Source organism: Thamnophis elegans, chromosome 15, assembly GCF_009769535.1.
Source record: "Thamnophis elegans isolate rThaEle1 chromosome 15, rThaEle1.pri, whole genome shotgun sequence".
Classification (NCBI taxonomy): Eukaryota; Metazoa; Chordata; class Lepidosauria; order Squamata; family Colubridae; genus Thamnophis; species Thamnophis elegans.
In genome coordinates this window covers 16,952,903-17,085,090 of record NC_045555.1, presented here as the reverse complement: position 1 = coordinate 17,085,090, position 132,188 = coordinate 16,952,903, and the positions used below count along the sequence as shown (strand labels likewise).

The 132,188-nt window shown below is 44.3% G+C and overlaps 1 protein-coding gene across 1 annotated transcript; it reads right to left on the bottom strand.

Annotated features, from left to right (window-relative positions):
• Nucleotides 1-10,660: 10,660 nt before the first annotated feature.
• On the bottom strand, nt 10,661-90,667 carry RET (ret proto-oncogene). The gene is made up of 20 exons (XM_032232232.1): nt 90,340-90,667; nt 76,244-76,534; nt 66,152-66,445; nt 63,208-63,449; nt 59,691-59,892; nt 57,303-57,502; nt 49,587-49,845; nt 46,906-47,031; nt 44,940-45,050; nt 42,928-43,047; nt 41,201-41,454; nt 35,639-35,786; nt 31,927-32,034; nt 30,609-30,823; nt 30,025-30,147; nt 28,730-28,800; nt 23,714-23,851; nt 20,915-21,011; nt 15,244-15,391; nt 10,661-13,109 (listed from the first exon to the last, which is right to left on the bottom strand). The coding sequence occupies exons 1-20, from the start codon at nt 90,665-90,667 to the stop codon at nt 12,958-12,960; spliced, it is 3,627 nt and encodes a 1,208-aa protein (XP_032088123.1). The 3' UTR covers nt 10,661-12,957.
• Between the last annotated feature and the right edge of the window lie 41,521 nt (nt 90,668-132,188).

The window sequence follows — 132,188 nt, the reverse complement described above, 5'->3', positions numbered from 1 at the left end:
ACACCCTCACAAGGGGTCGGTTTTAAGATGTGTGGGGACTGCGTGATGATGAACATTTCCCTCTCCTTGCTTGTATCCGTCTCCGAGTCAGGATCCCACACAGCCCTCCCTTCCCCTCCAGACTTCTAGCTTTCTGTTGCTAAGCGAGTTTTGCCCCTTATGGTCAAAAAATGCTCTTCTATGTGAAGTAAACTGTCTTGTTAAGATACAATAGAATGTAGAGGTTTTTTCCCCCCTCCTTTGATTTATTCATTCAAAGATCTTGCTGAGAAGATCACACTTCTGCTCCAGATAAGAACAATTGTGTACAGGAAATAAAACTTCTGCAATGCAGGTAATCCTCAATTTACAACCACATTTCTGTTGCTATGTGAACGTGTGTTAAGTGAGTTTCGCCCCGTCTTATGTACCTTCCTTGCCTTAAGCATTGTTAAATGAATTGTTGCGGTCGTTAAATTAATATTTAGTTGTTAAACACTGGCTTCTCCATTGATTTTGCTTGTCACCCCAGCACCCTGCAACCATCCTAAGTACACGCCAGTTGCCAAGGATCTGAATTTTGATGGTGTGGCCATGATTGTTAAGTGTGAAACATGGTCGTAAGTCGCATTTTCCCAGTGCCGTTGTAACTTTGGACATTTGTTAAACAAGTGGCTTTTCAGCTGAGGACTGCCTGTATATGCATGGTTGGGAAGGTCTGCTTTGTGCTTTTTCATCACAGCCACTAGTTGGAGTCCGTAAATCGCTACTCCTGGGTTTTATTTCTTGATTTAGTTTATTTACTTTGTCAAACATGTACGCGATAACAGTTATAAGTATAAACATGGACATGAACACAGGAAATAGGTACAAATCAACGGGGACTCCTCCGGTAACATTGGTAGGCACCCTGGTGCGCTTATGCACGCCCCTTACAGACCTGTTGGAATGGGGTGAGGTCCACGGTAGACAGTTTAAGTTATGGGTGTTTTGAGGATATTACAACAGAGTCAGGTAGAGCATTCCAGGCATTGACCACTCTGTTGTTGAAGTCGTATTTTCTGCAATCTAGTTTGGAGCAGTTTACCTTGAGTTTGTATCTATTGTTTGCTTGAGTATTACTGCGGTTGAAGCTGAGGTAGTTGTTGACGGGTAGGACGTTGTAGCAGATAATTTTGTGTACTATGCGTAGGTAAAACCGTAAGCCGCGTAGTTCTAGATTGCCCAAGCCCAAAATTTGAAGGCTGGTGGCATAAGGGATTCTATTGTGAGCAGAGGAGCGGAGTACTCTCCTTGTGAAATATCTCTGGACTCGCTCAATTGTATTAATGTCCGATATACAGTGTGGCATCCAGGCAGATGAACTGTATTTGAGAATTGGTCTAGCAAAGGTTTTGTATGCCCTAGTTTGCAGTACAATGTTACCGGAGGAGTAGCTTTGCAAGATTAGGTTAACAACTCTTAATGTTTTTCCACATTCTGGGTGTGCAATCATGCATTTCTTGAAGTACTACTGCGGTAGGTCTTCGTAAGACCTTTTGCACTCAATAGCACTTTATCCGCATTTGTGTCAGAAAGCCCCAAGTGAGGTTGTACATTTATATTGCCGAGGGCAGCTGCAATCAACTTCTTCCTGCTTGAGTAGGGGGCTGGACTAGAAGACCTCCAAGGTCCCTTCCAGCTCTATTCTACACCTTTCTGGGAAGTATCTGTGATAAGTAGTTGGAATACTGCATCCAGTTTTGGTCACCACCTTTCAAAAAAGATGTTGAGACTTTGGAAAAAGTGCAGAGAAGAGCAACTAAAATGATTTAAGGCCCAGAGATTAAAAAATATGAAGAATAGTTGGAGGATATAGGTTTGGCTAGTCTAGAGAAAAGAAGGACTAGAGGAGGATATGACAGCAGTCTTCCAATATTTGAAGGGCTGCTACAAAGAAGAGGTGGCCAAATTATTCTCCAAAGCACTGGAGGGCAGGACAAGAAACAATGGATGCAAACTAATCAAGGAGAGAAGCAACCTGGAATTAAGGAGAAACTTCCTAACAGTTAGGACAATTAACCACTGGAACAACTTGCCTTCAGAAATCATGGGGCTCCATCACTGGAGGTTTTTAAGAAGAAACTAGACAGCCAGTTATCTGAAATAGTATAGGTTCTCCTGCTTGAGCGGGAGGCTGGACTAGACTCTGAAGTCCCTTACAGCTCTATTCTAAGTCAGAGACCCCACGTATTTTATAGGGTTCCACCACAAAACCGCGGTAGAATAAAGGGCGCTCGACGAAAGCGTGTACGTGACGTCATCACAGTGCGACGAAAACAGCACGCTGTGAGCGGTAAACTTAAAATTAACGCATAAATCTAAACCTAACCCCCCCCAAACCTAACCCTAAACCTAACCCTAACCCTTAACCTAACCCTAAACCTAACCCTAAACCTAACCCTTAACCTAACGCTAAACCTAACGCTAACCCTTAACCTAACCCTAAACCTAACCCTAACGCTTAACGTAACCCTAAACCTAACCCTAACCCTAACCCTAACCCTAACCCTTACCTTTATGTGAATCGGCTTGCTTTAATTTAATTTTAATTTAATTTATTTTTAATTTTATTTGTCGCGCTGCTGATGACGTCAGGTACGCGCTTTAATCGGGCGCGCTTTAGTGGACCGCGGTTTTGACGGGTCACGTCTTATAGGCCTTGGAGCATGACCACTTTGCTAGTCCTGGTGCGGCATGAAGAGATAGCTGGTCCAGAAGATAACTTTGGCCTGTGCCATGCAATAGCAATAGCAATAGCAGTTAGACTTATATACCTCTTCATAGGGCTTTCAGGCCCTCTCTAAGCGGTTTTACAGAGTCAGCATATTGCCCCCAACAACAATCCGGGTCCTCATTTTACCCACCTCGGAAGGATGGAAGGCTGAGTCAACCCTGAGCTGGTGAGATTTGAACAGCCGAACTGCAGAACTGCAGTCAGCTGAAGTAGCCTGCAGTGCTGCATTTAACCACTGCGCCACCTCAGCTCCTGCAGAGCTTATCCAATATTTTTTCCTGAGGGGCAGGTACACCACATGTGATAGTATGTTCCATGTATCTGTTTGCATTCCCAGCATTCTGGTGATGTGTTTGGAAACATTTTTGCTAGTCTTGCTGGTTGCTTCTCTTCTTGATTGGTTTCCACCCAGCAATCCAGCTGGGTGGATGAAAACCTAGCTTGTGTGGGTATCTAGGCTTCGTTCCAATATGTCATCTGAACTCAGAAAATGAGTTAATTCACTAATCAAGGAAGTGGTTTGCTATGCCATCATAGGCATAGTAACATGGTTGTGTTGTAAGTAGATGGGTGTAATGAACCAAACATCAGGAAAATCAGTTAAATTCCTGCTTTGAATAGGTACATAAATAATCAACTTCCTTATACTGAACTATATGATTGATGGAATATTGACATGATTTGGGCTTGCCCTTCCATAATCAAATTTTTGCCTGTTATTTTATTCTCTCTTATTTTCTTTCTCACGTTCACTCTCATTTTCTTTGCTTCTTTTTTAATATTTGCCCTGCTTTTTATCCCATTACAATTTCTTAAATAAAAATTATATACTTCATTATACAAACACTGATCAATATTAAAGGTGCACTTAAGGTTTAATAGTATATTCAAAATCTCAACTGTTTTCTATTAGAGAGGAGGAATATTTCCTTTTGCTTTTATTTCTTGTATTTTGTATGTGTAAATGTATACTTGTGTATGTATATGTTGTCTGCATATATATGTATGTATATAAAAGAAACAGGGTGGCTCAGTGGCTAAGATGCTGAGCTTGTTGATCAGAAAGGTTGGCAGTTCGGCGGTTCGAATCCCTAGTGCCGTGTAACGGAGTGAGCTCCCGTTACTTTTCCTAGCTTCTGCCAACCTAGCAGTTCGAAAGCATGTAAAAAATGCAAGTAGAAAAATAGTAACCACCTTTGGTGGGAAGGTAACAGCGTTCCGTGTGCGACCACAGAAATGTCTTTGGGCAGAGCTGGCTCTTTGGTTTTGAAACGGAGATGGCCACCGTCCTCTAGAGTCGGGAACAACTAGCACATATGTGTGAGAGAAACCTTAACTCTGTGTGTGTGTGTGTGTGTGTGTGTGTTGTGTGTGTGTGTCTTTAGTTTATTTTGATAATTTTACTTGAAAATTAACAGGCCTATCCAAAGTAGTAGGTGCTGTCCATCCTAATGAATCATGACAATGACAGTTGGGGAGCAGAATAAATTGTTAGTGTGCAAACCCTTTCTGGAAGTGCAAACAATGATAATCCCATTAATAGCTTTAGTCATTCTTGGAAAGTTGTTGCTGATAATCTGAAAAAGGACAATGTGTTTCACAGCTATTCTGCGTAGGAATTTTCTGCCCCCGTTCTGTTAAGACTTTGTGGGGAAATCGTATGTTGGTCTATCATGCTGGGGGATTTTTGTATGGATACAAAGCATGGACAACTGTCAAAAGTGACAATCAATTGAACCTTGAGCCTTTGAAATGTGGATATAGAACATTAGTCACAATGGCACAAGTTGAATGCGTACAAAAGGAGTCCTCTAAAGAACAGGTGAAAAAGAGGGAAATTGAATTAAAAAAAAAAGAATGAGAATGAGAATGTTTAGGACATGTAACACCCAGTGAGAAACATCAACTACTTAGATTTACAGAAGGAAATATTCAGAGGAAATATATCCTGGTTGGGGGGGAAATCTAAGTGCACGGTTTGGCAAAAATGAAACATCCTTGTTTTTGTACAAGATCGTCAAAAGAACAAAGAACAAGTGATGGCTTTCAAGCTTCAGGAAGAGATGGTGCTTCAAGGTGACATTTGCAAACAATAAAATAAAATCCCACCAGGCCTGAAAAGCAAAGGCGGAGCATTCCATTATAATTATTTGTGGCATTCATTCAGCCTTACATGAGCATGAGATGTCCACATCTCCAAGGTCTTACTTGCTCAGGATTGCAATACAAGTATTTCCGTTGACTTTGTTTCAATAGATTTGCCACTATATCCCAGGTTAAAAGGCCAGAGAAGCAATATGCAGCTACTCCATGTTCGTTTTACTCTTGGGCAGTGTTGTGACCCACCAGCAACCAGTGGATCTGGCAGCAGGTTCCGACAGTGAGGAGGTTGGGGAGAAACATGGGTCAGTCCTGGAGTCTGGGGAAGGATCTGATGAGGGCTCTGTGTTGGAAGCAGAGAGGGGGACCGAGCTGTATGCCAGTTATCAGCTGCCTTCAGAGTCAGACATCAGTGAGGCAGACAAACAGCTGGAGCCTTTTCCCAGTGTGCGCATACGCAGAGTTGCCAGACAAAGGGAACAGTTAAGGAACAAGGGTCGACTTGGGAGTAAGGCCACAGGTGGACGGTAAATGGCCCCTCCCAGAGGAAATAAAAGAGGCGAAAGGGGAGTGGAGTTTGCAGGAGACAATTAGTTTGCTTAATTGGTTCATGACTCTCTGAGACTCCTTGCCAAGTTTGCAGATAGCAGGCTGGCACTCTCCAAGCCAGATAAGGTCTGTGACTGTAAATCCACCGTTGAAAGACTTTGCTGGATGTGAATGAGCAGAATTCAGTCAATTAATAAAAGAGGTTGTTGTCGGGGCAAGGAGTTTGCTGCATGCTCTTGGGAAGCCTCGGTCAGAACAGGCAACAGAAACTGAATGGGGAAAAGGTTTCCTCAAGACCAGAAGCCTTTGGGGCTTCCCCATCCACAGGACCTTCACTGATTGTGAGTAGAGATAGAGAAGAACACACCAACAAAAAAAGGGACTGTAATTGTTTCTTAATCTGGACAAGCTTGAAGTCACTCCTGACATGTGTGAAGGTCAGTCAGTTTCCTTGAACTTCTCAAGAAAGCACCACAAGCCATTACAAAAAACAGAACCAGAAGTTTTGTCAATAAGTATCTATGGAGATTCTCAACCATCCAGGTCACCGTTGTCCCAAAAGTTCTTCTCCAAAAGACTTTTTTTGGGGGTTTTTTCCCCTTGAAAACGTTTCATTTCTCATCCAAGAAGCTTTTTCAATTCTCAAAGGAAACCAAGGGAAAAAACCCAAGAATTTCTTTTGGGAAAAGCATCTTTGGGACCTATTGTCAATAAGCAATTCCTTCAATTGTGACCTTGGATCTACTATACCCTGTCCTGACTGGCCTTGTCAGAGGAATGAAGTCCTTTATGTATATGTCATTCCTTCGACAAGGCCAGTCATATATATATATATTAGATATTAGATAGAGAGGGGGGTAGATAGCAAGCAACAGAGATGTAAGAGATAAAGAGATATAGAGATGTGATAGATAGATAGATAGATAGATAGATAGATAGATAGATAGATAGATATATAGATAGACAGATGATAGAGATAGATGGAGGGAGATATGTTAGAGAGGGAGATTTTAGATGAGAGAGAGGGAGAGGTAGGTAGTAGGTAGCAAGTGAGATAGAGATATTAGAGAGAGATAAAGGGAGATGTTAGATGATAGAGGTAGATGGAGGGAGAGATGTTAGAGAGAGGGAGATTTTGGATAGATGATAGATGGAGGGAGGGAGGGGGAGAGAGATGTTAGAGAGATAAAGACATATAGATGATATAGATATAGATATGTTAGATAGATAGATTATAGAGATGGAGGGAGGGAGAGAGAATGAAGTAGCCAAGATATATGGTCTTAAAGCAATTGGTGCTTGGATTTGCCAAGTTGTATTGAAACAGAGCATCTGGAGGCTACAGATCTGATTGAAAACACGAACATTTACAGATGATGGTGATTATTATTATATATATAATAATAATAATAATAATATAATAATAATAATCAACCAGCTTTTAGAACATGGCCAAGATTCAAGTTTCAAACCTTCCATATGGGAGTAACTACAAGAAGAAACTCTTTGCTTCATATTGGGACACTCCTGGGACACTCACATACCTGCTTACGAGGCTATCCATCACAAGCCTTTAGAAATTCACTTCCAGACTATTTTGGGGAGAATTGCTTTCTCCTTTTGGAGAACATTTCTTAACCTTAGCATCTTGCATAATCAAAGGGGTGAATACAATTATGATCTCTTGGAACTTGTAAGAGGATAAATCCAGGCTCCCAACTTTTGAGTTGATTTATCATTTTATCAGTGACCTTATCAATCGCTGTGGGCCACATCACTCCATGTAAAGTATCTGTGTAAATTGGTTATAAATCAGAATATCCTCTCTTTGATGAGCCTCACAGTATATCTCAACTCCTCCCGAAGGACAATTAGCCACTGTCCAGATCTCTCTCATTCTCGCTCTAGCATCTTCTGTACTACCAAGCCCCCTTAATTAGCAGTGTGCAGCAACTGCCAAAAAAGCCCACACAGTTCTAGGCTGCATCAACAGAGGGCTAGAATCAAGATCACATGAAGTGTTAATACTACTTTATAATGCCTTAGTAAGGCCACACTTGGAATACTGCATCCAGTTTTGGCCGCCCCCATGTAAAAAAGATGTGGAGACTTAGAAAGAGTGCAGAGAAGAGCAACCAAGGTGATTAGGGACTGGATGCTAAAATAAATAAAGAATGCTTTCTGGAATTGGGTATGTCTAGTTTAAGGAAAAGAAGGACTAGGAGACATGACAGCAGTGTTCCAATCCCAATCTCAGGGGTTGCCATAAAGAAGGGGGGGGGGGTCAAGCTATTCTCCAAAGCACCTGAGGGCAGGACAAGAAGCAATGGGTGGAAACTAATCAAGGAGAGAAGCAACCTAGAACTAAGGAGAAATTTCCTGACAGTTACAACAATTAATCAGCAGAACAACTTGCCTCCGGAAGTTGTGAATGGAAATTTTAAAGAAGATTTGGATATCCATTTGTCTGAAGTGGTGTAGGGTTTCCTGCCTAAGCAGGGGGTTGGACTAGAAGACCTCCAAAGTCCCTTCCAACTCTGTTATTCTATTTTATTCTCTATTCTCTTCTCTTTCTATTTTCATCTCAAGCTGCAACCTATCAGCAAATAACTAACTTTTTTCTGTTCTGTTAGCTTTCCTTCCTTTCTTTCCCCATTTCCTAGCACTTTGGCCTCAAAAAAAGACCAATTCTACAAAACTGCCTTCTTCTCTGGCCTCAAATTCACTCCGATTCCGCTATCTGAGCATGGGGATACAAAAGATCCCCTTACGCCTACTTCCATATGGCAAAACATTTTTGCAGTCATGCCACATGCTACCCGCAGCTGTTTCTATGGTAGTGGGATTTGTTTTGGATGAAGCTCCACCGAAAATGTGAGGCGACCTGCCTGAAAACAAGGCTACAATTTTTAATTTACAACTGATGCTATGGTAACCGAACACATCTTGTCTGTTTACAAACACAAGACTCCAGGGCTGGGAAAGTTCAGCTGTTGTTTTTTTTTTTTTTAAATGTAGGAGCTTCTCTTTTGAATATTCTACGAGTCACACTGAAAAAAAGGAATCAAGCTGAAGAAAGGGAATAGACACGTTTCAAAACCAGAAATATTAGCCATCTTAAAATGGAGTTAAGCAGGAGAGCAATATTTCTACAGACCTCGATGAGACTGGTGAAAAGAAACCACTGTATGAGTGGGGGGAAACACCACAATTCCAAGAAGCCAGCAAATTTAGTTAAGAGTGCAAAAGTGTATTTATTGTGTGTTCTGTTTTATAACCTACATCAAATCAGAAATCCCCTTTGCAGAAATTAATAATTTTGACAATGATGCTTTTTATTCTCACCAAGCCAAAGCGGGGAGAGCAATTTTGAAAATTCTCAATGGGCCTGCTCCAAAATTCTAAAAAAAAAGCATTTCTAAAATTTGTAATTCTACTGAAATAGGAGAGAAAGCCCGGATAGCTGACAAGCCTTCCTGTGAAATGGTTATTTTCAAGGCTTTTATTGTTCTTAATTTTTTGTTTAAACGAAGGCAGGGAAATGACAGTTCACCCAGTTTTGTCATTGTATCTGTGGTTCCCAGTTTGTGCTTTATTTGTGGTTGTGGTTTCGCCCGGGTGTGCAGGTGTGTAACTGTTTCATCTACATATCTTCCTTTGTGTGTGTGTATTTGCGCGCCCTGTGGTAACAGTTACTGTTGGATCTTTCAACATTACTTACGTCCCTCTATTCATTTTCTTGCCAAATTGTCTTTAATTTCTTCAGTTGGCAGTACTTCCTGTAAACTGAATCCTCAACCAAAATTTTTAAAAAATGATTATTTAAGAGTGGTTTTATAGTTTGGGCACGGCCTTATACCATGGATTTTGATTCTTACACAAACTGCTTTCTTTCTAGTCTTCTAGCAAATTCTTGTTTAGTTATGGCCCACAGATAATCTGACAACCCCTGTCACATAGCATCCCTGATGTGTTCAAACTCTCCATGTAGCTGCCAATAGCAAATGTTTGGGAATGTTCTCTAAGACAAATGGTTTAGGTTTATTAGATTTATATGCCACCCTTCTCCAAGGACTCAGGGCGGGTGTACAACATTAAAAGAACACATAATACAAAAGTTAAAAAAAATTAAATAGAATAGTTTAATAGTTTAATCCAGGGGTGTCCAAACTTGGGAATTTTAAGACTTGTGGATTTCAACTCCCAGAATTCCCCAGCCAGCATGGCTGGCTGGGGAATTCTGGGAGTTGAAGTTGGCTGGGGAATTCTGGAAGTTGAAGTGCACAAGTCTTAAAGTTCCCAAGTTTGGACACCCCTGGTTTAATCTATAGGTTTTACAGTTACTGCACTGTTCACATTAAAATTTGTGGAGGGGATGGGGGAGACATGGCTTCTTGGTGGCTATTTTGAGTACAGAAAAGACATCTTGAATTAAAGATTTGAACTAGAAAAAGACAATGGGTCAATGGCAGAAAGACCAGCTATTTTGGTCACAATAATCGCTGGTCAGTCACCTTTACCATTGCTCCACAGCTAATAACAGGAAAGCTGTGTAAAAGGCCTGGATTGATCTGCTTTTTAGAAGGTACTCAATTAAGGGAAAATAATCGGTGTTTCCTCATTCTCAATCCTTTTATCTTTTCTTGGCTTTATACGGACTAATATTGGAAGCCAACATTGCTGGCTTGTTAGGTACAGAAACAGGGTATGATTCCCACCCTCCAGAACATAATTTCATGCATTGTGTAGAACAGCCAACCGTGATGAAAACTGCTCAACACTGATCTAGTTGGATCCAATTGGTTTCTAATCAGATTCTGCTGACAGGACTTTTATTGTTTTGGCCTGCCACCTACAGGTAGTCCTCAACCTACGGCCACAACGGAGCCTCAAAATTTCTGCTCTTAAGTGAGACATCTGTTAAGTGAGTTTTGCCCCCTTTTTTTACGACCTTCCTTTCCGCCGTTGTTGAGTGAATCTCCGCAGTCGACAAGGTAGTCACCTGGTTGTTAAGTGAATCTGGCGTCCCCGCTGACTTTGCTTGTCGCAAAACGGGATTGCATGACCTCGGGACGCAGCAACCATCGTAAGTATGAACCGGTTGCCAAGCTGGATGAATTTTGATCATATGTTCATGGGGAATGTTGCAAAGGTAACTGTGAAAAACAGCCACAGGCCACATGTTTCAATGCTGTGTTAACTTTGAACAGTGACTAAATGAAATGTTGTAAGTCGGGGACTACTATACGGTGCAATTTCTTCCTTTGGCCCAAACTGGACAATCCTCAAGGGCTCCATTTTATGATGGGTACATTTCAGTCATTGCAGAACTTCTGGCTGAACTCCAAAGAATTATTAAAACTCCAACATTTACATATTTATTATTATTATTATTTGAGATGACTGCTTGTTACAGGATACTGACAGCTGTTGGACATCTGTGTACACAGATACATTTTTTTCCTTGTAAACACAAATGCATAATATCATAATTTACAGAACAGAAATTGTCCTCCTGTTCTTTCATCTGAAAAGTAGCTTATTTGGAAACCAAGTTATCCTAAGGAGGTGTTCAGCCCTCTGGTGTGATTGTTTTTTGGCAATCTGACTCATGATTTCTGAAATAATTGGAGCACATACAGGAGAGGCACACAATTACTCAGCTGAAACCTAAGAGATGGGATGAGCAATGCTTTGGTATATTTTCAATATGCAGGAGTATCCCAAAAGGATAAAAATGTTGGATTAACATTCCAGCATTCTTTAGAAATTGTTGAAACGACGAACAAAAAACAAACAAACACAATCATGTAATGCACTTTCTGCTACGTGTTGCAAGAAAACTCTGTAAATGTCAGCCCGCTTCCAAAAACACTGTGCCAAAATTGAAAACATCACATCTGGTTTTAGCTTTAACTCTTTGGAAAAAGACAACAACCTTAGACATTTTTTTTTGCTACATGGATGGGAGGAGGAAAAACACAAACACAGAGAGAATAAAGATTAAATATGAGACAAGGAGTGTGTACCGTATTCACACATTTCACACACAAACAGGAATCATATAAATTAAAATGTCTGTTGGGGCTAATAGCAGATCCAACACTCATTTTCGGTTACCTTTGGTTTTCACAGTTACTGGGAATGCCACCTTCCCCTCTCCAACTATGTGTCTTCATCACAACTGAACAATTTGTGGTTACTAATGAACTGTGGTTAACGTAACCAAGATTTCTGCTTTAACGTGGTTCGGACTATAGAATAGGAAGAGAATGATGATGTACCATCAAGTCAGTGTCAATTCTTCATGACCAACAAGATTGTCTCTGAGAGTATCTATCCTGGTGTTTCAACATTGAGATTTGAAAAAATCCTTGTTAATATTAACTAAAGACTGAGAACCATAACAATTTAAGTGGAACTAAAAGTGGAAGGCAGAAATTTGGTCTAAGGAAGGGAAAGACTTGGAGATAAAAATGCATTTGAAGTTTATTCGCCATGGTTATGAGGGAATCCGTCCCGGATGTGGGTGACGGAAATAAAATTTTGATGAAAGAAGTAAAAATTATGGAATAAAATTAAACTGGTTCTTTTTGTGTCAGTTTGCTTGTTTCAAAACATCTGGAGCCCACGTTAAGATAACCACAGAAGGAAGGAATGTGATGGAAAACAAATTATATTGGGTGGGTATTCTAAGATTAAGTCTCTATTCTAGTTTCTAAGATATCAAAGTTTTCTATTGTGCTAACGGTAAGGACAATTTAACCCTGATTTTTTTTGTTTTTCTTTTCTTTTTTTAAAAAAGAACACTTATTTTCCCCATAACCACAGAACAGTACATTACTACAGGTTTCCAAAATTTCGTTTTTTGTTCCGTTATCCCAAATCAATTTCCTACTGCCAATTCAATGCGAATGCTTAACGTGAGATTAAGCTGATGCGGTTTTTTTGGGGGGGAAAATAGACAAGTGCTTTCCCACTTTGTGCTTCTTGCTTTAATTTGCCTGTTTCTTAACAACGACCACAAGGAAGAGAAGTCGCTAGTGAAACCAAAGGCTTTCGCTCCCCGCCCCCATAAAACAGCCGTTTCAGGAATGCGACATTATTCGGACAAGAAATCCAGCGGCTGCATCAAATCTAAATTCTTGGAGAACACTTTGAGGCAAAAAAGAAAAGAAAACTAAAATAGTTACAGGCATCTGCCAGAGAGGAGATCAAGGGGACTCAAAATGGCAGCCTTTGGACCATGTCATCGTGGCAACCATCTTAGTCTGTTTCCCCCCTCTTTTAATGCCACGTTTAGGACTTTAGAGAGTTGGGACGATCAGAGAAGGGAAACCGGGAGGACACATTTTAGAAACCAAAAAGCAGATTGAAATTTAAGTAAATTTCAAAAGTAAAGGGAACGTTTTCCCCATCCTTGACATTCCTGTTTGCTTCAACCAGTTGTTGCTACTCAAAGAACGAGCTGTGGGGGGGGGTCAACTCTTTGGACACGGGGAGGGGGGGCTCCTTCCTGCATCGGTTACCTTCCACCAAGTAATTGTTAACTATCAAACTCTGTCCATAAATTTGGTCGCTGAGGGTGAAACCATCCAGTTAGCATAAACACTATCATTTGCATATCTTGAAAACACAGCCTTAGGCCCATCGCTTCTGGCAAGTGGAACAGGGCTCTCTTCGGGCCAGTTCGGGTATGACATGCCTAAAAATGAAAACAGATAATTTTTTCTGCACTGAAGAACCAACACTTCATGTGCAGACAGTAAGGCCCTTGGCAAAACTCCCTTTGCAAATTGCAAGCCAAATGACAGGACGAGCCCTCGCCTCCCCAAGGAACTCCCAATGTGTTTCCCAGGGAACTGGGACCCAAAGCTAAAACTCACAAAAAAATAGGAACTTCACTGCAGCCTGCTCAAATGTTTGCTCTTTTTACAATTTGAGAATGTTATGTTTTAAAGGTAAAGGTTCGCACATATGTGCTAGTCGTTCCCAACTCTAGGGGGCAGTGCTCATCTCCGTTTCAGAGCCAAAGAGCCAGCGCTGTCCGAAGACATCTCCGTGGTCATATGGCCGGCATGACTAGACTTCGAAGACACATGGAGCGCTGTTACCTTCCCACCAAAGGTGGTACCTATTTTTCTACTTGCATTTTATGTGCTTTCGAACTGCTAGGTTGGCAGAAGCTGGGACAAGTAACGGGAGCTCACTCCGTTACGCGGCGCTAGGGATTTGAACTGCTGAACTGGCAACTTTTCTGATTGGCAAACTCAGTGTCTTAGCCACTGACCCACCGCGTCCCGTGTTACATTTTTAGGGGAATGCAAAAATAAAAAAGAGAGAGGTTCTTGTAAGTGAGGGTTCCTGTGGCATAAACAACAATAAATCTCACAATTTGAAAAAAAGATTGAAAGTTTTGGCATGCATTGTTTTCAATCAAAGACACTGATGGATGGAGGAAGGAAGATTTATTTGTGTGTTTACAGGCACACATGTCAAGGTATATAAATATGTCTGAGAGCCTGGAACATACTCCATAAGGCCACTGAAACGGATATAAACCAAAACTTGATTCTGGCTTTTCGTAAATGGCTTAATTTGATGTTTGTCTTTTTTTTAAAAAAAATTAACTTGTAAGGTGCTTCGAGTGGTTTTGGAATTGGGCAGCGGCAATAATAATGCCAAGCCCAATTCCTTGAACCCATCAAGTCTAAGATTCTTGTAAATGAAATACTAAATCAAGATTCTTATAGGGAATCTAATCATGCCCGTTGGAGTCACTGTTCCCACCCACTTCCCCCAAAACAGTTCCTGGATTTCAAAAACAGGATTAACTTGGCATGAAAACTATTTTAAGAGCCCGGCTACGAATTTAAGAACGGGGGCTCGTGACAAATGAATGGAAAGGCATGGCTTGAATTAAAGTCATTTCAAGGCCTTGATGGCATGTGCAACATTTAATTAGGAGACCAAAAATGAAGGAGTTTTGGCAAGATTTGTCTTTACTGTCTATCTCACCACCACAATATCAAAGCACATTCCTTCTAAGACACTTGCAACCACATTCAAAACAAGGGTGTAGAGGCTAACATTTTCATGGGAAAAAAACAAAACAAACCCCAAAGCATGTGAAAACAGCAATGGTTGTTTTCGTGGGATCGGAGTCTTTCAGCTCTCCCCCCCTCAGACCCATCTGAAAAATCCCGTAACTCAGTAAGCAGGCGTGACTGTAGAGAACATAATATATATATATATATACAAGGCAACATTTCTGACTGTGGACTCCATCTGAATCCAAAAATGGGAGCGGACTCTACAAATGATGAAGAGATCCAAACTTTTAAGCCGTAAAAAAGTGATGCTGTTTTTGACAGAAGACACCACCTCCAAAAAACAAAAATGGGATTTAAATTCTCCAACCCGACATACACAAAAAAGGATAATTTTAATTGGATAATGGCTAGCATATTTTTTTTAAACTTCCCCTGAGAATGCTTCCCTGATTCTAGGATATTTGTCTTTCTTAGGCTACATATCTATATCCAGATATATAGATATAGAAGGATAGGTTGCACGTTTTCACATCCTTTAAATGTTTTTGTTATTGTTGAACACAGCTGTAAAAGACGGCTAAAGGAACAGAGCTTGACAAGAAATGAAGAGAAAAAAAAGAAGAGGGGGGTTGTTAAAAACTTGCCAAGCAAAGTTTGATTGGTTTCATACCAACAAATAATACTCAGAAGGGCATTACAGAGAGCGTGAGGATAGTGCAGAAGAGAAATCAGTTTTGGGAGGTTGTGTGTGTGGCTAGAATCTAGTAAATGCATGTGAAATTCTACCATAGAGTTTGTTTTCAATCCATGTGGAAGGAAGTGTTCGAGGGAGGGGAACATTATTACAATCCACAAGGGGCATCTCTTCTTCCGAGAGTCCATCATCGTAAAGCAGAGAGTCCGAAGGAGTGGAAGCGGCCAGATCTAAATAGTCCTAAGCCAATAAAAGAGAAAGAGGGTTAAGGACAGAGGCCTTTGGGTCTCCGTTCAAGTCAAGACGATCATCCCGAAGGACCCAAAATGTCAAAACTCAAACAACCAGATCCACAACGGTAGAGTTCAAGCTAACTACTTCATTGCATTCGGCCTATAATACAGGAATCTCCCGAAAACTGATTGCCTTCCCTTGGGAATGGATAAATAAAAGTTCCATGAAGGTACTAGCTCTCTCGCAGCTGCACAACGATTCAAGACTAATTCCCTGCTTGAGCCCTCTTCCCTGTCTGGCTGGGCATTTTTCCATAAAAACTCAGTTTGGAGAAATTTAGAATATTTTTATCATCTGGAAACGAGCAGCCCTGGAGATATTTTTCCTTGGAATCAGCCCAATTCATGTTTCCTTAGATATCTGCTCAAGTTCTCCATTTCTCCTCAACTTAAGTAGAGTTCCTTGGCAACACGTTAACATCATGGGTCTGGCAAGGAACCCCTTTAGAAATCCACAGCCTTCTCATTCAGCATTATGTATCTCTTTCAGGAGACTGGCTCATTAATTTGCTACAGAAGCCTCTCTGAATAATCCTTTGTCTGAAATTATGGAGATTTTTTTTCAGAAGGACTGAATTCATGCACATCTGGTACTGTTGAATATGGAGAGAAAAAACACTTCTTCCCAAGCAAATCATGTGGTTTGCATTCATTTGAACCTTCACTAAACAGCTCTGGTGCAAATTCAACGGCTATCGTGTGATCCCATTACAGCTCAACATCATGTGGATTTAATCTTATTGCAAGATACAGTCTTCTAATAAAATTGCACCGTATTTAAAAAACAGCAAAGCTTTGTACTTACACAATCTACGGAAAGGAGAAAGCCATTTGCAAGTTTTGGGGGATCCCAAGATCAGCAGAATTGCACCAACCCTTGTAGATATGTCCTACAATTTCTCAAATTTTCTTCCCCAGGGAGACGAGTTCATTTAAATTTTATTCCAAAGGTTCCTGAGAATGTTTGGTTTTTTTACATTTATGTTGATTCTGTTTGGGAATTTATTTTCTTGTAGTAGGTAGTGATGGCTTTATTATCTTTTAGGACAGTGGTCACCAACTGGTGGTCCGTGGACTACTAGTGGTTCACAAGAAAATTTTGTGGTCCGCAGAAAAATTATTTGCATTTTTTATTGTGCTAAATTAGGGGTCCTTAAATTATGGCCCCTGGGACGGATACGTGCAATGAACGCTTGTGTTGCTGCAGTGTCTCCCCCTTTGGGGTCTTTTTGTGCGGGTTGAGGACGGGCAGAAATTCCAACTTGGAGTCTGTTTCAGCTTCCTGGTGCAGGGCCTTGGACGAAAGCTGGAGGGAAGCACCGCTAGTGGCAAAGAGCTGGAGGGCATTGTTCCAGTTGAACTGCATCATGGCCTGGAACTGGCTGACCATCTCAGCCTGCTGAGACTCCAGGCACCAGTATCTGGCCTTGCACCCCCACAGGTCTTCCCTCTGCTTGGAAAGCCTATGCTCGTAGTCCTCAATGAGGTGCTTCTGCTGAGCCTCCTCCTCGGGCAGATCCAATTTGAACTGAGCCAGCTGTTTTGCCAACTGTTTCTCATGGTGGCTGCTTAGCTCCAGCAACTGCTTCCTGTTGGGGCCCTAAGGAGCCCAGGCGGGCAGGTGAGGAGTGACTGGGAGGGGAGGGGCAAGTAGAGGCTGGTGAGGCACCCCTCAATGTGAGTGATATCAAGTTGGCCACGCCCACCCAGTCACATGACTACCTAGCCACACCCATCCAGACGATCATTAGGCAGATCATAGTAGTGGTCCGTGGGATTTAAAAATATGAATTTAGTGGTCCCTGAGGTCTGAAAGGTTGATGATCCTGGTCATAGCAGATGCAGATGGGTGATACTGACATTTTTCTTTTATGATATCCTCTTTCCTTTATTTTTAACCTCCCCGATTCCCCACTTCCTGATCTGAGAAAGCCTGGTGTTCAAAGTGATATGTTGAAACAGAGCATTCACCCCTTGTACACTTCGTAACAATGTTCACACCCCATCTACAGATAGTCCTCGATTTATGACCACAATTGAGCCATTTTGTTCCTAAGCAAGACGGTTGTTCCGTGAGTTTTGCCCCATGGCGTGATATTGTTGTTGCCAGAGTGGGGGTGGTGGGGGTTATTACATTATTTTATTAATTATTATGTGTCAAACTTGATTTCATTGAGGGCTGCATCAGGGTTATGCCTGATGTCAGGAGGACCGGGGTAGGCGGGGCCAGCTCAACATCATTCGTGTCAGGGGCGCCTTTGGTGGCCCAAGCGCTCTGCCAGCGAAAACGGGTTCCCAAGCTCCGTTTCCAGCTGCGATGACCTCCTGCAGGGAAAACGGAGTTCGGGAAGGCTGCATACAAGTCTCCCAACCTCTGTTTTTGCTGGCAGGGGCATTGTGGGTCGCTCTTTCACTTTTCCAAGGGAGCCTCATGGACCAGATCTAAGCATCTCATGGGCCGGATCCAGCCCCCGGGCTTTGTGTTTGACACTGGTGAAATATATGATCCCTCTTTTATTTAAACCAATACAGGTATAGTCCCCATTTAGTGATGTTCAAAGTTACAACGGCACTGTGAAAAAATGACTTATGACTGTTTCTCACACAAACAGGCTGTTGCGGCATCCCCACAATCGCGTGTATCGAAATTCAGAAGCGTGATCCCATTTTGTGACCTTCTGACAAGCAATGCCAACCGGGAAGCGGGGAGTCACTTAACGACCATGTGACTATCTTAACAACTGCAGGGATTCCCATAACAACTCTGGCAAGGAAAATCTTAAAATGGGGCGAAATTTCCGTGACAAACATCTCACTTAGCAACAGAGGTTTTGGGCTCAGTTGTGGCCGTTTTAAGTCGAGGAATTACCTGTACTGGCTTCTCGGGATCTTGCAGCCCTGTTGACCTAACCAAAGCTGCTGCCTCCATCCAGTTTTGTTTTTCTAGAACTACCAAATCCATCCATGTTAGGATGAAGAAGCATCGGATTGGCTTAAGATCTGGATCTAACTGGGACCAGCAGCTGCCAGGAGAAAACTGTGTTTCAAGACAACTCCAGATTTTGCAAAATAATATTCAAGCGCTCATGTGTCTTTTCAGAAATGCATCATTCACGGAAAGAGGTGTCTGGAATTTATATATATATAAAATATGTACATATGTGTGTTTGTGGGTGGGTGTGTTCTAGCATAACTCTGGAATGCCTTGAGCAATTTCAACCAAACTCTCTGGAAACAAATACTGTGTGGATAAGACACCCCTAACACCCCTCGGGTTATGCCTTAAAATGACTTCTACTGTACTGCCTTAAAATGGCTTCTGCTGTACAGCGCTGTGGAGTTGCCATGGTAATGGCTTCACAGTACTCCACAAGGGGGCTCCCTCTGGTAAGGGGGAAAATTAGAAATTGCAGCAATGTTCATGGAAGGAGGGTTGGGATAAATACATACCTGGGCATCAGCTAGTAAGTTCTAAAGTTGAGATGTCAGATTGCTTTAAAATGTGTTTTTCTTTCCAAGAGCTACCCATTGGTTCTTTAAATACCCATTGATTTACTTTTACTTATACATTTCCTAAGTGGGGAACATTTTTGGAGGGAATTCTACTTCCTTTATTAATGAATTTAATTTTCTTTCAAAGCAAGGAACATGGCTTTGCCTCAAAAGAAAATGCTTTCTAATGCATGATTAGAAGGAGTTCGATCTTGACCGGCCTCAAGGTTGACTCAGCCTTCCGTCCTTCCGAGGTCGGTAAAATGAGGATCAAGATTGTTGGGGGCAATACGCTGACTCTGTAAACTGCTTAGAGAGGACTATAAAGCAGGGGTGAAATCCACTTAACTTTGCTACGGGTTCGGCTCACTTCGCTCACAGGTGCCACCTTCATGCATGTGCAGGACCTTCCGCGCATGCGCAGAGCAACAAAATGATGTTCAGGTGGGTGGGCAGAGCCTGTTACCAATGCGCCTGCAAAGGTAAGCGAACAGCGAGTGGGAGAATCTGCTGTGCCACGCGATTTAGATGAACTAGATAACAGGAAATCCTGCTTTCTAGCTAATATAAATCACACGTCATAGCTGATCATCGGAAAAACCAGTTCGCCCGAACTGGTAGCATTTTTTTTACTGCTGGTTCGGGAGAACCGCTGGCATTTTTACTACCGGTTCGGGTGAACCGGTCCAAACCGGTAGCATTTCACTATTGCTATAAAGCATCATGAAGCGGTATATAAGTCTAAGTGCTATAGCTATTGACTCGGCCTTCCATCCTGAGGTCGGTAAAACAAGGACCCAGATTGTTGGGGGCAATAGGCTGACTTTGTAAACCACTTAGAGAGGGTTGTAAAGCATTGTAAAGTGGTATATAAGTCTAAGGGCTATTACTATTGACTCAGCCTTCCATCCTTCCAAAGTCAATGAAATGAGGACCCAGATTGTTGGGGAGAATATGCCGACTCTCTAAACCAGTGGTCCCCAACCTTTTTATCGCCGCGGACCAGTCAGCCTTTGATAATTTTACCGTGGCCCGCTGAGCGCGCGCAGGGGTGGGGGGTGTTGTTCGCGACGACACATTGATTGTTCAGTATGGCTAGCGTAGATAGCGTAGCACAAACTGCGCCTACGCAAGGCTACGCTACTAGCGCTGTCTACGCTAGCCCTACGTAGCTGCGCAGGCGCTCTTAGGTTTTTTTCAGGAATCGGCCAGCGCTGAAGCGCTGAAAAGGAATGAGAAGGGCGGCGCTGGACACAGGGGGGCGGTGGGCCGCTGGTGACGTCAGAGTGCCACCAGCGGTCCAGTAACACCCCTTGTGCCAGTTAGCCCTAATTTGCATACAGAAAGAAACTATGGCCCCCGGCCGCTGCAGCGATCATGGCCCCCGGCCGCTGCGCGGCCCGGTGCCAGGCACTCCACGGCCCGGCACCGGTCCGCGGACCGGGGGTTGGGGATCACTGCTCTAAACCATTTAGAAAGGGCTGTAAAGCACTGTGAAGTGGTATATAAGTACTATTGCTATGATGCAGGCATTTTCAAACACCTGTTGAGATGAATCCCCATTTCATACTTCCGAAAGATGTCCAAAGAGATGCTAGATAGGTTGTGCGAAATGGCCTTTGTTTCGTGAACTTGTGTTTACAATTACGCTGCTTCCTTTAAATTAAATGGCAATAATTGATTACTATAATCAGAGCTACCCCGCGCATGTGTACACAAAAGCATTTTGCACTCTGCAATTTCTATCTGACCTCAAATGTTTTCTTAATCTAAGTAACTGTGGCACGTCTAATCCCAGGTGATTAACTAGGCTTTTCCCCCTTCCTGCCTTTCAAATATCCTTTCTTTAAATCTCTCCTTGAACAAGTTCTCTTTAAATGTGACCAAAGGAGAATAAAGACTCCAAAGATAAACCAAGTACCAATCACCTCCACCACACATACCTATGTAGCTGTAATGAATTTTGTAAGGTTCTTACCCTTTTGACCATCATTTTTTCTAATTCTTTACTGATCTCAGCAAACGTTGGCCTCTTATCTGGTTCCTGTTTCCAGCAGTGAAGCATCAAATTATACCTTGAAGAAAACAAGCAAACTTTGAATCTTCAAATGAAAAGGAGGAAGGGCAGGAGGAGGGAGGGGAGGGAGAAGAGGAGGGAAGAGGAGGAGGAGGAGGAGGAGAAGAGGAGGAAAAGAAGAAGAGGAGAGGAGAAGGAAGAAGGATAAGAAGAGGAGGGGGAGGAAGAGGAGGAAGAAGAAAAAGAGGAGGAGGAGGAGAGGAGGAGGAGGAGGAGGAAGAGAAGAAGAAGAGAAGAAGAGGAGGAGGAATAATTCCCGGATTCCAACATTTCTGTTTTGTGAAGGTGGTATTGGAATCTACTGGAATGGGGTACCCTATAAAATAAGCAATCACAAGTCTCTGTTCTGAACCCCCCCCTCCCCCCAAAAAAGTTTTAGGGAGAAAGCCAATAGATTTCTCCAACCTACGCATATCCATGAGTGAAGATTGATGATGGACTTTGGCTTAAATGCATTAATTCAACAAATTCATACCCAACTTTTCAACAGGCTGAAAGCTTAAAATGTCGCAAAGAATATAAAACAATGAAAAGGGCTTCTCTCATCAGCCCTGTAGCTATTCTTTTTTCATCTCAGATAAAGCCTGGTGGCCTTCAAGAAAACTCCAAGGGAGAGGCAAAACATAGGGGTTTTTTTCCCTGCAAAAGGACCATATATCTGGGCTGCAAAATCACGGATGACCATTTCTGTGTCAGACCTGGAAGCCATCTTTTACATTGGGCCTTCAGGCCTGCCACAATTTCTACTGTGGGGAAAATGGGAAGGGGAATTATATGGAGTATGGGAGGTATATAGTCAAAATAATATTCCTTTCTCAGAGAGTCAAGGACTCCTGGCCCCTGCAGCTGCGATGGTATGACTGGGAGGCATTTCCAATTTTGGACGGTGCCTGATTGGGCCATGTGATGGGCATGTAGGTGCTGGGCAGGGACTTGAACTTTCAGTTGGGTGGGGAAAACCTGGAAGCTTTCAGATTCGGGTTTTCCCAGATGTGCCAATATGACATCTCTAATGAAGTGAACTTTGAGGAAACTCAAGCCTCGGAGTCTTCTTTCATTGGGGGGGTCTTACTTGGAACCCTGACATTCTGTATTTCTTTGTTGTCAACCTAGTATTTCTCTTGATTTTGCAAGCTGGGTATGGCAGACCCTTCAATGCAAGCAATAGCTGAAGAGACTGGATAATATAATTATGGGTCAGGGTCTTAAGGATTAGACCAGGGTCTCCCAACCATGAAATATGCACACCTATTTTCCTGAACCATTAGTATTCTCAACCATGGACATCTTCAATAACGGAATTCAAGTTCATCTTTAGAACTACCAACAGAAGACAATGTTTCTGGCTCGGGATCTGAACTGTGGATTTCTGAGCTTGGTTGTTTTCTTGAAGACGTTTCATTACCAAACCAGGTAACGTCTTCAGTGCACATCTTCAACCTAACCTTTGCCAGACCAATTCTTGAATACAGCCCATCTGCTTGGAATCGACACTGTATATCGGACATTAATATGATTGAGCGGGTCCAGAGATATTTCACGAGAAATATCCTCCACTCCTCTACCTCACAATAGAATCCCTAATGCTACCAGCCTTCAAATTTGAGCTTGGACAGTCTGGAACTGCGCCGCTTGTGGTCCGATCTAAGCATAGTACACAAAATTGTCTGCTACAACATCTTGCCTGTCAAGGAGTACTTCAATTTCAACCACAATAATACATGGGCAAACAATTGATACAAACGCAAGGTGAACCGCTTCAAACTCGATTGCAGAAAATACGACTTCAGCAACAGAGTGGTCAACACCTGGAATGCTCTACCTGACTCTGTTGTTACAGCCTCAAACCCTCACAGCTTCAACCTCAAACTGTCTATTCTGGACCTCACCCCATTCATAAGAGGTCCGTAAAGGGGGCGTGCATAAGCACAACAGCGTGCCTACCGCCCCTGTCTTACTGTTTCTATACGTACTTCCTTTGTTCATGTCTATGTTCATACCTATACTTGTTATCTTGTACTTGTTTCACAAATATATAAATAAATAAAGAAGATATTACGTAATTGTGCAATAAAATGTCTGCAAGAGAACAACCAAGCAGAGAGAGCAGCAAGGGCTCCACATCTAGAAGTTGCTAAGATGAGGACACTGAATTCGATGAGCCAGTTCATTGTCCTTCTTGTGCTCCACCAGACCTTCATCCTTTTGGGATTATGGTTAAAAGTTTAAAGGCTCTCCATGTTTGAGTTTCTCCTCAAAGGGGAGGAAAACAATAACTCCTAGACAGTAACTCCTAGACACCACCCCACCACTCCCAGGAGTCCTTACGTGGCCCGTTTTGCATGCAGGTAAGTGCAGGGTGCACTATGGACGCTCGAGGAGGGGCAAGAAACGGGCCTACCAGAACTTCTGGAGGGCCGGAAACAGACCAGTATCCACCCCTCCAGAGCCTGGGGAGGCCATTTTCCGCCCTCCCGGAGGCTCGAAGAAACCTCTGGGGCCCACCACACACCATGGTGTAGGAGGCTGACTAAGCCACGCCCACCATCACCACGCCCACCCAGCAACAAGGCAGAAAACCTCTTGCTAAATATTTGAAGTCCACTCCGATCCTATTCATCCAATTTGCAGAAATCTAAGAGAAAATAGCTGATTGTATCCTTGGGCTGGATATGATCCTTCTGATCTGAGGTTACTTACATCTCCTCACTGCAGTTTTCCGGTTTCTCCATTCTATAGCCGTTTTTTAAGAGGTTAAACAGCCTCTCTGGAGCAATTCCTGGATATGGATTACCTCCGAGGGTCACAATTTCCCATAACAGCACTCCAAATGACCATCTAAGGGGGATTTAAAAAAAAAAAAAAAACAGAAGCCGTTATTTCCGCAGACAAAGAAACCTGCACAATACCCCAAAAGAACTGAGGACAGACACATTTGAAGTGAATTTCTGCTTTTTTCTGGCCAGCTCTCCGAATATTCTTTCTTACAATCAAATATCGAGTGGCAAAGGACCGGCGTAGCAAAATTTCACCAAAAAAGAGTTTTTGCAAGTCTGCTGAGCTGTTGTAGAATCACAAATATAAGAAGCTTTTTTAAAAAAAGTATATAATTTTGGCTCTCAGATAAACTTAAATTAGTGATCACCAAGAGCAGGGGTGTCAAACTGGATTTCTTCAAGGGCTGGATCAGCATTGTCATTCTCCATAGGCCAGTGGGGGGGGGGGGTTGTGGCGGGAGGGGGAAATAGATGGATGCCTCCTGCAGCAGCATCCTGCTGGCCCCAAATGGGTGCGACACCATTTTCGGCCTGCACGGTGTCCTGCAGCACTTTACCAGACAAAAGGGGCACAGGGGACCATGCGTGGCCCCTCTGTGCCTTGTTTTTGCCCTCCATGGTGTCCAGCAGCATTATGCCAGCTAACAATGGGCCAAACAGGGGCCGCCCAGGGGCTGTTTTGCCGGGGAAAGCCATTATGGGCTGGTCCTTTGATATTTCCAGCACCCCACAGGCCAGATCCGGCCCGTGGGCCTTGAGTTTGACACCTTGATCTACCCTGTTTTCCCAAAAATAGACAGGGTCTTATTTTCTTTTGACCCCTGAAATAAGCACTTGGCCTTATTTTTGGAAAGGTCTATTATTTTTGAGGTGTCAGGAGGCAGTACGTGTGGTCACCTCATGGGTGCTGCTGTGTTGCAATATTTTTGGGGAGGGCTTACTTTTGGGGAAGGGCTTATTTTTGGAAGGGCTTATTTTAGTGCATGCAACTCAAAAGCCCGATTGGGCTTATTATCCAGAAGGTCTTTTTTCCAGGGGAAACAGGGTAGAAGATTGTATATGGTCCTTGGTGCTCTCTGAACTTGCTGCAGGGATGCTTGAGTCTACCAATACTCCATGTACACCTTAAACTTATTTGCTGCAGCCTTATATATTTGTCAGGCAGCACTGAACAAGAGCGGACTTGTTTTGCTGGATCAAACCTACGGTTTATCTATTGCAGCTAAAGAATTTCATAATTGCAGACCATGAAGGAATCTATTCTTCATCCAGGGTTGTCTTCTTCAGTGGGTGCAGATTCTACAGAAGATCACAGAGCTATTTTTTTTTAATGCATGGTTTTTTTGTAGCTAGAAGTATTTGGTTTGTCTAGTTTAATGAAAAGAAGAACCACGGATGAAATGATAGCAGTCTTGCAACATCTATGAGGCAGGGTCGGTTGCTCCCAGCATTACTACCTGTTTGGTATGCAAATGTTTTTGCTCCGCACACATGTGCATTTGCACCTAAAAGATCTGCGCATGCGCAAAATGTTAAAAAAGGGGGGGAAACATGTTGTGACTCAGCAGCCCGTCTTCTGTGAGTCTTTTCGGGATGCAAGATTAATATGCAGCTGGGGCTCGTTATGGGCATATTTTGGGGATAAAGGACGGATGGTGCCACGCCCTAGTTGCAGGAGTCAACGTTCCTTGGTTCGTTCAACATTGATTGATCATCAGTCGTGGTTTATGTAAGATACACTTGGCGAAGTGCTTTGTTTTCTGTAACCCTGATTCAAGGATACACTTGGAGAAGTGCATTGCGTTGTAAGAGTTTTTGTTTAGTATTTTGTTATCTCATCAGAGACTATTTATGTTATTTTTGGGCGCGCAGCCAGTCTGAGCTGAGAACTGATAAGAGAGTTCCTTTAAGTTGTTTGTCTGTTTAACGAGCGGAGAAGGGGGGACAGAACAGAAACCCTTACACTTCTGCAATGAAAATTGTTCTGCGTATGCACAGAAACAAAAATCAAGATGGCGGCACCGTAGGAGAACCTGTTTTGGGGCCATGGCAGGACCAAACCAGTAGGAAGTACCCTCTGCTATAGGCTATACAACAAAGATGGCGGGGGATGGGGGGTCACTTATTTTCCAAAGCATCTGGAGGCAGGAGAAGCAGCAATGGATGGAAACTAATCAAGGGGAGAACCAACCTGGAAATCAGGAGAAATTTCCTGATAGTTAGAACAATTAATCAACAATTAACTTGCCTCCAGAAATTGTGGGTGCTCCATCACTGGAGGTTTTCAAGATGAGATTGGACAACTTTTTGTCTGAAACGGTATAGGGTCTCCTGCTTGAGCAGGGATTAGAAGGACTTCAAGGTCCCTTCCAGCTCTGTTTATTCTAGTGCTAACTATTCTAAATCATCAATTTTTATTTATACCTTTATCACTGTGCCCTGCTCTTTACTGCTGGACATACAGAAATATGGACATACTAACATTTGCTGGAGGTAAAGGTAAAGGTTTCCCTCGCACATATGTGCTGGTCGTTCTCGACTCTAAGGGGCGGTGCTCATCTCCATTTCAAAGCCAAAGAGCCAAGCTGCCCGAAGATGTTTCCATGGCATGACTAAACGCTGAAGGAACACTGTTACCTTCCCACCAAAGGTGGTATTTTTCCACTTGCATTTTATACATGCTTTCGAACTGCTAGGTTGGCAGAAGCCGCAAAAAGTAACGGGAGCTCACTCTGTTATGCGGCGCTAGGAATTCAAACCACTTGAACTGACACCTTCTGATCAACATTATATAACATTTGCTGGAGAGATGTGTCTAAATAAATGCTATTAAATAACCCAGTTAGACTAAATTTGTAAAGCTTCTGTCTCACTTTGGGACTGTTTTTTTCTTCTCTTTTTGGCTGTTACAGTCAAATTGGCTACTCCCAGCGTTCTGTGGTCTCTTCATCCCCTCGCTTATTGAAATATGAGCACAAGTCTTCACTGCTGAACATCCTTCGTTTTCTTTTGTCTGAGAACTCTCCAGAAGCACATGAGATGTTGTGGATTCTCAAAAGAATTGTAGTGGGTGGGAAGAGATTCAAAGGTTGTAGCCAGAAAACAAAAAATGGATAAATGTTGTAACTTCTGAAAGAAGAACTTGACAGTTGTCGTGGAAAGTTATTTTTCCCACGTGAGATGTCCTGCACGAAGAATCCAGCACCATATGTTATGTTGACGTTAAGATTCATTGTTCAAATTTATGCACAAGAAGGGACGCAGTGGCTCAGTGGTTAAGACGCTGGAGCTTGTTGATCAGAAAGGTCGTCAGTTCAGTGGTTCGAATCCCTCGCGCCGCATAACGGAGTGAGCTCCTGTTACTTGTTCCCAGCTTCTGCCAACTTAGCAGTTCGAAAGCATGTAAAAATGCAAGTACAAAAATAGGGAACACCTTTGGTGGGAAGGTAACAGTGTTCCATGCGCCTTCGGCATTTAGTCATGCCGGCTACATGACCACAGAGACGTCTTCGGACAGCGCTGGCTCTTCGGCTTTGAAACAGAGATGAGCACCAGCCCCTAGAGTCGGGAACGACTAGCACATACTGTATGTTCAAGGGGAAACTTTACCTTTACTTTTATGCACAAGAATATACCCACCTTAGGTTCAATACTAAATTGGCGCTAGATAAAGTCAATGGAATGCACGAGAGGCTCAAATTAGACCATTTATGGGAATGTAAAAATTCTAGGCTGATGACTTGCTGAACTCCATCTACCGGCGCTTCCTGCTCTTCACCTACAACTAGCTGCCCAAATGAGTGAATGCTGAGCCTTTTTAGAAAAAAAAAGAACAAGAGAGAATAACTTGAAAAGGACCTTGGAAGTCTTCTAGGTCAACCTCTTCCCCAGGCAGGAAGCCCAGAGTGTCAAACTCAAGGCGTGGGGGCTGGATCCAGCCAGTGGGGTGCTAAATCTGGCCCATGGGGCCGCCCTGGAAACAGCGAAAAGTCCAGCCTGCAGTGCCTCTGCCAGCAAAACCCGGGGAGCTCCTGTTTTTGCTGGTAGAGGGCTGCAGGAGGTCTTCCCAGCCAAAAACGGAGCTTGCAAGGGCTGCATTCCCCGCACCCCCCGAGCTCTATTTTTGCTGGCAGAGCGTTGCAGGAGGCTGTCCAAGCCGAAAGCAGAGCTTGGGAGCCTGTTTTTGCTGGAAGAGTACTCGGGCCACCACAGCCACCTCTGATACAAGCCACACCCAACCTGACCAGCCCCAGCCCCCCACCCCTGAAGTGAAACACAACCCTGATGCAAGCCCTCAATGAAATCAAGTTTGACACCCTTGCCCTATACCATTTCAGAGAGAGAGTTATTCTAAGTTGGAAACATATCCCCTTTCTCCAAGTTTCAACTTCCTTTTTTTTTTAACAAAAAAAGCCAGGATTTAACAAAATCTGAACAGCTAAAAGAGCTACTTTGTGCCTCTGTTGGATCAACATTGGGTATGGTCATCAGTTGGAAAAAAATCAGATTAATAGTGAATGGTCTATGAGTCACTGTTGTTTCAGCGCTGCCATTTTCAAAATAGATGGGTTTGTTCCCTATTTTGAAATAAACCCAACTTGTTCCATATTTTGAAATGACATCATACAAGTCTGAAACGACATCATATACACCTGACATCATAACCTAAACAACACAAATTGTGTCATTTGCCTAATTCAGAACACAGTGCAAATATTCCACATCTGCAAATGTTCTCGGAATGATGTGACACAAATGGCATATTTTTGAGACCTTTATGCCATGATGACAGGGCACGCGTACTCCCTCCCCCCCCCCCCCCCCCCCCCGTTTGCCCTAAGGATACTGCAAAGTCTCTCTTGCACAAACACCATTGATATCCATAGAGATACTGTTTGGATTTAAAGATACAAATTTCCAATAGCATAAATCAACTTACACATCACTCTGGGTTGTGTAGATGTGATCAAAGAGGGACTCTATGGCCATCCATTTTACAGGTATTCGACCCTGTTGGAAGAGAAATATGTATCTGTGTATGTGTGTGTGTATACACACACACAGCCTATCTAAACATTACTTCTAAAGCCACAATCCTCCAACATTTCTTTATTTTTAATCCCTCGTTTTCCGTTTCTCCCATTGCTTTTTCTCCGAGGCAAGTAAGTTGACTTTTAGGCGACGGATATTCCAATTACACTAACTTGGCCCAGCCAAGATTCAAATGTTACGATATCCAGAATTAGCTTAGTTATCTAGTTATAAGAATTGATAGAAACATTCTATCTATCTAATCTGTCTGTCTGTCCTACATCTATCTTTCTGTATGTCTGTCTGTCTCTCTCTATCTTCCATCAATTCATCTGTCTATCTCTCTATTCATCCATCCATCCATCCTCTTCTACTGTGACTGTCTGTCTCTGTCTGTCTGTCCTACATCTATCTGTCTCTCTCTCTCTTCATCTATCTGTCTGTCTATCTGTCTATCCATTCATCCAACCAACTATCCATCTTCCTTCTACTCTGTCTGTCTGTCTGTCTGTCTGTCTGTCTGTCTGTCTATCTATCTATCTATCTATCTATCTATCTATCTATCTATCTATCTATCTATCCATCCATCCATCCATCTATCTATCATCTATCTATCTATCATCTATCTATCTATCTATCACATTTGTTAACCGTGGCAGAGGGACTTATTGACTTTTCTTAAGTGAGCAACGTTTTGAAGCACCTTGTGTTTCCCACACTGACACTAGTTACAGTATGAAGACTCTGATCCTCTTCCAAAAGCTATCCAAATAGTAGTCCTAATGGCCTCCGAGGGCAGAAAATCCCATTTTAACTTACGCGTTCTATAAAGTACTTACTTTTATTGGCTCTGAATTTTCCAGGATTCAGGTTTTGAGGGATAATCTCAAATTCTTAATGTTGTACGAGTGGCATTAAAAAATTCTCATGCTACATTACCTTACGTGTCTCCTATTCCCCCCCCCCCCCGCCTAGGTTAAATAAACCAACCCAAAACTCTCAGGCTATCATCTTCCCTCTATCGTTTCCCCTAAGAACAGTTCTAGGCCCCTTTTTTGCCCTCAGATTTTCCAAATGTGCAAAATCCTCTTGAGTGACGCAGTGCCCCTTCAAACTCCAATGTTCTAAGTCCCTCGCAGCTGTTCACGGATTATCCTTTAAATAAACAGATCATTGTGGTGAATAAATAATTGTCTCCCTCACCTTGCTCCTCTTGACATAAGAGTCTTCTTCATAAACGTCGCGAGACAAACCAAAGTCAGAAATCTTCATTTTACGCCCTTCGGCTACTAAGACATTCCTGGCTGCTAAATCACGATGAACAAGCTTGGGAGAAACACACACACACACACACACACACACACACACACACATACAAAAGAAATTAACAGATGAGCCCCTCCTGGAAAAATTCTGGGGGTGGGCTGCTACCGGTTCACCCAGGTTTGGGAAAACTCATAGCTAACGTTATGGCTGGTTTCCAAGAACCTCCAAATCCCACCCCTGGCTGGCCCTTCCCACCCTGCCCCACCCCTCCCCTCCCAGGAGTCTCCACGTGGCCCATTTTGGATGCAAGATAAATGCAGGGCCCATGCAGAGTCTTGGGGAGGGAGAAAAATGGGCCTCCCGGAGGTCCCCGACCCGTTTTCTGCTTACGGAGGGCCTCTAGAGCCTAAGGAAGATGAAAACGTCCCCCCCCACACACACACCGTGGTGTGGGAGGCTTTGGCCACACCCACCCAGAAAAGTTCATGGAAATAGGTTGGGCAGAAAGGGGAAGTCCTTACCTTCATCTCGGCAAGGTATTGCATGCCACGGGAGATCTGCCACGCAAATGAGATCAGGTCGCCCATAGTGAGAGCCCGCTCATCTGGATTGTCCAAGTAGCTGGAATTTCTGTTGGTATCGCTTCCCATGTAGCTGGTTCCCACTTTCCGGCTTTCCCTTAGGAAACTTCGTAAGGAGCCGTATTTCGCATACTCCACAATTAAGTATAAAGGCCCTGAGATCAAACAAAGGGGGGGGGATGCAGATGTCCAATCAATTTGCCCTCAAAAAAAATGGGCAAGGTCCTTATTTTTATTTTTTTTAATTGCACCAAGTGAATTTCATGTCAATTTCACACATCAGAAATGTTATGATCTCAGTTGGGGGATTACTCTCCAGGATGAGATTTTGGGAATTCAGAATTAATTAATTCCTTCCTTCCTCCCTTCCTTCCTCCCTCCCTTCTTCCTCTAATCTAAAAAGATTATTTCTTTTTAAAAGAAATGGACCATGTCTCCCAACTTTTTCCTTCTTCTTTTTCCCTATGGATACCCACCATTGGGGAGAACAATCAACCAGTGGAACAGAAGTTGCCTTCAGAAATCGTGGGTGGCTCCATCACTGGAGGTTTTCAAGAAGAGACTGGACAGCCGTTTGTCTGGATTGCTATAGGATCATCTGTTCGAGCAGGAGGTTGGACTAGAAGACCTCCAAGGACCCCTTCCAAACTCTGTCTTTCTATGTTCTATTGCGGACCTTCCCTCTTTCCTCTACTGCTGCACTTAAGATTACCATATTTTTCGAAGTATAAGACGCACAAAGGTTTTGAAGAGGCAATTTTTTAAAAAATGTTTTTGCACTCTGCAGACCTCCCCAAAATGGCCCGTTTTTTGCTAAAATGGGCCCGTTTTTCCCCCAAGAAAGGGCATGAATAGCTTTTAGGAGGCTTGTAGACTGCTCCTGGGGGTGGGGTGGGGGCAAAAACAAGCAAAAAGGGCATGTATAGCCTTTAGGAGCCTTGCAAAGTGCTCCTGGGGGCTGAGGGGGCAAAATTGAGCAAAAAACAGCCCATTTTATGCTCATTTCTGCCCTCCCCAGCCCCCAGGAGCACTCTATAGGCCTCCTAAAGGCTATGCAAGGCCATTTTGGTGAAGGGGTGGGGTTTTGGGAGGCCAAAAGTGTTGTATTCAGTGTATAAGATGCACCCAGATTTTCACCCTCTTTTTTTGAGGGAAAAAGGTGCGTCTTATACTCCGAAAAATACAGTACTCGTTCTCTCTTGCTCATCCTTTTGCTCCGGGAATCAAAATTCAATAGAAGTCAAAATTAAATACCTACCGTCCTGGCTACAAGCACCATACAGCCTGATGACATGAGGGTGGTTCACCTGTTTTAAAAGGTTGAACTCAGAATGTAAATCTCGAAGCTCGCTTGATGAAGCATTTTCTGTGGAACAGAGCAGGAAGAGACCTCTTATTAAGCCACTCCGACTATGACTTGAGGCAGGATTTACCAATGATACATTAGAGTCTTATGTAAATAGTGGAGCATCTTAGCCACTGAGCCACCACATCCCCTAGCCACTAAACTATAGTCAGCCTATTGCCCCCAACCATCTGGATCCTTGTTTTACCGACCTCAAAAGGATAGAAGGCCAAGTCAACCTTGAGAATTGAATTGCTGAATTGCTGGCAGTCGGCAGAATTAGCCTGCAATACTGCATTCTAACCACTGCAACAATCTTCAAGGGACAAGAGCTCCGCATGGTGTCTAATCGTTTTTATTATAGTTTTGTGTGCCCCCACCCCCACTTTGAGCCATGTCAGCCTGACAGATAATTCAGACAATGAGGCCATCCATCCCTGGCAGATGTAGAAGTGAACAATTCCTGAGCATTACACAATCTTTAACTGTTTTCATAACGCCAGTGAAGGATGACTAACTCACCGTAATTACAAGGGGGAAGAATACCGACACATTTGGGTAAAAAGTGACACAGCTATTTAAACTTTTTTCCAGGGAAGCTGCATTGGTGATTATATTTATTAGAGATTACAGAAAGAAGACACATGGGGAAGTTATACGGGGGAGTTCAGAAAGGACAACTGGGAAGAATTGGAAAGCACAATTTTGACTTGGATAGAAATCAAACTTGTTTAAGCCCAAGGATTGGGATCAACAGACATATTTGCTTAGATTTTACACTCCTATTAATTAGCTGGGATTCATAGTAAAAGATACATATTTTATTCCATTAAAGTATGAAAAGGAACAATGTAAAAAAAAACCATTGACAGTAAACCAGGGAAATCAAATCTTATTATGAGGTTGGTTGAAGACAAAAGGGCACATTAGATTCCTCAAATGACACAGAACTGTTCTGACCTAGCTTCCCCCAAACCACCAAGCAAATTCCTTGTCCCGAAAAAAAGCCCTTTTATTAATTGACTGTGAATTCTGCTCATTCACATCCAGCCAAGTCTTTCAAGGGTGAATTTACAGTCACAGACCTTATCTGGCTTGGAGAGCTGATAGGTCGATATCTGTAAAACTTGGCAAGTTTTGAGTTTTGAGTTTTATTGAACACTTATAGGCCGCCCTTTTCCCTGAGGGGACTCAGGGCGGCTTACAATAATGAGGGAGGGGAGTGCAAGACAAGACATAAAGAAAATGTGAATAAAAAATAATTAACAATAAAAGCACAACATTCATTCAGCATTCGGGCGGGGAGAGAGTAAAGTCCTATCCCCAGGCCTGACGGGATAGCCAGATCTTGAGGGCCGTGCGGAAGGCCTGGACGGTGGTGAGGGTGCGGATCTCCACGGGGAGATTGTTCCATAGCGTCGGAGCTGCTACTGAGAAGGCTCTCCTCCGCGTAGTCGCCAGTCGGCACTGACTGGCGGATGGAATTCGGAGGAGGCCTACCCTGTGCGATCTGATGGGACGCAGGGAGGTAATTGGCAGAAGGCGATCTCTCAAATAGCCAGATCCACTACCATGGAGTGCTTTATGGATGGTAAGTAGGACCTTGAAGTGCACCCGGAGATAAACAGGTAGCCAGCGCAGCTCACGGAGGATCGGTGTTATGTGGGCGAACCGTGGTGCGCCCACGATCACTCACGCGGCCGCATTCTGGACTAGCTGAAGTCGCCGGATGCTCTTCAAGGGCAGCCCCATGTAGAGCACATTGCAGTATTCCAAGGAATCTCGGAGAGTCACAAACCTATTAAGCGAACTAATTGTCTCCTGCAAACTCCCCTCCCCTCTTGCTCCTCTTTTATTCCCTATGGGAAGGGGCTATTTACCATCCACCTGTGGATTTACTCCCAAGTCAACCCCTGTTCTTTAGCTATTCCCTTTGTCTGGCAACTCTGCACATGCGCACACTGGGAACAGGCTCCAGCTGTTCATCTGCCTCACAGATGTCTGACTCTGAAAATAATTGGCATATGGTTCTGGCCCCCTCTGCCTCTGACACAGAGCCCTCATCAGAGCCTTCCCCAGACTCCAGGACTGGCCCATGTTCCTCCCCCACCTCCTCACTGTCCGAGTCTGCTGCCAGCTCCGCTGGCCACTGGCAGGCCACAACAGCTACTTCAGTCACACTGGGTTGTGGGTTCATACAATATCTAATGTTTTCAGGGCACACAGAACAGTGTAAAGGAAAGCACAGCAATGTACACCTTAAGATGGGACCTGCCAAAGGGAAAGCAGAGTCAGGGTAGAGTATCCAAAACTTCGTGTCAGATGTTCATAGATGACTTATGGACAGAGGACATCAAATGGGAAGATGCCACCAGGGATAGGATTCATTGGAAGAAGCTAGCTGCCCTATGCACTTTGTGAGAAAGGGACTAATGACGATGATGCTATCTCTCAGCCTCACATGGTTAGGGAACATGGTTGCTCATGTTGTTAGAACGCTGGCTTTACAATCAGCAAGCCCATGTTCGAGATCCAAGAGCTGCTGTGGGGCAGGATGAGCTTCTGTCATTGGCTCTAGCTCCTGCCAATCTAGCTGTCATGCTCCTGTTGGAGACTGACTCCGTGGAGGAGGATGGGCCGGAGCTGTGGCTGATGGAGGTTGATTGGGGCAGCCTCGCTGGCTTCAAAGGAACACAGGGAAGAGCAGGACCAGGCAGCCCCGGACCCCTCAGGCTTGGGATGGCTTGTCCTCATGGAGGAATGGGGACAGGATGAACCAGAGAGGGCGGGCAGTGGAGATGAAGAGTGATGGAGTTCAGGCGATGAGCAAAGTCCACCTCCTCCTGATCCCTGAGCATGGAGAGTGGAGAGGAGGCAGGAACATAGTCTTTGTTTGATGGACTTTGTCTTAATGGACTCATTGCTTTCTTCCTTGCTCTGTGGATTTATTGACTTGTTCCTTTGCCTTCCTGGACTTCTCGCTTTGAAGTCGATTTTGCTGGACTCCTCGCAGCCACATGTGTCTCTGTCTCTCTTCGAAAGTGAGTAATTGCAAGTAGATAGATAGGTACCATTTTGGTGAGAACATTAATGGTGACGTAAAAGATGCCCCCAACCATGCATCCCCTGGACAACGCTGGTGTGAGCGGCTAATCCTTTCAACCTCAGTGCTTCCGACACAAAAGCAGCCAACAGTGATTGCACATAGTTTGTTTTTTGAATAAAATTAGGGAGGAATCTCAAACATGCCACATTCAGTTCCCACATTAAAGGTGAGATATATGTCTCCTCTAATAAGTAGATAGTATGGAACAGAAATAGACGGCTGTTTTCATGACCAAACTATTGTATAAGAGCCGTGGCGGCGCAGCGGTTAGAGTGTAGTACTGCAGGCTACTTCTGCTGACTGCCGGCTGCCTGCAATTTGGCAGTTTGAAAGTCACCAGGCTCAATGTTGACTCAGCCTTCCATCCTTCCGAGGTGGGTAAAATGAGAACCCAGATTGTTGGGGGGCAATAGGCTGACTCTGTAAACTGCTTAGAGAGGGCTGTGAAAGCACTGTGAAGTGGTATATAAGTCTAACGGCTATTGCTATTCTCAGAATTTCCCAGAGGGAGGAACCTACCTTTTAACATTTTCACTGCCACCGTGGTATAGCCAGCTTTGCCCTTGAGTCGGAAGGCTGTCGCTTTGACAACTTTTCCAAACTCTCCCTCGCCAAGAGTCTTGCCGAGCACCAGGTTCTTCCGAGGAAATTCCCACTTGGGATCTTCCTATAAAGGAAAGGAAGAGGAGAAAGATTAACAGAACCAAAACCGAGCCACATCTTGTAGGTGCATCTGTTAGGTGTATCTTTCACTCTTTCAGACCACAAGATTAGTACTGTTGAAGGGTCCTTGTTGCACTGATGGTATTTCCTAGTTGGATAATGAAACCTCAATCAGAATAGAACTGGAAGGGACCTTGGAGGTCTTCTAGTCCAACCCCCTGCTAAAGCAGGAGGCTCTACACCAGTGATGGCTAACTGGTGTAGAGTCATTGTGCGCTGAAATTGCACGTGCCCACACCCGTAATGCAATGTGCCCCACCCTTCCTACACATGCACACACAACCCCCTGCACTCCCCCAGCCCCATGCATAAGTGCGATCCCCTCCCTCCCTGAAGCCTCCTTGGGCCAAAAATGGGCTGTGAAGGGGCACCATACCCTCCCCCGCACCCCATTTCAGGCCTAGCTGGCCTCCCTCAAGCTTCCTGGGACTAAAAACACCCTGTGCTCTTCCCGCCCCCTGCGCATGTGCCCCCTTCCTCCCCACGCATATGCGAGCTTCTCCCACATGTGCGGCAGAGACCCAAAAATCAACTGGCGCAGTGGAGCTGAGCTGGGAGATGGCTTTTGTGCTGGTTCGCCATCATGGCCCTATACCATTTGAGACAGTAGCTGTCCAATCTCGTCTTAAAAACCTCCAGTGATGGAATACCCACAACTTCTGGTGGCAAGCAGTTCCACTGGTTTATTGTCCTGTTAGGAAGTTTCCCCTTAATTCCAGGTTACTTCTGCTACTATAATTACTGATTTTTTTTTCTGAATGTAGGCAGAAGATAGCAGTAAAACACCAGAATAATGCTCAGTTAGTGATTGAAAAGAAAATGAGAACCGGGGCTGTTTTATACAGGCCAAATATAAGTGAGTGAGGGTCTGATACACACATCCCCACTATCGCACTGACATTAAATATAAACCAGTCAACCACACGTATCAAAGGATCTTTTAAATGCATATGTTTAAAAGCTGCAAAAGAACATTGCAGTTTTTAAACCAGGAAAGAGCTTTCCCCTGTCTAGACTGGACAGTTTAGTTTGCCTAGAGAAGATAGAAGAGAGAAGAAGAAAATAGAATATAGAAGAACAGAGTTGGAAGGGACCTTGGAGATCTTCTAGTCCAACCCCCTGCTCAAGCAGGAGAGTCTATACCAGGGGTGTCAAGCTCAATTTCATTGAGGGCTGTATCAGGGTTGTGTTTGATCTCAGGGGCGGGGGGGGGGGTGGTCAGGGGCGTGGCCACGGTGGGCATGGCCAACTCGACATTACTCGTCAAGGCTCCATTTTCAACTGTGATGGCCTCCTGCAAACTAAAAGGTAAAGGTTAGGATACATGCTGGTTGTTCCCGACTCTAGGGGGCGGTGCTCATCCCCGTTTCAAAGCTGAAGAACCAGCACTGTCCGAAGACGTCCCCCTGGTCATGTGATTGGCATGACTACACACCGAAAGCGCACGGAACGCTGTTACCTTCCCACCTAAGGTGGTTCCTATTTTTCTACTTGCATTTTTTACATTGCTTTCGAACAGCTAGGTTGACAGAAACTGGGACAAATAGCAGGAGCTCACTCAGCAGTGTGTGCTGAGACCTTAAAACACACTGTCCACGGTGGCTGATTAGAAGAGTTCCCAGGTCTACATTTTGCAACTGCAGGCGGCTTGACAGTTACCCCATACAACCAGGAGAACTTAACATTTATAAATAGTAGGTGACAATTACGCTGGAATCTGCCTAAATCCTCTCAGTATTCTTGGTGCCAGGAAGAAGGGAGTTACAGGGTGTTTGTAAAGATAGTTTGTGCTGATTTATGGAACTCGAAGGGGAACAGCGGGGTTTTTATTTTTGAGAAGCCACCTTATTCATCCCAGACAATTGGTTTTCTGTTCTGGGAAGCTGCTGATGAAAACAAACAAATAACATAAGTCTTCCATGGAAAACATCTGCTCTTAATACCTAAATACTCCTGGTTTGCACTTTGGGGGCTGCTTATGTTTTCTTTTTCACTTTTTTTCAGTTCTTAACTGAGTTGGGTACAGTTCTTATTGCTCCTAAAACCTTGAATAAGTCATGGACTAACGACCACGATTGGGCATAACATTTGTATTGCCAAGCGAGACAGTGGCTCTAAGGGAGTTTTGCCCTGTTTTACAATCTTTCTTGACATTGTTCAGTGGCTGACTGCAGTTGTTAAGGTAGTCACACGTGGTTGTTAAACGAATCTGGGTCTCCCCGTGGATTTTGCATGTCAGAAAATCATAAAAGGAGATCACATGACCCCGGGGGACACTGCAACTGTCATAAATACGAGTCAGTTGCCAAGTGTTCTGACCTAGGCTTCCCAAAAACACAAAGCCGACTCCTCGTCCCGATAAAATCCCTTTTATTTAGTTTAAAGTGAATTCCTCTCCAGCAAAGTCCCGGCCGACAGACTTTCCAGAGATTTTTACAACTGCAGACCTTTATCAAGCTTGGAGAGCTGCCAGGCCATTATCTTCCAAACGCCACTCTGTAGCAGCAATTATTTGGCAAGAAGTCAGGAACAGATCTTCACTCTAATGAACTGAACTAATTGTCTCCTGCAAACTCCACGCCCCTTTTGCTCATCTTTATTCACTATGGGAGGGGCCATTCACTGTCCACCTGTGGCTTTACTTCCGAGTCAGCCCTTGTTCCTTAGCTGTTCCCTTCTCCTGGCAGCTCTGCACATACACACATCGGGAACAGGCTCCAACAGTTCTTCTGCCCCACTGATATCCGACTCCAAAGGCAGCTGATAACTGTCGGACGGCCCTGGCCACATCTCTGTCTCTGATGCAGAGCCCTCATCAGAGCCTTCCCCAGACTCCAGGACTGGCCCAGGTTCCTCCCCAACCTCCTCACTGTCCGAATCTGCTGCCAGTTCCGCTGGTGGGTCAGAACACCAAGTGTCTGAATTTTGATCACGTAACCATGGGGATGCTGCCATGGTTGTAAGCGTGAAAAACGATTATAAATCACTTTTTTCAATGACTACGCCGAAACTGATGATGTTACCTAGTTTGGTAATGAAACGTCTGCAAGAAAACAAGCAAGTTCAGAGAGGACCCCTTGTGTCAACTCCAAATATGCTCCTTTGTCGATCATGCAGTTGTACCACCGACCCCTTGGAAAATCAAGGAAGATGGAGAAGATGAACAAGTAACTAGTGTGCAAACTTAACACCTAATACAGTCTGGAAATGAAGTTGGAGCCAAGTCCTTGTGCCTTCACCGTTTGGGGGCTATTTAAAGAACTAAGTATTGTAAAGCAAATTTGTGTGTGTGTGCGTGTGCTTTCTCTCTTTCTCTTTGTGTCATTCAAGACACCAATGGGTGACTATGACAACCGGATCTCAATTTGCTTCTTAAAAAACAAATCAAATCTTGCTTTCATTTAAACAATGACATTTCTTCTCGGGCGAAGAACTAAATTTGATATATCGCACTGGCACAGTTGTTAGCAGCTGCAAGGGGAAATTGCTGGCTGAGGTTGCTAGGAAACATTAAAATAATTGATTGCAGGCTTCAAGAAAAAAAACTAGTTAACTGTAATCCAATTGCTCCTTCCTGTAGAACAAGCAATCATGTGTTGTGCTCTCTATCAAAAGCACATAACTAACAAATAAACTATTGTAAGGAATAGAAACATGTGGAATGTTTGCTGCTCATACAGGCTTCATATGGTCAGATCACAAAATGCACATGGAAACCCGTGATTTGCAAATAGAATAAACTAACAAGGGACCTTGGAGGTCTTCTAGTCCAACCCCCTGCCTAGGCAGGAAACCCTAGACCACTTCAGACAAATAGTTATCCAACATCTTCTTAAAAACTTCCAGTGTTGGAGCATTCACAACTTCTGGAGGCAAGTGGTTCCACTGATTAATTGTTCTCACTCTCAGGAAATTTCTCCTTATTTTAGGTTGCTTCTTTCCTTGATTAGTTTCCACCCGTTGCTAAAGTTGGGTGTTAAATAATAACACCCAACTTTACTTTCTAGAGTATTTCGGTCTCCCGCCTTACATCTAATTGCAATCTATAAATATTCTGTTTAATCAGCTAGTATATCAATGCATTAACTCTAGGCAATGTTAGTTTTAAAGTTCCTGACTTCTTAATCCATTCCACATTTTTCTTTGTTTTTAAGCCACCCACAAGGAAAATAATTCAATTTACCAATCAGAAATAGGGGGGAGATAAATAAAACCTGCTAGCTATTACATGCACACCTCCATTATATATTGAATTTTAAACCAATAGAAGAGATTATTTGTATCTGAGGTTTACACTGATGATGTTACCTAGTTTGGTAATGAAACGTCTTCAAGAAAACGCAAGGCTCAGAGCACCAAACATATTGAATGTTTATATGCAGCTTTCTTTAAGATAGTTTTTTAAAAAAAGAATGGAAATACCCTGATATATGCATCTTTTGATGCATATGAGGACCCAGATTGTTGGGGGCAATATGCTGACTCTCTGTAAAACCGCTTAGAGAGGCCTGAAAGGCCTATGAAGCGGTATATAAGTCTACTGCTATTGCTATCTTTTAGAAACACAAACACCTTTTATGCTTGTTTTATTTAAAAAATGTGAATGCAGCCAGAAATTATGTTCCCCCCCCCTCTGCATGTGCCTATATTTTAAGATTAACATTGTTGGAAGGGACCTTATAGGTCATCTAGTCCAACACGCACACACACGCCCGCCCCCACCCCCGCTCAAGCAGGAGACCATACACCTCCCTCAAACAAATGCTTTATTGTATAAAATGTTGGCATGGAACACAATGGCAAATAAAGTTGAAGGAGTTGTTTGATTAAAGCTCACTAGATTGCTTGGGAAAAATTAAAAGCACAACTAAGATGCAGGTAGATGGATGCATTGCTGGAAAAAACCTTTTCAGGTGAAAAGGTCTTTTTGGAATCAAGCTGACCATCCAGCCTGATTAGCTCTCAGAGAGTCCAAGGTAGTTTTTGCTAGCTTTAACTTTTCTTTTTCACAAATAGTTTTTTATAATGAGTGAGGCAAGCAGACACAGAAAGATGAGAGATAGGTACTCTAAATAGGTAGATAGATATAGTGGGTGGGTGGATGGATGGATAGGTAGGTAGTTAGGTAGGTAGATACTGTAGATAAGTAGATATTGTGGCTGGCTGGCTGGCTAGACAGACAGACAGACAGACAGATACACAGACCCACAGACATATTGTTTCTTTTCTTTACATTCCTTTTCCCCTCCACCTTCTAGTCCCTCAGGGACATGCTTGTCTCACAATGAAGCAAAGCATCAGATAAAACCTGGGCAAGATATCTTCCTCATTAAGCAGCTGAAAATGAGAAGAACTTACAGGTATTTTAAATGCATCTACTGACATTTGGTTCTCGGAGTCCATTGATGGTCGACGGACATTATTGGATGAGTAGTTGATGGGATAGGCCTGAGCCGGCCGCCGGAAGGTCATCTCTGCCGAGGCGATGGGTGTTTTTGGCGCATTCTTGTGGTATCGATGAATGAAGTAGGAAGAAAGGACAACTGAGATAATGAAGGAGAGCAGGACTCCACCTGCAATCACCATTTTGCACATGTCATCACAAAAAGGATCTGCAAAGAAAGAAGAAATATCTGAGACTCTTCTTTTCACTCCTGATCTTGCTCCCCATTTTTATGATCCCATAATCCCTTAATTTGGGGTAGGGTGGAGCTGAGCATTTATTGGCTAGATGCCCTTCCTGATGCCTACATGGAGTTCATAGCAGATATAGATGTGTGTGTGTGTGTGTGTGTGTGTGTGTGTGTGTTTGTGTGTTATGTCAAAGTACCTGGTATGCCCAAATATGGGAGGGAGCATACTGCTTCCCTTTTGCCTTTCAGCTCCACCCTTGGCTCAGCTGATAAGGGAGGAGAGCTTGTGGCTTAGAGGTTAATATAACTGCCTAATATGTAAAAACAGCCCAGGAGGCAAGTATCTTACCCACTAGGCCACCATACCGCTGTCACTCCTGATCTCGCTAACTATGGGTAATCCATAATTTTTCACCAAAATTGAGCCCAAAATTTCTGTTACTAAGCAGGACAGTGAGTATTGTCCCATTTTACAACCTTCCTTGCCGCAGTTGTATGTATGTATGTATGTATGTATGTATGTATCAGGGGTGGGTTTCTCGCCCCGTTCCAACCGGATCGGTTGGAACGAGGCCGGCGGCGTCCTCACGCACGCACGCACGTGGCGCGCGCGTGCACACACGCGGCGTCCTCGCGCACGCGTGCGGCACGCGCATGCGTACTAGCGTCTGCGCGATGCTCCAGCTGCTCCTGGAGGATCGCGCAGGCGTTCTGCGCAGGCGTGGAAAGCGCGAAATTCGAAAAAACCGGGTAAGGAGCGGGTGCGGGTGTGCGGGCGCGTGCGGGCGCGGGGGGGCTTCGCCGTTCCCGGAAGTTACTTACTTCCGGGTTCGGCGACCAACCGGATCGCAGGGACCGGTGCGAACCGGTCGAAACCCAGCCCTGGTATGTATGTATGTATGTATGTGTATGTGTGTAATACAGCCCAGGTTTGAATCCCAGTAAGGGTATGGCTAGCTGATGAGAGCTAAATAGCTTGAAATAGATCTATACTAGTCTCCCTTTATTTATTTATCAGCACAAATGCAACATATAATATACATATTATATATATAATATAAGATAATATAATTGGAATTAAAGAAATATTATAAAAAATATAATATAATATAATATAATATAATATAATATAATAATATAATATAATATAATATAATATAATATAATATAATATAATATAATATAATATAATATAATATAATATAATATAATATAATATAATATAATATAATATAATATAATAATATAATATAATATAATATAATATAATTAGAACAATTAGCGGGCTTTCAAAAACCCAGTTAATAGCTCATTTTTGAATTGCCCCTATTAAAAATCAAATTGCCCCCCCCCATGAGGTGCGGGCCCCATATTGGGAACCACTGGTTTAAGAGCCACAAAAATGCTAGAGCCTCCAGCGATACAATGAGAGACTCACAACTTGAGACGTACCCCTGATATCATCTTTCGCACAGTAGCAGCTTATTCCTGGAAAGCAGTGACAAACTCCGTGTCCTGCCTTGATTCCAGTTCCAAGGCTCCCTTTCAGATGACCTCCAATAATGTTGGTTCCTAAATCAAAGACAGATTGAGGTAAATTTAACCGAGGCATGCAGCGCTCAGTACCAAAATGGCGTTTTTCCAAATGAATATTGGAAACGTTGGCTTATCAAAACAGCTGAAGCAAGTCTGAGTGAGAAAACTGACCCCTAATAGATTAACAGAATCGGAAGGGACCTTGTAGGTCATCTAGTCCAACCCACCATGCCAGAGCAGGAGACCCTACATCAGTGATGGCATTTTTTGTTGTTGGGTGTCAAAAATGTGAGCACGAGTGCACGATAGCGCATGTGCCGACACCCATAATGCAAAGTGCCCCCCCATATGCGCCTGCGCGCGCAACCCCTCCATGCTCACACACACACTCCCACACACACGCACCACACTGCTCGCCTCCAAGCTGAGCTTGATATTTCATCCAGAAGGCAGGGGGAGGCTGTTTTCCCCCTCCCCAGGCTTCAGGAAAGCCTCCGGAGTCTGGGGAGGGCAAAAAAACAGGCCCAATGGGCCTACTGGAAGTTTGTTTCAAAACTTTGGGCTTGGTTCATTTCCTTCCCGTTGGGCCTGTTTTTCGTCCTCAGGCTCTGGAAGCTTTCCTGAAGCCTGGGGAGGGCGAAAACGGCCTCCCTCAGCCCTCCAGATGGCCAAAAATCAGCTGGCTGGTGTGCGCATGTGCACTGGAGCTGTGCCGGCAGATATGGCTTCACGTGCCACCTGTGGCATGCATGCCATAGGTTCACCATCACTGCTCTACACCATTTCCGGCAGATGGCAATCCAGTCTCTTCTCGAAAGCTCCCAGGGATGAAGCTCCCAGAACTTTTGAAGGCAACTTCCATTCCATGGGTTGACTGTTCTCACTGTCAGAAAATTTCTCATTTCTAGGTTGAATCTCTCCTTGCTCACTCCTTGCTTTTTCCCCCCCCCAAGAGCATCCGAACTAAAGCAATAAAGTAGTAAATGTCTGAAACACTCTAACTGAGCCTGTTGTTAGTTCCTCTAACCCCCATACCTTTTACTTTCAGCTGTCTACCGTGGACCTTACGCATTTCTTAAGAGTCCCTAAGGGGGCGTGCATAAGCGCACCAGTGTGCCTACCATCCCTGTTCTCCTGTCCCCTTTATCTGTACTCATTTATGTGTTTATGGCTATGTTTTCCTTATTTTTATCCATTTATCTGTGCCATTTTTGCATGTGTCCATGTCTATGTCTATACTGATATCATGTTTTCCCGAAAATAAGACAGGATCTTATTTTCTTTTTACCCCCGATATAAGCGCTTGGCCTTTTTTTTTGAGGAAGTCTTATTATGTTTGAGGTGCAGGAGGAGGCGAGCGTGGTCACCTCATGGCTGCTGCTGTTGTGTTGCAATATTTTCGGGGAGGGCTTATTTTAGCCCCTGCGCTCAAAAACCCGATTGGACTTATTATCCAGGGAGGTCTTATTTTCGGGGAAGCAGGGTACTTGTTTCTTTGTACTTGTTGACAATAGATAGATAGAGAGAGAGAGAGAGAGAGAGAGAGAGAGAGAGAGAGGAAGGAAGGAAGGAAGGAAGGAAGGAAGGAAGGAAGGAAGGAAGGAAGGAAGGAAGAAAGAAAGAAAGAAAGAAAGAAAGAAAGAAAGAAAGAAAGAAAGAAAGAAAGAAAGAAAGAAAGAAAGAAAGAAAGAAAGAAAGAAAGAAACTTTCTGGTTTTTCTCTGAAGACGTTTTGCTTCTCATCCAAGAAGCTTCTTCAGCTCTTCCAGCAGTTGTCCATCAAAGCATTCCTCTGGTTTGACCCATCTTACCTCCCTGAACTCAGACAAAGTCATCCACCAGATGCTACCACCCGTTGACTTAGGGAGAGAAAGAACCCAAACAGGCATCAAAGCCAATAGTAATTAAAAGAAAAAAAGAAGTCCATACTTGTGCAATCTTGAGGGCAGATTCTCTTATCTTTGCTCTCTACAGCATCGCAAATGCCGTCTGGACATGTCTTGATGCTTGGAGTACAGGTGGAGTAGTTGGTGGTTATTCCTAAAATCAGAACATGGTCTCTGAATGCCCAGCAATGCATAGATAATTCAAACCTATTCTTGAACACGACTCTAGGGGGTGGTACTTCTTGAGGGAGTTTAGTAAGAGTTTCTTTCTCTTTATTTTGTATTCCTTAATTGCTTGTGTGATATAATACTTGAGGTTTCTTTGTCAAATACGTAGCTTCTTTTGCAATGATAATATAAGTAAAGGTAAAGGTTGCCCTCGCACATGCGTACTAGTCATTCCCAACTCTAGAGGGTGGTACTCATCTCCTTTTCTAAGTCAAAGAGCCAGCACGGTCTCTGTGGTCAGGTGGCCGGCATGACTAAATGCCAAAGGCACACTGAACGCTGTTACCTTCCCACCAAAGGTGCTCCCCATTTTTCTACTTGTATTTTTACATGCTTTCAAACTGCTAGGTTGACAGAAGCTGGGACAAGTAATAGGCGCTCACTCCATGATATGGCGCTAGGGTTTGAAGCACCGAACTGCCAACCTTTTTGATCAACAAGCTCAGCATCTTAGTCACTGAGCCACCACGTCCCTATAATGATAATATAATCATGGTGTTATTTAATTTCTTATGCACTGATGATGTTATCTCTAGTTGGATAATGAAACCACCACGCTCAGAGAGCACCAAGGACCCCACAGTTTATAAACCTTACAATGCTAAGTGACACTGGGCCAATCCAGGAGACTGTGAGTTCTAGTCCCACCTTAGGCATGGAAACCAGCCAGATGACTGTGAGCCAATTCCCAGAGAGACTGGGAGTTCTAGTCCTGTCTTAAATGTAAAAGCTGGCTGGGTGACTGTGAGCCAACCCTCAGGGTGAGTTCTAGTCCCACCTTAGCAGAGGTCAAATGCTACTGGTTCGGACTGATTAACCCAAATCAGTAGAAAAAAATGCTACCATTTTACCTGAACCAGTAGTAAAAAAAACGCTACCGGTTCGGGCAAATTGGTATTTCTGACAATCAGCTGTGATGCGCAATTTATATTAGCTAGAATCGTTGGATTTCCTGCTAATCTAAATCGCCTGGCACAGCGGATCCCCCCCCCCCGCTGTTCTACTTACCTTTCCAGGCAGGCTCAATAGCAGGCTCCGCCCACCTACCCAGATGTCATCATGTCCCATTTTTGACACTCTGTGCATGCGCGTAAGATCCTGCACATGCACGGAAGTGGCACATGCACGGAGGTGGCACATGCTTACATTTGCAAACCAGTAGCGAAGGTAGGTTGATTTCACCCCTGCACCTTAGGCATAAAAGTTGGCTGGGTGACTGTGGGCCAATCCCCAGGGAGACTGCAAGTTCTAGTCCCGCCTTAGGCATAAAAGTTGGCTGGGTGACTGTGGGCCAATCCCCAGGGAGATTGTGAGTTCTAATCCCGCTTTAGGCTTAAAGATTGGCTGGGTGACTGTGGGCCAATCCCCAGGGAGACTGCAAGTTCTAGTCCCGCCTTAGGCATAAAAGTTGGCTGGGTGACTGTGGGCCAATCCCCAGGGAGACTGTGAGTTCTAATCCCGCTTTAGGCTTAAAGATTGGCTGGGTGACTGTGGTCCAATCCCCAGGGAGACTGTGAGTTCTAGTCCCGCCTTGGGCATAAAAGCCAGCTAGGTGACTGAGTTCTAGTTTCACCTTAGGCATGGAGAAGCTGGCTGGGTGACTTTAGACAAATTTCTCTCAACCTGTATTAGGCTTTGATGACAAACTGGTCGGCCAATTCTTGTCACAACCAACAGTCAGTTAATCTGAAGAAAAATGTCGGTCACACACATTCCACAAAGCTGCATTTGCTGCCCATGCGGTTTAGCCCCAAGGCGGATTTTCCAATATGCAAACATACCTTTCCCGCTTCCCTGCCTCCACTGGCATTTTCCCATCAGTACTCCAAAACCTCCACATTCTTCACACTCAGGTCGCCTTTTGCTCATAGCACAGGAGTCTGGACAGTTCTTATCATTCTGTATAACTGAGAAGACAAAGAACATCAGGGGTACTGCCGTCACCCTCGTGTTGCAGAAATCCTTTACAACCCACTAATGTCGGGCACGAAAAATAAGGGTCACGCATAATGTTCCAGTTCAGAAGAGTTATTGCTCGACTCCAAAATAAAATATCTAGTTAACTAATGCTCAGCACTACATTGCTGTTGTGGTCCACTGGCGGCCTGCGGAGCTGGCAGCAGAGTCTGACAGTGAGGAGGTTGGGCCAGTCCTAGAGTCTGGAGAAAGCTTGGATGAGGGCTCTCCGTTGGAGGCAGAGAGGGGGCCAGGGCCATCTGGGAGTTATGTGCTGCCTCCAGAGCCTCTGGAGTCTGACATCAGCGAGGCAGATGAAGAGGGGGAGCTTGTTCCCAGTGCGCGCATGCGCAGAGCTGCCAGAAAGCAAGAACAATTAAGACCAAAGGGGTTTAAAGAGTAAGGCTTAGAGATGATTGACCCCTCCCATAAGATATAAGAGAGGAGCAAACAAATGTGAGCTTTTGCAGGAAGCAACTTTGTTCGTTTTGGTCGGTTTAAACTCTGAAGCTCCGTTTTGACTCTGTGCTCCATTTGGCCTTGCAAAACTAATTGGCAATTAGGTCTCTGGCATCGTTTCAAGGGAGGTGGGTGCTTATCAGCCTGATCCCGAAAGACTGTGGCAGACTTTTGTTGGACTCTTCACAAAGTGTTTATAACTCATTACGGGCTGTGAATGAACATAATTCACAGCTGTTTAAATAAAAAGAAGGTTTTGGGGACTAAACATGTGATTTTTACTGTCTCAGGAAGCCTATGTTAGAACAATTGCTGACTAGGTACTAGGTATGAGTTAATGGATTAACTCTTACCTAACTCTTACCCTTCTCCTACATAGAAAAGGCTTCAGCCAGTGATTGACTTCATGGGGCATGTGATACAACTTCTTTGGTGACTTCTTTCCTTCTTCTGGGATGTTTTAATGACTTCCTAGTCTAGCCTTCAGCCCTGGCTGAAGCTGGTGTTCACCCACCCAAGTGTTCCCCAGGAATTATTCTGCTTCGCTTCTTCTGAGATCAGCCAAGGCTGGCTGGGTAATCCCCAATGAATATATGGATGCATCCAGTGGTGGGATTCAGCCGGTTTGGGGGAACCAGTTGTTAAATTGCCCTTCCTGCCCCGCCCCTTCCAGGAGTCCCCACGCGGCCCGTTTTTGTTCCCAGGAAGCTGCAGGAGGCCAGGTGCTACCTGTCACACACCCCTGGCCACGCCCACCCAGCCAGTCAGTAGAGCAGAGAACTCGTTGTTAAATTATTGGAATCCCATCACTGGATGCATCCATTCATGTTTCTATATCTGGTATGGCACCTGAGTCACGGCCACTGGACTTCTTTCCTTTTTTGGGTTCAAAACTTTTCGATGCTTATCCAAGTAGCTTCTTCAGTCTGCACTAAGAAGTTCCTTGGATAAGCACCAAAATATTTCAAACCAAAAGAAGTCCAGTGACCATGATTCAACTTCCAGACAATTTTACCTGGGTGACTGAGAATCTTTACGGACGCCCAGTATGGAAATGTCTTACTTGTGCCTTTTGTCTGAAACACTATAGGGTTTCCTGCCTAAGCAGGGGGTTGGATTAGAAGACCTCCAAGGTCCCTTCTATTCTACTCTATTCCATTCCATCCCATAATATATTCTATTCCATCCCATTCCATAATCTATTCCATTCTATTCCATATTCTATTCCATTCTGTTCTATTCTATTCCATTCCATCCCATAATCTATTCCACTCCATCCCATTCCATAATCTATTCCATTCTATTTCATATTCTATTCCATTCTGTTCTATTCTATTCCATCCCATAATCTATTCCACTCCATCCCACTCCATAATCTATTCCACCCCACTCCATAATCTATTCCACCCCACTCCATAATCTATTCCATCCCATTCCATAATCTATTCCATTCCATTCCATAATCTAATATATTGTATTCTATTCCATCCCATAATCAATTCTATTCAGTGGTTAGAATGCAGTATAGCGGGCTAACTTTGCCCACTGTCAGGAGTTCGATTCTGACCGGCTCAAGGTTGACTCAGCCTTCCATGCTTCCAAGGTGGGTAAAATGAGGAGCCAGAATTGTTGGGAGCAAGAGGCTGACTCTGTAAACTGCTTAGAGAGGGCTGTAAAAGCACTGTGAAGTTTAAGTATAAGTCTATATAAGTCTTGAGTGCTATTGCTATCTCTGTATTTCCTCTTGTGTAAAAGCTTAAACAAAGTTGACTTATTTAACTGACTGAACAATAAAAGAAGTGGTACCAGAGTCTTGGCCTTAGGAACTTCAATGATTAATTTCTTTCACAAGTGAAAGGGAACAAGCGGTTTAGAGCAGGGGAAAATTTCATCATGAAAATCTCTGTCGCAATCCCAGCAAGAACTGGGCAAGGGCTAAACATCCCTTTGTTCTTTACTTGCAGGGTCTGTTGTATATCAACTAACACCACCCTCCTGTTCAAGGCTAACCCAAACTGCAGCTTTCCAGAAGCATCAAAAGTCTTACGTGATCCTTCAAGTATGACAGTAAGATGAGCGAAAGCTTCCTTCCTGCTCCACTCCTCTTTAGCTAGCACAGGGTAGTGGATTACTCTGCATTCGGGGCTCTGCAGCAGGGCTGAGTTGTTCACGTAGAGAATCCCGTACTTGTCATCGTGGCTTGGAGCCACCTCCACCGCGTAGCAGCTGACATTTGGACTCTCTAAGCTGTAGGTGATGCTGACACCGTAAAACTTCATGCAGTTGTCAATGCAGAGTTTTCCTATCTAGGCTCAAAAGAGAGAGAGAGAGAGAGAGAGAGAGAATGGGAACAAGGAAAGAGAAATTGTCAAACTGTCGAGTTCCTGAAGAACAGGAGAGAGAGGAGGGGAGAAGAAGAGAGGAGAAAAGAGAGAAAAGAGAAAGAGAGGGAAGAGAAAGGAAAGGAAGGGAAGAGAGAGAAGGGAAGGGAAAGAGAGAGGAGGGGAAGGGACAGAAGGGGGAGGAGAGGAGAAAAGAGAGAAAAGAAAGAGGGGGAAGGAAAAAGTGAGAGGGGGAGAGGGAGAAGAGTTGAGAGAAGAGAAAAAGAGTGGAGAAAAAAGAGAAAATCGAAGGGAAGGGAAGATGAGAGAGGGGGAAGGGAAGAGGAAAGAGAAAGAAGGAAGGGGAGGGGAGAGGACGGGAAAGGAGAAGAGGAGAGACTTTGGAGATCTTCTAATCCAGGGGTCCCCAACCCCCAGTCCATGGACTGGCACCAGTCCGTGGCATGCCAGAAACCAGTCCATGGAAACAAACATAGCCCCATCCACATGATGCTGTCGGCACGTGAAACCATCACCACCCCTTCAGTCCACAGAAAAAACTCTCTCCATGGAACTGGTCCCTGGTGCCCAAAAGTTTGGGGAGCACTGTATCTAGTCCCATCCCCTGCTGGAGCAGGAGACCCTCTACCATTCCAGACAAATGGCTGTCCAATCTCTACTTAAAAGCTTCCAGTGATGGAGCACCCATCATGTCTGGAGGCAAGTCGTTCCACTGAAGAATTATTCTCACTGTCAGGAAATTCCTCCTTAGTTCCAGGTTGCTTCTCTCCTTGATTAGTTTCCACCCATTGTTTCTTGTCCTGCCCTCCAGTGCTTCTTGTCTTATCTTCAGGTGCTTTGGAGAATAAGTTGACCCCCCAATCTTCTTTGTGGCAGATATTGAAAGGCTGCCATCATGTCCTAGCCCTTCTCTTCATTAAACTAGACGTACCCAGTCCCAGCAATCTCTTTGCAAAAGGTATAAAATAAGTAGACCATCAATCAATATATTCAAAGCCATTACAGTTTGGGGGAAACTATTATTATTTAAAATGCAGCACAATGTTTTCTTCTGCAGTCGTGTCATGCCCCCATCGGAGTCTGACTCTGCGGGGGAAGAGGGGCTGCAACAAGAACTGACAGGGAGTGAGAGAGCAGCTCCATTGACCTTGGAGGAAACTGGGGGAGGGCAGAGTCAGTCCAGGAAAGGCTTTTTGTAATTAGTAAGGCTTGCAGGCAGGGAGGAACAGAGGCAGGTTGGAGAGACAAAGCTCAGATGAGGAGCAAGAACCACCCTCTCCTGTTCCAAGGGCTTGGAGAATGCAGAGAAGGCATGATCAGCGGAAACAGAGCAGGTTACTTCACCAGGCACATCTGGGGAATGAAACTTAAGGAGACACAGACAGTGCTGGGCTGGACTAATTGCAGCCAGAGGCTGCTTGAGGTTTGTGGGGGTGGAGGTGTGTTGATAGCACTCTGCTCTGGGACTTGCCAGAAACGTGGGAGCATTTGGGGAGATTTGGAGCAATATAGCAATAGCAATAGCAGTAGACTTATATACCGCTTCATAGGCCTTTCAGGCCTCTCTAAGCGGTTTACAGAGAGTCAGCATATTGCCCCCAACAATCTGGGTCCTCATTTTACCCACCTCGGAAGGATGGAAGGCTGAGTCAACCCTGAGCCGGTGAGATTTGAACCGCTGACCTGCTGATCTAGCAGTAGCCTGCAGTGCTGCATTTAACCACTGCGCCACCTTGGCTCTTAATAAAGAAGCTGTTTGAACTGCCAGCTGTGTGTGTTATTGTTGAAAAAAGATACCCCAGTTCCCTTTTTAACGCAGCTCTAGCTTTTCATCGCAATATTGGTGATTCAAATAGAAAAGCCTCCACAACTGCCTTGCAATTTTTGTTGTAAGCCATTCAACGATGTTTCAGACACGTTGCAGGAAATCCCTGCTGCTCTATCCATTTGTTGCATTGCTAAAATTGCTAAAATGGCCTCAACTCCTCTTCACCTTTGCAGAATTTATTTGCGGAGGACATTCGGGCCTTCGTGCATCTTGTATTGGGTCATGTCTCCAAATTGGATCAATTTTTTTCCTACAGATTATGGGCCAAAAAGTTGGATTAGAAATGGAGAAACCCAGGATCAAGTTAGCTGTTCGCTGTGGAAACTCACCTAGGTGATTTTGGACCGCTCCTTCTCATCCCAAACAGAAGTCAAAACACTTGCTATATCAGGAGAAAATGAAAATAAATTGCTATAGAAGCCCCTTCACTTCTTGGAAGAAAAGCAAGCTATGAATCTTAAGTGTAAACAGGGTCCTTTCTCCCTCGTTGGTCCAACCAAGATATGGAAAGGCTCAAATTCATAACCATGGAAATGTAATGACTAAATTCCCTGGAATAATAAGGGACACGATGACAAGTTATCTAAAATGCCAGATCATTTGCATTAAAGTAATAAATAAGAAAATGCATATTACATCCTAATGTTCTAGTCCCGTGATGGCGAACCTGTGGCACGCATGCTGGAAGTGGCATGACAGAACCATCTATCTGGGCACACCAGCCGTTGCCAGTTGCTCTTCTGGGTTTTGGAGTACACATGTGTGCCAGCATGCATACATGCCAGAAACCAGATGACCGGCATGCATGCACATGCCGGAAACTGGAAGCTCAGCTTCTCAGCGTGCACATGCATGCCGGGAAACTGCTCTTCCGGTTTCTAGCACCTCCAGGCGAGCGCACCAGGGAGCTGCTCTTCTGTTTTCCAGTCGTCGTCGTCCCTGCGCACTCCCATTTTGGCGCTGTGTGCCAAAAAGTTTTGCCAACACTGTTCTAGCCTCCTCCCTAGGCACAGTAAAATGGTTTATAAACCGAGCAGATGCAACTAAAGCAAATTTTAAAAAAGTAATCAAAACATTAATAAATGGAAAAAGCACATTAGATTCAGCCATAAACAAGCCTTGATCGAGCATCAAACGTTTTAAGAAAATATCTCTTCCTTTATGCAATCCTTCCAATCCTTCGTATCTGACAAATGTCCACAAAGACTGACATTTCCTGGATCTCTTGGCTTCAAAAAATCTATTTCTTTCTCTGTTCCTCAATTGCGGTTATTTCTCCTTCCTGTTTTTAGTACTGACCTTTGCAAGTGGAACACTTCGCTTTCTTGTATATTCAACTTCTCGAACCTCAGAAAATGAATTGGTGGTTCTTTATTATAGATAGCTGAAATTGTAGATGGTCATCATTTTGGATTTGCTGTTCATTAAAGGTAAAGGTTCCCGTTGCACATATGTGCTAGTCGTTCCTGACTCTAGGGGGTGGTGCTCATCTCCGTTTCAAAGCTGAAGAGTCTGCACTGTCCGAAGATGTCTCCATGCACATGTGGCCGGCATGACTAAATGCCGAAGGTGCACGGAACGCTTTTAGGGACGCGGTGGCTCAGTGGCTAAGATGCTGAGATGTCGATCAAAAGTTTGGCGGTTCGAATCCCTAATGTAGTGAGCTCCCGTTACTTGTCCCAGCTTCTGCCAATCTAGCAGTTCGAAAGCATGTAAAAACGCAAGTAGAAAAATTAGGACCACCTTAGATGGGAAGGTAACAGCGTTGCTGCTCATTACGAGTCTCTAGGAGCGGATGTCATATGTCTTTGATGATTATTTTCTCCCACTATCCGAATGACTGCTATCATTTATGTTGCCCATGGCTCTTGATAGCAATCTTCTAGGAACTGGGAATGTCTAGTTTAATAGAAAGAAGGACCAGGGATGACATGATAGCAGTCTTCCAATATCTCAGGGGCTGCTACAAAGAAGAAGGAGTCAAATTACTCTCCAAAGCCCCAAAAGGCGGGACAAAAACCAATGAATGGAAATGAATCAAGGAGAAAAGCAACCAAGAACTAAGGAGAAATTTCCTGACAGTGATGACAATTAACCAGTGGAACAGTTTGCCTTCAGAAGTTGTGAGTGCTCCATCACTGGAGGTTTTTAAGAAGAGATTGGACAGCCATTTGTCTGAAATGGCATAGGGTCTCCTGCTTAAGCAGGGGGTTGGACTAGAAGATCTCCAAGGTCCCTTCCAACTCTTGTTATTCTGTTATTCCTTGCTGTGTTATTCTTTCTGGATGGATTATATTCCTCTTTCTTTTCTTTTCCTTGCCAAGTTAAATTTGCTGACGTTCTACCAGACCTGCTTCATTGGATAGAAACAAAAAGTCCATTCTCTGCTAAAAAGGACATAAAGATGCACATAGTTTATTTAAAAAAAAAATTTTTTTTATTGATTTAGAAAAACTGAATTAAAGACTTGTAACAAATCCTTCCTAAACTGTTTCTCAATCTCATTTGTGATATAGGCTGGGATTACAGGAGTGGTCTGATGGAGGTTCGCATGGGTTCGGGAGATGTTCTAGCTAAGATTCTGCCCAGTTCGGCAAACCGCCAAATGCCACCCCTGGCTGGCCATGCCCACCCAGCCCCTGCCCTCCCCTCCCCTCCCAGGAGTCTCCATGCGGCCCGTTCATCATGCCAGGTAAGTGCCAGGTAAACCCACGCGGAGGCTCAGGGAGGAGGGAAAACGAACCTACAGGAAGTTCCGGAAGTCCGGAAACGGGCCTGTTTCCGGCCTCCAGAACCTGGGGGAAGCAGTTTTTGCCGGCCCAGAAGCTCGAGGAAAGCCTCCGAAGCCTGGGGAGGGCAAAAAACACCCCCCTCCACTGTGGTGCAGGAGGCCAACAAAACCACACACACCATGGCCACACCCACCCAGCAATGGGGCAGCGAACCCATTGCTTCAATTTTTGAAGCCCTTCCCTGGTTGGGATCTACTGTTTTTCATTGTTTTAAAGACTTCTGGGGAGTTTCAGAATTTTTGCCAATAAACTTTCAAAATGAATTACTCATGAATTAAAGGCATCTTAAATGCAACTTTTGGAATGAGTCATCTTTACTTTAGAACTTCCAAGAAAACAAGTAGGAAGTTAATGGCCTTTTAATGTGTTGCTATTCTTATTTCAATAAACGGAGGAGAAATACTACGCCTGGAATTAAAGCGGATGGGTTTAAGACAACATTTTGGAGTCATTTTTCTTCGGCACAACCTTAGTAACAAAACCACATACTTTTCCTCCTCTCCGGAAGTAAGACAAATCTCCATGCTTTAATTTTATTATCTTCTTGGAATGTGATTTTTTTTTGGGGGGGAGGGGCGAATGCAGTTAAGGTAACTTACCTGCAACAATGCTTGTGAATGGTTGGGATTGTATGCTCATTAGAGCTGCATAGCGTGTTTCCCCAAAAGTAAGTCAGGGTCTTATTTTCTTTTGACCCTTGAAATAAGCGCTTGGCCTAATTTTCAGGGAAGTATTATTATTTTTGAGGTGCAGGAGGCGACGAGCGTGGTCACTTCACGACTGTGGCTGTGTTGCAATATTTTCTGGGAGGGTTTATTTTTGGGTCCCAAATGGACTTATTATCCGGGGGAGTCTTATTTTTGGGAGAACGGTACATATAAATTGAATTTATCCATTAACAAATGTGAACAATCTCCAAATTAAGCCTCGAAAAAGGAGCTAAACATTGATTTCAAACAATGAAGGATGAATTAGTTCCTATTGTAGGAAGTTAACACCCACCCCTCTCCTAGAAAAATGAGATATTTTAGGAAATATTAAAAGGGCAGAATATTTCCTCTAAAAGGGAGGCAGAAACTCAGCCCCCCCCCCATCTTTGTCAACGGACCATTAAGGCCTGAGCCAGGCTATTCCACATAACAAAAATCTACCTCCTTCAGGTAGAGCCATAGTAGGAATTGCCCAAAGCCCTCTACCCATCTCACCATATGGCACCTGGAAAGATTACATCACCCAGCAAGGCTCAACCAAGCCTGGGACTCAAGACAGCCTGAAGAGTTGCCCCTGCATGGTCCCATGGGTTTCTGACAACCAATCAGAATACAAGCTCAAATTCAAAAGCCCAGAGAGGGCATAAAACCGGGGCACTCTCAGCATCTCTTCCCTTTTGAACCCAGGACCTCAAACCATGAGGACCTGTCCACCATCAATAAACCTTCTTTCCAAGCAACTTCCATGAATCCAGTATCTTTTTCCCCACTTGGAACTGAACCCAAATGGAATTCACATAAAACACTATCGTCTTTTACGATATCCAGTTCTAAAACAGGACATCCATTCACCAGCTTCTCATATGGTTTCATTTTTAGCATTATCCTCATTTTTTTTCCTTCTCTTACCCTTCGCTGCTTTCTTTTGCTCTGCTGCTTGGAACATCTGCATTTTTTACTCAAATTGCACAAATTACTTAAGACGTTATCTCTAACACAGGTAAACTGTGAGCAAATTTGGATCGATAGGGATTGAAAAGCTACATTTTTCCAGCCCTGAAAACAGGCCTACAGCACGGCCTAACAATAAACTAGATTAAATGTAAAGGTAACTCAGCACACGAGAAACAAATAAAGGAAGATACATGCGTGCTTATACAGTGGAAGAGATTAGCATTCATGTCATAACATGAATTTATTCAAACACTTGCGTCATAGCGTAAAGTCCGCTATTTGCAACGACAAAAATCGCCAGTCCAAATTAACTGTAAATTAATTGCTTCCTCCTAAATTGCAAACGCAGATCATTTCATCGACTAAACACTTCCTCTATCGCTTAATCATCTTTAAGCAGTTAATTATTTTGTCTTTGCAACCGCTTTAAACATTTTATTAATTATAATTTACTGTTTTAATGCATGTCTTAATAAATGCGCACCTGTTAGGTACGAAAGACCAATATGTGAAGGTTCAATTAAGTAGATTTATTGCTCAAATTGTCTACATCCTAACCAGAAGTGGCATTCAGCAGGTTCTGACTGGTTCTGGATAACCGGTAGTGGAAATTTTGAGTAGTTTGGAGAACTAGTAAATACGACTTCTGACTGGCCCCACCCCCATCTATTCTCTGCCTCCCGAGTCCCAGCTGATCGGGAGGGAATGGGGATTTTGCAGTAACCTTCCCCTGGAGTGTGGAGGGAATGGAGATTTTACAGTATCCTTCCACTGCCATGCCCACCAAGCCACGCCCACAGAACCGGTGGTAAAAATTTTGAATCCCACCTAACCAGTGGTGGGATTCAAATTGGGCCTAGCAAGCCTCCCTGAAGCCTTCTGGGAGCCAAAACTCTGCACCCCTTTTTCAGCCTAGCAAGCTTTCCTGCAAAGGGCAGGGCGGGCCAGTCAGAGATGGTATTTGACGATTCTCCAAATGGCTTAAAATTTCCGCTGCCAGTTCACCTGAGCCGGTCAGAACCGGCTGAATACCACCTCTGATCCTAACCATCTTTTCATTTGTGCATATGTTTCCCTGCCTGATGACTGAATTCTAAGACACTCATGTGTAAAAAAGAAGAGAGGCGCCATCCTCACTTGTGAAAAGTTGGCGGCATTTCTGTTCACCCTGAACCGATAGGTTGGGTTTGAGAAATGGATGGAGACCAGAAGGATGGAGACGTTGAAGTGAAGGGTCAAGGATTTGTCAGGCCCCTGATACGTTGTGTCGTTCACAATGACATCCAACAGGATGGAACGGCTTTCCGTAATGGAAACAGTCCTGTTTAGTATCAACTCTGCAAAAAAAAAAATAATAATAATAGAAAATTGGTTTAGCTTCCCTATACTTTAGCACTTGGGAGAAGGAAATACACAACAAAGAGAGACACCCAGTGGATAAAGAATGGACAGGCACTGGACTTATGAAAAACAGTAGTTTATGGGGAAATCTGGCCACAGACATACTGAAATGCAGAGTTCTGTTCCATAACACAACCCCAAAATCTTTTCAAGGAAACAGAATACAGAATAACAAGAGTTGGAAGGGATCTTGGAGGTCTTTTAGTCCAACCTCCTGCTTAGGCAGGAAACCTTACACCACTTCAAACAAATGGTTATCCAACATCTTTTTAAAAACTTCCAGTGTTGGAGCATTAACAACTTCTGGAGGCAAATTGTTCCACTGATGAATTGTTCTAACTGTCAGGAAATTTCTGATTTCTGACAAGTCGTTTCTCTCCTTGATTAGTTTCCACCCATTGCATCTTGTCCTGCCCTCAGGTGCTTTGGAGAACTGATTGACTCCCTCTTCTTTGTGGCAACCCCTGAGATATCTGAACACTGCTATCATCTCACTCCTAGTCCTTTTCATCAAACTAGACATACCCAACTCCAGCAACCATTCTTCATATGTTTTAGCATCCAGTCCTCCAATAATCTTGGTTGCTCTTCCCTGCACTCTTTCTAGAGTCTCCACATTTGTCCCCAACTGGGCAGGGTAAACTGTTACCTTTATTATAAGTTTAATCTGGAACATGGGTAAATTTGCATTTGAGGGATATATTTTAGTTTAAATGAAATATAAGATTATTCAATGTGTTTATTCCTAAGCTAAAGTACGTTTTGCTGGAATTGACCTTTAGTCCAAGTGATTTACAAAGATGCAATCATATTATTTTCTTTGTCATGATTTGCCATTGTTTTTGTCTAGGACAGGTGTGTCAAACTGGCGGCTCACAAGGCGCATGTGTCACATGCAGGCCACACCCACCCCAGCTCCGCGAATGAGAAAAACATCATGAAACATCACCTGATGGCAACGAGACAAGCCAAGTTTGACATCCGTGGTCTAGAATGTCTTCTCCACTTGTCTATATTGAGATTTTTCCTGGCCATCACTCATCCAATACTAACCAGGTTTAACACCACTTACCATTCTGGGATCAACCAAACTCAAGCTCAGTTAGATGCTGTTATCTGCTGTGCCAGGAGTCTGCAACCCCTGCGTTGTGGTCCTTTGGGAACTGGGCCGCACAAGGGGCACACACATGTGCAAAAAATCTTTTGACCCAGGCTGCCCCAAAAAGTACGAAGCAGATTCCTGGTCCCGACAAAACCCCTTTTATTAAATGAATGTGAATTCCTCTCATTCACATTCAGCAAATGCCTGGTAAACAGCCTTTCAAAGGAATATTTATGAGTACAGACCTTATCTATCTTGGAAAGCTGCCATGTAAATATTTTCCAAATGAGGTGCTGTGCAAGGAAAGACTGGGCACAGAGTCTCTGAGATTCATGGACACGAACTAATGAACGAACAAACAAATTGTTTCCTGCAAAAGCCCACTCCCCTTTCGCTCCTCTTTTATTTCCCATGGGAGAGGCCAATCACCTTCCACCTGTGGCTTTAATCCCAAGTTGACCCCGATTTCTGAGTTATTCTTTTCTTCTGGCAGCGCTGCGCACGTGTACACTGAGAACAGGCTCTAGCTGTTCCTCTGCCTCACTGTTGTCCAGCTCTGTAGGCACCTGATCACTGCCAGATGGCCTTGGGCCCGTCTCTGCCTCCAATGCAGAGCCTTCGTCCGAGCCTTCCCCAGCCTCCAGGACTGGCCCATGTTCCTCCCCAACCTCCTCATTGTCCGACTCTGCTGCCACCTGCACTGGCCGCTGGTGGGCCTCAATAAAACCATTCCTTCTAGCCACTGCTGATCTGCAGAGCCAGAAAGGTTCTGTGTATTATTTCCTACTTATTTAATAATTTATATCATACCTAATTTATTAAAGCCCAATAAATGTTTCACCTAACGCTTTAGAAAGGAGGCACCTACACAGATGCACATACAGAAATACAGGTGTGTGTTTGTGCATGTGTGTATGTTTCCAAGAATTAAAAAAAAACCCTTTCCAAATCATCTTGAATTCTAACCATGATCCTTTTACCAGAAGGTGCAGTTGCAATAATAAAGACGTGCATAAACTTACTATATTCGTGTTGCGTGCCCCGCACTTGGCTGCCATTTGGGTGGAAATTGATCTCGTGGAAGAGATGGTCCACACGAAACGTTTCCTGTATCCACGGATCTGATGAATTAATGGTGCCCGTATATTTCTTCCTGCTGGTATCGATAGGGTAGATAGGAGTTGTGTCTGTATCCAGGACTGATAATGCTGCCAAGACGGTGCCCTGGAAAAGAAGAGAGGTAGATTAAAGTAGTAGGCACCAACTGGTGGTCCACAAGAAAATTTTGATGGTCTGCAGAAAAATTATTTGCATTTTCTATATTGCACCAAATTAGGGGTCCTCGAACTACGGCCCTTGGGACAAATACATGCAATGGATGTTTGTGGTTGCTGCAAACAGTCTCCCTGTTTGGGTTTTTTTTTTGTAGGGGTCAGAGGAGGGCAAAAGTTCCAACTTGGGGTCTGCTTCAGCCTCCTGGTGCAGAGCTTTGGACGAAGGCTGGAGGGAAGCACTGCTGGTGGTAAAGAGCCGGAGGGCCTCATTCCAGTGGGAGTTCATCATGGCCTGGAACTGGCTGACCATCTCAGCTCGCTGAGCCTCCAGGCACCAAGACCTGGCCTTGCACTCCCGCAGGTCTTCCCTCTGCTTGGAAAGCCTATGCTTGTAATCCTCGGTGAGGTGCTTCTGTTGAGCCTCCTTCTCGGTCAGATCCAATTTGAACTGAGCTGTTTTGCCAATGCTGTCTCATGGTGGCTGCTTAGCTCCAACAACGGCTTCCTGTTGGGGCCCTAAGGAGCCCAGGTGGGCAGGCAAGGAATGGCTGGGAGGAGAGGGGCGAGGAGAGGCTGTTGAGACACCACTTGACATGAATGGCATTGAGTTGGCCATGCCCACCCAGTCACATGACCGCCTAGCCGTTCATTAGGCAGATCATATCAGTAATCTGCGGGATCCCACGCATGCATGGCAGAAACCCTGGCCGGCAGAAGGCAGCTGCACATGCGTGGTGGAGTTGTGCTGGGCGAGAGCTCATGTGCTCCCAAAGAGGGCTCTGCATGCCACCTGCAGCACGCATGCCACAGATTCCCCATTATGGGCTTAGTGCATTAGTGTTTCCAAACTTAGACAGCAGCGATCGGTGGAAACACATTTCAGCCATGAACTAAATGAATGAAGCATTTCTCATTCAATTATTTACAACACACCTCCCCTGCTCATTCTCTGCAAGAGGATACAGAAGGGAGAGCATCCAAACAACAACAACACAAAATGTAACAGGTCTAAATACAAAGAATGGAAAGAGGGGGGGGGTCCTCTCTGAGCTCAGTTGCTTTCTTGCAGACATTTTATTACCCAAACTAGGTAACATCATCAGTGCTAGCAAGGACTGTTAGACTGGTCTCTGGTCTATGACCCTAATAAACTGAATTGATGGACTGTTAAGATTGTTTGGGAGTTAATCATTAGCATAGATTAACCCCAGACCAAAGGTCTAGCTGGCGACAATTTTCAGTCTTTTCTTACAAACCTCTGAAGCACCCACAACGTCTGGTGGCAAGCTGTTCCACTGGTTAATATAGCAATAGCAATAGCAGTAGACTTATATACCGCTTCATAGGCCTTTCAGGCCTCTCTAAGCGGTTTACAGAGAGTCAGCATATTGCCCCCAACAATCTGGGTCCTCATTTTACCCACCTCGGAAGGATGGAAGGCTGAGTCAACCCTGAGCCGGTGAGATTTGAACCGCTGACCTGCTGATCTAGCAGTAGCCTGCAGTGCTGCATTTAACCACTGCGCCACCTTGTCCTCACTGTTAGGAAATTTCTCCTTAATTCCACATTGCTTCTCTCCTTCATTAGTTTCCATCCATTGCTTCTTGTCTTGCCTTCTGGTGCTTTGGAAAATAAATGGACCCCCTCTTCTTTGTGGCAGCCTCCCAAATACTGGAATACTACTATCATGTCACCCTTAGTTCTTTTCTATAGACTGGCCATACCCAACTCCTGAAAGAGTTCTTAACAGAGACGTTAATAAGGCTTTAAAAGATGCATTTTAGACCAAGATAAGGAACGAAGCTGGGAAAAATGTGTACTTGTTTCAAGAGCTTGTATGACACATCAGCATAATCTATGCAACCACGATTAATCAGAGCTAAACAAGCTTCTCGGATCAATATGATCACACCCATAATCTTCAACCCTGCAGTCAAGAAGAGCTGAGACTAAAGAAAAGTAGCAATCATAATTCTGGTCTGATGGTGGCAGCAAACACCCAAAAATGGAACTTTTTTTCTTGCCAAATATTCCAGGCAAGGAAAACAACTTATTGGATGAAGAAGAATAACTTCATATAAGGGCTAAGCAGTGCTTGCAAAGTAGAGGTCAGGAAAGGCACTTCTGTTTTTAGAAGTCCATTTCAGTATTAAATTTGGATCCCTTCCTCCAAACTACCCTTACAAAATAATATTTGTTTTCTTTTATAGACATCCTGTGTGTGTATGTGTGTGTGTGTGTGTTTGTCTGTCTGTCTGTCTAGCTAGCTAGCTAGTTCGCTATCATTGTTGTTGTTAATTGTGAAATTGTGTCCGACCCATCGCGAACCCATGGCAACTTGCTTCCAGGCCTTCCTCTACTATCCTCTGGAGCCCATTTAAGGTCACACCGACTGCTTCAGTGACTCCATCCAGACACCTCATTGTCTGTCGTCCCCTTCTTCTTTTGCCCTCAATCCTTCCCAGCTCTTAGGCTCTTCTCCAGTGAGTTCTTCCTTCTCATTAGGTGGCCAAAGCATTTGAGTTTCACCTTCAGATCTGGTCTTCTAAAGAGCAGTCAGGATTGATCTCCTCTAGGACTGACCAGTTGGATAGCCTTGCAGTCCAAGGGACTTGCAGGAGTCTTCTCCGGCACCAGAGTTCAAAGGCCTCCATTCTTTAGCGCTCAGCCTTTCTAATGGTCCAACTTTCACAGCCATCCATTTCAACTGGGAAAACCACAGCCTTGACTATATACACTTTTGTAAGCAGAATGATGTCTCTGCTTTTTAGGATGCTGTCTAGATTTGCCATGGCTTTCCTCCCCAGGAGCAAGCATCTTTTAATTGCTATATTTACTGTATTTTTCAGACTGTAAGATGCACTTTTTGTCTCCCAAAAGTGGGTGAAAATGTCTGTGTGTCTTATAGACCAAATATTGCTGACGCCCTGCCTACCCGCTGCCATTTTTTGGCTTCTGCACGCCCCTTTTTCAGGCCTTTTTTCATCCCATTTTTGAGGCTTTTTTAGGCTTGTTTTTCCCCCAAAAAAACCAGGTAAAAAAAAGCCTCAAAAACAGGCCACGAAAAGCCTTGAAAATGGGCCCAAAAAGGTTCAAAAATGGGCAGAAAAAAGGCTGGAAAAGGCCTTCAAAAGGGCTGAAAATGAGGCACGCAGAGGCCTCTTATAGTCAGGTGTGTTTTATAATCCCAAAAATACGATAACTATTACAACCCAGCTATCTCAACACGAGACCTAAGGACAAAATTCTCCTTGTGCCAGCTTACCTCTTCTCTTTTGAACTCCACTATGGCGTCCGTTGTGCTGGTCCCATTGGACAGGAAAGGAGGCATGTCGTCTTCATCCAGAATATGGATGAGCAGAGGGACCTCCTTGAGCGTCTCCTGGGAGCCTTCCTTCAAGGTGCACTGAGCCAACATCTCATACTTTTCCCGTTCTTCTCGGTCGAGGGGTTTGGACACTCCTATAGTGGTGGTCTCCTCATTATAATAAAAGGGCAGGTTCTCATCTGGAACACGGTAGAAAGAAAAAAACTTATTTTATCATGAAACCTGGAGCGATCGTTTGATCCTAAAAGTCCATCATATACACCTCACAACTCAACATTCAGACACATCGCATATCCTGGTTCTTTAATTCAGAGACTGGGAAAGGGGGATTAGATCATTGGGACTTCTGCTTTGAAGTATGAAAAGACAGTAATAGTAATTGGAAGACAGCTGAAAGGGACCTTAGAAGTCTTCTAATCCAGGAGTCCCCAACCTTTTGGATTTTAGGGACCACTGAATTCATAATTTTAAATCCCACAGAGAGATTTAGAGAGATTTATTAATATTTGTAGGCCGCCCTTTTCCCTGAGGGGACTCAGGGCGGCTCACATAAAATAGGGGAAGGGGAGATACAGACATTAAGATAAGACATATAATAAAATAATAAACAACATACATTCATCATTCGGGAGGGGAATTATCCTTGTCCCCAGGCCTGACGGGCGAGCCAGTTCTTCAAGGCTGTGCGGAAGGCCTGGACGGTGGCGAGGGTGCGAATCTCTACGGGGAGCTCGTTCCAAAGGGTCGGGGCTACTACTGAGAAGGCCCTCCTCCTTGTAGTTGCCAGCCGACACTGGCTGGCCGATGGTATACGGAGGAGGCCTAATCTATGTGATCTTATTGGTCGCAGGGATGTAATTGGCAGAAGGCGGTCTCTCAAGTATCCAGATCCACTGCCATGTAGGGCTTTATGGGTGACTAATAGCACCTTGAAGCGCATCCGGAGATCGACAGGTAGCCAGCGCAGCTCGCGGAGGATAGGTGTTATGCGGGTGAACCGAGGTGCACCCACAATCACTCGCGCGGCCGCATTCTGTACTAGCTGAAGTCGCCGGATGCTCTTCAAGGGCAGCCCCATGTAGAGCACGTTGCAGTATTCCAGCCTAGAGGTCACAAGGGCCCGGGTGACTGTTGTGAGAGCCTCCCGATTCAGGTAGGGTCGCAACTGGCGCACCAGGCGAACCTGGGCGAATGCCCCCCTGGTCACAGCCATTAAATGGTGGTCAAACGATAGCTGTGAGTCCAGGAGGACTCCCAAGTTGCGAACCCTCTCTGAGGGGTGTAGAATTTGACCCCCCAGCCTGAGTGATGGAATATTGGTCGAATCTCTGGGAGGGAAACACAACAGCCACTCGGTCTTTTCTGGGTTGAGCACGAGCTTGTTAACCCTCATCCAGTCCATAACAGCTTCGAGGCCGCGGTTCATCACGTCTGCCGCTAATATGATCTGCCTATTGACTGGTTGGATGGGTGTGGCTAGGTGTTCATGTGACTGGGTAGGTGTGACCAATTTGATGTTACTGAAGTAGAAGAGTGCCTCGCCAGCCGCTGTTCGCACCTCCCCTCCCAGCCACTCCTTGTCTGCCCGCCTGGGATCCTTAGAGCCCCAACAGGAAGCAGTTGTTGGAGCTAAGCAGCCACTGTGCCATAGGTTCGCCATCAAGGTGCTAGTCATTCCCGAATCTAGGGGGCGGTGCTCATCTTCGTTTCAAAGCCGAAGAGCCAGCACTGTCCTAAGACATCTCCGTGGTCATGTGGCCGGCAAGACTCAATGCCAAAGGCGCACAGAATGCTGTTACTTTCCCACCAAAGGTGGTTCCTATTTTTTCTATTTGCATTTTTACATGCTTTCAAACTTCTAGATTGGCAGAAACTGGGACAAGTAACAGGATCTCATTCTCTTACTCGGTGCTAGGGATTTGGATCTTTCTGATAAACAAGCTCAGCGTCTTAGCCATTGAGCCACTATGTCCCTTATAGTAAAGGGAATACATACTTAATGCTGTTAACAGTGGCTAGAATTGTATTTGCACAACACTGGAAGAGTATAGAGTTCCCTACAGAGGAGAAAGTAATAAAAAAAATACTGGAATGTGCAGAAATGGACAGATTAACACCTAAAATTAACGTCAAGGAAGACACTGAATATTTCTTAATATGGGATTTGTTCGATCAATGGCTAATGAGCAGAAACCGAAGTTAGATTTCAGATAATACAAGAGAATGACTAATTTTGTAAAAATGGTTTACCAAATGGATGAGCACTATTGTCATTATATGTTTATTAGCAATGTTATGATGAGACATCATTGTTACTATAAGATTATTACTAATGTTATTAACGTGATTTTTATGATGATGATGATGGCTCAAACCAACTATACCCAGACAACACACTGTTTATATAGACATTGAAATGTTCGCTCTTTCTATATTTACAAAAAAGGATCCAGTGGCTCAGTGACTAAGGCGCTGAGCTTGTTGATCAGAAAGGTTGGTAGTTTGGTGGTTAGAATCCCTAGTGCTGCATAACGGAGTGAGCTCCCGTTACTTGTCCCAGCTTCTGCAAACCTAGTAGTTCGAAAGCACGTAAAAATGCAAGTAGAAAAATAGGAACCACCTTTGGTGGGAAGATAACAGTGTTCTATGCACCTTTGGCATTTAGTCAAGCCGGCCACACATGACCATGGAGACGTCTTCGGACAGCGCTGGCTCTTCGGCTTTGAAACGGAGATGAGCACCGCCCCCTAGAGTCAGGAATGATTAGCACATATGTGCGAGGGGAAAATTTATCTTTTAACCTTACACAACAAAAAATAATAACGGGGGGGGGAACCTACCACCATCACCCAAAAGGCAATTGAGTAAATGGAGAGTTCACCTGTGATAAGCTTGTAGGAAATGCTGACGTTGTGACACTGGTACTGCAGGGCAAAAGACTGGAGCTGATGGAAGATTCCAGGGGGCTTGTTCTCCATGATTTGAAAAGAGAGGTCCATGGCAGGAAAGCAAAGCTGGCTGGACATTGCAGAGCTGCATGCCGGCACGGTGCCATTGATGACCGAGAGTATGACCAAAGTCATAGCTGAGCCAAGACAGGTTTTGGCTTGGAAAGGTTTGGCAGAGAGGAAAACACGGAGCACGACTTTGACTTTGGCCACTGGATTTCCCGAAGCTAAAAGGAGGAGGAGGAGAAAAAAAATTGACAACAGAACGCAAAGGGAGTACTTAGTTGAGGCATTCTCCAATGGAACATCAATAGGATCAATATTAATTATCACTTAAGTCAGTTTAAGGGACTTCAGAAGCAGACCTGGACAAAACCACGAAGCTAACACTTTCAATGGATTCTGGATTTTTAAAAAAAAATACAGGGACAAAATGAGATGAAAAGCCTCCAAGGATGACAGTGAGAATAATCAATCAGTTGGAATCAATGGTGGGAGTCAAAAATTTTTACAACTGGTTCTCTGAGTGTGGCTTGGTGGGTGTGGTAGGGGAAGGATATTGCAAAATCTCCATTCCCTCCCGACTCCAGGGGAAGGATACTATAAAATCTCCATTCCCTCCCCACTCCAGGGGAAAGATACTGTAAAATCTCCATTCCCTCCCCACTCCAGGGGAAAGATACCGCAAAATCTCCATTCCCTCCACACTCCAGGGGAAGGATACTGCAAAATCTCCATTCCCTCCCCACTCCAGGGGAAGGATACTGCAAAATCTCCATTCCCTCCCCACTCCAGGGGAAGGATACTGCAAAATCTCCATTCCCTCCCCACTCCAGGGGAAAGATACTGCAAAATCTCCATTCCCTCCCCACTCCAGGGGAAGGATACTTCAAAATCTCCATTTCCTCCCCACTCCAGGGAAGGATACTGTAAAATCCCCCTCTCCTCCCCACTCCAGGGTAAGGATACTATAAAATCTCCATTCCCTCCCCACTCCAGGGGAAGGATACTGCAAAATCTCCATTCCCTCCCCACTCCAGGGGAAGGATACTGCAAAATCTCCATTCCCTCCCCACTCCAGGGGAAGGATACTGCAAAATCTCCATTCCCTCCCCACTCCAGGGGAAGGATACTGCAAAATCTCCATTCCCTCCCCACTCCAGGGGAAAGATACTGCAAAATCTCCATTCCCTCCCCACTCCAGGGGAAGGATACTTCAAAATCTCCATTTCCTCCCCACTCCAGGGAAGGATACTGCAAAATCTCCATTCCCTCCCCACTCCAGGGGAAGGATACTGCAAAATCTCCATTCCCTCCACACTCCAGGGGAAAGATACTGTAAAATCCCCCTCTCCTCCCCACTCCAGGGTAAGGATACTATAAAATCTCCATTCCCTCCCCACTCCAGGGGAAGGATACTGCAAAATCTCCATTCTCTCCCCACTCCAGGGGAAGGATACTATAAAATCCCCCTCCCTCCGGACTCCAGGGGAAGGATACTATAAAATCTCCCTCCCCTCCCCATTCCAGGGGAAAGATACTATAAAATCCCCCTCTCTTCCCCACTCTAGGGGAAAGATACTGCAAAATCTCCATTCCCTCCCCACTCCAGGGGAAGGATACTATAAAATCTCCATTCCCTCCCCACTCCTGGGGAAAGGATACTGCAAAATCTCCATTCCCTCGCCACTCCAGGGGAAGGATACTGTATATCTCCATTCCCTCCCCATTCTAGGGGAAAGATACTGCATATCCACATTTCCTCTCGATCAGCTGGGACTCGGGAGGCAGAGAATAGATGGGGGTGGGGCCACTCAGAGGTGCTATACACCGGTTCTCCAAATTACTCAAAATTTCTACTACCAGTTCTCCAGAAATGGTCAGAACCTGCTGAATACCACTTCTGGTTGGAATGGCTTGCTGTCAGAAGTTGTGGGTGCTCCATCACTGGAGGTTTTTAAGAAGGGACTGGACAGCCATCTGTCTGAAATGGTCATGTATAGGGCCTCCTTCTTGAGCAGGGGGTTGGACTAGAAGACCTCCGAGGTCCCTTCCAGCTCTATCCTGATTGATTGATTGATTGATTGATCAAAGAGAATCTATGGCGATTCTCAAGTCATCCAGGTCAAATAAAAAAGGCATCTGGACTTTTTTGGTTGTTTTTCTCCAAAACATTTTGCTTCTCATCCATTCAGCTTCTTGGAAGAGAAGCAAAACATTCCTACTCAACCGGTATCAAACAGCTTGAAACACCTCCCATCCCTAATAGATTTCCAAGGTTTCTTTCATTCAGAGTATCTAGCAAAGCAAAAGAATGCAATTGGTCTATGGTGTGTACCAAGGACCTGTGGGTAGCCAGAAGAACTGAGGCGGAGACAGGAATAAAAGGCTAACAAGTTTATTCCCTTAAAGTACAAGCTAACACTTCAGAACCGGCTTAGATAGGAACGCACGCTGCTCGTTTGGACAGCTCCCTATTTATACAGGAGCTGTCAAACGATCAGCCAATCAGCTGTCGAGCGCTTCCCGCTTAAACTCTAAATCAGCGCATGCTCAGAACACAACACTCCTCCCCCCTAAGTTTGCCCAGGCGTAGTCTTGTAAGTATGCTGGACGCCGCCTGATACGGCCGGATGCCCTAGGCCCTTCTGCACCGCTTGGAGGCTCTGAGTGTTCGGCCGAGGATTCTGCATCGGAGGACGGAGATCGCCCTGGCCGGTGAAGAGCAAAGGACGGAGCTGGCCCACCAAGTAAGTCGCCGCTTCGGTTTTGGGCTCCTGCTGCTTGTCCTCCATTGGCCTCCTCGTTTCTGGCCCCTTCGCTGTCCGTCGGAGCTGTCAGAATGGGTAGGTCGGTTGACGGCTGCTGGCTTGGTGGGCTTGTTGGTGGTTGGCGCCTGCCTCGCAACTGGTCGCAGTGTCGTTTCCAGACTCTGCCGTCGAGGAGCCTGACCCTGTAGGAGCAGGGCCTGGTCTGGTCAGTTATTACGCCCGGTAGCCACAAGGGATGCCCCCCATAATTCCGGGCGTACACTGCCTCCCCCTGAACGAATGAGCGAGACCCACCCTGGGAATCCAGAGGTTTTGTGGTTGAATAGGCAGGGTGCAACCGGTCAAGGGTTGTTCGCAACCGGCGTCCCATGAGGAGCTCGGCTGGGCTCGTATTGGATTCCGGTGAGGGCGTGGAGTGATGGGCCAGCAAGAAGGCGTCAATGCGTTCTTGCCAGGGGAGGTGGTCCATTTTGGATAGGGCTTCTTTAACTGACCGCACGGCGCGCTCCGCCAGGCCATTGCTAGAGGGGTGGAACGGGGAGGTGAGAGCATGTTGAATGCCTAGGGAAGCTAGGAAGGCTTCAAACGTTGCGGCTGTCAGCTGTGGCCCGTTATCCGAGACCACCACGTCTGGCAGGCCATGGGTGGCAAACAGGTGGCGCAGAGTCGCGATGAGCGCGTCTGCCGTTGTGGAGGACATGTGTACGACCTCGACCCATTTCGAGAAGGCGTCCACAGCAATGAACAGCATCCGGCCCTGAATGGGGCCTGCAAAATCAACATGAACCCGGGACCAGGGAGTGGATGGGGGATCCCAAGAACGCGGTTCGGCTTTTGGCGGCAACGCTTGGGCGCTCTGGCATTGTGAGCACCCAGCGACATGGTCGGCTATGTCTTGGTCAAGCTTGGGCCACCAGACGTAGCTTCTGCCTAGGGCTTTCATCCGGACAATTCCGGGGTGCGCGTAATGCAGCTGCCGCAAGACAGTAGTCCTCAGCGAGGCAGGTACGACTACTCTATGGCCCCATAGTAAACAGCCGCGCTGGACGGAGAGCTCCGCCAGGCGTGCTTTGAAGGGAAGGAATATGGTGTCCACGGGGTCTTTCGGCCACCCTCGCCTAACCCAATCTAGCACCCGGGATATTACCTGATCCCTTGCGGACGACCGGGCGATGTCGGCGGCAGAGATTGGAAGGTTGAGGTCGTTGATAAGGAACACTGGGGCCACAGCAGCAGGATCTTCATCAGCTTCTGGCAGGGGGCAGCGGCTGAGTGCGTCGGCATGAGCGATCTGCTTCCCTGGGCGGTGGTGCAATTGATAGTCATAGGAAGCCAGGAACACGAACCAACGAGTCATGCGTGGAGATAGGACCTGTGGGGCAGGCTGATCTCCTGCCAGAAAACCCAGTAGGGGCTTATGGTCAGTGACAATTTGGAAGGGGCGGCCATACAAATAGTGATGGAACCGGCGCACCCCGGCCACAATGGCTAGAGCCTCTTTGTCAATTTGCGCGTAGTTGCGTTCAGAGGCAGAGAGCGTGCCGGAAAAGTAGGCGACTGGCACCTCTGCCCCACTGGGTAGCTGGTGACAGAGAACGGCGCCCACCCCATAGGGTGAAGCGTCACAAGCGAGCACAAGGGGCAAGTGTTCGCTGTATTGCACTAGGACATCGTTTGAGATGAGCAGGTGTTTGACAGCTAGGAACGCGGAGGCCTCCCGGCGGCCCCACACCCAGGGGGCACCCGAGTCTAGGAGGCGATGAAGCGGCTCAGCGACCGTTGCTTTGTGGGGAAGGAAGACAGCGTAAAAATTAAGTAGGCCTAAAAAGGCCTGTAATTCAGCTCTGTTAGTTGGAGCAGGGGCCTCCACGATGGCTTTGGTTTTGGCAGCCGTGGGGTGGATGCCACTGCCATCGATAAGGAAGCCAAGGAATTCTATCTGGGATACCGCAACCTGGCATTTGTCTCTCTTAACCTTCAGTCCCACTTGTTGGAATCGTTGGAGAACCATGCGCAAACGGGCCATGAGTTCGTCCATGGAGGTGGCTGATACGAGGACGTCGTCAAAATAGGGGACGACGCCTTGGAGTCCTTGGAGCAACCGCTCCATTAAACTCTGGAACAGTCCTGGGGCAATGCTGACCCCAAACTGCAGCCTGCGGCAATGGAAAGCACCCCGGTGTGTGATAATCGTCTGTGCTTCCGCTGCTTCATCGTCCACTACCAGCTGTTGATAGGCTTGGGCGAGGTCGAGCTTCGCGAACACAGTCCCCTCGCCCAAGGTGTGCAGTAAATGTTGAACCACTGGCACCGGGTATGCGTTGGACGGCAAGGCACGGTTGATCGAGCAGCGGTAGTCAGCGCAAATCCTCACGCTGCCATCTGGCTTGATGGGTAACACAATGGGTGTTTCCCACCTGGCATGGTCCACTGGCTCCAGAACGCCTTGAGCCACCAGTCTGTCCAATTCAGCGTCCACTTTTGGTTTGAGGGCGATGGGCACTCGGCGAGGCTTCATTCGCACCGGCTGTACGGACGGGTCGAGGTTAAAGGAAACTGGTGTGCCCGTATACTTGCCTAGGTTGCCATCAAATACCGCTGGGAACTCGTTAACCAGGCAATCGAGTGCATTTGCGCTGAGGTGGTGGATTCCGCTGATCTGCAGACCTAGGGACTGGAACCAGTCAAGACCAAGAAGGCTGGGCAGCCGTCCTTCGACTATGATGAGGGGTAGCCGGCCGTCAAACCCCTTGAACTGCACTCTGACCTTACGGGTGCCAATTATTGGAATCAGGTTGCCCTGATAGTCTCTCAATGTGAGATGACAGTATTGTAGCTGACGTTTGGAAAGCTGCGGCAAGAGGCGTTTGATTGTGCTCCACGACACTATAGACGTTGCGGAACTGGTATCGAGCTCCATCGCGCAGGGCTTCCCTTCTATCGTAACTGTCAGTTGGATTTTCTTTTGAAGTTGGTGGCAAGAGAGACCATGGTGAGAGTTTCGGAGAATGGCATGGCAGTCCATTTTTGCTTTCTTGGGGCCCTCTGTCCGGGTTCGATATTGCCGCGACCGCTCGGCTTGTGACTCGGAAGAGGACATGGGCTGCGCTGCTCGGCACACCCGAGCGATGTGGCCCTTTCTGCCACAACGCTGGCAGAGGGCTTGCCTGAATCTGCACTCAGCTCTTTCGTGGTTACCTCCGCAACCACTACATGCAGATTTAGGTTTGCCCTTCTGCCGTTGCCAGCTCTTTCTGCTCGCCTCCTCAAGGCGGTTAATGTCCTCATTAAAGGTTTCAGCATCGGAATCTTCACTTTCCGAGTCTGGCTGACTGGTCAGTGTGTTAAAGGCATTGGCAGCCTGCGCGGTATTGGCGGACCGGGCCTTCGCGATGGTGGCTAGGGAGGCAGCAGCCATCTCGGAAGCCCGAACTTCGTCAAATGCTGTTTGGAACGACAGATCTGGTTTAGTTAGTAGCCGCTTCTGTAGCTTGAGGTCTCGGAGGCCACACACCAGGCGGTCGAGAAGAGCTTCATCCAAATCCCGGAACTCGCAGTGCAGAGCGGCGGATCGTAGGGCAGCAACGTATGCGCTCACGGACTCCCCCTCAGCTTGGCTGCGCTGATAGAACGCGTGCCGGCGGGCTATTTTGGACGGGGACGGAGCATAATGGCTCGTCAGCTTTGCCATTAGCTCAGGCCACGGAACGGCCTTGATGGGGTCCGGAGCTGTCAGAGCCCTGGCTGTGTGGAAAACGTCTGAGCCACACACGGACAAGAAAAACGCGCATTTCCGCTCGTCCGTCAACTCGGTGAGGTCGTGTGCGACCAAAAAACATTCAAACCGAGCCGTGTAAGACTCCCATGTCTCAGCTCCATAGTTGAATGGCGTGAAATTTAACGTGGCCATTCCTGTCAGAACCAGCGACGTCTCGTCGCGGTAGAATTAAGCGCGGTTCTAGTGACTCAGCGAGTGACTTCAGCAGTAAGTGACTTCAGCTTCTCGCACCTCAGTTTGGCAATCCCACCCTCGCCGCCAGTGGTGTGTACCAAGGACCTGTGGGTAGCCAGAAGAACTGAGGCGGAGACAGGAATAAAAGGCTAACAAGTTTATTCCCTTAAAGTACAAGCTAACACTTCAGAACCGGCTTAGATAGGAACGCGCGCTGCTCGTTTGGACAGCTCCCTATTTATACAGGAGCTGTCAAACGATCAGCCAATCAGCTGTCGAGCGCTTCCCGCTTAAACTCTAAATCAGCGCATGCTCAGAACACAACAGTCTAAGCACATTGACGCTTTATGGTGTCTTTTTGTCCAGCTAAGCTTATCGTTTTTAAAAATATTTTACTATTTGCGATATGCAGGATGTCTTCATTTATCCTGGCCTTGCCTCCATGCAATGGGCTTTCTTTATTGATACATAGGAAAGAAATAAAACCTAGACTTACCGAAGCAATAATTTGCTCCGCATTGCTCACCTTAAACCAATCCCCCCACCTTTTCCAAATTAAAAACAAATGCCTGAAAGATAGGGGCTCAATCATTTAATCACACTAGCCCCCTTTGAAAATAGGACTCCAGGTTTGGGAGTGAATATATAGAGCTGTAATGTTCAGAATAGCACTAGTAACAGCACTTAGACCTGTATACCGCTTCCCAGTGCTTCCCAGCCTTCTCCGAGGTGGCGCAGTGGTTAGAGTGCAGCACTGCAGGCTACTTCAGCTGACTGCACTTCTGCAGTTCGGCTGTTCAAATCTCACCTGACTCAAGGTTGACTCAGCCTTCCATCCTTCCAAGGTGGGTAAAATGAGGACCCGAATTGTTGGGGGCAATATGCTGACTCTGTAAACTGCTTAGAGAGGGCTAAAAGCCCTATGAAGCGGTATATAAGTCTAACTGCTATTGCTATTGCTATTCTCTAAGGAAGGGAGGGAGGAAGGGGCAATAGCAATAGCATATACCACTTCATAGTGCTTCACAGCCTTCTCTAAGGGAAGAAGGGAGGGAGAGAGGACAGTAGCAATAGCACTTACTTATATACCACTTTACAGCCCTCTCTAAGCGGTTTACAGAGTCAGCCTATCGCCCCCCAACAACCTCGGAAGGATGGAAGGCTGAGTCAACCCTGAGCCAGTGAGAATTGAACTGCTGGAAGAATTAGCCTGCAATACTGCGTTCTAACCACCGATCCACCAAGGCTCAGTGAATGCAAATTTTACCTGCAAATCTTGGGGCAGATTTAAGTTATAAGCCCATTTAGCCAGTAGTTCATTAATAGTTCGTTTTTAAAAAGCCAATGTATTATCGTATTTATCTGCATCAAACTGATCTAAGGTTGAAATGCAAAATCTAAGGTTGGCTGCAGAAATGCAACACAAGGGAGCATGCGACTAATTCCTGACGCTCACGGGAAGCAGCAGTTTTAGCTACAGGTAGTCCTTGACTTAAGACCGAGCACAGGGAGCCCCAAATTTCCATTGCTAAGCAAGACAGCTGTTAAGTGAGTTTTCCGCATGACACGACCTTTCTTGCCACTGTTGCTAAGTGAATCATTGCAGTCATTAAGTGGGTAACCCGAGCTGTTAAGTGAATCTGGTTCTCCCCACTGACTTGCTTGGGAGAAGGTCACAAGAGGGGATCACGTGACCCTGGGACACTGCAACTGTCAGAAGTACATGCCATTGTAGGGTGCTACAATGGTTGTTGGTGTGAGAAACGGTCATAAGACCCCTTTTTTTCAGTGCTGTTGTAACTTCGAACAGCCACTAAATGAATGGTCGTAAGTCAAGGACCACCTGTATTTTCATTCCAGATGTCACGTAAAGAACAGAGAGTAAAATCTTGAGTAAATTCTTCCAGCCAACATACCAAAGTAGGATATTGTTCAAAATGGCAGAGTTCCGCTTTTCGTACACCAAACAACTATTTTTAAGTGCCAGTAGGGCATTAGTCTAGTGTCGGTTTTTGGCTACATTTCAAACTTAAATGTCTCATGCAGATCAGAATTATTCAGTTACCAAAATGTTTTCTGGTTCAGGGCAGATTTACAATGTCCGCTAATATTACTAATGGATGCCTTGGTACTGTAGGAATGTTCAGAAAATATTGGGCACCTCAATAAGAACATTTTTTTTTTTGCAAACATAGCCATAGCACTTATATATACTGCTTTACAACCCTCTCTAAGCGGTTTTGCAGTCAGCATCTTGCCCCCAACAATCTGGGGTCCTCATTTTACCCACCTCGGAAGGATGGAAGGCTGAGTCAACCTTGAGCCTGGTGAGATTCAAACTGCCAAATTGAACGCAGCCAGCAGTCAGCAGAAGTAGCCTGCAATACTGCCCTCTAACCACTGCGCCACCAAGGCTTTTTTCGAGATCCATTTTCCTTCCCCAAAAACACCCCACTTAGTAACTGAATAAGTCTCTCTAGATAAAAATCGGAGTCACCATCACCTTTTCGCCAACGAGAGGCACTCAAGGTCGCTAACAAATTAAAATGATAGGATGAAAACACAATTAGAACAACACACAAACAACACTCAATGTGTCCCTACTTTTTAGCCATGATGCTGAACATTAGAAACCTGTTCATATAAATCTGATTTTGCCTCCTAAAGCAGGGGTATCAAACTCGATTTCATTGAGGGCTGTATCAGGATGGTGTTTAATCTCAGGGGGTCGGGGGCGTGGCAGAGGTGGGCACACCCAGGATGACATCACTCGTATCGGGGGGGGGGCACCTGCGGTGTCACAAATGTTCTGCCAGCAAAACGGGCTCCCGAGTTCCGTTTTCAGCTGGGACAGCCTCCTGTGACCTTCTGCCAGTGAAAATGGAGCTAGGGAGGGCCATGTGCATCCTTTGTGAACTCCATTTTGACTGGCAAAGGAATTGTGGGTTAGTCCTTTGGGGTTTCCAGGGTGGTCCTGTGGGCCAGATCTAAGCACCCCACGGCCAGATGTGGCCCCGGGGACTCGAGTTTGACACCCCTGTCCTAAGGAACATCTTTCCTAACCTTCTCCCTTGTCTACAGAGATGCTCCATCATCCAGATCATGGGTAACTGGACTTCTTTTGTTTTTTCCTTGAAAACATTTCGCTTCTCATCCAAGAAACTTCCTCAGTTCAGTTTGAAGAAGCTTCTTGGGTGAGAATTAAAAACTTTTCAAAGGAAAAACAAAAAACCAAGGTAAGAAAAAAACCGGATAACCCTTTCCTTCTTCCCACCCATCGGCAAAGAATTCCAGAGACTTACAAAGGACAATGAAGTCTTCTCTATCCAGACTCTTGCTGAGGTATAGGAGTCCCGTTCTCTCGCCAATCTGAAACCAGATGTTTTTGGGTCCCGTATCTGGGACTAAACAATAGAAAGCTTCTTCCTCTTCTGAATCTTTTAAGGCATGGAGTTGTAATAAAGGTGTCCCTTCTGGTTGTTCCAGGTAAACGTTTTCAAGATACTCCTTCCGGGGAAAGTACAGGCCAAAGGCAACTGAAAAAGAAAGGGGGAGGAGGAGAATAAGACAAAAACATTGTCTATTTAAGATTCCTGGCGTAAGAGCGGGTCCTTTAAAAAAAACTCAGCTTGTCAGATAAAGGGGGTGATTCCCTCCCCCAAAAGAAATCACAAAATAGTAAGGAAAGGAGGAGAACAGGGAAAACCCTGGGGAAAGTTACTAGAATAATAAAAGGAAATATCCTGAAGAAAAGATACAACAATCACAAAAACAGGGGAAAGAAAAAGTAGAAGTTAGGGGAAAGGGGGAGAAGAAGAAAAAGAATTAAAAGTGGAATTTTTGAGAGCCTAAGAGAAAAGGGTTAAAAAGGGTTACTTTAGTAGACTAAAGAGAATAGTAGCAAGATTGTTATGGTTATCTAATTAATTAAGAAATAAAGAAATTATAGTATATTGTTAAATATAGAAAAAAAAACGGAAAGAAATGCTCTCTGGGTTTAAATTGAATTAAGAGGATAAACGCTGTTTGTAGCAAAATATACCACTGGAGAAAATAAGAATTGAAAATTTGGTGTAACTGTGAAGGGGCAATTAAAGACACTCTTTATGGAGTAAGAAAAAATAATTATAAAGATGGAATAATTTGGCTGAAAGTGAAAACAAGACAATGATGCAAAATGGACAATGTCAATGAGAGGAGGTAAAAGAAAAAGACAACACTTTGTTCCTATAATATGTAGAATTTGTATTAAAAAAAACTTGAATTGGAAAAAGAAACCCGGCTTATTACAAGTTATCCTACGCTTACAATCGTTTGTTTCATGACCACTGAATGTTACAACAGCGCTGAGAAAAGTGACATGGTCATTTTTCACACAAACATTGAAGCATCCTTGGATTGGTTACGTGATCAAAATTCAGACACTTGGCAACTGCCGTCTACTTACGAGGGTTGCAGCGTTGTGCAATCCCCTTTCACGACTTCCTGACAAGCAAAGTCAGTGGGGAAGCCGGATTGACTTCACCACCATGTGACTAACTTAACAACAACAATGATTCACTTAGTGGCAAAAAAGGCCATTTAACTGTCTCACTTAGCAATGGAATTTTTCGGCTCAATTCTTATAAGTGGAGAACTATTTGTTCCTTGTGAATTTACCTCCTTGTAATCTTGCCTACTAGAGACGTGATGGCTCAATGGCTCAGATGCTGAGTTTATCGATCAGAAAGGTTGGTACTTCAGCAGTTTGAATCCCTAGCGCCATGTAAAGGAGTGAGCTTCTGTTACTTGTCCCAGCTTCTGCCAACCTAGCAGTTTGAAAGCATGTAAAAATGCAAGTAGAAAAATAGGAACCATCTTTGGTGGGAAGGTAACAGCGTTCCGGGCACCTTTGGCATTTAGTCATGTTGGCCACATGACCACAGAGACATCTTCAGATAGCGCTGGCTCTTCGGCTTTGAAATGGACATGAGCACCACCCCCTAAAGTCAGGAACAACTAGCACATATGTGCGAGGGGAACCTTTACCTTTACCTAATCTTGCCTAATAGCTAAAGCACGAAATCTAACATATAAAAACACCTTTAAAAAAATATATTTTTAATAAAAGATTTTTATAAATCTCACAGGTAGAGTTAATGGGAAACCCAATAACACAGTCTATATATTTTCTGATCAAGCTGCCGCTGATTTGTATTCTTTAAAATGAATCTCTACACATTATTATTAGTATTACATTTCTTATTCCAAGTTGATATTTGTTTGTTGAATTGTATGCAGTGAAATGCATCTGTCAGGGTTTCAAAGAGCATCCAAAAGTAAATCAGAGTCCAAGGCAAAGTATTGCTCAAAGTTCCACTTTATTAAGAGAGCCATGTTGGCACATCTGGGAAAACCCGAATCTGAAAGCTTCCCACCTAGTTGAAAATTCAAGATCTTGCCCCCACACCCACAAGTCCTTCACGTGGTCCAATCTTCCACTGCCATGCTATGCTGGCAGTTCCAGCCATCCAGTTCTGGTCAGGTGCAGAGGTGACCTTGGCTTTCTAGAAAGAATTTTGTTATGGCTGCATATCATCTAACTCCATACAATCCCCCTCCCATTTTCCCACAATAGAAAATGCATAGTAGAATAATAGAAAATGTGGCAGGCCAAAGATCCTATCCATTTGTCTGAAGTGGTGTAGGGGTTCCTGCCTAGTTGGGGTTGGACTCTAAGGCTTTCAAGGTCCCTTCCAACTCTGTTATTCTATAGATATAAACACTTTCATGTTATAATGAAAGTTTTAGAGTGTGCAGAGATGGACAAATTTACAAAAGTAATAAAAGAAAAGGAGGAAACAATATTATATGGAATGAGTGGTACAAATGGCTAGAGGAGAGGTGTAAAGCTTAAGGAAAGACTAAATGAAGACATAGCAGTTAGAAATTAACAATGTATAGGTAGAGATGAACAAACATGCATAAATGGAAAGGAGGATTGTAAATTAAGGATTGTATATAATAGTATCATATGTTTAGACAAAGAGAAATTGGATTAAGGGGGAGATGTACTGTACATTTACAATGGATGTATACCGAGGTGGAAATGTTGTACAAAGGAAATTGCAAAAAAATATTTTTTGTGTCTTTTTTTTAAAAAAAAAACTTTTCAATATTTTTTTTCTAAAATAAATAAACACCCCACAGGCCTTGAGTTTGACACCCTTGGCTTAGAGAGATATTAGACAGGATCCACAAACAGAAGACTTCAGGCCAAGAGTAGGCAAAGGAGAGTGGGGAACTTTGAAAAAAATAAGGTCCTGAAATTGTTGATCTCTGACAGGTTGTCCACCTAATAATTCACTGCCGGATTCTTTTAAACTTTACAATTTTCACAATACTACGTGTGAAAAATGAACTTTTAAAAAACGTCATTTTTCTAAAAAGCCATAAATTCGATCCATTGTCCCTTAATAAGTAACTGACAGTGTAAAGCTGAATTACCAATAATTTCCAAGTGTTATATCATAATGATTCATAGAAAAGGTCAAAATACTTCTTGATCGAAGTCTACAGTTAATAGTCAGTGATATAACAGTCTGCCTCAAACCTGTCCTCCTTACCTTTCTCCCTGGTATTAAAGCACTTTCATTAATTACGCTATTAATTACGCTATAATCACAATAAATCTCCAACAACTTCATTCTCAGTCCTGAAGTCTGACATTCTGTTTCTCAGTTGTCAGAATAACAGATTTGGAAGGGATCTTGGAGGTCTTCTAGTCCAACCCCCCCTGCTCAAGCAGGAGACCTTAGACCATTTCAGAAAGTGACTGTCCCGTCTCTTCTTAAAAGCCTCCAATGATGGAGTGTCCACAACATCTGGAGGAAAGCCATTCCACTGGTCGGTTGTTCTCACTGTCAGGAAATTTCTTCTTAGTTCTAGGTTGCTTCTCACTTTGATTAATTTCCATCCGTTGCTTCTTCTCCTAACACTGTACACAAAGATATCCCTAACTAACTTGGATGGGAGACCATCAGGAAATAACAGAGTTGTAACTGGAAAGTTCAAAAATACTGTATCCTGGAGGAGCTCAATGTCAGGTTTCCAAAAGATACCTTAATTAACTTACAAGCCTCGAGCCAAGTTTCAAAAGAAATCCAGTGTCAGCGTTCCAAATATCATGCAGAATTAAATCAGAGTCCAAGGCAGAGCTATCATTAAAGTTCCAATTTAATAAGTCAGACTTGTTGGCACATCTGTGGAAATATCCCAATTCTGAAAGCTTCCTGGGATTCCACCCAGTTGAAAGTTCGTGATCTTATCCCCACACCCATAAATCCATCACATGGTCCAATCTTCTTCAGCCACGCTGGCATTTCCACCCATCTAGTTCTGGTCAGGTGCAGAGGTGCGGAGACAAAAGATGACCTTGGGCTTCTAGAAAAGAATGACAACAACACATCCCAAAATTCTACTCCTTTCTATTCCCCCCTCCCAATTTCTACACTAATGAAAGAGTATAGGAAAATAATAGAGAGTGTGGCAGGCCAAAAATCCTAAAAGGAATATAACTGCAGGCCTGACATCCAGTTATTTATTAGGTCAACATTTCAGTAATACCCGCACAGAGTCAGATCTGACCTCACTTAAGTTATGGCTGAACGTTACCCCCGTTTCTCCCCTCCCCTCAGTCTGTGTCATAAATCACATTCTCCAACGAGGTGCTGCTGCAGGTTGTAAAATTCTACCTCACAAGCCTGCTGTAGTAATCTGAGAATCAACCGACTCTAGCCAAAGCTATGTGTGGAATACTCTCCCCCCCTTTCCTCCCATGTCAACTTGATAACAGACATGGAATTGCTTTACGAGCTGATGCTCAATTCAGACTACTTCTGTATCTTACTTCTCTAAGAAAAAAGCAGTCTTATAACTACATTTAGTTACTGGACCCTGAGTTCAATTTTGAGGGCAACTTTATCTTGAATTAATTGAAATGTAAAGCAAGACGAAATACAGTAAGACTCAAGTGGGAGGGGGCAGTATCTATTTTCTCTTTGATGTCAATATACAGGTAAAGGTAAAGTCAGTGATATCCAACTCTAGGGCTCATCTCCATTTCTTGGCTGACAGAACCAGCATTATCCGAAGATATTTTGTGGTCATGTGGCCAGCATGACTATAGACCAAAGGCACACAGGAGGCTGTTACCTTTCCACCAAAGTGATACCTATTTATCTACTTGCATTTGTATGCTTTTGAACTGCCAGGTGGGTAGGAGCTGGAGCAAGGAACAGGAGCTCACCCTGTCACACAGCGCTAGGGTCTCAAATCCTTGTTCCTTGCTGACAAGCTCAGCGTCTTTAAACGCTTAGCCATCATGCCCCCAACATACAGATGATCATTTGAAGTTATGATGGGCTCAAAAAAAGTTACTTACGACCTCTTCTTGAAGTTATAACTACTATGATTACCCCCTGCCCTTGCATTTTGGCAACTGGGTCACATTGCAACTGGAATTTGTAACATTTTTGTTGTTTCCAGCAGGATTAGGGGCAAAAGAACCAAATTGGATATGCTTGATTCACTTAATGACCACATGGTTCACTTAACAAACTCATAATTCATTTAATAATCATGGTGACTTGCTTGACAACTATCGTAAAATTGAATTGGGCCAAGCAGTGAATTCCTTAATGACCACAACGACTTAATGCCCAAAACTCTGAGTTCAATTGTGTCATAAATTGAGAATACCTGTAAAGAAATTGGGAGGACCCAAATGGCTGGGATAATTTGGGGAAACTACAGGATATAGTGAAAGGAATTATCCATCTCTCTTTCTCTTCTTGGGGTCTTTGTTTTTAAAATGTGTGCAAGTAATCCTCGCTTTAGGAACACAATGTAGGAGATGACCTGGCTGAGTCCGAGGGAGGGGTCAAATGCATCATCAGTCTTGAGTCCCTTCATGCCCACAAGAGATCTCAGTCCAGTTGAATTCTTCTACTCTTCTCTCCAGCTAATTTCCCTTGACTGTTAGTAGTTCAGATTCTTGTAGCGGGCTCAACCTAACTGCCATTTGAACTGTCTAGCTCTCCTGATTTTTCTGGTGCTTAACACGTAAAAATGGGACCAGCAAAATCACGAGATTGTGACAGATGCACAACCTCACTTCTGCTGCTTTCTTTATGTGAGAACGAAGTCATATGATCCCGACTTGGAGTACCCCTGCCAGCTTCTCTACCGACTCCGCTTGCCAGAAGCTGGCTATGAAGCATTCAAATGGCAATCATGTGACTTTGCAACACTTTGACTCTTGTAAATGCGCACCGCTTGAGAAGCACACCTGAATCTCAATCACAAAAAGGCAACCAGCTTACAGCTGAAATTGTTGACTTCAGATGGTAGTTCCTTTTTGTACCATTATTTAAACCAAGATCTGATCCCACTCCCACTTAAACCCTCTTTTATTCAAAACGGCTGCCACTTGGCTAACTCACTCTGGTCCCTTCTTGCTTTTTTTAATATATATACTTCCTGCGTGGGTATTTTCCAATACTTGCTTGCTAAGAAAATCAGGGTAGGCCCGAGTTGTAATTTATAGTTGATTCACAAAGAAGAGCTTGAGCTATGAACATAGGTCTGGTCTGCAACTCATTAAAACAGCTGCATCTCTTCCTGGGAATATTTCTTATCCGTTCATCCAGTGCTAACTAAGTATGAACGTCAAATAGCTTTGTTGCAGCAGTCCTTTGTTCATCCTGACAACTCATGGAAGGGGGTGTAACTTTTGTTTAAGCAGACTCTCCTCTAGGATCCAAGTGCCAGAGCCATCTGTAATAACATTGCCAAAAAGGCATTAAGAGTTGTTAACTTAATATTGCGTAGCTTCTTCTCTGGTAATAATGTACTGCTAACAAGAGCATACAAAACCTTTGCTAGACCAATTCTCGAATACAGCTCATCTGTCTGGAACCCGCACTGCATATCGGACATTAATACAATTGAGCGAGTCCAGAAATACTTCACGAGAAGAGTCCTCCACTCCTCTGCTCACAAGAGAATACCTTATGTCACCAGACTTGAAATTTTGGGCTTGGACAACTTAGAACTACACCGCCTACTGTCTGACCTAAGTGTAGTATACAAAATTATCGATCTGTCAATGACTACTTCAATGTAGTCAATGTCCTACCTGTCAACGACTACTTCAACTTCAACCACAACAATACACCAGCACACAATAGATACAAACTTAAGGTAAACTGTTCCAAACCCAACTGCAGAAAATACAACTTCAGCAACAGAGTGGTCAATGCCTGGAATGCACTGCCTGATTCTCTGGTTTCTTCCCCAAACCCCCAAAACTTTAACCTAAGATTGTCTTCTGTGGATCTCACCCCATAAGCACACCAGCGTGCCTACCATCCAGGGGTGGGTTTCTCGCCCCGTTCCAACCGGTTCGGTTAGAACGGGGCCGGCGGCGTCCTCATGCACACGCGCAGTTCACGCATGCGTACTAGCGTCTGTGCGATGCTCCAGCTGCTCCTGGAGGATCGCGCAGGCGCTGTATGCATCCTGCGCATGCGTGGAAGCACAGAACTCGTCAAAACCGGGTAAGAAATGCGGGCAGGCGGGCGGACCCTTCGGCGTTCCCGGAAGTTACTTACTATCCTAATATTCCCTTTTATTCATATCCATTCCATGTATTAAAAATCATGTTTATACTTATATATGTTATTTAATATATGCTTGGTGAAATAAATAAAATAAAATAAAAATAAGGAAGAGGCAGCCAGTAGGCAGCACACTATTGTTGTTAGTTAGTAATCTATTACACAAAGAAAGGGGGAAAACAGTGCCAGCCAACACTGATCAAAAAGGAAAAGAATCATCTCCCCATAAAAGAAGAATTGTTCCATATGCAGATGATGGGAGACTGAGGCTTTCGTTCAGCGAACAGCAAAGGAAAGAATGAGCGGAAGTTGTTCCGAGTTCTCCTTGATGTGAGAAGATGACGGATGTGTTACTTTTTTCTGATGCAATGAAAACCCAAAGCTCAGAACTTCCCCGCCAGTGAAGGATAATTAAAATTACCCTTCACTTGAGCATCTTACTAGCTAGGCTACTCATACCAACCTTTCCTGCCACATTCACAGTATCAGAAAATACTGTGCGGTGTGCTTATTAAGAGGTTTGCAAACCATTGTGAGCCTTAAAGATGTAGCAGCCTAAAAACTGGGTAGGACAGGATAGAATGCAGAATAGAACAGAGCAGAGCAGAGCAGAGCAAAGCAGACAGAACAGAACAAGAATAGAACAGGATGAGAACAGAACGGAGAAGAACAGAACAAGACTAGAACAGGATGAGAACAAAGCAGAACAGAAAGAATAAGAGTAGAACAGAACCAGAACAGAGCAGAACAAGAATAGAACAGGATCAGAGCAGAACAGAACAAGAATAAAACAGGATCAGAGAAGAACAGAACAAGAATAGAACAGGATCAGACCAGAGCAGAACAAGAATGTAACAGGATCAGAGCAGAGCAGAACAAAAATAAACAGTATAAGAGCAGAACAGAACAAGAACAGAACAGGATCAGAGCAGAACAGAAGATTTTTTTATTGGCCCAGTGTGATTGGACACACAAGGAATTTCTTTCCAATGCAGAAGCTCCCATTGTGCAGACAAGGAACAAATGATAAATCATGATCATAATCATAAAGTGCAGTAATCATAAATCATAAGATACAACGCTCAGTGATGTTACCAAATAAGATACAGATTAACAGAGGTGGAAGGGACCTTATAGGTCATCTAGTCCAACCTCTCCCCACTAAGCAAGAGTGCCAGAAGTGGCACGCACAACCCTCTTTGCTGACAGGCACGCGGTTGCCCCAGGTCAGATATCCGTGCACCTGTTCACGCATGCGCACCTTTTAATTTGGGCACGCGGGCGCGCACTCAGTGTCTAAAAGGTTCGGCATCACTGCCCTATACTATTAAGCAATCAACATAAATAATAAGATACAAACAACAAACATAGTCAAAAGAAGCTAAGTAAATAGGTAATAGGAAAGATCTGAAGGATAATAGTAATACAGCCCAATTTCGCCGTTTGACATCCCAGCACATAAGACCGTGTTGTGGAAATTAGTTATTTAGCAGAGTGATGGCATGGTGGTGGTGGGGGGGGCACTGTTCTTGTGTCTAGTTGTTTTGGCATGCAAAATAATAAAAATGTTGATAAATAATTCAGAAGTTGCTTGCAGCCTGATCCTCATTTAAATGGAACGGCCCATCACTGTAAAGTATTTCTTATGATAGATGGAGAGAGACAGAGACGGAGTGACAGAGAAATGAAAGAGAGAGGGAGAGGGAGGGAGGAAGAGGGGGGAGAGGGAGAGAGTCCATCACAAGATCATTGGAAAAATACTTTTGAAAAAAATGGCACCCATATGTTGAACAGAAAGTTTAGGTCAAAAATTAAAGTTAGCCTAGGCTAGCAACAGAAATAACAACTGCCAGAAAAATTATAGTTTCAGCAAACAATTTTTCAAAAGTTGAGAGAAATTCTCTTTTGCAGTTTGTTTTCAGGTTTAACTTTAGATGGTACTGTAACATATTAAATCAAAGTAGATCTGTTTTTACAGGAACTGGCCAGAGGGTCTCCATGGTGACAGGTGGTCGGAAGCAGCAGTGCCTCCTCTAGCCCAGGCGCATACCTTCTAGCTAAGGCCTCGGGGCTCCCAGAGCAGCCCGTATGCGGAGGGCGCTTGGCTGGCTATGGCTGTGCCCAGGCTGGAGGAGGTGGCGCCACATCCGACTGTCTATCGCCGGTGCCAAGAGCCTCCTGGCGCAGATGAGCCGTGCCTGGCCGGGCGGGGGGTCGCAAGGCTTCAGGCCAGGAGTGAGCGAGCTGCGGGCACAGCCGCCCCACCGAGAGGAGTGCTCGCCTCCGTTGGGTCTGTTGCCTCTGAAGGGCTCCCAGGCAGATCTCCCGGTTGGCGGGAATGCTGGGTGGGACTGCATGAACAGCTGTTTTCTTCCTCCCGGGCTCCATCTCCCGGGCAGACGTAGCAGACAGAGCATCCCAGGAAGACAGAGCAAGAGCCCAGGGCCAAGGCCATTGGCCACAGCCTCCATTTCAAGAGCAGGCTCCTTGGCTCGCCCTCAGTGCCGTCCGGGAGACAGCAAAGAATCCCGGCCTGGCGCACGCCCCCCCTTGTCAAAATATTTTGCCACCGTTTTGGTAGCTGTGGCTTGGGGGTTGGGTCATATGACTGAGTGTGCATGAGTGATTTCAAGTTGGCCACGCCCACTCAGTCACATGCCTTCCTGTCTAGCCACACCCACCAAGCTGGTAGTAAAAAAAATTGAAACCCACCCGATTCTACATAACAAAGATCTACCTCCTTCAGGCAGAGCCCAAATCCCTTTCATTACATCATTACCCAACAAGAGTCAACCAAGCTTGGGACTCAGGACAGCCTACAGAGTTGCCCCTCCATGGCCCCATGGGAGTCTGACAACTAATCAGAATACAAGCTCAAATTCAAAAGCCCAACAGAGGGCATAAATCTCTCTCTCACACACACATGTGCCTTTTTGCCCAGGATCTCAAGTCATGTGGCCCTGTCCACCATTAAACCATCTTTCCAAACAGCCACCATTGTTTCCAGTGTCTTTCTCCCCACTTGGAAATGAACCCAGATGGACATGTCTTCCAAGAGAATAAATGCCATTTCCTATCCTTCGCAACATGCTACATTTTCCTGTTAAAAAGCAGTCGTGTATGTTATTAAGACAATTACACTCCCTAATGCCAAAGTCTTTACTGCTTTAATACAGAACTAACAAAGTTAGCAGACACCAGAGATGATTGCTATTAACAGCTCACTAATTTCTGGCAAGGCCTTGGTTTCAGCAATCAATCAAAGTAGCTACAGGCAGACCTTTATATAGGCTGACTGTTATTAACTGTAACTGACAGCTGTGCTCAACTGCAGATATTTCACTGTTTGGTATTTTAACAGTTTAGCTAGAAATCAGGGACAGGATAGGCACAGAACCTCTACATTCAAATTCAGAATAGAGCTGGAAGGGACCTTGGAGGTCTTCTACTCCAACTCCATGCTCAAGAAGGAGACCCCATACCCGTGATAGTGAACCTATGGCACGCGTACCTCGGGCGGCATATGGTGCCCTCTCTGCCGGCACGCGAGCCGTCGCCCCAGGTCAGCTCCACTGTGCATGTGTGCATGCCTCCTGCTGGCCAGCTGATTTTGGAGTATCTGCTGCACATGCAGAGAGAGCCAAGGTGGTGCAGTGGTTAAATGCAGCACTGCAGGCTACTTCAGCTGACTGCAGTTCGGCTGTTCAAATCCCATCAGGCTCAAGGTTGACTCAGCCTTCCATCCTTCCGAGGTGGGTAAAATGAGGACCCGGATTGTTGTTGGGGGCCATATGCTGACTCTGTAAACCGCTTAGAGAGGGCTGAAAGCCCTATGAAGCGGTATGTAAGTCTAACTGCTATTGCTATGCGGGAGATGCACATGCATTTGCAGGGGAATGGGAGGTTGCATGCGCATGCACAGGGGAAGCACGGGGGGAAGCACCCCCATGGCCTGTTTTGGGCCTAGGAGGCCTAGGCTGGAACCCCCCGTTTTTGGTCCCAGGGGACTTCCGGGAGGCCTGCTAGGCCCAAAGCGAGCCATTGGGGGGGGGGGGGGTTGCACATGCATGTGTGAGTGGCAGGAGGAACACAGGGGGGTCATGCGCACATGAGCAGGGGGAGTGTGGGGGCATTATGGGTGTGGGCACACGCATGCACAATATCGCACGTGCATGCACACTTTGGCACCCAAGGGAAAAAAGGTTAGCTATCACTGCCCTATACGTGATGGCGAAGATTTTTCTCCTCGGGTGCCAAAAGGGCGCGGGCACAATCGTCCGTGTGCACCCACACCCATAATGCAATGCCCTCCCCCTGTGCATGCACGCATGCCGCACTGAAGCCTCCAGACTTCCGGTAGGCCCATTGGGCTTTTTTTCACCCTCCCCAGGCTTCAGGAAAGCCTCCGGAGCCTGTGGATTGCAAAATATGGGCCCAACTGGCCTACTGGAAGTACGGAAATGTGCCCTCAATATGGCTCCACGAACCTATGCCACCTATGTCCCATAGCTTCGCCATCACGGCCCTATACCATTTCAGACCAGTGTCTGTCCAGTCTCTCCTCAAGAAATTTTCTGACAGTGAGAACCATCAACCCATGGAACAGAAATTGCCTTCAGAAGTTGTGGGAGCTTCATCCCTGGAGGCTTTCAATAAGAGACTGGACTGCCACTTGTCAGAAATGGTATAGGATCTCCTGCTTGGGCAGGGGGTTGGACTGGATGACCTATAAGGTCCCTTCCAACTCTATTAATCTAGACCTCTGTCTGCTTTCTAATGACAGCTGTCTTTCTCAAAGATATTCTCCACCATCTTTCTCGGTAAATAAAGCAGTCGTTTATCCATCTGAGATTTCATAGGCCCTGATAGGGAATGTCTAAAGTGTAAAAAATGATGAGCTATTTATATAGCATTGCAATTAGCTTAAAAGGATTAAGATCTTTTTCCTTTAGAAAGATCTTCCGGTATGATCAGAGGCTCTCTTTAATATTAATGGCAATGCTATTAGTTGTCTGCCTTAGCTTAAGTAAAAATAGTTCACTGAAAAGTAACCTGTTGAACAAAGGCATGCAAAGAACTCGGATCAACTTGCACTGAAATTTTCTTTTCTACCAAACTAGCCAAAGGCAATCCTTGATTTACGATCACGGGATTTGCCTCGGCCAATTCGCCACAACCAACTTGCCGTATCCAACTTGCTACGGCCAACTCGCTATGGAGTGTGAATTTATTCTCAAGAACCCATTGTTTCAACTCTACGGAAGCCATCTGAATACCTGTTGTGACCTGCCAGCAGCCAGAGGAGCTGGTGGCAGACTCTGACAGTGAGGAGGTTGGGGAGGAACATGGGCCAGTCCTGGAGTCTGGGGAAGGCTGGGATGAGGCCTCTGCATCAGAGGCAGAGATGGGGCCAGAGCCATCCAACATTTATCAGCTGCCTTCGAAATCGGATATCAGTGGAGCAAAAGAAGAGCTGGAGCCTGTTCCCAGTGTGTGCATGCGCAGAGCTGCTAGGAGAAGGGAACAGCTAAGGAACAAGGGCCGACTCAGGAGTAAAGCAGGGGTGGGTTTCAGCTGGTATGCACCGGTATGCACATACCGGGTCATAGAATTTAGCGTGCCTTCCTGTACCGCAGCTTCCAGAGGTCCCGTACTGGAACGGTCTTTTCCCTGCCCTGCCCTCCAATCCCGCTTGCTCCCCCAACCCGCATGGTTGCCATCGCTCGCTCGCTCCGCCCGTCCACACTATGCTTGCCCCGCCCACCCACTTCTTTTGCCTACCCAGCTGAGGCTCTGAGGCTGCAGGCAGCCGGGGAAGTGAGGGGGGATGCCGCCCATCTGCCTGCCCCCTCCAGAAGCAACCGGGCAGGCCCTGGGATAGTCAGCAGCCCACACGCCACTGCCATGTGATCGCTCTGGGGGGGCAGCACCTGCCCAGACGTGGCTGCAGCCGGCAACAGGATGCAAAAGAGAGGCCATACAGCAGAGTGTTCTGAGGTCAGTGGGTTGGCAGCGAGGTTGCGCGGGGCTGGAGGCGGCAGGGAGGAAGGCGCCGAGGCTGCGCTGGGTGCCTGCAATAGGACATGGCAGCTGCTAAGTGGCCCCTCCTTTGCGTCCCATTGCTCCTTCGCATCCCATTTCAGTTGGCTTCCTTCTGGCAATCCTTCCTCTCTGGGGCAGAGGGTCGCTCCCCGCCAAGAAGGCTCTCCAGGAGAAAGCCAACTGCAAGGGGATGCGAAGGAGCAATGGGACGCAAAGGAGTGGCCACCTAGCAGAACCCGGGGTGTCCCAAGGTCGCACCGTGGGGATGTTGCATGGGGCTGGAGGCGGCAGGGAGGCAGGACATTGAGGCCACCCTGGCCACCTGAAATGGGATGCGGCAGCTGCTGAGCGGCTGCTCCTTTGTGTCCCATTGCTGGCAGCAGTTGCCTTTCTCCTGCCGATCCTTCCTGTCCCGGCTTCTGGGCGGGCTCTGGGTTGGTCAGCAGCCCATGTGCCACTGCCATGTAACCGCTCTGGGAGCACAGCCAGGAAAGATCGCTAGAAGAATGCCAAGTGCAGCCGGCAAAGGGACACGAAGGAGTGCTGGAGGCGGCAGGAGGTCGAAGCCGCTCTGGGTGCCTGCAATGTGATGTGGCAGTTGCCAAAGGTTGTCAGAGGCCACCCACCGGCCCCATGGCTGGTTCAGGCCCTGCTTGAAGGGACCACCGCTTGAAGGAACAGGCACTGGGTCTTCCCACCGCTGAGCACACCGCCACCGGGAGCGTCCACACAGAAATCCTCATTGCAGTTGATTTGGCTTGGAGAATGGATCCCCGAAGGCAGGGTGTGCTCTGCCACCGCTGCTACAGCTACTACTGTCAGGTGCATCCACGTAGGAGAACTCCCCAGTGTGGCACAGTTCCAGGATAGTGGAGAGCCAAGGCAAGCTCTCCCCCCACTGCTGCTATCACCGTTGCTGCCGGGCGCATACACACAGAACTCTCCAGTGTGGCACAGTTCTGGGATGGCGGAGAGCCAAGGCAAGCTTCTCCTGCCACTGCTGCTACTGCCGCTGCTGCTGGGCATATCTACGCAGAACTCTCTGGTGTGGCGCGGTTCTGGGATGGCGGAGAGCCAAGGCAAGCTCTCCCCCTACTACTGCTATGCCGCTGCTCCCAGGCACATCTGCACAGAACTCCCCGGAGGGGGGCGCAGTTCTGGGATGGCAGAGAGCTAAAGCAAGCTCTACCACCACTGCCACCGTCTATGTGCCCAGACCAGGTGTGTGTGAGAGAGAGAGGGGGGGAGAGGGAGGGAGGGAGAGAGAGAAGAAAGGATATACTCTTTGGGGAAATATAATTGATCTCAGGATCCTTTCTGGATATAAGATGATGGACTATAACAACTAATTTTTCTATAATGTTGACATATTAAAGATTGTGAATGGTGTTCACCCTGTAAATATCAAAGGCATTTTTGGGTCCATCTGGATTCATTACAAAATTTCAAAGAATATTTCCCATGCTGGAAAATGGATTCAGAAGATGGAACTTCCTCCCTCCCTTCCTCTTCTATATCTATCTATCCATCCATCCATCCATCCATCCATCCATCATTATCAATCTCTATTTACCTAGCTAGCTAGCTAGCTAGCTATCTCTGTCCAAACAGTATTAAACCTGATAGGGTAGCTGAGTTGATAAAATGTCTGTTCCTCTCAAGCTGTTATTTTTATCCAGACAAATAAGGCACCTGCAATAATGACTTTATATTGCGTGGATACAAGAGACAAAAATATTGGCCCCTCACTTCCTTTTCCGCCACCAGTTCAGAATAACTACTATTTCACCATCTTTGGATGAAAAGGAAGGTAAAGCTGGCTGTCCCCTCAGATTAACAATACAGCTCACTTCTGCCAGCTGATCTCTCTTTTCTCTTATGGAAATCAATATGTTTATAAAGCCTATAAAAGGTGGAATATTATGTAAATACAAGGAATTTTTTTTTTTCACCGCAGTAAAGTGTCTGTTGCTCAGTTGGTGGGTCAGCTTTGCAAGGTGCCATATATTTTATGCTGCATAACATCTGTGTCCCTTTGGAAAGAAAGAGAGAAAGAAAGAAAGAAAGAGAGAGAGAGAGAGAAAGAAAGAAGGAAAGAGAAAGAAGGAAAGAGGAAGGGAGAGAGAGAGAGAGACAAGAAAGGAAGGAAGGAAGGAAGGAAGGAAGGAAGGAAGGAAGGAAGGAAGGAAGGAAGAAAGAAAGAGAACTCATGACCACAATTGAGCCCAAAATTTTGGTTGCTAAGCACGAGTGTTGTTTAGTGAGTTTCACATTTTACAAGTTGGCCACGCCCAGCCAGTCACATGACCGCCAAGCCACTCTCAGCCAGCCACATGGCCACTGAGCCACTCCCACAAAACAGGTCACACCTACAGAATAGGTTCTAAAAAACTTTGAAACCCACCACTGGAGTAAAGGTACAAGTGGACATTGAATGCCCCCTCCCATAGGGAATAAAGAGGAGAGAAAGGGGAGGGGAATTTACAGGAGACAAATTAGTTCAATTCATTAAGGTGAAAATCTGTTCCTGACTTCTTGCCAAGTATTGTCTGCTCCAGGGTGGCGTTCGGAAGATATCAGCCTGGCAGCTCTCCAAAACTGATAAAGGTCTGCAATTGAGAAATCTTTGCTGGAGAGGAATATACTTTAAACTAAATAAAAGGGGTTTTATCAGGATGAGGAGTTGGCTTCGTGCTTTTGGGAAGCCTAGGTCAGAACACAGTAATAAAATGGATTTCTGTCAATCTCTCTCCAGCCATCCATCCTGCTATACTTTGAACATTTGTTGAAAAAAAAAATCAGCCAAGTAGCAAGTAATAATTGAGTCTTCCAAGCAATCCAGCTTCAATGGGAAAAAGTGATTTAGGGAACATGTGGGTGCACAAGTTATACTTGCTAGCATCTTCTTAAACCAAATGCTTCACTGCGCTAAATTAACTTGATTTAAACATAATTTTTTAAAGAGCAACTGTCATCTCTGCCCCGCAGCAGCTCTTTCTCTGATCCGTTGTCGACTCACCGCCATCCCAATATTGCAGCATATACAGTCTCATACATAACTAAGCTGCATTTCACGCTAAATAAACTAAATTATTAATGTATCTTAAATAGAACACTTAAATAGATTTTTACTCCAAAAGCATTTTATTAAAATAAATTTGATAAAAATAAAAAATCCAATTTAAATTAAAAAAAAAAACTTTGATTTTTATCCACCCTGAGCACTGATGATGTTACCGAGTTGGGTAATGAAACATCTGCAAGAAAACAACCAAGCTCAGAGGGCACCAAGGTCTCCGTACCTTTATTTGATTTTGAGAAAACCCACTGATTTCCACGAAGTGACCGTGTGAGAGAAATCTTTTCACAGAAAACAAGAGCAGCACTGGTGACCTGTCTTTCTCCTCTACAATAAGAGGAAAATACTCAGATGTTGCTTCAAATCCACTTGACTTCCAGAAAGGAAAGTGTCATGCACCATTCAACCCCTGGAAGATTCATCACAGGCTTGACCACAACTGATCCCACAATTTCTGCAGCTAAATGAGACAGTGGTTAAGTGAGCTTTGCCCGATTGTATGACGGATCACTGCTGGTAGCCCGGTTGTTAAGTGAAATCTGGCTTCCCCACTGACCGGGCTTGTCAAAAGGTAGCAAAAGGAGACAACGTGACCATTATAAAAGCAAACTGGCTTCCAGCCATCTGAATTTTGATCATGTGACCATGGGGAGGCTGCCAGGGTCGTTAAGTGTGAAAAACGGCCATAAGTCACTTTTTCCAGTGCCGTTGTAACTTTGAACAATCACACAACACAAAGAATTGTCAGTTGTAAACGGGGGGTTACTACACGTGCGTGCATGCTCTGTTCAATGGAAATTGTTCTGTACACATGTGCAGAACAATTTACAGTGAACTGGGGGAGGGAAAAGCTCACTAGGAAGAAGTGGAAAAGATAAAAGGGGGAAAAGTGAAGATTGACAGGAGAGGGGAAGAAGGGAAGCACACACACATATATACAGAAGTACATATATTAGTATGAATTATTAGCGAATTGGATAGTTAGAAATTGCTATGTGGAGAATATAAAGGAGAGGTATGTGATTTGTTCTGTTACATGATAGTTAAACTGAGTTGCTAATTGATTGAATAACAAGGATGATAATGAAAAGATAATTAAATATAAGTTAAAGTATTATGAATATGGGTACATATAGAACCTTTAAGAAGATGAATACAAGTGAGGTGCATATTGCCTGCCATGTTATATAGCAGATTAATGGGATTGTAATAAGCATTGAATAGCAAGGATTGTAACTAAAAGATAATTAAATGTAAGCTAAGTAAAGATATGATATGGAACAGTGGTGGGTTCCGGATCCTTTTGCAACGGGTAATGGTGCAATGAGGTCCAGCGGCCACCACATGAACATATGCAGTGCACGCACATGCGTCCTTACCTCCTGCAATGCTCTGTGACACCTCCGCAATGCTCCAGCTGCTCGGTGGAGCATCACACAGGCACTGTTCGCTCCGTGCGCGGAAGCGCTGAGGAGCTCAAATACAGGTATGGACAGCTGGCAGGCGGGTGGGCCCTCCAGAACACCATACCAGAACGGTACCCGGTGCTCCTGTCAGGCAGCGGTACACCTGTACCGGGGTGTGTACTTCCTGCAACCCACCACTGATATGGAACTGCGCATGCACAGTCACTAAAATCCAACATGGCAGCGACATCAGTGGCAGTGAGGGAACTGGATTGGGGGCGTATGAATTCCACTACTGGTTCAACCAAACCAGGCCAAACCGGCAGCAACCCATTCCTGGTTGTAAACTTATCCTTTCTGCAATCTCTGCACTCACCCCAGTAGGTAAATGCCACTACTCGGTCCCTTTCAACAGATCCATTTAAACCAGAGAGATTAAAATTAATGGTCACTTGAGATAGCATCCATCTCTTCTCTTCCCCCCTCCCCTTTGGTTAAACCATATATTTAAAATAACCTATTTTGAGGCAGGAGGAGGATATGATATTACATAGCAGAAGAACAATATTAAGTTGGGTGTAGAGAACTGCCAAGTCTGGCATTAAAATCCCCATACGTTACGATAATGGCATTAGGGTGCAATAAAAATTAAATCCGGAGTATAATCCTCCAGTTTATCTCAGTTACCATAACTTGATACAGAAAGCACCAGAGAGGAAAGTAGACACCGGTTATCTCAAATTTGTAGCCAATAGGTTTCAGGTTTAAGGAGAGAAACTTGTTGTAACCCAGCTGCCCAAACACGACAAACCTCTGAAGCGAACTCAAAGATTCTGTTATAAGGAGAGCCAGCAGCCCCGGCAAATAGTTTCTCTCTCAATGCAGACTAACAAGTCTATCTGCCCAGAAGATGAATATTTGTCGTCTTCTTCTTGTGCTATATCCGTCATCGGATGTTAGCGATCATGTTGGCAATCCCAAAACTATTTGTCTACCCCATCTATTCCTATTTGCCCCTTGCCTTTTATCTCCAGAGCTAGGGTGGGGCTTCACTAGCAGTAGTCGCTCCTCCATCCCAAGGATCAGCCCACGAATTTCCACTGCTCTCCTCTCCTCTACCATATGTGCATACACACGTCAGGGACTAAACCCAGCTGTTCCTCCTCTTCTTCATCAGCCACCTCCAGACCTGGGGGTTGTTGATTCTCCATCTGAGGGCTGATGGACGGCCCAAGCTCCATCTCTGTCTCTCTCTTCCTGCCAGATCCGCTCCCCTCCTCCCCCTCAGAGCTCTCAGATTGCCTTGATGCTGACCCTGACTCCCACACCTCCTCATCTGATTCGGCTGCTGGAGTGGCCGGCGGTCAACAGGCCACAACAGAAACAGAGATAAGCTTCTATAATTCCTTATTTCCTGGTTTCTTTAATGGTATTGCTCACAGGCCCCAATTCTCTGGACAGCAAGCAACCACCACAAACTACCACCATAAAGGTCCCAGGTCCCAATGCTGGCAAACCTCAACTTACAACACTTCATTTAGTGGCCGTTCAAAGTTACAATGACACTGAAAAAAGTGACGGAGAGAAGCAACCTAGAACTAAGGAGAAATTTCCCGACAATGAGAACAATTAACAATTAACCAGTGGAACGGCTTGTCTCCAAAATTGTGTGTGCTCAAACACAGGAGGGTTTTAAGAAGAGATCGGGCAGCAATTTGTCCAGAATGGTATAGCGCAAGGGTGTCAAATCCAAGGCCTGGGGATGGATCCAGCCCATGGGGTGATTAGATCTGGACCGCGGGACCACTCTGGAAACAGTAAAAGACCAGCCGGCAGTGCCTCTACCAATGAAAATGGAGCTCGGGAAGAGCTATGTGCGGCACTACCAAGCTCCATTTTTACTGGCAGAGGGTTGCAGGAGGCCATCACAGCTGAAAACGGAGCTTAGGAGCCCGTTTGTGCTGGAAGAGCACTTAGGCCATCACAGGCGTCCCCACACAAGCGATGTTGAGGTAGCCACACCCAACCTGGCCACACCCACCCCAGCCCCCCAATCTCAAGAGCCGAGGTGGCGCAGTGGTTAAATGCAGCACTGCAGGCTACTGCTAGATCAGCAGTTCAGCGGTTCAAATCTCACCGGCTCAGGGTTGACTCAGCCTTCCATCCTTCCGAGGTGGGTAAAATGAGGACCCAGATTGTTGGGGGCAATATGCTGACTCTCTGTAAACCGCTTAGAGAGGGCTGAAAGCCCTATGAAGCGGTATATAAGTCTACTGCTATTGCTATTGCTCAAACACAACCCTGACGTGGTCCTCAATGAAATTGAGTTTGACATCCTGGTATAGGGTCTCCTGCTTGAGCAGGGGGTTGGACTAGAAGACCTCCAAGATCCCTTGGAACTCTAATTATCTGTTATGGAAGAAGCAAGACAATATGTCATGTCCAAGAGGCTTCCTAGTTCCTACAATCAACCAGAGGAAAGTAAGAAAGTGGGACATGAAGATCTGCCCAACTACAACGTTCAGATGGTGATGACTCATGGCCTTGCTAGAGCTAGATAGATGCAGCTAGGCTCTGATGACGCCACCAGATGCTTCCCGGTTATCTCTCCAGATGTCCACTTGGAGGAAGATGAACCAGTTCCAGGCAAGTCTGGAGGAGAGTTTATTAATGGCTCTGAGCAGCTTTATGAGAGGGATTTGGCTGAAGCACAGCTGCAGCAGGACAGCCCTGAGGCTCCAAGTGGGGAAAGCATGCAGCTGCAGCTGATCAGCGATGAGGAAGGGGAATTGCCTTCTGCTCTTGATCCAAAACCACGCAGGCCAGAGAAAAGACAGGAACAGAGAAGGTCAGCCCGATTACTCTCAAGGAGGCATCTTCTCCCTTCTTGATGGGCTGTACCAGAAGCTGGCTATTTAGCACAGCAGGCTGATAGGGATGATGTTGGGAACAACACGTTCATGTCCTAGTTGTGCATTTCCTGGTCATTGTGCTCCCTGCCTTGCTTTGGATTGACACCAACTTGCATCGTGCCTTGTGAACTCTGGACTTTTCTTGCCTCGTGCACCCTCTTGTATTGTGGAGTTAATTTTGCCTGATGGGTTTATCTTGTTTGGGAAACTTTGAAGTGCCTTGTGGACTCACTGGCTGGACTAGCATCGGCCTGCTTGTGGCTGGACTTAATTGGGACAGTTCTGAGTTTTTGGTGAAGGGAGGGAATATTAATAAATCCACTGAGCCACAATTATGTGTGTGGGCGGGACTGCACATAGGCAGAGTAAGAAACCACTGAAAATCTTCAGTTTTACTACACACTGCCCACAATCCAGTCCAAAGGCTCTTGAGAGTGACTTACAGCTAAGCACAGCAGTTTCAATGCCAAATTCCCGATTGGAAACTGGGCTGAAATGGATCCAAGCAATTAACATTATTCAGAATTATCTGGATTTGAAGCCTTTGAAGTCCAGACATGAACGGCGAGCGTTCCAGTTCTTATCCTTAATACAGAAAAATGATGGCTGTTTGTGCCAGATGTCACATTACAGTATGGGCCATGTTTCATTATGCGGCATTAATACTGGAGGGGAAATTCTTGCGTATTTAATTAGGAAAGAAGCGAGTCATAATAAACTATCGTTACAAAAAGCCACAGACAGCTTTTCCCTCAAACCCCAGAAAGTTATTTCAGGGCGGCACCCATCCCTCCTTTCGTCTGCAAAAGGTTTTCCTCCATGGGAGGAGAAGAAAATAGGATTTCTTATGCCAGCAGTATTTGCGATACTTTCCATGAAATATAGCTTTTGTTACTTTTTTTTATTAACCGCTGTTCAGCATTTATAGCTGAACGTCACTGTTCAAGTATTTCTGGGAAAAGGTAACTCGTTGCCACTTGGGTGAAAACAAGATATTTTCAAAAAAAAGAAGAAGCCAAAACCATTTTTACTGTCATTAATCTTGAATATTGATTTCGTGCATGTGAGTTGAATGAGGTGTCTTCTTATGCTTACCGTCTCTAAAGGAAAGTAATCACCAACTAACTCAAGGGTGAGCAAATCCATGATATCCATATAATTCGTCCATCCATTCTTCCAGATGGTGGTCCTATTTCTGCATTAATTTTATTTAAAACTAGCTGATAACCCAGTGTTGCCCTGGTATTTATTTATCCTAATCCTGTATTAGACAGGAAAAGGAATGAATTATATCAAACACTCTGCTTGCATGATGGCTCCCATGCCCAGTTTTGGGCCTAGTAGGCCTCCCTGCAGCCTCCTGGGAGGAAAAACAGGCTTTGGGGGGATCGTGCTACACCCCCTGCACTACCCTCACACCCTGCACATGCGTGCATGACCCCAAGCATGTGTGCACCCCCCTGTGCATGCACACGCATCTCCCAAATTCATCCCGCCCCCCGCACATGCACGGCAGAGATCCAAAAATCAGTTGGCTGTCAGGAGGCACACACAGCTGGGGTGACAGCTTGCACGGAGGGCTACACACACACACACACACACACACACACACACACCAAAGAGTGTTAGGGGTGTCTTACCCCCAAAGTATTTTTTTCCAGAGACTAAGTCATCTCTGTACCAAGTTTGGTTGAAATTGTTCAAGGCGTTCCAGAGTTAAACTGGAACACACACACACACACATGCACACATAGCCATTTAGATGATACATAGATGATACATAGATAGACAGATAGACAGATAGACAGATAGACAGAGATAGATTAGATAGATAGATAGATAGATAGATAGATAGATAGATAGATAGATAGATGTACCATAAAACCCTCAGTGATAATAGATGCATCATTCCCATTCACCATATTGTTTCCTGAGTGCTGCAGCATAGAGATGCAGAATCTAATGTTTGCACCAAACTTTCTGCACACAAAAAGGATTTACAATATCCCAAGGCATGTAGAATGCACAGATAATAGCAGAGAGTTATTCACCCCATCAGCTATTCTATAGGATAAGAGTTGGAAGGGACCTTGAAGGTCTTCTAGTCCAACCCCCTGCCTAGGCAAGAAACCCTATACCGTTTTAGACAAATGGCTATCCAACATCTTCTTAAAGATTTCCAGTGTTGGGGCATTCACAACTTCTGGAGGCAAGTTGTTCCACTGATTAATTGTTCTAACTGTCAGGAAATTTCTCCTCAGTTCTAAGTTGCTTCTTTCCTTGATTAGTTTCCACCCATTGCTTCTTGTTCTACCCTCAGGTGCTTTGGAGAATAGCTTGATGCCCTCTTCTTTGTGGCAGTCCCTGAGACATTGGACCACTGCTATCATGTCCCCCCTAGTCCTTCTTTCTATTAAACTAGACATACCCAGTTCCTGCAACCATTCTACTTATGTTTTAGTCTCCAGTCCCCTAAGTTAAATCAGGTAACATTTACTAAAGGTCCTTCAAGTGAGGCCCAAATGAACGCTCTGTATACCTCTCCTTCAAGCAACAGGAAGCAAAGTTGAAGTACACCAAGGACATTGCAACATATTGAGAGTAAAGAGGTTGACATTGACAGAAAACATGACGATTTGTTACCAAAGCAACAAGAAGGGAAACACTAAGCTAAATCCAAATGATGGAGAAGAATTATGAAAACAGACACACAGCCCTCCTAATTCACATGAATAGAAAAGAGAAGATGGGAAACACAATCAGACTTGATAGGTTCTGTTACTGTAAAGCTAAAGATAGTTAAAGGTTCTCCTCGCACATATGTGCTAGTCGTTCCTGACTCTTGGGGGCGGTGCTCATCTCCGTTTCAAAGCCAAAGAGCCAGCACTGGCCCGCATGACTCAACACCGAAGGCGCACGGAGCAGTTACCTTCCCACCAAAGGTGGTTCCTATTTTTCTACTTGCATTTTTACGTGCTTTCGAACTGCTAGTTTGGCAGAAGCTGGGACAAGCAACGGGAGCTCACTCCGTCACGCGGCGGTAGGGATTCAAACTGCCGAACTGCCTACCTTTCTGATCGACAAGCTGAGCCTCTTAGCCCCTGAGCAGCCGCGTCCCATTTCTGTTACTGTACTCCATCTTAATACAGTAGATTTAGGCTTTTGTAGAGTCTGTATCTTAGATCTGTCTGTCTTCTGGGGCTGAAAGAATAGGCATCAACTGACCTTTTCTGATGAGGATTTCCTCCCCCTCAAAGTTTAAGGGTGCACTGTTCTGCTCACTCACACACAACAATGGTTTAGTGGGTTTATTAATAGTCCCCAGCCATTCCCTTCACCCAAAAAACCAGAACAGTCCCAATTTAAGTCCAGCCAAAAGCAGACTGAGCAATGGCCAGTGAGTCCACAAGGCCCTTGAGATAACAAGATAAACCCACCAGACAAAATTAATTCCACAATAGAGGAACAAATAAAAGAGACAATGATAGCATGAGTGAAAGATTTTGGCTATAAGACAGAATTGGATAAATGGTAGATATTGTGGGATAGGAATTACAAATTAACGATGTCAACTGCATATTAAGAGAATTTGTAAGCGGTGTTTTACAGATGGCATCTACCACTGACGAGGTTGGCAAAGATGTTTAAAGACAACTCAGCTAAATGTTGGAAGTGCCACCAAATACCTGGATCTCATTATCATAAGTGGTGGACATGTGGAGAGGCAAAGAAGTATTGGACAAAAATTAAGACATGGTTGGAAGAGATGATACAACAACATATTGAGCTGAAACCAGACACATTTCTGCTAGGAATTCCACCTGAAATTTATAATAAAGAGAATGTATATTTAATCGCATTGTATTGTATTGTATTGTATTTGTCTTGTATGCCACCCACTCCTGAAGGACTCCGGGCGGCTCACAATAGACAAGGGAAGGGGAAATAACTAGACAAAGACAACACTTTAAAAAAAAACCTGCAACATTCACAGTTTCCGTGGGGCTGGATGTTTCACAAGCCCCCTGGCCTGCTGGAGCAGCCAGGACTTGGTGGCTTTGCGGAAGGACAGGAGGGTAGTAAGGGTCCAGATCTCCACGGGGAGAACATTCCAGAGGGCTGGAGCTGCAACAGAGAAGGCTCTCCCCCGGGGAGTCGCCAGCCGACATTGGCTGGCGGATGGAATCCGGAGGAGACCTAACCTGTGAGATCTAATCGGTCTATGGGAGGTAATCGGCAGGAGGCGGTCATTCATGTATTAACTGCAGCTAGAATTGTATTTGCACAACATTGGAAAACTGTAGAGATTTCTATGGAAGAGAAGGTGATAAGGAAAATATTAGAATGTGCAGAAATGAACAGGTTTACATTAGCAATTAAGGAGAAAGAGCAAATTGAATATTATATGATCTGGGAAGTATTTTTACAATAGTTGGAGAATAAAAAAGGAGAAATAAAGAAAACTAAAAAATAAGTAGACAATACACTTAGAAAGAGATATAATAAGATGAAAACTGTTAGTATGTGTATGATGAGAACAATGATGTTTAATGATAATACGATATCATTACTAGAAGATATTAAGAAGAAAAATGAAGAGTTTTATAACGTTTAAATGCTCAAAATATTATACTACTAAACTTAGGGAAATATTGTTAATATGAATGTGAAAGTTGTGGCAAAAGAAGAACAATGTTGCAGAGAGAGGTTTGTACCCAGATGACATACTGCATAAGGAAAGATGGGATGTTTATTTTTGTAATTGAAAAATAATAAAACTCTTTATTAAAAAAAATAATTCCACAATACAAGAGGGTGCATGAGGCAAGAAAGATCCAGAGTTCACAAGGCATGATCCAAGTTAAGACACGGTGTCAATCCAAAGTGAGGCAGGGATCACAACCAGAAAACACACAGCTAGGAAAGGAACACCTCGTACCCAGCATCACTTCCTTTTCTCTGCTGTGCTAAATAGGCAGCTTCTGGTGCAGTCCATCAAGAAAGGAGAGGATGCCTCCTTGCGAGTAGTCGGGCTGATCTTCTCCACTTCTGCCTTTTCTCTGCCCTTCCTGTTGTTGGATCAACTGCAGAAGGCAGTTCCTCTACCTCATCGTTGTCCGGCTGCAGCTGTGTGTTTTCCCTACCTGGAGCCTCAGGGCTGTCTTGCTGCAGTTGTGCTTCAGTCAAATCCCTCTCAGATGGCTGCTTGGAGCCATTGTCCAACTCCCCTTCAGATGTGCCTGGAACTGGTTTGATGCTACCTCTGGACAGGTATCTGGGGAAGCATCCAGTGGAGCCACCACAATGGAGGTGACTTCACCAACAGTGGAGGACTAAACTTTCCAGAGTCATGCATGTTTTAGATTGGGGGAGTGAAGTGCAACAGATGTGCTCAGCAGAACAAACATTTAAAGCACCCATGTTGCTTATTCAACTTTATGTTTCATTGAATTTCAACCACACAAATTTCAGGGGCTCTGCAGGCCACCAAAACTGGATTTGGGAATGCTAGATGGCTTCCAAGCAACATTGCACATATTCTTGCTCTACAAGTAGGCGGTGTTGTGTTTGTATAAAATTTCCTTTCGCCTTGTAAAACACTTTTCATATTAGGTGATGAGAAATAGTTTAATCTGTCGAATAACCACTTGTGGAACAGCCCAGTTTGATGGGTTTTGAGTCAAGATTTTGTGATTTTTCTCTCCTGAATTGACTTTCTGTTCAATCACAAAGTAGACGGGATCAATAACAGCATCCAAAGTGGTGGTACGCCAGCAACGGAATTTATAGGAAGGGATGTGAAGCTCACTCTAGTTTCTAGCATGGCTCAAAGCACCCAGCTAGATTCTGATTACTTACTCAAATGTCCATTAGACTCTTCCAGTGACTTCCTGAATAAATTGTAATGCTGTTGGTACATGCATAATTTTGTATTTATCTATTTATTTTGTAATAGGGACGTGGTGGCTCAGTAGCTAAGATGCTGAGTTTGTCAATCAGAAAGGGCGGCAGTTCGGAGGTTCGAAACCCTAGCGCTGCTTAACGGAGTGAGCTCCCGTTACTTATCCCAGCTTCTACCAACCAAGCAGTTCGAAAGCATGTAAAAGTGCAAGTAGAAAATGAGGGACCACCTTTGGTGGGAAGGTAACAGCGTTCCGTGCACCTTCGGCATTTAGTCATGCTGGCCACATGATCACGGAGAACGTCTTCGGACAGCGCTGGCTTTTCGGCTTTGAAATGGAGATGAGCACTGCCCCCTAGAGTTGGGAACGACTAGCACATATGTGGGAGGGGAACCTTTTCCTTTACCTTATTTATTTTGTCCTGTTTATGTAGTGTATATTGGAGGTGGAGACCTTTTGAGAGCTGTATGCCATGAAATTTCATTTTAATGTATGCCGATTAGTGTACATTCAAAGTGACAATAAAGTTATTGTTCTGTTCTGTTTTGTTCATATTCCATTCCATTCCATTCCCTATTCCAGAGGTGGCTAACCTTTTTTGTCGTCACGTGCCAAAAGTATGCGCACACTCATAATGCAATGCACCTTGCCCCCCACGAATGAATGTGACCCACTGTGTGCAGCCCGCCCCAGCACATGCATGCGGGACCCCCTGCATTCCCCCCTCCCCACACACATGCACTCCAGCCCCCTGCACATATGTGTGCATCTCCCACATGCGCCCCGCCCCCTGCATATGTGAGGCAGAGACTTGAAACCCAGATGGCCTGTGGGCAGCATGTGTGCATATATTGTGGAGCTGAGCTGTGGTGACAGCATGTGTGCCTGCAAAGAGGGCTGTGCATGCCATTTGTGGCACGGGTACCATAAGTTCACCATCACTACTCCACTCCACTCCACTCCTATTCCTTTTCCTATTCCATCTTTCAGAAAGATCTCCTTTGCAACACATCTGGAATCGGAGGATTTTACTTCAAAAATAGTGTTTTGAGAGGATTGGATTTTTAAAAGAAATTTACTAAAAAAGAAAATATTGTCCAGTTTACAGGCATAAATAAATAAATGCAGGCAGACAGTCTGCTTCTAGAGAGCATCTGATCTCCTTTAGAGATATGGAAAGATAAAATACACAACCATGATAATTTTGCACAGATTTGAAGTGACTCCTTTACTTTTACTTTTTAACAAATATTCATGACTAGACACAGCTGGGAGTTACTTTCATTTTTCTTTAGTAAAAAAGTCAATGATTTAGAAAATCCAGGGAATTACAGTCTGGCCCCCCCATTTCTCTCTGTGTGTGTATCTCTCTTTCTCTAATCTCCCTCTGTCTATCTCTCTCTAATCTCTCTGTCTCTTTCTCTAATCTCTCTCTGTATCTCTTTCTCTAATCTCTTTCTCTAATCTCTCTGTATCTCTCTCATTCTCTAATTGCTCTCTTTGTATCTCTCTTTCTCTAATCTCTCTGTATCTCTCTTTCTCTAATCTCTCTGTATCACTTTCTCTAATCTCTCTCTGTGTATCTCTCCCTTTCTCTAATCTCTCTCTCCCATCTCTCTCTCTCTTTTTAATCTGTCTCTCTCTCTAATCTCTCTCTGTGTATCTTTCTCTAATCTCTCTATCCGTATCTCTCATTCTCTAATCTCTCTCTCTGTATCTCTCTCTTCGTCTAATCTCTCTGTATCGTTCTTTCTCTAATCTCCCTCTGTGGATCTCTCCCTTTCTCTAATATCTCTGTATCATTTTCTCTAATCTCTCTCATCTCTCTCTCTCTCTCTCTCTAATCTCTCTCTCTGTATCTCTCTCTAATCTATCTATATCTCTCTATCTGTATGTGTGTGTGTGTGTGTATGTATGTATGTATGTGTGTATGTATATATATATATATATATATGTATTTCTCTCTCTCTCTCTCTCTCCCTTCGTGTCAGGTAAAGAGAAGTTCATATTTACACACATTTAGCAGGTGGGAAAAAAGGACTTCTTAAGCCCAAATGTCTTTCCTAGGTAGCTTTTAAGTGCTTATTTCAGAATTAAACTTTGAGTGAGCATTAAATGCAAACCTTGGCAGGGTTCCATTTTAAAGGGAGTGGGGAAAACAAGGCCTGAATTTTATTCTCTGTACATGGGTGGGTTTTTTGTTGTTTTTTGCCTCCAACGTTCAAATCAAAAGCTTTCTTTCCATGCTTCTTTTGTCTTAATTGTTTTGTTTTTCCTTGTTTTGCAATTACTCTGATGGCATTCTGTGTGGTGGGAGAGATTTCAATTAGCTGCAGAGTTGGGTGTTTTCCACCCCGCCCGCTAAGAAATTGCCAAGTTTATGGTTATCATTTACTGGCAAGTTGAAAGACCCCCGAGGAGTGTAGAAAAATCAAAGCAGGCTAGGACAGAACTTAACTTCCCATAAATGAGATGGATTGCCCACTGATTTTTCTTAGCAATTAAGAAATCACTTAGTTGTATTAGGAAGAAATTCAAATATAATTGCTATCTAAACACTAGCAAGACAAAGGAGATGGGGTTGGACTTCTGGAAGCAGAGAGAGGAACCTTCCTCACCAAAGGTGATTATTCAGCCGGCTTTCTCGGGTTCAGGCGAATCACTAGTGGTGGCTGCAGAAGGCTCCGCCCACCTGCCCTGATGTAATGCATGCACAGAAGGCGGTACGCACGCGCAGATAAGGTGCGTGCGAGTGACGCAAAGGCGCGTGTCAGTGAAGGGAGGGCGCGTGCGAGTGACACGAGGGTGTGTGTGAGTGAAGCGAGGGTGCATGCAAGTGAAGGGGGCGCATGCAAGTGAAAGGAGGGCATGTGCAAGTGACACAGGCGCATGTCAGTGAAGAAAGGGCGCGTACGAGTGAAGGGAGGGCACATGCAAGTGAAGTGAGGGTGCATGCGAGTGAAGGGAGGGCACATGTGAGTGAAGCGAGGGTGTGTGCAAGTGACGCAAAGGGGCGTGTCAGTGAATGGAGGGCGCGAGCGAGTGACACAAGGGTGCGTGTGAGCAAAGCAAGGGCGCATGCGAGTGAAGGGAGGGTGCATGCGAGTGAAGGGAGGGCGTGTGCAAGCGCACTCACATTTGTGAACCAGTAGGGAAGGTAAGAGTCTCACCTCTGTTCCCCACTCTACATCAAGGGGGGTTGTGTGGAGAGGATCCCCTCCTTCAAATTCCTGGGAGTGCACCTTAGCCAAGATCTCAGCTGGAAAAATAACACACCCCAGGTGGACAGAAAGGCTCAACATTTCCTAAGGGTCTTGCGGAAAAATCAGGTGGAACAACAGCTGATGACTTCCTTTCACTGGTCCATGATAGAAAGCACCCTTTCATATTGTGTCATGGTATGGTACAGCCACAGACAGGAAGGCATTAGAGAGGGTGATGAGCACAGCCCAAAAAATCATGGGCTGCTCCCTAACCCCCTGGATGAAAGCGCCAGGTCCTGCTATCTCAGCAGAGTGAGGAACATCCTCAGGGGCTCACCATGCGCAGGGCAGGGCAAGCTAGAAAATCTCATAGAATTTCCAGACCTGAAGCTAATGAAAGTAAAGGAGGTGGAATTAACCTCTCCCAAATGTTGAGATATAAGGAGCTGCCTTCGCAGAAGACGTTCAACTCATTGCTGAACTAACCCATTCTGGGCTTCATCCCAAGCAATGGAAATAAATTAACCAAACAGAACAGGCCCAACGCACCAAGCTAATCAAGAAAACACAAACCAAGCTTAGGATCTTCTTCCAGCAGTGATGCTAGGACTTTAACATCGCCTTTAACAAGATGCCAGTGGACCACAACCGGACACATACTTGAAGCAGCTGGAAGGTGCCTGGAGATGTCCTGTCTCTGAGATAACCACATGTCTGGAAGATAGATCTCCCTATTATTTTGTAAGTATAGTAGTGGCCAAAATTGTGGAAATCTTTTGGGAATAGTGTATTTTTGAGGTTTGATGGCTAATAACACCACTTCCTTTTGGAGTTTCAAAGTACTGTATTTTTCAGAGTATAAGACGCACCAAGATTTTAAAGAGGCAAATTTTTAAAAAAAATGTTTTTGCGCTTTACAGACCTCCCAAAAACAGCCCATTTTTCATGAAAACAGTCCCGGTTTTCCCCCCCCCCAAAAGGGGCATGAATAGCCTTTAGGAGCGTTGTAGAGGGCTTCGGGGGGGGGAGCAAAAATGAGCAAAAAAATGCACTTTTTTGTGAAAACGGGCCCATTTTTGTCAAAAAAAGGGGCATGCTTAGCCTTTAGGAGGCTTATAGAGTGCTTCTGGGGGTTGGGGGGGGGAACTTCAGCAAAAAACAGCCAATTTTTCACTCATTTCTGCCCTCTCCAGCTTCCAGGAGAACTCTGGAAGCCTCCTAAAGGTTATGCACAGCCATTTTAGTGAAGGGGTTGGGGTTTTGGGAGGCAAAAAATACCGTATTCAGTGTATAAGGCGCACCCAGGGGTGCGCCTTATATTCTGAAAAATACAGTAATCATATTCCACTGCTGGAATGGCCTGGGAATAGCTCAAAGCTTAACTACCCAATTGAAAATCTATGAAGCCGACTAAAGAAACTTTTTAGTCAGAAACAACCCAGCAATAAAACCCAGTTAATAGAAGCAATCATTCAATCTTGGTTTCACATTATAACAGCTGCAGAACCAAGCAGAACTTGGTTCACTCCATGGGAAGACGTTGTAAGGCCGTAATTCATGCTAAAGTTTACCCAACTAAGTATTATCTGACATGGCAATAATTTTTGTATGTCTTGTTTCACTTTTCTTCTTTATAACCACTATTCTAATAGCAAATCCTTCATAAAAATCATTGCATTACATTCCTGATTAAATTATCTTTCCATTGATATATAATTTTATGGCACTACTCCAAAAAACAAGTGGTGTTATTAGCTAGTTTTAGAAAATATACTTTTCCCAAAAGGTTTCCGCAACTTTGGCCACTACGGTAGATGAATGTTCAAAGCATCTGGGAAAATCTGTTGCTAGGGGAAAAAAACTGTGGATGGTACAAAGAGGTGGGAATTGCTAATCACGGTCTAATATAATATTTAATTTTTGTTCGCATTAATTAACAGATGTTCGTAGGCATGCCGGGACTTGGACAAGGTTTACGTTTAGCCCCAATGCACTCTTGCATGCAGAAGGATTCCAGAAAGTATGTTGAGAAAGAGCCAACTTCTAGCATTTCAGAAGAGGACTCTCACGAAAACACCTTTCCAGCACAATAGATCAGCTCTTGACCGTGATTCTCAAGTATAAAGCTGACGCAATGAAACAATAATTCCCTAAATTTCACATTCTGTACAAAGAAAGTACCTTTTCTCATAATGGGGTCACCTGAGACGAAGAATCTGCATTTAAAAACAGAAAAGAATTTGGCCGAACTTCCATTTCTCCACAGACAGCTTCATTATTGGAGAAAATCCCCAAATCAAAAAGGCTGAAAAAGCTCCCACCTCCAACTTTGTCCTTTAAAACTGGCTGGAATAAGACCAAATGTTTATCGCCTCCAAGTTCACTCTATAAAGCCCTAGTAAAGCCACACCTAAAGTACTGCATCCAGTTTTGGTCACCACTATAAAAAAAATGTTGAGACTCTAGAAAAAGTGCAGAGAAGAGCAACCAAAATGATTAGGGACTGGAGGCTAAAACATACTATGAACTGCTGCAGGAACTGGGCATGGCTAGTCTAGTGAAGAGAAGGACCAGGGGAGACATGATAGCAGTCTTCCAATATTTGAGGGGCTGCCACGGAGAGGAGGGGATCAAACGATTTTCCAAAGCACCTGAAGGCCAGACAAGGAATAATGGATGAAAACTGAACAAGAAGAGGTTCAACCTAGAAATAAGGAGGGACTTACTGACAGTGAGAACAATCAACTAATGGAACAGTTTGCTTTGGAAGTTGTGGGGGCATCATCATTTGAGACTTTCAAAAAAAAAAGATTGGACTGCCATTTGTCAGAAATGGTGTAGGGTTTCCTGCTTGAGTGGGGGAGGTTGGACTAGATGACCTATAAGGTCCCTTCCAACTCTGTTAATCTGTTAAATCTGTTCAGTATATGGCCCAGCATATTTTCATAGTTACTACAGTACTTCTTAGTTATCTCATTAATTGATTTAAAGTTTAAAGCAATGAATTAATTCTCTACCCAATTCAGCCAACGGAGTTCTCAGCAGGACCTCAGAGAGTCCTCAACTTATAACTGAAAAAAAGTGACTTATGACCAGTCACTGAACCAAGAAAATGTATAGATTCAGATTATGGTTTAATTTAACCAGTCCTTGGTATTTGGATTCTCGGAAGTGAATGCTTTATCCGCGGTAGAGAAATAGTAACGCCTTGTTAAAGTACGGTACTATAAATACAGACTCCAGTTGCTTTAAACCAGGAATACAGAACACAGAGTCATAGGGCTGGATAGGACCTCAGGACTTCCAGTCCAACCACTGCTCAAGGCACATCCCAGTGAAATAGTTGTCCAGTCTCCAAAACCTCCAGTGATAGAGCACCCACAACTCCAGGAGGCAAGCTATTCTACTGATAAAATTGTTCTCACCATCAGGAAATTCTTTTCCCCAATTTTAGGTTAGATCTCTCTTCCATCAATCTTCAATCTTCCACCCATTACTCCTTGTCCTGCCCTCTGGTGCTTTGGAGAACAGGAGAATAAGTCAAGCCCCTCTTCTTTGTGACAGCCCCTCAAGTACTAAAGTAAAGGTAAAGGTTCCCTTTGCACATATGTGCTAGTTGTTCCTGACTCTAGGGGGTGGTGCTCATCTCTGTTTCAAAGCTGAAGAGCCAGCACTGTCCGAAGATGTCTCCATAGTCATGTGGCCAGCATAAACACCAAAGGCGCATGGAGCGCTGTTACCTTCCCACCAAAGGTGGTTCCTATTTTTCTACTTGCATTTTTACGTGCTTTTGAACTGCTAGGTTGGCAGAGGCTGGGACAAGTAACGGGAGCTCACTCCGTTACATGGTGCTAGGGATTCGAACTGCCGACCTTTCTGATTGACAAGCTCAGTCATTGAGCTACTGTGTCCATCAAGTACTAGACAACTGCTATCCTATCACCCCTAGTACTTCTCTTCAAAAGGCTGGACATACCTACCTCTCCCAACCGTTCATCACACAATTTATCCTCTGCTGGTCGTTTTTTTGTTCTTCTCTTCATTCTTTCTAAGGTCTCAACAACTTTTTTGTATTGTGCTGATCAGAACTGGACACAAAATAGTTATGGGATATAATTATATACTAAAGATATAGAGTGCATATATTTACTTCATATGGGAAAACCTATTTAAATTTTGATTTTCTGGCCAGCGGAAATGTGACTAGAGTTTTTACCGGGTTACACAAACATTCAATTTTTGACCTTTGGGGGATTTATTGGGTTTTAAGGAGCAAACCGGATAAGCATCTTGGTGGCATAGTAGTGAAGATGCTCAACTCCCATTCAGAAGGTTGAGAGTTCAATCCTAGGTAACAGCAGATCTTTCTCTCTCAGGGCACAAAGAATATCCTGTAGGCATCAGGAAGGGCATCTGGCCAGTAAATGCTCAGCTCTATCCAGTCAACACGAGTCTTCTTTCATCATATGCACATAGTTTTTCTTAAGCAATACCTATCAGATAGGATCTTACATGTTGTGTGCATGTCACACATGAATCCAAAAGTTTACATTCAGTTTCTAGATCCCTGGGAAATATTTGAAAATTCACTTATATTTATTTCTCCCAGCTTTCACCAGTGTGCATTTTGGAAAGATTTTAAGGACTCCAAAAAGGACAAAATCCTGCCACTTGTGCTCAGTAACATAAAATAGGGAGAAGGTGCCCTCTGAGATATGAATCCTGGCATCCATTTCACAACCAGGAAAACATTTCTATCAACTAAGCCAAGTCTCTTACAATCTTTTAAAGAGAATATTACATATGACATCACCCATCAGAGATTACACTGATTTGGGGCCAATTACTGCTAATCAACTTAAGACTATATTTGTATAGCTATTTTTAGATGTTTTATTGACATTTATCAGCAAAGCACATAGGGACGTACTGTATCTTTTAACCTAGATGCCTTGATGGTCAATTATTTTCCAGATCCAGACCTTGTTCTGGAAATGCCATGTTATTTTATTCACCATTGAATCCTCTAACCTCTTTTTTTAACAGAACAGAATAAGAGAGTAAAAGAGTTGCAAGGGACCTTGGAGGTCTTCTAGTCCAACCCCCTGCTCAAGCAAGGAACCCGATACCATTTCAGACAAATGGCTGTCCAATCTGCAGAAAAAACAATTACTGCCAACCTGCCTTCCATTGAGGACATGTACACTTCATGAGTCAGAAAGAGAGCCGTGAAAGTATTTACAGACCCCTCACATCCTGGACATAAATTGTTTCAACTTCTACCCTCAAAACGACGCTATAGAGCACTGCACACCAAAACAACTAGACACGAGAACAGTTTTTTCCCACTCTGCTAAACAAATAATTCTCTCACCATTGTCACACTATTCACTACGGCTGAATTACTATTACTATTAGTCTTCTCATCGTTCCTATCACCCATCTCCTCCCACTTATGACTGCAGGACTGTCACTTAGTTGCTTGTATCCTTACAATTTATATTCATATTGAGTGTTTCCTGATTGCTTATTTGATTTGACTATCATTAAGTGTTGTACCTTATGAATCTTGACTAATATATCTTGTCTTTTTATGTACACTGAGAGCATAGGCACCAAAGCCAAATTCCTTGTGTGTCCAATCACACTTGGCCAATAAAGAATTTTATTCTATTCTATTCTATCTCATCTTAAAAACTTCCAGTGTTGGAGCATTCGCAACTTCTGGAGGCAAGTTGTTCCACTGATCAATTGTTTTAACTGTCAGAAAATTTCTCCTTAGTTCTGCTTCTCTCCTTGATTAATTTCCATCCATTGTTTCTTGTTTTGCCTTCAGGTCTTTGGAGAACAGGTTGACCCCCCTCTTCTTTGTGGCAGCCCCTCAGATATTGGAACAGTGCTATCCTATTACTCCTTGTCCTTCTTTTCACTAGACTCAACTATACACAATTCCAGCAACCCATTCTTCATATATTTTAGCCTTCCGTCCCCTAATCATTTTTATTTTTCTTCTCTGCACTCTTTCCAGAGTCTCAACATCTTTTTTAGTTTTACAACATGGTGACAAAAACCGGATACAGTATTCTAAATAGAGTCTCACCAAGGCATTTTAAAGTGGTATTATACTTTATTGAAGACAGACTTAACCCATCACTGATCTGCGCACGTTCTGTTTTGATTGTCTATGGAGATTCTGTCATGCAGGTCATGGTTTTCCCAAAGGTGCTTTTTCAAGAGGCAACTGGACTTTTTTTCTTGGAAGATGTTTCACTTCTGATCCAAGAGGTTTCTGGGAATGAGAGTGAAGAAGCTTCTTGGATGAGAAGCAAAACATCTTCAAAGAAAAACCAGGAAGTCCAGTTGCTTCTTGAAAAAGCACTTGATTGTTAGGCAAGACACCTGTGATTACTCCTAACTTGGAGACCAGAAACCATGTTCCCTAGACAACCAAACTGTTCACTCAACATACCTGTAGGTTGTGCTATGATTTACTTTCCATGGAATGTAAGGCGGTCTCTTTCTATCCCTCTACCTACCTACTTACCTACCTACCTACCTACCTACTTACCTACCTACCTACCTACACACACTCTCTCTCTCTGTACCTGCCTACTGTATTTCTCTCTCTCTCTCTCTATTTCTCTCTTTCTATCCCTTTATCTACCTACCTACCTAACCTCTCTCTCTCTCTCCCTACCTACCTACTATATTTCTTTCTCTCCCTCTCTATCCCTCTATTTACCTACTTCCTTTTCTTAAAATTTGCCTCTTCAAAACCTTGGTGCATCTTATACTCCGGTGCATCTTATACTCCAAAAAATAAGGTTAGTGGCAGCATCTAGCTAACCTTGGCTGGCTCCATAAAGTTAAGTAGAGCCAGATTTGGTTATCATCGCAGGGAGAAACCACGAGAAGTTTCCAAGAAGATTGGAAAGTTAGCATACCATCTTGAACAAGGAGTTGGTCAAGAATACCTGTAAGGTCCCTTCCAACTCTATTAATTAGTTATTCTAGAACAGCGATGGCAAACCTTTTTGCCACCGAGTGCTCAACACAACTCCGAGATGCAACCTAGAAGAGGAGTTGCCCAGGTGGCATGCATGAGCTGGGAAATGAACTTCTGGTTTCCGGCGTGCACTTTTGATTTTCAGCACACTCACTTCCAATTTCCGACATGCATGCGCGCATGAGACAATCACCTGGCCAGCACACATATGCACACCCGAAAACAGAAGACCAGCTGTTCAGTTTTCAGCACTGCGACATATACGAAGGCCAGCTGACCATTGTGCGTGCATGCTTGCCAGAAACCCGGAAGAACGGGTGAGGTCGCATGGGTCAGGTGACATGGCTCTGTGTGCCACTTCAGGCACGCATGCCATAGGTTCACCATCACAGTTCTAGAACAAGCGACATCTCTTATTGCTACAGAAACTACACGCACACAAACTTCTAATCATCAAAGAATCAAACGTAGTCCAAGAGCCCATATAAATGTCCCGAAAAATAAATATCCCAAAGGAAAGAGACCAACATGGCCCTCTCCCCCCAATCTTTCAACAAGTCCAGTCTGGTTGGGTTTGATGTTGGAATGCTTTTAGGAAAGCAATTAGGTTTTGCAGCCCAGAGCATTACATCCTTTTCATTAGTTAAGTTAATGTTCCAAGAAAGATAAGTGAACATGGAATGAAACCACAAAACCACATAGCAAGGACATGTGGTATGCACATTAAAGCCAGGGCTGCCAAAATGTCTCTTGCAGCATATGGTATCTTTTTCTCAGCAACAAGCACCAAAAAAAGAGAACTTGGGGGGGGGGGGAGCATTTGGTTTTCCATTCTGCAACATGCGTTGTGGTCTCGATGCTGAAGACTCACGTTCCGCTTTTCACGATAGAATCTCATAGAAACAAAATTGTCTGGAAAGTCACTAATTTTGAAAGGGATTCACTAGCTACAAACATGTACCCAAAGGTGTTTTATATGGAAGCATGAGGAAGCAAAGCTTTCCGCGCATTGGTATAAACTGGGTGGATTCTATATGTAACATGAGCCATTGTAGAATTCTCGATAGGTCTATGGAGATTCTCAATCATCCAGATCAGGGGTATCAAACTCGATTTCATTGAGGGCCGCAACAAGGTTGTGTTAGATCTCTGGGGGCCGGAGTGCTGGTGGCCGTAGCTGGGTTGTGCATGGCCAAGGTGGGGATGGCAGCTTGATGTCACTCATCATCATCGAGGCTCCGTTTTTGGCTGCGATGGCCTCCTGCAGCCATCGGCCAACAAAAAGGGAAGCCGTGAGGCCACAAGTGGCCCACCCAGGCTCTGTTTTTGACTGTGATGGCCTCCTGCAGCCATCTACCAAAGAAAACAGAGACCAAAGAGGCTGTAAGTGACCCACCTGGGCTCTGTTTTCAGCTGCAACGGCCTCCTACAGCCCTCTGCCAGCAAAAACAGAGACCAGGGAGGCCGCAAGTGGCCCAACCAGGCTTTGTATTCAGCCACAACAGCCTCCTGCAGCACTCTGCCAGAGAAAACAGAGCCCGGGTGGGCCACTTATGGCCTCCTCAAGTTCCATTTTCACTGGCAGAGCGCTGCAGGAGGGTCTCATGGCTGAAAACAGCCCTCCCAAGCTCCATTTTCACTGGCAGAGGCATCACGGGACAGTCCCTCGCTGTTTCCAGGGCAGCCCCGCGAGCCAGATCTGAGCATCCTGTGGGCCGGATCAGGCCCTCAAGCCTTGGGTTTGATACCCCTGATCTGGGTTATTGAGTTCTGAACCCAAGAAATTTCTCGGTTGAGGAAAAAATGCAGAGAAGACCAACAAAGATGATTAAGAGCCTGAAGGTTAAAACATGGGAAAAACGGTTGCAGGATTTGGGTATGGCCAGTCTAGAGAAAAGAAGAATTAGGCGTAACATCCCAGTATTTCAGGGGCTGCCATAAAGAAGTCAACTTATTTGCCAAAGCACCATAAGATTAAACAAGAAACAATGGATAGAAACTTATCCAGGAGAGAAGCAACCTGGAATTAAGGAGAAACTCCTACTGTGTTTCCCCGAAAATAAGACATGGCCTTATTTTCTTTTGACCCCCAAAATAAGCACTTGGCCTCATTTTTGGGGAGGTCTTATTATTTTTAAGGTGAAGGAGGTGGTTGAGCATGGTCACCTTATAGCTGCTGCTAGGTTGCAATATTTTCAGAGAGGATTTATTTTCAGGGGAGGGCTTAGTTTAGCGCATGCGCTCAAAAGCCTGATTGGGCTTATTATACAGGGAGGTGTTATTTTCAGGGAAACTTGAGTGGCATCCACAGAGGGTTCAAAAGCCACGAGAGCTACCATCAAAGCCCTGCCCTCTTCCTAACCTGTGTGGGAGCGGAATTTCAACCACAACTGTCACCCTGACTTTTCTTGACTCCAGGTAAATCCGCAGTTCCTAGATGCTTTAACCCAGTTCTTGACACAAAACAGCATCCTAAATACTCCATATAGTTAAGACAGCTTGTTCTAATACTTACACTATCTTGCAGGGTCGGCAAATCTTTTTGGCACTGAGTGTGCGTGCACTCATCGGGGACACGCCCTGGAAGACAAGCTGACAAGTGGGCATGCACATTCCAGGCAATGAACTTCCGTTTTCCGGTGCGCGCATGCACACCAGCCGGCTTGTCTTCCGGTTACTGGTGTGTATGCGCGCCTGATGATCAGCTAGCCAGCACACATGCGCACAACGGAAGACCAGCTCTTCTGGTTTCCAGCACTGCCGCATGAGCAAAAAACAGCTGATTGTCGTGTACCAGAAACCCGGAAGAGGAACGGGGGATGCCGTGCGTGCCAGCTGACAGGACTCCACATGCCACTTCAGTCATACGTGTCATAGGTTCACCATCACGGTTATATTGGATTTAATGTTGCAGACAGTCCCTGACTTACAACAGTTTATTTAGTCACCATTCAAAGTTACAGCAGCACTGAAAAAACAGACTTAAGACCATTTTTCAAACTTATGACCATTACAGTATCATGTGATCAAAATTTAGACCCTTGGCAACTGACTCATATTTATGACGGTCGCAGTGTCCCAGGGTCACGTGATCCCCTTTTGTGACCTTCTGACAAGCAAAGTCAAAGAGGAAGCCAGATTCACTTAACAACCATGTTACTAATTTAACAATGGCAGGAAATCGCTTAACAACAGTGGCAAGAAAGGACATAAAATGGGGCAAAAGTCAAGAAATGCTTTGCTTAGCCATATAAATGTTAGGCTTAATTGTGGTTGTACTGTAAGTCAAGGACTACTTTTATAAGGCTATAAATGAAATACTGGTGAAAAGTTTTAAGGATTAAAGATGTAAATGGGAGAGATGTAATCAAGGAGAGAAGCAACCTAAAACTAAGGAGAAATTTCCTGACAGTGAGAACAATTAATCAGTGGAACTGCTTGCCTCCAGAAGTTGTGAACCCTCCAACACTGGAAGTTTTTAAGAAGATGTTGGATAACTCTTTGTCTGAAGTGGTGTAGGGTTTCCTACCTAAGCAGGGGGTTGGAGTAGAAGACCTCCAAGGTCTCTTCCAACTCTGTTATTCTGTTTTGTTAAATGTATTGTTAAATACCAGTAGTATCTGCAGGATTTGAAACTTAGCAAACTATGAACTAATTCTTGGGAGAAACACTTAAGAAGAGTGTTTCCATCAGTGGGAAAAACTGAGTGTAGCTGATTTAAAACCATTGTAGATGACTCACAATTTGAACTGACTTTTTATCAATGTCATGAGAGGCTTAATCAACATGATTGCATTTCGTCAAGCTTTAATTTACTGTTCAAGACTTGAGATACACTCAAATATGCTTTACAGGGAGCCTTCATTTTTAGAGACCACAATTGGGAGAAGCCACGCATTGGTTGAGTCAAATTGTTAAGTAAAACTGCAACTGAGTCTCCTTGGGACAAGATGGATAGCAAGCAAAGCAAAAGCAAAGCAAAACAAGTAAAGTAATAAAATTAAATTAAAAGTAATATAAAATAATGAAATGAAATAGTAAATTAAATTAAATTAAAAATCCCGGAGTCCTTCGGGATTGGGTGGCATATAAATGTGTTTGATAATAATAATTAATAATAATATAAAATAAAATAAGAAAGTAATACAATAAAATAAAATAAGAAAGTAAAATAATATACAATAATAAAATGAAATAAAATAATAAATAAAATAAAACTACTCATATGACCCAACTTCAGTTTTTCTTTGCTTTAGAAACCTGCGAAGGTCATAAATATGAAATAGGTCACACAATTAGTTTTTCATCCTTGTCGTAACTGTGAATAATTGCTAAACAAGGCAGCACTAAAGGAGAACGACCTGTGTATTCTTTTCCATTTTTTACCTTATTCTGGTAGGGGGAGGGTGGCATTTTGAATGTTTAATTAATCTGTATTTGGTTCTTGTTTTTTTTTTTCCTTTTCGCTTCTAATTGATGGACAGGATACTTACTCATTATAATATTCTGTTTAGAATAGCAACATTCTGCAAAGTGCAGAAACATTAAGGCAAAAGAAATCAAAAGCATAAAATAAGTGTTAAGGAAATATCTACTTCATATCAACAATATTCATTATACAGTAGAACCACTGATCACAAATACTTCCGACCACGACAAAATCAAGTTCTGACCAAAAAATTAACTTTTTTTTTGCGGCCAATTTCCACTTCCATGCCATTCTTTTTGTAAGTGCCAAATTTCCAAAATTAGGTTTGGACCACGACCAAATCGGGTTGCGACCAAAGTTATGGAACGATTTATGGTCGTGCCTGTATATGGTCGTTCTACTGTATACCTATTCTCCAAACCACTTAAAGGCAGGACAAGAAACAAATGAATGGAAACTCATCAATGAGGGAAGCAACCTAGAAATCAGGATAAACTTCCTAACAGTGAGAACAATTAACCTGTGGCTTCCCACCACAAATTGTGGGTCCCCAACACTGGAGGTTTTTAAGCAGAGATTGAACAACCGTTTGTCTGAAACGATATAGGGTTTCCTGCCTGAGCAGGGGATTGGACTAGAACCTGGTGGTACAGATGGATTTCTCTTCAAACAATCATACCGTTTGTAGTGTACATAGATTTGCAAAACAATGGGATAAAGGAATATTCCTGAACTTTGTTTTATGATTTATATCTCATGGTTACTGTGAAATTGTGGGAATGCATCAATGCAGTTCATGTTCTCCCAGCTTGCAGAGCTTGGATTCATTGAATGAGTTTACCAAAAATGCAAATATTGCTGAATATATAGCCTCATGCTACATAACTAAGCTCCATTTCATGCTGAATAAACTAAATTATGAATGCCCCTTAAATAGAAAACTATCTTTAGACAGATTTTACTCCAAAAGCACTTTATTAAAATAAATTTAATGCAAATTTTTTAAAAAATCTAATTTAAATTTTAAAAATCTAATTTAAATTTTAAAAATCTAATTTAAAATTTAAAAATCTAATTTAAGTTTAAAAAATCTAATTTAAGTTTAAAAAATCTAATTTAAATTTTAAAAAATCTAATTTAAATTTAAAAAATCTAATTTAAATTTTAAAAATCTAATTTAAAATTTAAAAATCTAATTTAAATTTTAAAAATCTAATTTAAATTTTAAAAATCTAATTTAAATTTTAAAAATCTAATTTAAATTTTAAAAATCTAATTTAAATTTTAAAAATCTAATTTAAATTTTAAAAATCTAATTTAAATTTTAAAAATCTAATTTAAATTTTAAAAATCTAATTTAAAATTTAAAAATCTGATTGTTTTTTTTTAAATCATTGATATTTATCCACCCCGTTCTTGCTGGAACACTCTGGAATTAAATAAGGAAGTCTTTAATGAAGAAATGTATCCGACTCCCATGAAAGGACGTTTTTGCTGAACTGAAAAGTTAAAGCTGGCAGAGAACTGCACACTTGGGAGTTCTGCTCATGACACAGAAGATGAGTTACAAATGCTCCAAGGATGTGAGATAGGATTTTAAATAAAAATAAAAATAAACTAAACTTAAATTAAATAAAAAATAAAATAAAATAATAAAATAAAATAATAAAAAATAAACTAAAATAAAATAATGATAAATTAAAATAATAAACTAAACTAGTAAAGTAAAATAATAAAATAAAATAAATAAAAATAAAAATAAATTAAAATAAAAATAAATTAGAATAAAAATAGCGGCCCTGGTGCCCAAGAGGTTGTGGGCTGCTGGTATAGGATTTCCTGCTTGAGAAGCAGTTCGGGTAGAAGATCTCCAAAGTCTCTTCCAACATAGATGAATTGGCAGAAGGACAACAGAACAACAGTCATGAAATCTTTGAAAGGCTGTTATTTTTATTGTTTTTTTATTTACCTATATTTCCTATTTCCAAACCCGCCCAGCTCCTCAGAGATTGAAGAGATTTATTTTCTACTAGCTGATAACCCGGCATTGCCCGGGTATTTACTGATCCCAACCTTCCTTCCATGAACGTCGCCACAATTTCTAATGTTGGATTTTCTCCCTTATCAGAGGGAGCCCTCTTGTGGAGTACTGTGGAGCCATTACCATGGCAACTCCACAGCGCTGTACAGTAGAAGTCATTTTACAGCAGTACGGTAGAATCAATTTTAAGGCACAACAGGATCTACCTTAACAGAACACACACCCTGAGGGGTGTTAGGGATGTTTTACCCCCACAGTATTTGCTTCCAGAGAGTAAGTCATCTGTGTACCAAGTTTGGTTAAAATTGTTCAAGACGTTCCAGAGTTATGCTGGAACATACACAGACACACACAGAACCATGTATAAATAGAGTAGAGTAGGGTAGGGTAGGGTAGAGTAAAGTAGAGAAGAGTAGAATAGAGTAAAGTAGGAGAGGGGGGGGCGCTATTAGATTTACTTTCTATTAGCTAAAAGACAGAACCGGTAGGTTAAAATGATGAAGAAGATTAGATTTAGATCTCCCAAGGAGTTTCTTGGCTTTATGAGATGATCATCAGTGGAACAGACTGTAATATGAAGCGGTGAGATTTCCAGCACTAGAGATTTTCAGACTGAAGGTGGCTTGTCATCTACCAGAGATGCTCTTAATGAAACTTGCAATAAGTAGAACATTGGACTAGATGACCTCTAGGTTCCCTTCCCGCTCTTGGATTCTGAATCCATCAGGCTTAAATGGATGGAAAAGTCCAGATCTTCTGAAAGGGCAATACAGGGGTGAAATTCAGCAGGTCCTGGAGAACTGGCAGCGGAAATTTTGAGTAGTTCGGAGAACTGGCAAATACCACCTCTAGCTGGGCCCAGAGTAGGGTGGGAATGGAGATTTTGCAATATCTTTCCCCAGGATTGGAGAGGGAATGGGGATTTTGCAGTATCTTTCTCCTGCAACTCCCACCAAGCCACGCCCACCAAGCCACACCATGTCCACCAAGCCACGCCCACAGAACCGGTAGTAAAAAGAATTGAATTTAATCATTGGGACTGCCTAGGAATTTTTCTTCTTACCTCAAGGTTGCCCTTGGGCAAAAGAAAAACAAAATGGGTTTCCTATTGAAACCACTAAATTTAATTTATTAAAAGGTCTCACACCATTTCCTGGGGATTAAATAGAGAACCGGAGTTCTGCTTTATCACAGGACAAATCAGCCTTCTGACAACTTCGTGAATAGCTCCAAAGCGGGCTTTGACCAAAAAAAAAAAAGGAATAAAAAGAAAAGACTAACCAAATTGGATTATTTATCATTTCCTTACTGAAGCTGTAGCTCACATCATTTCAAGACACTTGGTAACGTACCAGATTTTTAAACAACATCCAGAGTTTTATTAAAATACAAGCAATGTCCTCTACTGTGATGACAAGAAGAAATCAAAGATAACACAGCAGATGAAGCCCTCAGCAAAATTTTGACTTTTAAGTTACAACCTTCTGTACCCTGTCAAAAAAGCTTCTCTCTTGATAGTGGACAGCCACTTGTTAGAAATGGTATTTTTATTTATTTCATTTAGTTTGTCAAACATGTAAAAGATAACAGATATAAGTATAAACATGGATATGAACACAGTAAATGGATACGAATAAATGGAGACAGTAGGACAGAGATGGTAGGCCAGTTGGTGCACTTATGCACGCCTCTTACAGACCTCTTAGGAATGGGGTGAGGTCAACAGTAGACAATTTTAGGTTAAAATTATGGAGGTTTGGGGATGTAACAACGGAGTCAGGTAGAGCATTCCAGGCGTTGACCACTGTTGCTGAAGTCGTATTTTCTGCAATCGAGTTTGCAGCAGTTTACCTTGTTTGTATCTATTGTTTGCCCGTGTATTATTGTGGTTGAAGCTGAAGTAGTCATTGACAGGTAGGACATTGTAGCAGATAATTTTGTGTACTACACTTAGGACAGACCATAGGCGGCATAGTTCTAGGTTCTCCAAGCCCAAAATTTCAACCCTGGTGGCATAAGGTATTCTGTTGCGAGCAGTGGAGCGGAGGACTCTTCTCGTGAAATACCTCTGGCTCTCTCAATTGTATAAATATACAGGTCGGATTCCAGGCAGACGAGCTGTATTTGAGAATTGGTCTAGTAAAGGTTTTGTATGCCCTAGTTTGCAGTACAATATTACCAGAGAAGAAGCTTTGCAAGATTAGGTTAACAACTCTTAATGCCTTTTTGACAATGATAGGGTCTCCTGCTTGAGCAGAGGGTTGGACTAGATGGCCTACAAGGTCCCTTCCAGCTCTGTTATTCTGTATTCTCATCTCTATGGAGAGCACATTCCATAACACCAGGGCCTGCAGCCTTGGTTCTCCTTAACTCCTGGAAATTTGGAACCGTCTAGTTTCTTTGAAATGAACTTAATACAAGGCATAATATATTAATATAACATAGTATATAACATAACATGAAGCAGTCCCAGAAGAAGAGGGAAAGACAACATCAAAGACTCTCTACAGCAGCTCAATGGTTGAGGCCACCAGAAGAGCAAAAACCAAGAACTTTGCATCTCCCTCAAGACCCAAAATGGTAAAAAAGAAGGAGGGAGAGACAAGGGGGAGGATGAGAAGGAGAAGGAAGAGGAGGAAGAGGAAGGAGGAGGAAGAGGAGGAGGAGGAGAAGAAGGAGAAGAAGAAGAAGGAGGAGGAGGAGGAGGAGGAGGAGGAGGAGGAGGAGGAGGTTGTTTATCCATTGAAGATCTGCTAGTTCTGATACACATTGATGGAGAAGGATCCTGTCTAAGTTAATTATTGCCAAACTTTGCAATAAGCTTCCCAGTCGAGCCAATAAATGTATTTTGCTAGACTGAAAACCAAACTATTAGCCTTCCTATTATCTCCTTTGTAAGATCATCTATAATGGGTTTCTGAAAGGGATGCATTGCACAATGAATTTTTAAACTATCTACTAAATATAATGTTTAATTACTTTTCTAAGTGCACATGCCATTAAGTAGCCATTAAGACTAATGTCCCAATTTACCTCAGCCAAATCAGAGAAAATGCTGATTGAGTTATCCAAATTCCTCAAGATAATTCTGCTGAATAAGAGCATGTGTATCCTTATTAACTCAGTAAACTTTTCTAAATTTAATTTCAGCCTGTGGCAAGACATCCTTTTTCCCCCAAAGAGATTCCCTACTCTTCCTTTTTCAGATGCTTTAATCTATAACTGAATTGAAGAGATTTTGGAAATTCTTCTTGGGTCCATGAAAAGCCCAACAATTGAAAACAGCCACTCTTTGGGAAGATCAAAATGGGAAATCACAATTTATTTTCAAGCATGTCACACCATCAATATATTGATCAGGATAACATATCACCCTGTCCTTTCATAAACCTTCTCTCACAAATTGTCACATTTGAGGCATGTAATATGAAATCCTGCATTTCTTGAAAAGTTCATAATGCTGGGATGGAAGGATGGATGGATGGATGGGAGGGAGGAAAAAAGGGGGAGAGGGGGAGAGGGAGGAAAAGGAAGTAAGGAAAAAGAAGGGAGGGAGGTAAGGAAGGAAGGGGATAGGAGGAAGAGAGGGAAAGAGGGAGGGAGGAAACAGAGAGAAGAGGGAGGGAGGAAGGAAGGAAGGGAAGGGAGGGAGTAAAGCAGAGAGAAGAGAAAGGGAGGGAGGGGATGGGAAGGAGAGAGGGAAGGAGGGAGGAAGCAGAGAGAAGAGGAAGAAAGGGAGGGATAGATGGAGGAAGGGAGTAAAGTAGAGAGAAAAGGAAGGGAATGACTGGATGGAGGAAAGAAGGAAAGCAGACAGAAAAGGGAGGGAGGGAGGAGGGAGATAGAAAGGAAGGAAGGAAGGAAGGAAGGAAGGAAGGAAGGAAGGAAGGAAGGAAGGAAGGAAGGGGACGGGAAGGGGGGAAAAAGAATACCTTGCAGGAAGGCAGATGGACTCAGTTACAGGAATGATATAAAACCTGAAAGTGCAGGTCACTCACCCTGGTGAAAATCTATCTGTACGGTCACTAAGAATGGGCACTCACTTGATGGCACATAATCAATCAAAGAAAAACACAGAAAATGACCTCTCTCTCTTTTTCTGGATCCCCTTTAGAAACAACATGAGGTATATTCCCTTAAAGAGACGGAATGAGCGGTTGTCAGCCTGTGCGAACAATACAGACAGAAGCCCTGCGTGCAGCATACAACAGATACAAATAAAGAACTCCAGAAGGAGGAGGAGGAAGAGGAGGAGGAAGAAGAAGAAGATGGTGATGATAATTTTTTCCAGGTCTGAAGGCTGCAAAGTTACGTGAGGAAATCTGTAGGCAGAGCGCTGTGAAGTCCCAAAGGGCAGAATATGGATTTCCATTAATGAAGGGAAGCTGCAATTACTTTGAATGAGTCCTGCTTCCTTCACATGACTCTCAAACAGGATATATGAAAATCGTCCGGTATGTTAAAGAGACCACGGGGGCTAATCATACCATTAATGAATAATTTCCTATACAGGCAGTCCTCCACTTATGACCACAACGGGGCTCGCAATTTCTCTTGCTTAGTGAGAAATTGGTTAAGTGACTTTTGCTCCGTTTCTCAACTTTCCTTGCCGGAGTGAATCGAGGAGCCGCCTCATCAGATCACCAACCCCACAATAATTTGGGGGGGCTTCTAGAAAGTTGGCAGAAAAAACTGCTCATTCTTTCTTCATCTTCTAAACTTTTTGGTCTACTTTAAAATTAGATGCCCTGGCAGGTTGTGTGTGTGTGTTTTCTTACAAGGCCTGCCTGTTTCAAAAACGAAATAAAGGCCAAAGCAAAATGGCTCTGCGGGTATTTAAAAAGTCTGTAGATGGTGGTGTCAAGATTCCAAATAGTATCCAAAAGTTAATCAGAGTCCAAGACAAAAGATTCCTCAAAGTTCCAATTTATTAAGAGCGCCAGGTTGGCACATCTAGGAAAACCCGAATCTGAAAGCTTCCTGGTTTTCCCACACAGTTGAAAGTTCAATATCCTGATCTCACACCCCCAAGTCCATCACATGGTCCAATCTCCCACTGCCAATGCTGGCAGTTCCACCCATCCAGTTCTGGTCAGGTGCAGAGGTGCAAAGGCAAAGGATGACCTTGGCTTTTTAGAAAGAATTTTGTTATGGCTACATATCACCCAACTCTGTATAATCCCCCCTCCTATTTTCCCACAATAGAAAATGAATAGTAGAGAGTGTGGCAGGCCTAAAATCTAAAAAAGAAAAGATGGCTTGCAGATCTGACAGGCGGGTTGTGTTGTGACATTTTCAACGAGCCACATCTACTTCAATCCATGCTCCTATTTAAAACTGCACGGCTCCAATAAGTGAACCCCTAAAAGAAAGCCTCTAAAAAACGTATACCGGGTTTTCCCGAAAATATGACCTACTCAGAAAGTAAGTCCTAGCTTGATTTTTTACATGTACACCCAATATAAGCCCTACCCCAAAATAAGTCCCAATTAAGGCCCCGCCCACTCCAGAGTTCATAGGTAAAAATTAATCTAGGGTGGGGATAGGGGGATGTACTACTTACTTTCGGATAGTTGTAGCCAGGCCTCGCGCATCTTTCTGCAACTGGCAAGGCTTTCCTGAAGGCCTCTGCAACCAATAGCAGAGCTTTGGATCAATCCAGAGCTCTATTATCAGCTACAGAGACCTTAAGGAAAGTCTTGCCTGTGTTCTGACCCAGGCTTCCTCAGAAGGCAAAACCAAAGTCTCAGTCCCAACAAAACCTATTTAATTTACACGACTGTGAATTACTTTCATTCACAGTCAGAGAGGCTTATCAGTCTTTTAGAGGAATGTTTATCTACATGGACCTTATCTCATGAGGAGCGCTGCCAGATAATTAGTGTCCACACACAGAGCAAAGCAAAACTTGGCAGAGAGACTCTTATAGTCACAAACAGAACTTTCCGGACCAAATGAACAAATTGTTTCCTGCAAAAACCCACTCCCCGTCGTTCCTCTTTTGTTTCCTATGGGAGGGGCCCATCGCCTCCAAGGTGTGGCTTTATTCTTGTCAACCCTGCTTTCTTAGTTGTTCTTTCCTTCTGGCAGCTCTGTGTATGTGCACACTGGGAACAGGCTCCAGCTGTTCCTCTGCCTCACTGCTGTCTAGCTCCCTCTCTGCCTCCGATGCAGAACCCTCGTCTGAGCTTTCCTCAGCTCTCGGGACTGGCCCATGTTCCTCCACAAACTCCTCACTGTCCGACTCTGCTGCCAGCTCCACAGGCCGCCAGCGGACCACAGTAGCCTGCTGCAGAAAAAATGGGCGAGGTGCGTGAGGCCTGGCTGCAAGTATCTGAAGCCGAAGAAGTTCCTGAAGGCCTCTGACAGCAAAAAGGAGGCTGGAGGTGATGTATGCACATGAGCCGAGTAAGTGGACACACACACCCCAAATAAGACCTGGTGCCTTTTTTGGTGGCAAAAAAATAAGACAGGGTCTTATTTTCAGGGAAATACGGTATATATTGCCAATACTCAAGCAAAGCCCTTTGCAATTGTAAAGTTAAAGTTAAAGGTTTCCGTCGTACATATGTGCTAGTCGTTCCCGACTCTAGGGGGCAGTGCTCATCTCTGTTTCAAAGCCGAAGACCCAGCACTGTCTGAAGTTGTCTCTGTGGTCATATGGCTAGCATGACTAAACACGGAAGGCACATGGAATGCTGTTACCTTCCCACCAAAGGTGGTCCCTATTTTTCTACTTGCATTTTTACGTGCTTTCGAACTGATAGGTTTGGCAGAAGCTGGGACAGGTAACAGGAGCTCACTCCGTTACACGGCACTAGGGATTCGAACTGCCGAACTCCTGACTTTTCTGATTGACAAGCTCAGCGTCTTAGCCACTGAGCCACCGTGTCCCTCAATTGTATGGCATGCTTAATTCACCTGGAAAATGCTTCCTGAAAGGCTCCACAAAGTGGTGTAAATCTTCCATAATCCCATATGTCAACAAGTGGTTTGCCTGTCTCCCACTCAACTCTATTCTTTTCCCTTTCAATCACAGGACCCCTGGGTACGCTGGCTTTCAATCAATGTTAATGCCATGAATTATCCTTCTGCTTGGGCAGAAAGTTCAAGGTGGGTGGCTGAAGGGCAGAAGTTTGTAGAATTTGGTCTGATGAGTACTTACCCTGAAGTGTTGGGGGGAGCAGTACCTTGTCATTAAGGCACATATGTTTATCAAACTGTGTATGCCACTCTGTTACATGCAGAAGGCGTTATCCTTTCTCACAACCAAGTGCCAATTGTTTAAAAAAATAAACAACAAATAAACGGGATTGAACACTCTTCGAATTTGAATGGGACACCACCAGAAAAACTGAAGGAGAAGGAGGGGGAAGAAATGGTGGATGAGAAGGGGAAGGGGAGGAGGAGGAAGAGGGCGAATGGTGGATGAGAAAGGGAAGGGGAAGAAGGAGGAGGGGGAAGAAGTGGTGGATGAGAAGGGGGAGGGGGAGGAGGAGGAGGAGGAGGAGGAGGAGGAAGAAAATCCATTTTGTAATGTTGTGAAGGAAACTTCATGGAGGGGATCTACAGCATACCAGCTTTCCAGTCAAAAGGATTCATAAAAATATTAAACTCTGGTGAATATATGGAGAGATATTAATTGCTTTGGTAGACTGCCTAGTAGCCATCTACTTTAAGCAGGAGTGGGTTTCTGCCAGCATTGTGGCCATTTCGGTGCGTGTGCTATTTCGCACACACGAGCGAGCGAAGCAAGCATGCGCAGGTGCCTATACATAGGTTTGAGCATCCACAAAACATTTTAAAGCATCAAAAATACATGCCGCAGCGACCAGGGAACCAATTCGGGGGTGGGGAGTGAGCATGTCATCCCTACCGGTTCAGAGACCAAGTCGCCATTTCCACAACCAATTCCACCGAACCGGCACGAACCGGTAGGAACCCACCTCTGACTTTAAGGCTACTTTTTGAATATGAAACTCATTGCTGGTCCTAACCACAACACATATCTAGCTTAACTTGCAATGACGATTGATACAGCTGAGTTTAAATGAGCCTCCCAGTTCTATGTTCCCCCTAGGGCCCAACCTCTAGCAAAACTCACCCTGTGTTTTGAGCTTCATCTTTGATTTCATGAATGACCTAGCATCCCATTTCATTCTTAGTTCCAGAAATAAAATATTAAAATGTAGCTACTCTTACCAGTTAAACAAATTAAGCTTCTCCTGTCGCAAATGTTTTTTTTTCCCAAGAGATAACTGGACTTTCTGGTTTTTTCTTTGAAGATGTTTCCCTTCTCATCCAAGAAGCTTCTTCGCCTCTCCTGAAAAATCTCTTGGAAAGGAACAGATAGCGTTTTAAACAGAATCCTTTCATGCAAAGTAAAAAATTATAGTTCCAATGATATTTTGTGGGATTTCAAAGCCATACAGCCTGTTATGGTGTTTCTCTTCAGCAGCCAAATAGGGAAGAACTTCCCTGAAACCACAGACAAGGAACAAGATCCAAGATTGATATATATATATATTACTGGGATTCAAGGAATCCTTGTGTAATTGCATTGCTTTTGAATGTTCTGGAAAAAAACAGAAAGGTCTTGTTCGATAACATGAGGCTAACTTCTATCATCTTAAAACTGATTAATGTAACAGCAGCAGCAGCATGTTCAATTCTTTGTGGTCCCTTGGACCATAGGTATTCTGACCCAGCCTTAGCAGAAACAAGAAACAGACTCCTTCTCACGAAAAACCCCTCTTTATTTATCTCCTCTGAATTAATAGCATTCACACACTGAAGAATCCAGGCAATAGTCCTTTAAGGAGTTAAGTGCAATAACAGACCTTATCAGTTCCTTGCGATAATTGCTCCCAGGCGAAAGGCTGGAAATTAAGTTCCGGCAGTCTCTGTGGCACATAACACAATGAGCAAAATCTTCAGAAATATGAACTGTTGTCTCCTACGACAACCATTCCCCTTTCCTTCTATTTATTCCCCAGCCAGGGAGGGGCCATTCAGCATCCACATGTTCCTTGCTTCCCAAGTCGACTCCTTGTCCTCCATTGTTCTCCTCTCCTAACTGCTCTGTGCAAACATGCATCTAGAAGGCCCCAGCTGTTCTTCCTCCTCATTCATCTCAGCCTCCAAAAGCAGCAGCCTCTCCAGTGGCTGGGAAATGTCAGATAGCCCTGGCTCTATCTCTGTGTCTGATACAGAGCATCCATCAGAGCCTTCCCCAGATTCCAGAATTGGCCCAAGTTCCTCCCCAGCCTCATCATCCGAGTTGGTGGGCCATAACAATAAAACTATAACTTGCCATTCCCTCTTGTCCTCCATGGTCCCCCAGTGTTTTCCCGAATTCATGTTCATTGCGTCGATGACTAACCCTCTCTTCCTCTGCCGTCCCCTTCTCCCTTCTCCTTTCACCTTTCCCAACATTAGGGCCTTCTCCAAGGAGTCCTCTCTTCTCATTTGGTGGCCAAAGTATTTGAGCTTCAGCTTCAGCATCTGTCCTTCTAAAGGACAGTCAAGGTTGATGATCCAGGCGCTGTATAACATCATGTTCCAAGTCTTCCCTCCCTCTTTCTCTGCCTTTTTCACTCACATTCCAAATTGCATTAGTTCGGAAATTGCATTATATTAATCAGGTCCCATGCATCTATATTTTTCTTCTGCTGTTCTGCAACATCATCACAGCCATCATTTCCCTTTTCAGTTTCCTTGCAGTGGTTAAAAAACTGGAAATGCAGAACAGGAGAGACAACAATCTCATGCCGAAAACCCAGGAGCCACCTGTTCTTCGGATATTCTTCTAAAGTGGTTGAAAAGCTACAACAATCATAGATTCGGTTTAACTCACACCTCCCCTGTGTGGCGGGTTAGAGATGTATTTTTTAAAAAAAAACAATCACCTGAAATAAAGAAATAAGCCCCATCCACACAGATATTCCACAACCTGGGTGTGACACGTGTTTGCAGGATTTAAGGATGTTGGAAGAAATTTCCCTGGTTTGTTCCCAGCTGGGAAGCAGGCACCAATGCTGAGAATAAATAGACATGGAAGCCAGCTGCCAGAAAGGGGATTCTTTAATTCAGTGGTGAAATTCAAATTTTTTTACTACTGGTTCTGTGGGCGTGGCTTGGTGGGTGTGGCAGGGAAAGGCTACTGCAAAATCTCAATTCGCTCCCCACTCTGGGGCCAGCCAATAGCAATAGCAATAGCAGTTAGACTTATATACCGCTTCATAGGGCTTTCAGCCCTCTCTAAGCGGTTTACAGAGTCAGCATATTGCCCCCAACAATCTGGGTCCTCATTTTACCCACCTCAGAAGGATGGAAGGCTGAGTCAACCCTGAGCCGGTGAGATTTGAACAGCCGAACTGCAGAACTGCAGTCAGCTGAAGTAGCCTGCAGTGCTGCATTTAACCACTGCGCCATCTCGGCTCAGCCAGAGGTGCCATTTGCTAGTTCTCCGAACAACTCAAAATTTCCGCTACTGGTTCTCCAGAACCTACTGAATTCCACCCCTGCTTTAATTCAGGAAGGCAAGAAAACACAGTTCCAGCCTTCCTAATTTGCAACCAGATTGGGGTTGCGAAGCTGATCCTTTTATGCTTAATTCCCCTTTAAAGTTACTGCAGCTTGATGGGTTTATTTGTGTGCCTCTAGTTAAAGCAATTGCCCTGGATCCTGTCTTCCTGCCTTAATGGGATAAACCTGTTCCTTGGGCTTTCCTATCCTGTGGGTTAATTTTGCTAGGAAAGAGGAAAAGGGAATTTCCAGGTGAGTTGTTTTTAGCCTGATTCCCATGATCTTAATGTCCCTACTTAAGTGTTTCTGTTGTTAGCTCTGTTACTTTTGCAGGGCTGCTCTGAGGTTTTTCTTTCAGCTGGTGCATCTTGGTTTTCTTAAAGGGGAAAGGGCCGATTTGAGTCTCTTGGCACTGTTTTCTGAGCATTAATCATCCATTAATCAGTGGAACAACTTGCCTCCAGAAGTTGTGAATGCTCCAACACTGGAAGTTTTAAAGAAGATGTTGGATAACTATTTGTCTGAAGTGGTGTAGGTTTCCTGCCTAAGCAGGGAGTTGGACTAGAAGACCTCCAAGGTCCCTTCCAACTCTGTTATTCTATAATCTAATCTAAATGCTGATTCTTCTGCCAAAAGGACCTCTCCCTTCTTTCTCCATCCTTCCTCTTTCTCCCCTACTTCTCTTCTCTTTTTTCTTTCCTTCTCTTCCTTCCCCCTCTGGGACCGTTCTGCCCCTGAATGCTCATGTAGGACATTAGCACCCACTCCTCTCCTAGAAAAATGAAATGTCCTGGGAAATATTAAAAAGGCAGAATATTATATTTTCCTGGATGTGAAAAGGGAGAGAGACATGTTTTTGAAAACAAAGTAGCACCCGGCAGCTTCCTCCCCACCACCTTTGTCAATGAGCCATTAAAGCCTGAGCTATTCTACTCTACATAACAAAGGTATGAATAGCCTTCTACGGAAACTCACCACAAGACACCTGGGAAAATTACATCAGCCAGCAAGGCAACCAAACTTGGACTCAAAGCACAGCCTAAAGAGTTGCCCCTGCATGGCCCCATGGGAGTCTGACAACCAATCAAAATACAAGTTCAAGATTAAAGGCCAGAGAGGGCATAAAGTCAGGAACTTTCAGCATCTCGGTCTCTTTTTTCTTCTTCACCCAACATCTGGAAGCATGTGATCCCTCTTTTCTGTTCAGGAGCTCAAGCCATGTGATCCTGTTCACCATTAAACCATCTTTCCAAGCAGCCTCCATGTTTCCAGTGTCTTTTTCTCCACTTGGAACTGAACCCAGAAGGACATTTCTTCCAACATACAACATTTTCACATATTACAATCTGCAGTGGCCCAGAGAAGCAGACTCTGCAAAGGTTGGGATTTTGGCAATCTTTGTTGCCAGCTAGAAGATCCAATGGCAAGGGGCCGTGGGCAGCCTACGCCAGATACCCCGGCCATGCGGTAATGCAATCTGAATATGTTTTGGCCTGGCTTGCTTCATTGAGCAGCAAATGTCTCTTTGGCAGTTAGGCGTCCCAAATTTAAACAAGCAAGAGAAAGAGCTAGAGGTATTTTGATCACGAAGAGAGAAAAAGTTGCATGCTCTTTTGAAACGGAGGTCTGGAAATAAAACGCCCCACGCTGTACCTAGTTTTTGGAAACCAAAATGAAAGGGGCTAGAATTAGTCCGATAGGACGAAGCAAGTATGCCTAGAACTATGAAAGAAGCAAGAAAGACAGTATAACAAAGAGCGTGTTTGGACCTATTATTAATGGTGCCTTGCATTTGTCCCCTTCAATTTCCCTTCAGTTTAAAACCTGAATTTCCTGTAGCGGTTCTGCTCACGGGGCAATTGAAAAGCACGCGTTACAAAAGCAATTTAGATCAACAGAGAACGGGCCACATTGTAGGAAGTTAACATCTACTCCTCTCCTAGAAAAATGAAATCCTGGGAAATATTGAAAAATCAGCCTATTATATATCCCTGGATCAGAAATGGAGAAACATGTTTTTAGGCAGGAAACAAGAGTCACT

Excerpts from the sequence above, each read along its gene's own strand:
- RET (XM_032232232.1), bottom strand. The coding sequence starts at position 90,667 with ATGCCCAGCAGCAGCGGCAGTAGCAGCAGTGGCAGGAGAAGCTTGCCT. Across the intron at positions 59,893-63,207 it reads TGGAGTTCAAAAGAGAAGAG|GGCACCGTCTTGGCAGCATT; the intron begins GTAAGCTGGCAC and ends CTTCTTTTCCAG. Across the intron at positions 13,110-15,243 it reads GATTGAAAACAAACTCTATG|GCATGTCATACCCGAACTGG; the intron begins GTAGAATTTCAC and ends TTTCATTTTTAG.